Source organism: Tauraco erythrolophus, chromosome 15, assembly GCF_009769465.1.
Source record: "Tauraco erythrolophus isolate bTauEry1 chromosome 15, bTauEry1.pri, whole genome shotgun sequence".
NCBI lineage: Eukaryota > Metazoa > Chordata > Aves > Musophagiformes > Musophagidae > Tauraco > Tauraco erythrolophus.
Window position 1 is genome coordinate 3,928,456 of NC_141479.1, and position 116,206 is coordinate 4,044,661.

The following is a 116,206-nucleotide window of genomic DNA, read 5'->3' on the forward strand; positions in this document are numbered from 1 at the left end:
TGGTGCTGCGCCTGCTTTTCCTGATAGCAACAACGTAGGAGAAATTGTCTGATATATAAAATACATATTTAGTTGTGAAGACTTCAAAATTTTGGGAGCGAGAGGTAATTTCTGTAGCAATGTCTCTGAAATCTGAAAAGCTTTCCTTGTTTGCTGATGCGCTGTCACAGGTATCTTCTGCAAAATATGCTGATAGCTGTCTGGTACTTGTTTTAGCACCATTTGCCCTGGTAGTGAATAGATGTATAGGGAAGAACAGGGAGCAGGCAATGATGTAGCAATCCAGCCTTTGATTCTCCCTTGCTTTCCAGACTCAGCTGTTGTGGGTCTTTCTGACACTGTAGGAAAAAGAAAGTGACATGAGGTGAATCATAGCTGTTAAGTTAGTTCCTGCTCTCCCATTTCATCCATTGTGTCTATTGTTTCTTCACCTGTATGAAAGACCAGTGTCCTGTCACCGTGATGTAAATGGCTCTTAGTTGAGTGAACAGCCAGCAATGACCTGCGTGGTAGTAAATACAACTGTGTTTTGAAGTCGCGTGTTCTTTACGTAATCGTTTTATCTCGAGTCCTGCAGGAATCTCTATTTCTGCATTGACTGAAATACACCTAGTTCTCTGATGGTTGTTAAATAGACTGAACTGGAAGCTTTCCTACTTGACTGGGGTCTTGGTTTGGATGTCAGTGCATGCCTTACTTAAATAAAAAGACCTTAACTGGTGTGAATCAAACCAAATTAAGCTTTTGAGGTGATGGTAAAATGGCTTCCTGGTGTTTTGGCTTTTGCTTCTCATTTGCATTATTAGAGGGGTTCGGTTGTCCTTTGAGTAGAATGATCTTGGCCTAGTTTTATTTTCCTGAAGAAGCAATGTTTCCAGTCTAATAAGGATGTCGAAAATGCTGGGCAGAAGATTTCTGAACAAGCCACCAGGAGAAAGGCGCTGATAAGATATGAGAACACTCTTACATGTAAACTGGTATGTAAGGGATAGCAGAGTGGGCAATGAGGAGGCATAGTGAAGAATTGGAAGTTAGGAGTTAAAGCATGTAACAAACTGTGTGTGTATGTGTATATATAAAAAAATTATCTGCAGAATTGCAGGGGGCGTTTAAAATCAGTTTAGTATAAAATTTATTTGGGTTTTGACAACCATATTTTTTTTCAGCAGCTCTGACAATGAAGCCTGTGGGGACATGGTCTGAGGCCTCTCATTTAGGCCAGGAGAGTTGTTACTACAGCTTAAGTTAGGAGACAGCTTGTTATTGACCCAGTCCTCCTGTTCAGCTCCGCACTGGCAGATAAGCTTTATCAGGAACTGAGAGCCTCAGTATAACAGAGGCAGACTCATCCCTGAGCTAATTCCATTGAAGTCAGTGGGTTACAATAGCCCACAGGAATATTCAGCACCAAATTAATTTCTATGTAACTAACTTCTTTTATTAAAGAGGTAGATTAATGGGATTTACTTTTTAAATCTCATGCTCTATTATCTTCCTGTCTTCTCAGCCCTGTTTACTTCAACAGGAGCTGCTGTTCTGGTCAATAGTGTGTCTCTATGGCAACTTTCAATAAATGATTTATTTGTACATGCACACATTTTATACCTCATTTATAACTTCAGAGATATATCTGAATCACTGCAAACATGAAGATTTATAGTTCTATCTTTTAAATAAATCAAACTCTACCCTGTTTGAGTTCCACTGAGGGGAAAATACCAAGGGATTGAGACTTGTGCACAGAGGAGGAAACTAGGATGTGCTGTAGGAATGTTAGATCTGAATGGGCTGATGTATACCGATCCTTTACTGAACATCTGTAAGTTCAGAGACTCCAAGATATGTACATTCTGTTCCATTTTCATCCATTTTTGGAATTTGAAGTGCAATTCTCAAGCTGAACCCACCACAGATGGAATTTGTAAAGATCAGTCCTGCTGGCTTTCTAAGTGTTAGTTATTAGTCATAATTGCTATTTCTCATTACTTTTTAAGTGTGTACAGTTATAATCTTGTTCTATGTGAAAATATATGGTATAAAACTGAATTACTTCAAACTTTTTCCCAGAATACAAAATGCATATTTCATATCTATCTATATATCTGCATTTTATTCAATTGTAGTTCTGTTAAAATGTTAAACCTACTTTTTAATGTATTCCATTGCTTCTGAGTGATTCCAGTCTTCGTATAAGTTCATTAGACCTAAAACTACTTTTGATTTTATTTGTGTATTTCTGGAGCTAGCTGCTCTTTTCCATGGTTGTGCTGAAGGTAGAAGTAGGCTACGTAAGTTGAGTAGTCTTGCACTGGGGAAAATATTAGCTTAACAAACTTATTGTAAGTTAAGATATTTGCAAGCATATGGAAAATATGAAAAGTTTATCACCTTGGATTGTACGGGAGAGAAAACGGTATTACCCAAGTAGAAGGCTGCAACTGAAATTAATCAAGAACAGAAGCTGTAGATAGTGTGTTAACCAGAAAAGCTGAGAAATTGTATTAAATTCACTGGTTTTCCTTTGGAGGGCTTGTAGAACTTCTATGAAAAAGCTTATTTCTGTGAGGGAATTAAATACCACAGCATTCACTTTATATGGGAAGAATCAGGCCTGACAGGGTTACCTAAACCTCTGAAGGTACCTTCAGGTAACATTATGGACCTTGGTGATGTGCATTTGAAATTGCATAATACTTAATCCGTATTTAAAAAAAAAAAAAATCTTTGTATTGTTAGGTACTTCAGAGTCTTATCTAACACCAGATTTTGATATGGGTGGGATATGCTAGAAAGAAGTGCTTCCTGAGGCTAAAAGTACTTATTTCTTGTTGTTGAAGAGCTCTCCTCTGCCTCTAGATATTGTTGTCTAAATAGTTTTTGTAATAAAAAGCCCCAGTAGGTCATGTCAGGCTTGTTTATTATCATTACTCCTAAAATGTCTTTGGTGTTATTTTTATGAAAGCTAGGCAGTGTCACAAAAAAGCTGTGGAGCCCTATGCTGCTAAGAAACCCTGAAAATGAGTCAGCCTTAAATAATTTGTAACAGACAGCAATTGCTCTGTTTTCCAAATATGTGAAAACTATTAGCAGTTGCTGCGCAAGTTAATTTGAAGTTTAATTGCATGGTGTTTGTCTGTGTGCCAGAAAATATATAGAGCAGGCTTTGTTTATTGTCATGTTATGCACCAGAAGCATGTGCATGTCAGCTTACCCCTAGGATCAACACAACTTCTCCAGCAAAGATTTTCCGTTTGGGAACCCTACTGTGTGGTGAAACAGCAACTTTTTACAAAATTTTGCTGCATTGGTAATGACATGTGACCTGGCTCACTTATAGCTGCCAAGACATGGGGAAAAGGATGTATGTGCTGAAGTAAAACTGTAGCGTGTTATTTTTGCCACGTAGGTATGTTTTTAAGCATCTGTGGAGCTGTGTCTTAGGAGACAGTCACAATGTTTGCGTCTCTTGCACACCAACATAAAGCAATATATGTGTTGCGAGGCTGGTTCTAACAACCATCATGGAGTTACCGCTTTTCTTCCTGGTCTAGCCGTGCCAATTATACCGCACAAGAGCTTGTGATGGAGACTGATTTTGAAGACAGAATTACTGCCAGTGCTCCTTTTTGGGCCAGTAAAACCAATCTGCAGCTCAAGACAACCCTTGGTAGTTTGGTTGTCTTCATGTCTGCATACAAGTTGTACTTACTCAGAAGGGAGTGGTCATTTTGTTTTACAGGTTATAGTTTTTCTTGTGCTTCAGATTTGCTTGCCAGGTCAGAGGCTTGAAATTCTTTGCCCATGTATAGCAGGAGCATAGTTTCTTTCTGTGCTTCTAAACTCTTTAAACATTTTAATCCGGTGACTTGGAAACAATTAATACTATTTTGGTAATGAGTTTTGATAGATGTTTGACAAAAGTGCTATTTATAGGATTTGTAATGCATAGCCCATAGTAAACATAGTTTATAAATAGTCGAGGCATTTTTCTTAGAGAATACCGTCTAATACTGCAAAGATGGGGAAAGGAAAGCTTCCTATTAGAATTCTAATAATAATGTTTCAGATTTAAAAACAAAACAAAACTTAAACCCCTTAAAAATCATTCCAGCAACAACTAATGAAAACTTTAATCTGTTTGTTAGTATAGTTATATGTCAATAACCTGATGCTTGTGTAATCCTGGAGACGTTTTCCTGGGAGTTTATATATGCTTTTCTTTGGCTTGAGTGAGATCATGAGAGGAGTCCGTTTGTTTTCTGGGACAAAAGAGCAGTGTCGTATCTCTTTCAGAAAAAGTAAGGTAGGGGGTGTGATTCCTTAAAAATGTTCGGAAAACATTGTCACGTATTCATCTACCAAGGCCTGTCCTATAGTTGACAAAAGCATGGAATGAACTACAGATGTTGTTCTACTAATGCAACTGGCAAGCCAACAGTACAAGTTTGTTTACTATTTTCAAATAGTATAGAATGCAAAATATAGCCATCTTTAGTGTGAAATTATAGCAGTAACTACGGTTTATTCAGGAATTCATTTGCTGTGTTGTTGAATTGATGCCTTTTTCACATATTTGTGTAAAATAAACATTTTATAATTAGATTTGAACAAAACAAGTGATCTGAACAGAACAAAGTCTAAAGTTTTGTAGTTAATAGAAAAGTACAATCATCATGAGCTGTTGGAAGCTCTGCTCATCTGCTTCGTATATTAGGCTGCAAAACACAGCTGCCAAGCTGTCAGTGGCTCACAAAACAACCCCTCCACCCCTCCTTGTATTCCTGGTTTGAAACTTCTGCCAAACAGATTAAATCCTTGAATGCATTTATTGTTCAAAGTTCTTTCTCATTTTTTTTTCCAGCCATTTTTTTATTCTTTGAAATGATTAATTCAAATATGTGCTTATTTATCTGCATCACTCAGGAGTACTTGTGTTCTTAGGCTGTCCATTTCAAGATATGTCTGCAAACAGTGCTTGTCTACATGTCCAACTTTTTCAAGAGAGTTGATGTTGGGCAAGGTTAAATTTGTTTGTCATTTAGGATGATATTCCATATAAAATGTGAACCTATCGTACCGTAACTGAGACTAATAATTAAAGGACTGAGTTGATGAAGGGCAAAGACGAAGATTCCAGAAAGCAATTCAGCCTGTTAAAGATATGAATCTTTTTTCTACTGGCTGCAGAGGAAGTATATACATTTAAACATTAGTATTGAAATTAAGATCATGGTTGTGCTTTTAGCATACATTTCCTGTTTGTGTATCCTCATATGTTTTGGCTTGCATGGAGCGATAGCAGAGCAGTCTTCAACGCCCCTCACCTTCTGTGGTGGTGTCCACAGAAGGTTGTGATCCCACTGTTTTCAGTAATATATTAGATATTCGCCTTTTCCTATGTCTTCAAAGTAACATATGGCACACAAAAAATGCAGGCAACATGGTCATCTAAGCTTGTGACTGTGCTTTGACTTAGGTGCATGATTTCACAGCTTTGTGGTTCTAAATTATTCCATTCGACTTTAACATATGCTATTGGTAGAATGGAAATTAACCCCTCAGGAGCTTCTTTCAGTCTTCAAGCAAAATACTTTCATGTTTGCTGAGACTTGTCCATTCAAAATTTCATGTTGAATTCTGATGGATGCTCGTGCAAGATGTTCCCCTGTATTTCCTCTGCCCTACATTATGTTTGACTTTATGAACACTTCAGAGAAGATGGTTTGTTTGGTGAATGACCAAGCTTGAGAATTTTCTGCAGATCTTGTGAATGCCTTTCACTAGACAGGTATTAGGATGTTCACAGAGTTGAATCTGGGTTTATTTCTGGTTTATTATTTGATATTTTATGAAAGTATTGCTGCTGTGGGAATTTTAGGAAATAACGAAAGCCCCCTCTTTTAGGAGTTATGCTAACTTTGGTCAGTGGCTTTGAGTTTATAGTTTATCATTGCCAGATCTCAGGTAAGAATTTTCTTTTGGAGTAAACATGCATCAATCTGGTTGCCACTGGTTGGGTACACAGAGTACATAAACAATAAATAAAGAGGAATCTATAAGATTCTCTGAGGTTCGGAGAAAGCTGGAACAGCAGCTGGGAGTTTTTTTACAAAATTCATGTCTGTAGAAGTCTTCTGGTAAAGCTTTCTATAAATTGACAGATTGCGTTTCTTGACATCAGGCTATTCTGTTATATTTTGTATGTTGTATGAATATGTTCAAACTGTATTAATGATAATTATATAGAGAAAAAACACAGCACAGGAGCTTTAGCTTCAGGCATTACTTTGCTTTCTTGGATATTTAACTACCTTACATTTGAGATGGTATTTAATGTTTAATATTTATAAATCATGGAAAGGCCCTTCCTGGAAGCTTGTACAAAAATCGAAATAGTGTGCTTACACATACTTTTTCCTGCTGGAAGATGCTTTACAGCTTGAAAATGTTCAAATAAGATCAGATGCAAGTTTTTGAAATAGTAACTTTTAGATGAAGAACCAGACAGATTAATGCTTTGTGAATTAGATTAAAGTTGAAATTGTCTGAATGAGTTTGATAGCAGACAGCTAACTAAAATTTTTTTTTCCTCTTCAATTGGATTAAACTGTTGTAGTCACAGCAATTATGCTGTGGTTTGTGGGTAGTTTACTGACTTTTATTTAAATAAATTTGAAGGAATTTTTTAAGTTTGAACTTTTGTAACGTTGGATAACAGCAGGAGTTTTAAATGAACGAAGAAATGTTCTTCGTTCAACAGTTGAAAGAACTGTTGAAATGTCAGATTTCCTCAGGAATATAATCATTAATGAAGATGGATTATATTAAAACTGCAGAAAATCTTTGAAACCTCTTGAACAATTCCAAGAGATTTTTTTTTTCTTATTTTTAAGTGTTTAGTTCACATCAGTTTTTCTTTATTGCTGTGTGAAAGGAATCCTTGGAAATTAAGAAATGCTGGGTGGTAATTTCTATTCCAAGTACTTTTATGCCCTCCTGATGCCTTTGTTCTAGCTAGGTAATAACTACTTATTCTCCTTGTATACGAAAAGAAGGATGTTAAACATTGTTCAGAAATAAAGAAAATCCTTCGGAATGTCTGACAACCTCTATGGAACTTTTATTTATCATTTTGGCTCAAAATGGAAATATGACAAGTAGAGATTTAAATAAGGATCATCCAAACCCAAATTGTGAGTAGAGAGTTGTTCCAAACCCAATACAAGTAAAGAAAAAAAATCAGTGAAGTTAATAGCAATAAATTCCTATTGATTTTATGTGTAGAGGATCAAAATTTGTATAGAACAGGTTTTTTGTATGTGTGATCTAATAAACATCCTTGTAGGTCAACATTTCATTTTTGGCTCAGAAATGGGGATTTAGTATGTTAAAGGAACTCTGGATCTAGTCAGTCATTTAACTTTATCATTTATACTTATTCTGTGTAACATATTCTGGTCTTTCTAAATACATGATCACAAGTTAGCTATTCAATATATATAAAAGGACTTTTTTTGCTGAAATCGTAGCAAAATATTATGTAGAACAAAGCAGTAAATAATCTCTTCCCTGCTTTGTAAAGAAAAATTTTTCTGAAACAAAATTTTGGGAGGGCCAGCTTAATTTTCTTGGTAGAAACTTTAATTTCTTGCTTAAAAATGCAGTCTTTTTTACAAAAGATTTATCTCATAAGTTGTTTGTTAGACTTGAGGCCATCGTTTGGTCAATTCTAATTTTAATCTTATGGAGACTGAGTTTGCTAACAAGAAAAAAATTAGAAACATCTATTCTGGTGTAGCTATAGGATGTGCAGCTGAGTGGAAGATACTCCTGGAAATCAAGCTGGTATTGCTGATAGACAGGTGCTAATGATAGGTAGTGATGACCAGTGATAACTCATTTGTTGTGGACTAGAGCTGAAAACCTACGGAAAAATGAAATATGTCACTTTAAAATATGACACTGAAATACCTCAGAGGTCTTTGGGACAGGCCCTATATAATGCCTAAAAAGGTGTTTCAAGGGCTAGTACTTAAAGCAAAACATCTAGAAGAGGTGGTAAGGTATCTTTGGAGTTTTGTCATACATAGGACTCCCATGTCTGGAAAAAAACCCCAACAACAAACCTAACCCATGGAATAGAGCCTGAACTGAACTCTTCCTGACTTGAACTAGCCTGCTACCCCCATTTGTGTTGTGAGGAATGTCAGAGCCAATACATCTCCAACAGGGCTCTGCACGGAAGGGGTGAATGGGAGCAGAAATGGTTGATCGTGTTTCTCTTTTTTTTGTTTTTAGTTGCTTAATTGTATCTTAGCTTTGTATACGATGACTTTTCTGTACTGCCTCTTTCTTGATGACAACAGCCACATGTGCTTAAAGGGTAATGTCATTTGGGCTTCAGAAATCATTGAGAAGTCAGTGGAAAATGTGAACTACTGAACTGGCATATTGCAAGGACAAAAACATCAAATCAGATGAGTAGAAAACAGCTCATTCTGTTCTTAGATAACAAAAAATACTCTACGTGCCTAGAAGGGACATTAATATTTCAGGTTTAATTTTTAAATAAAATAGATTTAAAAAAAAAGACCAAAGTAGTTCAAGGGACTCAGGGTCAGTTCAGTAGGTGCATTCGATTGTTCGCTCTGTAATATGCTTAACAACAAGCAAAAGAGCAACCTAGTGATTTAAAGATAGTTTGAAATTCCTAGGCTGCTGAAGTGTTTAAAACTAGAGCAAGGCTGATGTGGGCTCCTGGCCTTTCTAGGTAGGTACGCTGGCACTCAATCAGCACCCAAGCTTTTCTTGCTTTTCTTTTGCATGAGACAACTAGAAATTGAAGAACAGTTTGTTCTTTTTTTAAAAAAAGGGAAATAAAAGTTCTTATACAGTCAATGCTCAGCCTTATTTACTATCCCGATAGAAATGGGACCATGGAAGCCCACTGAAACAGGAAGCCAAATTTAGTATTTACATAATAAATAAAATGAAATGAGCTCTTTCTAACATTCAAACTTTGTAGATAAGGGTCGGCATTTGAAAACTATGTTTTCTTAGATTATGGAATGTTTTCTGGAAAACTTAATGCTTCATTCTGTTTCAAAGGGATGGCAGGTTGCGTTTCTCCTGTGCAACTGCTCCATTATTTGTCCTAGGCCAAATGAGCTACAAATGGTGTAAATAGCATAGCTGACTCGAATCCTTTTGAGTGAGGAGGATTGGCATACTCATCCAGAGGTTGCATAGCCAGCAAACCTGCAGTGACAGGAAAGGCAAGGCGGCAACCTGTCCCACTGTGCAGTGCAGCTGGGGGACAGGGTTAGTGTCAGCTGGCAGAGCTGGTGCCAGTCAGTGTGTGCCACGGCCTTATTCCATTAATGCTGTATGTTCGTTTAGAGGGCTCTCCCTTCATTATGTGGTAGTCCTGGTGATTTGTTTCTCACCGCACAGCCCTACAATGCCTTTGTCCCCTTCAGAATTTTCGTTACTGATGGTGAAAGCTTAGTGACAGCAGAATTAAAAATTGTCTGTGAAGTTAAATCAATATACTCTTTGCAATCAGGTTTAATTAACTTTAAGGTTTGAAAGCAGAAGCTTAAGGGAAGCTGTCAGTGACCTCTTAGCAGAACATGGAAGACTTAATGTTGTTCAGTTCCCAGGACCAAAGTTGTAATGAAGAAAGTAGGAGGCAGAAAAATCAATCAGTTCTAGGAACTAAAAACAGGTCAAGATCCATTATCTTGCAGTCAGTGTCGGTTTCACGTCGGGCTCAAAACTTCTAGTTTGCAGTTCTTGTAATGTGTTCTGGAAAGAAGTCAGGAAGTGGTTTAGATACGTGTGTTTGGTTGCAAGCAAATGACCCATATTTACTTTAAGCCGTGATTTAAGATAAGCTTGCCTTCTTGAGAGGGAGGAATTAGCCTTAGTTAAGTATATATTTAACAGATATTTGTCCCTTACATGGCACTTAGAGAAAGAACATAAGCTTTTGTTATAGTTGGGCCACCTGCACTCAGAATATGCTTTGAGTCAGGTGTTCCTAGAAAGCCACTTTAATTCTGTCTCTGTTTTGGTGACTCTTGGGCCATAAACAGAGTAGGCTTTTTGTACAGAATTTTTCACATCAGTCTTCCAGAGTTGTCTCATGCATAATGGTTAATAGCTATAATGAAATCTTTAGTCTTTTATTTTTGATTTTCTGGTTTTCCCCATATAAATACAAGAATGAAGCATCACTCTTTTGTGGTACTATTTCAAATTGTTAAAGGATTTTTCACTTGTATTTGTCACTGGATGGAGCACTGGGTACCCTGCTAGGTTCGTGATGACCGCTGTAGGCATGTGAGATACTAGTAACAGTGGAGAGTAAGGCTTGCGCTGGTTTGGACTGGGATTTATCACAGACTTTCTTGAGGCCGAAGCTGCTACTCTGTCAGGTGGCTGCTGTATTCCGGTTCATGGGCTCTCATGCTTATCAGCCTGTAGCAGCTTTGCCAAAACTGTAGTTTTATTGCCATGTCTCCTGTCTGCCTTCGGGGTGAAATGCCAGTGTAAGTTCTTTGGTGAGCTCCTTAGTTAACAATTGACTTGAAAGTGATTAACAGTCATAATGACATCCCTGGACCTTTTGATCTTGCAGAGATTTTTTTTGCCTTTCTGTTCTTTCTGTACGCCTGTGTGTACACATGTATGTGTTGATATGCACTGGGCAATGGGTGCAGGTGTCTTGGAAGACTTTGTCAGTAGCTTCCGCTTTATCTTACTGACTTGAAACATCTTTTGCAAAATGCATGTTTTGTTGTCAATTTTTTCATTGCTGACATTTTCAAAGAAAATTATTATTTACAGGAAAAACCACTGATCTCAGAAAGAAAAAATTATCCTTAAACTCTACTATATTTATACCTAGGCACTCCCCAATAGAACTTTTGTGGCAAAAGATCAGAAGTAAAATATTCTTTGAGTTTTAGACTACAATGTCAGTCATGTTCTCTGTTATGGTCACATTTGTTAATCTTGTTGCAAATAGTTGTTGGGAGAAATATCTATAGAAGCAATAATTTTCATGTTAGTATTTGTAGAAAGCAAACAGTTTTTTGGATAAAACTGAAAACCTAATTCTGAGCATTAATCTCCTAAATTTATCAGGACTGGTATTGTGTGTCAATTAGTTAAGACAACTTGAACATCAAACGTTGTTTTACAAGCCAGTCTGTGGAAAGCTTGTGATTAAGAATTTAGAAAAACAGTATTGACTGACAATATTCCCTGCTCGATTGTTTTTTGACTTCAACGGAAATAAAGGTAATTAGGAAAAATGGACTTCAATTTTAAAATGTTTCACTGTTAAGTCGGTATCTTAAATTATGTTTTGTTTTTTTGAGTCTCGGTGACTACAGGTAATAAAACCCCAACATTGATGCCTTCTGGAAATGTATGCTGTGTCATATATTTTGGTTAAAATTGATTTCTGTCTATGTAGTTTGAGGAAATAGATCTTTACTGAAATGGAAATCAATGGCTTGACCATACATTTTTTGCCCGAAATGACAGTAAATGTTACAATTTGATTTTAACAAGAATTAGTGGGTGGCTGAACTTTCAGTCTGCTTATGTGTATAAGGAGAAATTGGGACGGGCAGATCTGATGTTCAGCTTTCTGGTTTGGTTCAACGATGATGACTTGCATAATGTGGAATAACTGTTCAATAAAATGTGGGAATGTTTCCACAGACAATGTGTAGACATCTAAGAAGAAAATTGTTGCCACCTTTTGATTCTTTATTGCAAACTTTGAGAAGGGGAGAATTAACATTGGGTCTCCCTTGTCTTGCACAAATGCTGCTTCAAATTCATAAGGGCAGGGACTCCTTTTCTTCAACTAGTTTTCTGTGTCTACATCAAATCAAACCCCTCAACACCTATATCTTTCCAGTGACTCAAGTTATGTTCTTAAATGTAGTTTTGAGGAAATGTTTGCTTATTTAAATGCTTCATACTTTTGAGGGGGATAGCTGTGCAGTTAGCGTGTCGCCATATTTGATTTTGGAGTGAGTTGCTCTAGTTGTCCTTTGGAGGTGATGTTAGTATGAAAGCTTGAGGGAAAAGATGAGAAGTGGTAGGTGGGAATTAAAGGAGTAAAGTCTTCAGCATTCGTTTATCGTAGAATTTCCTTTTGTGTTTCATAGTGGAGGCAGCAGAAGTGCAATGGGCACCACATAGCAGTGCTTGTTTGGTCGTCACAAGAAGTCACAAACCTCATCTGACTGACTTGAGCATTACAGGAAGAGGTTACTTTTCTTTAGAATAACTCTGTAGGGGTAAGAAATGATTCTGTTTATGTTTGAAGATTATCACATCAGGACAGGAGATGGGCTGGGGATACAGCAGAGAAATATTTCAGAAAGAATCAAGCAAACACTTAGAGCAGACAGTATCGTCAGATGTAAACACAACAGCCCATGTCTCTGCAGATTGGCTGGTGGTTTGGTGCCTTGGGCTTTTGCTTTTCTAGAATGGACCCAAAGCAGGATACTAATGCCCATGGGAATTGAAATTCTTCTGTGCTGTAGATAGAACAGGTAGGAAATTAAGTTCATACAGAGGTCAGTTTATATGAAAAAAAATAGTGTACTAGCTGTTTTAGTATGTGTGGTTAGAGTTTGATTAATCCTTTGTACTAGAAAGAGTTGTGAACAATAGATTTAACTTGTTCCTCTAGAAAATCTGGCAGTTGGATGATTGACATTTGAAGCACTGAGCTTTTCTATACTCTAATGGGAAATGCAGTCGTGTATCTGTAGAGATCATCTAACTTCAAATACACTGAGAAAATTACTGTTTTATTAAGTATTCCAACTATAACTATTTGGATATTTTTCTTCCATAACACTAAAAAACCCAAAGAAAAAGAACAGTTTGTTTGCAAAAGATGTCAAACACAATTGATTTTTTTTCCTCAAGAAAAAAATGCAGGAATTCTTGTAGACTAAAGGTGTATATAATCTACTTATCTTCCTCTGGCCAGTGATTTTTTTCCTGTGATTGACTAGCTGAGTTTTGAATGTCAAATGGACTTTGGATCTATCTGGCTGAATTTCTGCCCAAGCCAATGTGAATTGGTGTTGTGCAAGATGTGATGATCTGAAAAAGATCAGCCAGTATTATGAAAATCTAAACACTTAACTTTTAGAGAGTGTTTTTCATCCACTGGTTTTAAGGTACTTTGCAAGAGATCAACCCTGATTAGCCATTCTGTTGAAACATGAATTGATAGAGTGTATGCATGTAAAGAATTATTTTATTACTTGTGACTCCTGGTGTCATGCTGGTGTCTCTTCCCTTTTTAATACTTTTGATGTTGGAAAACACACTTGCTATTAATGTTTATTTAATTTGCAAGATGTATTAAGCTTCTGAATTACTGCAATATTTTATAAGGAGCTGTCCTGACTTACCCATTCATCTTTTCACTTCCAAAAATTCTTCAGGGTTTCAAAGACAGATTAGGAGCTGTTAGCTATAGAATCGATCGTGCTGTTTGAAAATTGAAGCTATTTGTAGTTACTTCAGTTCTGCAAGGATGTCTCTATATTCTTTAGAATATCTCAGCTGTTACCCGTTCTTTTGGTTTCATAAGATGTGCTTTTCAAGTATTTCACTGCCATAAATGAGGAGAGGGCAGACCAATGTACATCTTCCGCCTTGTAAAAGCTGAAACTGGTTTTCAAAGTGGGGAGCACCTACAGACTGAACTAAAGTTGTTGGATGGGTAGACTTCAAAACTGGTTTATTTTTGCCTTTCATGTGTTTTTAATCTGACTAAATAAAAGAAAAACTCCTTTGGTTTTATTCTTTTCCAGTTTGTTCTTTCACCTCTGCTTGTGATGCAAGGCAATCAAACTGGAAATTCTGTTTGCTTATTCTATTGTATATTTATTTTTTTGTTTGGAAGAATGTTTATTTTCCTATAGAAATGTTTGGTTTTAACTTTCGATTTCTGTATTTCCTGCTTTGTCTTCAATGGTATGAATACTAAGTTCTGTCCCTCCAGGATGGAATGCTTCCATATATTAAACCTTGGCTTTTCTTTTATATATTTCATGCGTTTAGAATGGTAATGCCTGGATATGAGACTTTCTCTGTATTTTTAAGACATTTAAAACAGCGTTTAGGTCAGAAGAAAATGAGTTCTCTAGCAAGATTATCCTGCAAAAGTAATTCTGAAAGTAACCTAGCACAATAATTTATTTAGTCATGGCACCAGCTGTGTATGTTTCTGTCACATCTCATCACGTTCTGTTTGTGCATCTGTCCACAACTGACGTTTTTCAATCTGAAGGAAAAGCAGCCATGCAGATTATGCTTGGATTTGGGATAACATTTTTTGGGAGTAGATATCAACTTTATGCAGCTCTAGAATGTGTCAATATATTTTGAGTGTGCAAGTGGAAGATACAATGTCTCTTCCCTTCAGCAGCTTCTTAGTGTATGGTTATGTAAATGATATTGCTCCTTTAACTGGGTCCATGCTGGCTCCAGATTTTCATTGTTGGCTGAGGTGGATAGTTAAAACTGAGTTTCGTGTAAGAGCAAAAGATTGGTTCCTTGTCCTGTTACTGTGAAATCTGAGAGAAATGACTCATCTGAGTGGAAAATGCTCAATGTTTGGATGTACGTGCTGCCTGGGTCTGTAAATTTCCGGTATGCTGTTACTCCTTTATTCTGAAGGAACATAGTAGGCACTGACCTGTTCTGCCATGCCAAAGAATTATTAATCTGGTAGCAAGAGTATAAAGATGATTTTATGGGAAATGGTTAGACAATGAATTGTGATAACATAGGGAAAGATTGTATTGATGTAAGAAGAAAACTGTAGTAGTCGCTCTGTGATGCTTTCTTTAAATTCGATTTAATCTTCTCTATTCACAGCATTTTAAATACAAAGGTGGATACTTGATCGAATTTTACATGTCTCTCAACTTGCATCTGGAAGCATAATGAGAAGCAAAATATAACTGGGCAGCTGGGGTGCTGCGTTAGCTGAAGGGCTGTGACTGGCCATTCTTTTCCTAGTCTTTTACACAGTGATTTTGCCAGTCTGTCACTGGCCTCATGAGAGAAAGTATCTCTTGCAACTTTGGCCAAGTTTGAGGGCAGGACCCATGAGAGGGCTTGGCATCCCTGGGCAGAGTTCTTCAGTTCTTGACTCTAAGACTGGAATCCACTGTACTGAGTTAGGCAGTAAGCTTCCTATATGTGTGTGTGGGGAACCGGCTTGGAGAGGAAGGTGTCTGAGGGGAGGTGGTGGACTTTGGAGATTGTGGGCCAAGGCAAGTCCAAGGTATATCTTGTGGATCGGGATCTTTGCCTACCTGGGACTTCTATAAGTGGCACTAATAACATGCTCTTCTGAGGATGTTAGGCAGATGAAGGCACAAAGAGGCTATGTGGTTGCTTTCAGGAGGGTACTAAAATCCCTACAAAAGTCATAGGTGACTTGGAAAATAGTGCTGAAGAAAACAGGAGTAAGAGAAGCAGTCACATGGCTAGATTGGGAGAAGAGGAAGCTGGCAACAGCAGATAGCTTTGTCAGAAAAGGTTATTGCAGTTACTTCCAGTACCGTGTAAAAGGCAGAGCCTTTCAAAGGCCAAGTGCTTTTGCCACTTGAATGATTTAATGTCCTTAACTGCAAATAGTACTTTTCAATGCAGATATGAAGGAAAGCTAAGGCAGACTTCTTTGCAAAATATAGGAGAATTTATATAAGGGTACAACATTATGGGGTTTTTTGGTGCTTTACTGAAGTTTTAATAACTGTAAGAGTGAAGGTTTCTAATATTTGTCTTGTGTATACCATTGCTTTGGTCTGTCTAAGATCTTGCAAAACTTTATGGAGATATACAGTATTATCACTGTTTTTACAGTTGAGGAAGCAGGGAGCCATTCTGTTCTCCAGGAATTTTGCTTTATTGCTGGAATTACACATTGGTGGATTATGCAAGTGAGCATTTCTGGTTCTCTCGCAATTATAGCAGTATATTTTTACTTTTAAAAAAAAGGCTAAACTAGTTTCTCTTTGAACTTTTCAAAAAAATTGTTACTTATAGTTACTACTTTTAAATATATCACATCTGTTTTTCCATTCTCCTTGCACGTACCAGAGTGTAATGTCGATTTGTGTTATAATGAAAAAACAATCAGATGTATTCTGTCTTTTCCCCAGTTTTCAATTTTGTTTTGAAAGATAAAATTTTTGTTGTGGTTCTGCATTTTAGATTAACTTAGGTTATAAGTATCGGCGTAGGTAAAAGGGAAAATTAAAATTTCATGTTTACTTGTACAAATCTGAGATGCTGAAGAATCAGAGATGCTGACACAGTTGTCTTTACTACTAGCAGCACTGGTACCTAATCTGCCTCTTCTGTTTCGGGTGTTGAAAAAGGATGTAACTTAAGTTCCTGCTTTTAGAGTAAATTAGGAGAATATCAGAAGAGATTATGTAGTTCTCCAAAAGCAGATAGGAAACTTGGTTTGTATAATACTTCCAGGAGGGCAAGATTGCTCCATTGTTTTGAGGAAGCCCTGCCTAGGTTTGCTTTCATAGTAGTATGCTAATATCAAGACTAAAAAGTTACTAATTGACTCAAGCTTGGTGAAAATGGTAAATGGGAGAATGAAGAGTAGTGAAAATGAAAATTTTGTAACCAGGCTTTTGTTGAACAGCAAAATAGATTAAAAGAAACTTCTGGAAAACATTTAAAGTATTTTGAAATCAACTTTAGAGTTATTTTAATATTAATTTGTGGTTTTATGTGTTTTACATTATTAAAAGCTGATATATAAAAATTTAATTACTCAGTTTTTCAGGTGTATTAAAAATAATTTAAACCATCTTACTTGAAGGCATTAGAGGAATATAAACAATTGAAGGATGCACCTTAGTAACACTGAGGACTGTTTAGTCTCTGTACATGCCAAGTATGGAATTTATATGTAGATAATTGAGATTGCCTAACAAAATGTACCTTTGGAAATAGTGCTTTACAGCATTTTGTGATGTTTCATGTGAAAATATAAGAAAATAGCTTAAGTTTTAGTAAAAAAATCATGGCTATCTATTCTTCCTTCGTGTCAGAGAAGAATAGCCTTTTCCTGGCTGATCCATAAATTAAGAAAAATGCTTTTACAGCTATTACTACTTATGGCAAAGTTAACTAGACAAAAGGAATTGCTTGTGAAAAGGAAATCAATGTAGCCTTGGGGAATTACAGCTTTTGTGCTATGCATTTTGATTCATGTTCCTTAAAGGTCTTGATTATTTCCTTTCAATGTGTGGTTGTGAAAGCTTCATGGCATTATGGCAACTACGTTCCCGAAAGGAGTTCGAATGTAGAAATTAATCTGTTTGCTGCATCCACTGGCCAACGAAAAGATGTGAACTATCTCATGAAGGTCGAGAGCTGTATCGGTTCCAGCTTTTGGGCTTCTGGATTTAGTTGTCTGCTAGTCTTTAGAGGCAGCTCCAGTCTGGCCTCTAGAAGCCTTTGGGCACCCCTGGCAGGCAGCCCTACTCCAGCCGTGCCTGTCCTTGGGAGGCAAACGTGTCACCGCCAGGGAGATGGCTGCAGAGCCAAGGACCAGCTGCCACTTTGCAGCTTTAGCTGGGAATAGTAGTGACAACAAGCAGAACTTTGATTTCAGCTTTTAATTGACTGTCATAAGTAAATTCTTGGTACATAAGACTTTTTTTATACTCTTTATGTGCATATTTGTCAGATTTTATTTAAATAATTTTATACATAATATTGGAATAATTTGTTACGTTAATGCACAGCTTAAAACAGTTTTTATTTACACTGATCACAGAAAGACAGAGGAATGAAGACAAATACTTTACATTCACCATCTTTACCAGCATTTTAAGTGTAGTTAACCAGCACACATCACACACATCCATATCCATATTTATCAGAAATGTAGTTGTTTCTAATTACACACATGGGCATGTAGGTATCTCCCTTTCAAAAAAAAATAAATTGAAATGCCATTTCCCCAGATAACCAAAGACTTATAAAAAAGGCAAATGGACCTGCAGATTGCACAACTAATGGAATCGGGCATGGAAACATGGTGGCTGTGTTTGGACACTTTTGGTCACTGGGGTGCTTTGGAGAGTAGTTTTACTAGTGGCAAGTTTTGAACTACTATGAAAACTTATTCCTGAAAACTGCAACGTGAGCTCTTGCTTTGGAAGTAGACCTACTGGACATGAACACGTTTGGCTTAATGTTAAGTTGTCTAACAACACAAAATTGCAGCCAAAGGATGCTCTGGATTTTTTTTTGTTTTTTTAGAATATAAATTAAAAGCACATAACTTCCTTTTGTGAGATTAAGGCAGCAATGGAGAATATTGTGCTACAATGTGCATTTAGCTGTAGATAATGTTTTATTCTCCTTTATCACATTTTTACATTTATTATCAAAGGCCAACATATTATTGAACTAGATTGGCTGACTACAAAATCTTATAATGGAGAAATAGGTCTTGTGTGATAACCTTGTTACATCAAAGTTGAATTTCTTGCCTTACGATATACACTTATATTCTATGAAAATTAAAAAAACTGGTAAAAATATCAAAATATTTCCTATACAGAAGTACCCTTATCTAAGGTAAAGTCTAGTCACTGCTATAAAAAGACATTAAAAATTAAGTGAAACAGTGGTGTAAACCAAGTAAATGCACACTATAAAGCTTTTATCTGTAAGGCAAATCTTTGTCAGACCTATTAGAAGTTACTTTCAAAACTATTTAGAGATTCTTGCTTTAACTGATAACTACCCACAGCAAACAAAAGCTAAGTCTTGCAGATAGGCCCACAGAGAGTGCAACATAAATTACAAATGCAGGTCACCTGCAAGTTGGAGGCTTCTTGGCAGTGACCAAGAAACAACATGACACCTTTAAAAGAGAGCCAGCTTAAGGCTTAGTCATTTTCTTAGTTCACTGAATTTATTCGGTTCGCTTATTAAAGAAATTAAGCTATTTTTGATTAGTATAGCAGCTACAGAAACACCTTTAGAAAGGAGAAAAGCAAAGCACACAGGTGGCCCGATCTTGCTGTCCGTGCTTAGGCAAAAAAGCCCACTGTTCTTGATGTGAAAATTAATGGCGGTAATGATTAACTTGCATGATGGCTGCACTGCTGGACTGAGACTTTAGCCTCTCAGTTTCTCCTCTTCTTGCCTTCATCCCAACCACTTGCATCTAGACACCTATGTGATCTTCTGAGGAGGACAGTTTCACTGAATACATGATATCTGTGTTATATCTGCGTTAGCTGGAGTCTTCTGGCTGGCATCTGTTTCTCTGTGTGCTTCTGCTGGGTTTGTCATAAAGCTATTGCAATATATCTAAACATATTCTGTTTTTAAATGGCAAAGGAAAACTGATGAAATTCTGGACTCAAAAGCTGATATATTACACTTATGTTTTTCTGCTGGTTGAAATATCTTAATCTGCCATCTAGTTCTCTATAGTAGTGTCTGATGTGTATAGATGCATCTAAATTCAGTCTCAGGCAGTGAACAATACTGCTGTACAAATTGATCACCAACTGGGGATCTCTGTCCCGTGTCGATTTAATTTTTGTTAGGAACAATGCACAAAAATCTGAAATTTTTTGGCCTAGGAAAAGTTTTTCTGTGCATGGCTTACAAGTCTTGTCATTCCTCAGTTAAGCTTAAGCACGCAAAACCATGTACATCTCATCACAGCTGAGGAACACATGCATGCCTGCTCAGTCAGTCTGAGTGGTCTTGGCTGATTGTCAGCAAAAACTGTCCTTTGAGAATATAGATTAGAGGGGGCAAGTGACTGGTGAAATGTTCCAGTTGAAGTCTCAGTTACAGCAGACTGAAATGGCTGAACAAAAACTTTTTCCACAGCACAGAATCACTCAAACATAGATGTTTGATATACAACTATTCCCTCTGTATGATCCTTTCTGATAACTCAGTGATGCAAAGTTGCAGATGTAACAGGGCTTAACTGAAGGCTTAACGTCTGGAAATTAAGTTCTAAAAAGATTTCCTGGCTGTTTTTGTAGTATTCTGTACTAATGTACCTTTTACCTGAAGGAAGCCAGAAGAATGTGGCTGGCTCTCTCATGACTGGCTAATATTAGTTCAGTAAATGCAGATCTGTAATCATTCAGGTGTACAAGCAGCTCACAGATTCAGTCCTATATGATGATTTCTGGCCAGCTTTGCTTAAAATAGTCTGTATGTTAGTTTAAGCTTGGATATAGATATGAACCTAGTAAGGTCACTTCAAGGGCCTGTTTCTGACTTCTCTAATGTGTTATAAACAGTTTAGCTTCATATTCTGACAGCTTAACTTTCCATTGATTAGCTAGGTCACCCCACAGCCAGCAACAGGAACATGGGTATAAATCAGAGGAAGGTAGACTGAAAAAGTTTATTCCTTTGGAGGAGACTTTCTGGAAGTGTTTCCAGAAGATCTGTCTCCTTGTACTTTAGCCAGAACTCCAATTTGTTCTCATCTGTAACATCATGTTGGTCCTTAAATGAAGGAGATTGAGTTCTTGCACATGAGCTGATCTGCGGACCATAAATACTCTTAGTCCTGAGAAAATAAAGTGTATTAGAACAAATATGTCCTGTCTTACTGCTCTGACAGGCTCAGAGTGCACCCATCATTTCCGCAGGCAGATTATACACTGTCACTTGTGCTGTGGTAACTGTCTTACGTCTGAGTCCTTTGGGCCCATTTTAAAATGTTTTAACAGGGCACTGCAAATGAAACACTTGTAAGTCTTATCTCTTTTGAAATTGCTGATCTATGGTTTAAGTGTGGTTCTTGGGAAATAAACTCTTAAATGATTGCCAATGCCTCATGAAACTTAGTGAATCAGTCCAGGTTATGAGCGAAAGCTATCTGCTCCCAGAAAAGCAAGTGTCTGCTAGTTAATGCGGTATGAATCAGAAGATCTGCAAAAGAGACACTGAAAGCAGAACTTTCTGTGTGGCCTCCTACAACCTAACGGTACAAAATGAACGTAATTCTTGTCAAAACAATAGTGTAAGAAGTGCATGTATATACACAATGTTTGGGTTTGACCTTTTTAAATAATAGCATTTAAGTGATATTATGCTGAGAAGAAATGACCAATTATGTGGAATTTCCTCTGGGAAAATTACATACAACATACATTGCACGTACAGTTAGGGAACATGTACAATAGTAACAGCCAAGTATTTCTCCTACATTCTATATTTAAAATATCATGTTTGATCCTGGATTTCCTGCAAAATCCCTCACTATGGTAAGCTGCCTTTCAAGTGTTGCCAGGGTGTATGCCTCAGGACATGACAGAACACAAGAAGGACTGACAGAACATATGGTTCCAACAGGGGTCGGACACTAAATAGCACTAGAGCTTTTTGGTTTGTTGCCCATGAAAGACCCACTGTTTCTACCAGAAATCGAAATCTCTGGAGTCCTAGAAGTGTAGCTTTAGAACAGTACCAAGTATATGAAGAATTATCCTGCTGAATGACAGCAGGAGGAGTACAAAAAAAATGGAAGATCTCTTTCCTTGGTGCTAACTAACCATCTACAGCTTGATTTAGAAATAGGGATCACAGGCAGGTCTCTTTCACTGACAGGAAGGAAGGTCAGAAGAGACATGCTAATGTATGACAGCTGCTTCCTGTCAAAAGCGCTTTCAAGGAAATATTTTCTAGAACTGTAAAACAAGCTATTTAATTGCTTCACTTAATTCTTCCTGCTGGCATGTTACCAAAACAGCCAACATAATTAGCAAGCAGATGATACTGCATCTTGCATAAGCTTATATCAAATATTTTCTTCTTTTGGAAGTGGGCTGCCTACTCCACCAGCATGTAATTGCCATCCCACAGGGATATCTGGGAGAGCACCAGTCCCCAGAGCAGGTCTGTTCCCACAATAGGTATAGCTGAGGGAGGGAGTGTCCTGCTCGGCTGAGTTAGAGGAAGACTTGCAGTTAAACCACATGGGTAATAAAGACCTGACTGAGTGATGATTTTTTTTTTTAAATTACAAGTGGTTGAACTGAAGGGAGATTAGTATCTTAGTGGCATTTGATATTTTCCATTTTGAAAATGTATTTGGGCAGCTCAAAGCAAGTGCCAAAGAGGAGCTGGGTACCAGAGCTGTGGCTTCTTATTGGACTCTCTTTACCGTATCACTGAATCAAGGAAAAGGAAACCTGGTCTTCAGAAAGATATTAATCTTTTGAATGGATGTTAGTTTGTGTCTGAGCGCATCATTTATCGTCTAAGAGGCATGAGGTAGTTGAGCATCTTATTCTGTGGAGAATTGAAAGCATTGTTCATCTCTGGGACAGATGTGTTATTTTTGGGGAGACTTCCTTTGGGCAACATCTTGAACTTAAAGCCTAGCTGGGCAGTCATGCAATGTGTGTTGTCTTTTTTTTTTTCATTTGAGCTATTCCTGGTGGTAAGATTCCTGCTTTCTCTGACTTGCCTATTGGCTTCTGTATAGATTGCAAGTTCTTTGTCTATAAAACCTCAGAACAAGATGGCAGTAGTGCAATGGACTCATGAGCTATAAATACTACACTAAACCTAAGAAATGATACAGTAATAGAAATAAAAATAATGTAGTAAGGTAATTGCCTTGGGAGTTGGTAGTAGAATGGGTAAGGCTGATTTCACTCCCATGCTAAGATAGCTTTGCTTATATTTGAGAGCTGAGTGCTGATAAAATGTGACTTTTCCTGCATGGGTTTTGCTGTGTGGATAGTGGTGATGGGGTGTGTCACAAGTGAACATTGGTGCAGGTTGTTAACATTGCCAATCATGGGCAAACCAAACAATGTCTAACGTGACAAGCTATTAAAGCTCCACATTAGAGAGCCCTCAAGAGTTTCAAAACTTGGTAATTATATCCATACTAAGAAGCTTTTGAGCCATGCCAAGGCAGTGACTGAAGCAGCTGTATTTTTGAAAAGCAAGCTTTATAACAATGAAAAGATTCTCATGTAGTTTAGCAAACAATAAAAATGGAATTAACTATGAAGTTGGGATGGCTTTTTTGAAACCCTCAACATATTTTCACTGTTTGGCTTCTTGTGTAATTACAGAACTAGAACCGCAACATCTGAAATTCCTTTATTGTTGGAATAGATTTAATAACAGGGTTTAAACAGCTATTGGCCATCAGCTGGGCCAGAAAATATGACTTCCTTTATAATCAGAATAAAGTAGCCTTTAGGTTTAAAACCCTGTTTATATAAACTACTGTTTGTCACAGAGACTCTTTAAGGAAAGGACAATACTTGGTATGTTCCAAAGTATTGATTATATTGGAGGAAAAGGATAAATAAGGAGAGAAATTTCCCTTCCATAATTCTGAATAGAAATCAGTGTTAAATGGGACTTTTACATTGGCCTATTTTAAAAAAGGAAGAAGAAACCTTCAACAAAAATGATATTATAAATAAAAAAGCCTCATCCTTTTAAATGGTTGTTTTAAAAAGAGGAAGCATGACATATATTTAAAAGACAAGCTGAACTGAATGTATAAAGGCAAAAAAAAAAATCAGAGGTAAGGTCCAGAGATCTCTGGGCTGGATTCAGCAGAGAAGCTACTGCCTCTGAAAATTACTACAGATCTAGTGATAAATAAGTACAAGAAATAATTCAAAACTACCAAATCCAGTGATCACTAGGAAGATATTATAGCGATAAGTGATCACAGAATAAGAACAGCACCCAAATGCAGAGTTTGTTCTGTATCCTCTACCTTGCATAATGCTACCAGAGATGAGCTGAAATAGTCTTGAAGAGCTGAGTACACCTAAAATATCCTTCTAAATTATTCAGCACAATCTTACTATGGTTTGGTAGGTAAATCCAGGTTAGATTATAATAATAATAGCTTGTTCACATCAGAACAAAGCCAAAGTTTAGTATTTTGGTGCCTCTGGGTAGATTATGTAATTCTAAAAATCATTCTCTCTTCCTATGTATTTTACATTCTTTATTTGGAACAAAATATTACAAAAAGATTAAAGTCTACTTGCACGTAACTTTCATACTTAGTTGAAAAAGTCTGTGGAGTGTGGATCATATGATAAAGCCATTTTAATTGTTGATAGAAGGGAATGTATTTTTCATTAAATACAGCGTGGTGTTAAACTGTATTCTGCGCTCAGCTATAACAGGAATTCTGTTCCTGCTGCTCTTCAGCTTGTATAATTAAACTGGACAGAAAATGGCATGGACATATACAGACAGCAAAGACAACCTTCTTCACCAAGAGAAGAAACTAATAACAAACCACTGAAAATGAAGCACTGAGTCTTCACTTCAGAAGGATGCAAACTCATATCCCAAAGGATAGTATGGCAAGAAAGCTAATGACATTAGTACATAGTTAAAGTTGCTCTTTCCTCATAATTGAGATGTACTCTTTCCTTAGATCTAAGAACGTTCAGGTGTTGTTGATTTAAAATAAGTTGTCATGAATATCTGAAGTAATTATTACTGTCAGAAAAGTTTAATTCACTTCTTTGCGATAAAAGAGCATTTAACTTATGTTGATTGCTTTTTTTCTCTGCTCCTCCCTCCTCCACTTCTGCCAATAGCAAAACTCACAAGTTTTGGTCATGTAGGGATCTCATGGCACCAAAGGATATAAGAAAAATTAAATGGAGTCTTTAAAGATCATTTGAAGCCAAGTAATAGAAGGGAGGCATTGAGAACAGAGAGCAGATGTCTTCTCTCAAAGAGTCAGTAGATAAGCTCTGAGCCAGCCTGGTCCAAGCATAATCGAAGGAGCTTTGAACTTGACTTTTCTGTATTCCCAGTTTGGCTTAACATATGGGCTTTTTCCTCAACCTGGTGGTTGTCATATTGTTAGCCAGTGTTGAAGCTGTAAGGGAACAGAGTACTTATTTAATAACATTATTGATTCAAGTGATGATGGTGAGAGATGTTTTAAACACATTAGCTGACAAACCTAGAGTTACAAAGAGCTTTCAAAGTGACAGATAACTCAATTTCTGTGGATTTCAGTTTGCAGTGAGAAATGTGCTGACTATAAAGGCTATTTAGTCATCTCTCAGCTCAGTTTTAAAAGTGGGAACTGCCAAACATATATGAGAAGAACATTTTTGCACTTAATTAGTTATGGTAGTCAGTGTTTTGTGTACAAAGTTAAACATCATGAACAAATCGCTAACTACGCTTTAGCGATAGCAAAGCTATTCCTAGCTGTTCATTAAAGACAGCAACAAATGAACATGCCCTAGTGTTTGACATGGTTTGAGGTATTGTTAGTAATTTACTTTGGAGTACAATCTCTTCTAAAATTCATTTGCTTCCTTTTTGCCGTTATAGATTTGGGTTCAGAAGACTGGTGCTGTGTAGGAATGGCTGGTTATGGCCCATTCACACAGAAACATCTGCCTCTGGAAAAAAATCAAGTTATTACTTACAGCTGGAACAGTAAATCTTTAGACAACTGAGGGCAGGAATAGAGGGAAAAAGAAGGCAGGAAGAGGTGCTGTGCTGCTACATATTCTTGGCCACATCAAATAAACTGTGGTCATGAAACAGGATGTGCTTTCTTCCTGCTTCCATTCTGCATCCCATAAATCTACACTTGGATTATTTCCTTTAAAATTCAAAATTATACTTCAAACAGTTATTTTTCAGAGTAAGCAAAAGGCAAATTTCTTTTTTTAATACCAACGTACAAAAAACTGCCACTATAAAATCTGGGTCATGTTTTGAGGTGATGTGCATAATTCTAGTTGCTTTCAACTTTGAAGACAGAAAGTGGTCCAGCATGAATGCTGATAAGTGTAACAAGCTTCATATTTGCATCCTTTTTATCTTTTACAAAAAGGACTTTATTCCAATAAGCTCATTTTATTTGCTAAAAGGAAAGCAGTGTTTGGAATCCTATCGCGTATTTTTCATGGCTGCTTAAGAAGTCTCCAGCAGTGTTTTCAATCAACTGTAGGCCTGTGGAGAAAGCCTATTCCACATAACCTGGTACATTATTTCAAAATGGCCATTGTGTTGAAGCTCTGACACTGGATATTTGTTTTGCTGTTTACCATGTGTTGTGGTATGTAATTGGAGTTTAGGAAAAGTGACTTCGGATTGCTGTGCAATCACTGAGGGAGAGGCTATGACCTGTTCAAATGCACGTGATAGTTTGGAAATACCTTAGTCTTTTGGTAAGATCTTCCTATATTCAAATACAACCTAAAATACTGGATTCAAGTGATCTGTAAAATTGTGAGTTCTGCTTAGTTGAGTAAGGAAGGTGCTAAAAGCCTTCCACTGGAGTTGATGTATATGGTACTGAGCCTCCTGCATCTTGTCACACTGGCAGAAAAAAAGAACCACAGACTTGCAAAGGTTTCCACTATGAGGAGATTGGTGGAAATCTGTAGTTGTTGCTAAAGGCAGGAAAGGGTTGGTATCAGGAGAGGAGGTATGGTGAGAAGAGTACAAACCTTAAACTGCCTGACATTTCCTTGGGCCACGAGTTGGTGCTCATTTTCAGGTGTGATGCAGTAAGCTAGTCTCTAAACCAGATGGGAAGAAGAGGAAAAAGTCAGCCATATGAAGTGGGATTATGTCTGTAATCCCCAATCTATAATGGGGAAGAAGCATGAACTTTATTTAAAACGATAACTTAAATTTTTAATATCACTGCGTCATGTGACTTTAACTTAGTCACTGAGAGTACAAGCTTCTTATAAGCCCCTTGGTATTAGCCTTTAATATAAGAAGCAACAGTAGAAAGTTTATGCAAATACTAAGTCCACATATTTAGCAAGTGCCTATGGAAAAGAATAGCAGGAACAAGTTGGTATCGCAGGCCTTACCTCCCTTAAATTCACCCTTTTCTGTTAGCGCCGTAATGAGGCTGACTAGTTCCAGTGGGAGACGAAGGAGGGTACTGACTATTTCCCAGCTCACCTCCCTTGTCTACCCTCTGCTGTGCCATTTGGGATCACATGTAGATTTTGGTTTATCATGAGCTTTCAGACAATTCAAGGAAGTTCCCATTAGTCTAAATGCACACCTTTCCTCATGCTTTTAAGAGTCGCAATTTAGGGCATCGCATCTTACGATAGTTCGATGTGATAAATTAGCCTTTTGCTATATTTCTTACAGGGAGGCTGAGAAGTTGCTGTCCTACAGGAGCTATAAAAGACAAACCAGAACTTGCTAACACTACAAAATCAAAGAGCAAATGTGTTTTTGGCCAAAGGCTTCTGCATCCCAATATCAGTATACTTGTGCAAGCTGGCAAAAGCCTGTGGGGCCAGTACAAATTATTCTTCGACACTTAGGTGCTACTAGAAAATGGGTTTGTAAAGCCCCAGGAATGGAACAAAACAAAGGGCTTACAAAATTGTTGGAAATGGGTGCTAGACATTGTGCACAACACTGAGATGTTGGGGCTGATGAAAAGGCAGGTGAAGAGTTCCCACTTTGAGGTGCCTTTCTGAGGTGAACATTCAGTGAGGTGACTATAATGTTCCAGAAACAAGGCATTTGTCCCTCTGGACCTGCCAGGTTGATGTGAAGGGGATGTGCCCTATCTAGGTAAATGGTGAGATCCTATTTTCTGCTTAATTCTCTGGGTGGTGATTCAGAGATTTGCCTAAGAGCATCAATATCTTCCTACACCGTTGGGTAACTCCAGCTGTAGGAAGGGAGAGCAATAGAACTAGGATAAGTCAGAGAGTCTAGATTAGGGTATAAAATGATGACATATGATGTGACAAAAATTGATACTGTATATAGGGGTGGGGAGTCTTGCTTCTGAGCACCATTAGAGGTTTTAAGACTATAGATAATTTACTATGACAGTGATGGTAAAATTAATATCATCAGTGAACCTTAATCCTGTGCCATTTTGAAGTCATAAATAAAGAAAAGTACAGAGGGTTGAACTGTAAGGAAATAAGGATGTGTTTTTTTCTCATAGAAGCGGGCTCTTTTAGATAGAATTAATATATTAATATTACACATGAACATATAAATGAAGTTAAAAGAACGTTATTAAGGTTGCAATGTTAAACTTCTTGCTGTTGGGCAAATCATCAGACTAAGATGGTCACAAATTGTTTTCTCCCTCAGTTTCCGCTTTATTCAGTGCACAAACCAGACATATTATGCATGAAGTGGGTTTATGTAGTGCAAGATGCTGCTGTCCAGTACCCTGGTTGTTTTACTGAAGTAGTTAAAAAGCAGCAGCCTAGATGAGACTGTAAGCGGTGTCTATATCAGAATTTTTTTTATTTCCAGATCTATTTCAGCACTTTGGTCTATCTTGAATGTTAAGTTTCTTCAAGCATTTTGATATTAGTGATGAACACAATAGAGAAATCTGCATTAATTCTAGCCTTGACAAAATGCTGAAATAATTCTAGTAAATAGAGGATGCAGATAAATATTTGTCAGAAAATCAAATGTGAATTGGCTACTGTTAAAGACAGAACACTGGGCTAAGTGGATCTATTGCTGTGACCCAGTAAAGCATTTCTTCTTTCCTTGCTGGATGCTCATTAAGTGAACAAAGGCCATCTTGAACACAGGGCTACTTTGGAGGCACATCCACCCTCCCAGCATGTTGATATGTGTTTAGAGACTCTTATAATGCTAAGATAGGAAAGATCTGAATTAACTTTTTATATATAATAGTTTGCAACACTCCAGTACAGAGGGAATAAGGCATACCTTGGACTGAACTCTGTTTAGGTAGAACTATGTGAAGACCATACCTCAGAACTGAATGTGAAGATACTGTAATTTGTGTTTTTTTTCGTTAATAAGGAAAAAATAATCTCATCAATTGGATTAATTACCTACATCAAAAATAATTTTTTCAGGATTACTATGGTGCTTTCTGAAAAGCTCATGTCTATCTCGAAACTTAAAACAGCATGCAGTAATCCCACCTCAAAACTCCAATCCATCTGACAGTTGGATCCAAAAGGTCACTCGTAAGTAATAAGTTTCAGGAGTAAGAGAAACTAACTGCCATCTTAGATCCAACCATTTCATTTCATAGCAACATTTCATGACGATTTATTAGTGTTCCACTTACTTCTTTAAAGGTCCCACGCACATTCATAAATTTATAGATAATATAGGCAGGCACAAGTATCATCGAAGATAATGCTATTCCCCAGCCAATGCGATTTGCCCAGAGAGGGAAGGTGTAGTCATCGTAGGTCAAAGGTTTGAAATTTATTATGCTGACTATCACGACAAACTAGGGAAGAAAGAATAAAATGAGCCACAGTTTTGAGATGAAGAAGCTTAGTAGAAAGCTGATTTCATGTGTTTTTTCAGCCACCCTAAGATATATTTCAACCCAGCTTTACCATTTACCTTCACCTATTGACTTTGTACCTCTTACTGCTTAAACTGTTGAAGTTCTTGATGCACTTCCTGGTATTAATAGTTCATTTCAGCTAATCTGGACACAGATTATTTGATATTTTGGTGGGAGGATCAGGTGGTTGTCTGCTACTCGTTTAAATGAGTGTCACAGATACAAGAAAGGGATTCTGTAGTCAAGAAAAACCTCTGCAGCATCTTTCCCCTTTGTTTCCCAGAGACACTAGACTTCATTTAGAAATATCGTACCCATTTTTCAGTGAGAGGCATGATGCAAACGTCAGCATGATGCATTTACTGAGGAAAGGTCAGGCAGCCTTAAGGCCTGGAAAACAAAGTTGTTGTTTATTTCCTGCTGGTGTTACCCTGTCCAGTATTAGATTCAAGAAGGAAAGAGTGGAGTACCACCCTATTTCCCTGCTGTTAAAATTATAGGGGTTGTGTAATATGCAGAGTTCCTCGATTTGGTTCTGTGGGGCTATACATTGTGCTCAATATAGCAATTTCAAGTAGAGTATTTTTGAGCCTAGGCTTTCAAAGGCTGCAGGAGGAGACTAGTGGTGTGGGCTAACAGACGCTGATAGTGTGAAATCCAGTTAGAATTATCCTAAGCTATATATAGCAAAGAAACTATATCTGTGGGGTTTTTTTTAATTTGTATTTACTTATGTCTTTGTATTTATTTATGTCTCAGTGTCTTCTGATGAGGCAGTTTGTGTGCTTCCTACAGGTGGTATAAAAAAGCTGTTTCTTGGATCAAGTAACTGAATTTCTAGCATTTTAAATTATGTAGGCTAATAGTGGACTACATGCTACTGACCATCTTTATAGTTTTCACTTATGATTTACTAAGTTAAACCATTTTGGTCAATAATTTGCTTTATTTTCTTAATGTATTGAGTAATGAACCCAAAAGATAGGCTGTAAGAAGGTAAACTACTTACTTTTTCCCTATAAATCGATTATAATGTCTGTGTTGCCTTTTAGAAAATTAAGAAAATGTATGGCTATAACAAAATTGCCTAATGTTCCCTACCCAGTGTGACATCATTCCTATGGATTTTAAAATATATTGGTACCAGCAGTTAAGTTGATATGTTCCAAGCTGACGCTTCCAGCTGGAAAAGATATTGTGTTATTTTGATGGCTGAAAGATACCTACAGGTTTGTTCTGACCCTTATGATTTTAGGCTTCAGTAGGAAGGTACCGAAGACATTTCACCAAGAAATCTTAAGCTGCCTGAAGGTTACACTGATAATGACTTCAGCTTTCTCTAGCTAGCTTGCTAGAACTCTGCTCCTTGTAAAATTTAAATTTTCAACAGTCTCATAGCATGTAGCATGTAAGGATGCTTGGTGCAGCATTCTTCCGTTCTACTTGAGTCAGCCCATTTGAAGTGCTGCAGGATATAGTTCCATACAAGTTTCTCTATAGAACAGTGTTTAAAAGGATAATTAATACATGCTTGGTAGGTGCTTAGTGGTGAATTGTGGTCAGAAGCTTTTATATAAAAGAAAAAAAGTGGACCTGAAGGCTGTCATAAAAGCCTACCCAGTGTATCTTTAGAATACCAGTACTGCTTTAAGAATGCACAGCTTTAATGCAATTAATAGTCTCCTAAAATCATAGTGAGGTCAAATGTCCATATTATTCATCCTGACCTTTTGATTTACAAATATGCATAGGAGAAGATTCCAGTATAAGACTATAGTTTAGTTCTGAACCTAACCTTTACACAAAGCAAGCAAATTCACGCTCCAGGATTTTTTTTTCCCCACATGTAATGAAGCAGTTGTTTTTCACATCGAGCAGCTTACAAGCTATATTTAATAATACATCTCTTCAGTGTTTCACATAGCTAATTACTGGGTATAGTTGCGTATTGGTTATTCTAAGGTGTCATTCCACAATTTAGGTATCTTTATATCCTCCAATGAAAACCAAATTCTTGCTGATGCATTTTCTCATCCCTGGTTAGTTTATTTTCCCAACAGAATGATGTATGTTTAATATGCGTTGATGCTGGAGGGACAGGGAGAATGCTGCCTAGGTGTTCAGTTCCCTAAGAAAAGCTGCTTTCTTTCAATCCCGCTAAAGTGAAGGAACAGAAGATGACCACAGCCACAATTAGCTTCTCTTTCACAACTGAAGTGTTTTATACAAAAATATAAGCAGTGCCATTGAGGAGAAAAAAAGAATTAAATTGGAGCGGCTTCTAGTCGACCTGATGACGTCAGGCATAGCAATGAGTATCTTGCTCTTGGTACCTATTGTATATTCCGGGAAGCAACATACTGTCATTCTTTCCATGATGAAATAATTATAAACACTTACCAATAAAAAAGCAGGGCTAACAAATTTCCAGCACAGTCTCCAGTAGAGGCCTGGCTTGAAGCCCATCATTTGTTGGATATCTTCACTGAATCTGTCCACACCTAGAAGGGATGCAAACATCAGACTGGCATAACTCTACACTGAAGAGATGCTGGTATACCCAAAAACATCTGCTTTTTCAGAAAGTAGACAATAATGACTTCCAAATTACAAGACATAAAAACATTGATGTGCTTTCAATGACTAGATGTGTCTTTGACATCATTGTATCCAAGGTTTAAATGCCTGTGAGCACTTAAGGTCTGTTACAAATAGCATTACCACTGAAAAGTGGCATTTCACAAATATCTAGAATTGAAGTTGTGAATGGGACACTTTCTTTTTCTAATAATTGTAGACTATCATAACCTAATCACTCAATACTATTATGAATACACTGAGGAGAACCCAGACCCTTACTCACACAAACTGCTTGCTGAAAATGAGTTAGATTCCCACAATTCTTCATTTATCAAAGGAGGCTGATTTTTTCCACTGAATGGCATACTTCACTTATCTTTGTGTTTCACTAAATACCACAGATGTTCATTATGTGTCATTTCACCTTTTATCACCTTTCCAAGGAACTGGGTAGATGCTTCTACTATTTAGTGTAAGTATGTGCAAAACTACATTAACTAGACACAAGTATCCTGTGTGTTTTTGAAAATCATAATACCTACTAGAATTTTCAAATTGTTGCCTCTGTATGCATGTAAATATCTAGTAATGTCGCTGCTGTAGATACCTTAGAAGATACATGATCTGTTTGTATCAGTAAAAACCAAGAGTAGTCAGAAATTTTACCTGCTACGGTAATTAAGACAGCAGAGAGATGTGAAAATCATTATATGAAGACATAAGTCCTCCTAATTGTACCAGGAATATTGAATATGGATTTAGAAACATGGAAGGCTTGATAATTATCAAATCCTTGATGGTAACATCCAGTATTTCAGTATTAAACTTTGTATACTAGCATGCAAGAAGTAATGTGCAAGACTTCTATTGTCAGGAAAACTACGTAAACAGCAGAAATGCAGCTTTTTGCCATGAATATCTGTTCATTAGAGAGGATGTGTAGTTTACCATAATAATTATTTCTCTTCATGTGGCTCGGTTCAGTAGGATTTATTTAATGTAAATAAGTAACACAGCTTGAGTTAGTCCTTTACACGCAGCCAGGATGTAACACATTTACAAGGTCTGGACATTTGAGTGAAAACTTTTTGACTTCTACCCCCACTTATATTATGCACAGGTGAAGCAAAGTATCCAAAAGGATCTGCAAATGCTCTTTAAATTTAATCTAATTCTGTTTGCAGTGCCTTCTGTGAACTTTAAAGGGACTGAATTTCAACTACTATGAATACTGAGTGAAATTTATCATTGTGCAGAAGGTCAAAGACAAGGACTAGATATCTCCAAAAATTTTATTCACAGGTTTCCAGACAGATCTACCCAGAGCTCAAATAGTGCTTTGCGTTCAAATTCTACTGAAAATGGGGGATAAGTAGGTCATGCTTTCAGACTGCTTTTCAACAGCATGCTTTTTCAATATTATGTCTTCAAATAACCATTTTAAGAATCAACCTGTAAAGTAGAACATAGCTATAACTACAGATGATGGTACCTGAAGGGCTTGTTTTTTTCCAGTTCTTGAAAGCGTTTACTCAGTTTTTTTGTGATTCTGTAGGATAAACCAAAACTGTGGGTGACCTGTTTAGTTACAGGAAGGAACTGGTGTACTTTAAACAAAACTCCACATTACTTGCTGGAGACCTGGTTTTGAATATGGAAATAATCTCTTTGCTTTTCCAGTGAAAAACAAGTAAGAGATGCTTACAATTTATGATCAAGTCCTGATTAAATATACTGAATCCAAGGAGAATTTCAGTGTAATTTCTGAACTAATAAACACTGCAGCTGCCTGGGAATATCTCCACTGTAATGATCTGTTAAATGTCACAGAAAATTTGGCCCTTGTGTTGTCAAGGGAATTAATATGCAAAAAAGAACAGATTAGGAAGTGAAAAGTAGATTTGACTATAAATGCACGTTACTCTCCTCACATTGGGCCAACCGTCTTTCATCTCGGTGATGCAGAGATCAGAGTTCAGACAGAATGGAAGTCTACACATTATCAGTGCCTCCTGCACCCGCTGCCTGCCAGACCTTCATAGGTCATTTTGCTGTATAGGCTCAGCCAACGGCTTCAGAACCTCCCACTTGCACAAAAGCCCTTGAGCAGGTCCTGGCCCTGAGGTGAAACTGCTCAGTGACGGTAGCTAAAATAATTTGTGGGCATGTTTCCAAAAAGTAGTGTCATATCTCCAATGATCGTTTGGATCTCTACGGGCAATCTTTCCCCTCCTGTCTTGTTTAACTATGTGATGCACATTATTCTTTTATATGCTTTTATTTATTTTTTTTAATTTGGAAAGTAAAAATGATAATAATGCCTTTAATGTCATACATATGATTTTTAATTGAATCGGAGAAATCAAGTTAACTACACTGTAATAATATAGTAGTAAGAAAAAAAGGTATATTGAATCCATCTTGAAGTTATTTTGCACTTAATTCCCTTTCCCTGTCAAGTGAATGTTACTTCGCTGTTTTTTCTCTCATACGCTGTTTTTTCGCTCATTTACTTCTGTGGACATGCATAACAGTGTATGAGCTCACACTGTATGCAAATGAAGAGTTCTAGGGAAACTTTCATTGATCCGTCCTATATTTTGGCCCTCGGGAATTACAGCAAATCAGAGAACCATCAAATTATTCCTGTTGGAGGGGTTCTTAGGAGGCCTCTAGTTCAGCCTCATGCTCAAATCAAGGTCAGCACAATTCACAATAGCTTTCTCATGGCTTTGTCCAGTTGGGTCTTGAAGATCTCCAAGAACAGAGTCAGCAAGCACTCTATGGGCAAATTGTTTCAATTTGTAATTACATTTATATAGAAAAATTATTTTCCTCCTTTCAATTTGATGATGGTCTTCTAGTCTCCCATTCTGCACTTCAGTGAAACACCTGATTCTCTTTCTTGATAACTTCTTTATAAGTATTGAAAGGCAGCTATCAGGTCTTCCCTAAGCCTCCTCCAGGGTAAATAAGCTCAATTTTGTCGGACTTTCTTCACAGGGCATGTGCTCCACTCCTGAACATCTTGGTGGCCAACCACTGGGCTCTCACCAGTTAAACACCACCTTCTTCTAATGAGAGTTGAGAACAGGACACAGTATTCCAGGTGCAGTCCAACAAGTGCCATGTAGAAGAGAGTCATCACTTCCCTTAATCTTCTGGTTATGCTTCTGTTACAGTTCAGTATGGTGTTGGCCTTCATATGCTGGCAGGTCACTCTTCTGACTCATTTAGCCCGCTGCCCACATCCCTGAGCAGCTCATCTTTGAGTGCAAGTAGCAGATCCAGAAGAGTGTCACTTCTGGTTTGCCCATCCAGCATCTATGCTGAGAAGTTACTCCCGATACCTTCATCTGTAAGAAACAGGGTCTGATCTGGGCACTTCTTTAAGTTGCCTAAACAAGGCTTCTTCCGCTTCCTGACCCTGATCAGGTGCTCTGTAACAATATTCCCCATATTGTCACCCTTGCTGGCCTCTGCCCTGGCCCACAAGCACTCAGTAATCTTGTCATCCATTCACAAATTTCAGTTGCTCTTCTGTATATAAACATGACACCTGCCCCTTGCTGCTGTCCTAAGGAGCACGTATCTATCAAACACAAACAGTCATGCAAGCTCTTGTCCAGGAGAAGATGAGGAAGGACATGTTTTTTTCATGCAGTTCAGTGATCCCTGGTGTTGGGAACGTGAGAAAGAAGGGATAAAAAGGATATGAAAGCCATGGTATGGTGTTCATTTGCAAGTCCTACGGAGCACAGAACAAGGTATCTGTTGGTTAGCCATGTAGTGAAGTAACAACAAGCATCCCTTTTTGTTCCTGAGTCTCCTTTCTGACTCTGGAGCAGCATTGTTATTCGTTGGTGCCGACCCTCACCTGGTAGCAGTAAGGGAATAAGCCATACCAGTACCCTTGCCAAAGGAGGGCAGCTGTGCTAGTATAAAAGCAAACAGAACAGTAGGAAACATTTCCCCACCATGGGAGTGCAGTAAGCTCTCCAAGCTGGTTTGCTCCATTTGTGTTTCCATTCTAGGGAAACGTGTGCATTCGTATTTTCTCTCTCATGCCTGGCACACATCCATACAAAAGCGTCTGTGAGCAAAGATGAGTACCGGCAGTCAGTACTTGGTTAATTTCTTCCCCTTTTGCAAAATCAAACAGTTGACCTTTAGATTTTTTTTCAAATAAATGCACTTTTTTGTCCTGAAATTTCAGTCTAAGGGACCTTTTTTGGAAATTATTTAAGTAAATGAAAGCAATGAGATTACAGGTGAGGATGAAGACCATTGCTAGCTCGTACTGAGCTTATTCCAGTCATTTAGGGAGATATTCACATTAAAGTCTGACTAAGTAGAGATTTTCCTGCAAGTGAAACTGAAGAGCAGTTTTGTGTCAGTGAGAGACGTGTCTGGCTTTTCTTAGGATATTCATCAGAGGGATCGTATCAGGGTTGCACAAGAGGAAAAATGGTAACAAGCTAGCAGTCGTAACTAAAAATACATCTGTACAGTAAACCAAAGTAGCTCTCCCTTCTCTTACACATACAGGTGGCCTTTGTGAAAAGAAACTTCACAGTAAGTGGTCAGAGGTATAATTTGAGCTAAATTTCCACCTTTTTGGTCTGTGCCAAAATGTCAGTGCTTGCCTTCAGGCTGGCTTAATATTCGGCTGGGTCGTTAAGGCAACTGGGGTCTATCAGAAAAAAGAGGTAGACAAGACCATGCCAGATTTAATCAGTTTAAATAGCACCCGGGGCTGTAATAAGTTCTTTATAAAGCAACGGGTCATGTTGTGTCAGTGAAAACATATGTCAGCTGCTTAAGACAAATGAGTACATGTTTTCCTGGTTATAGGAGGGAGAAAAAGGATGATGAAGGACAGAAGGTGCAACAAATAAGCAAGATTTTAGTAACCCTGGCTTAATCTGTGAACCACACACAAAGCCTAGCTAGTGTAAAGCGTAGTAAATCCTATTTTAATAGCAGCAGATAATGACTTGCCCTTACTAACTTTATTTTTCTGCCTCTGCTTCCAAGCTAAGCTATGATCGCTCTTCTGCGTTCAGCTCTTTTACAGTGATTAAAGACAGTTGTCTGTGAAATCTAGTGCCTCCACCATTTTGAGAGATTCCCTCGCATATCTCATATGCTGATGTTGGGTGACAGAGTTAGTACATTAAAGCTGAAAACGATTTCTGTGGTAGATTGAACAGCTTTATGCAGGAATGCTGTTCTTTCGCCTCATTCGCTCATCAACAGTTTTTAACTGCAAGAAAGAGTGAGTTTGACTATAAGAATATGGTGGCACAGCATGGATGGATAGATAAGCGACTGAAGGAGGTACATGGCTGTAAGAATGGTAATGTCTAAGAAGGTTTTGAATCATACATTAACAATAAACACTACCTCTGAACAGAAATTAAGATGATTTTCAGGGAAATCAGGGCAATTAGTTCAATACAGACTTTGATGGGAAGATGATTTGCAGGCTGCTATGATACTGAAACCTGGTAATACGGAAAGAGTTGTGAGCAACCAGAAAGTATGACATGAGAATTAAGAGGAGATCAGGAAGAAAAACAAGACTTCAAGAAACTTGATTAATCTAGCAGCAAGTAATGTCAGATAGAACTGATAGTTTGGACTGTTGCAGTGAGATGACATATAAGACCTAAGATGCAGAATCCTATTGCTTTATTTGGAGAAAACAAGATACTCTTTTTTGGGTCCTTATAATTTTACTAATCTTGTCTCTGTCAAGATAAAGTATTGATAGCATTCTCGCCAAAAGAAAGGAAAAATAACTTTCACTTTTTCTTTAGCAAGATACGCGTAATTCAGATTAAATTCACTTTTTTTTTCTACTTGATTTGGTGACTTAATAGCACTTCGAAATTTCTGCTTTTCCAGAGGCGGCATCTTTTCCAGTGAATAAGCTTGAGGCTATGGATTGCCCAGCCTTCCTATATCGTAGTGGAAATTTTGAAGTCTCGGTCAGTGCTAGAACATAAAAAGAGCTCTGGGTTGGGGGCGTAGAGGAAAAGGGAAGTGTTTGAAACAGTGACATCATGTTTAAAAACACCTTTTCTATTAAATGCTGAATTAGGGATGAGGAGAATACTCGCAGGCCAGGTACTTGCTCATAACTTTATAATCAGAGGTTTAGCAGCTATATTTATAATCAAATATTCAAATGTTGCTATGCAATATTCCGTTTAACCTTTTTGTTTCATTTCTTTGAGAGTAGCAGTAGTAGTTGACTTTGTCACTTATAGCAGAGGATTGGTGAAATTAGCCAACACAGGACACTTAACACTGTGAAGTTCCTGTAGGCTGAGGATTGCGCTCAGGCAGACTCAGTGTCCTGCTATGTTGCCGAAGTTGGTGTTGGGGTACAACTTCAATTTGATGTTTTTTTTCCCAGTTAGGGTTATCCAAGTGCATTCATATGGATTCAGAGCAGTGAATGTGGCTGTTTGCCATCGTTGTGGTTATTTACACAGTGGGAAAGAAAAAAAATGGTGTGTGGTTTTTTTTTATGAAACTTGTGTATCAGAGCGTTGCTTTATATTTATGTTACTTTAGGGAGGAGAAAAATGTTAAAGACAAAGTAAGGCCAGGGAAGTTATTTAACAAGCTGGGTGCATCTTCTAAGACTTGACTTAAATTGTGAGCCATATTTTTTGGGAGGGTACTGTAGCACATCACTGTGCTCTGGTTGGCACACAGTGATCCCAGCCTAGTGCCAGAAATCAAGTGAATAATTCTAAAGCCTGCCGTATTGAGGGTAGAGCAAATCACTGGACCCTTTTTGTGGCATAAATTATTATGAAATACTAGAAATAATACTATTTCTGGTATCTAGGATGTTGGGTATTCCATATCATGGTACGAAATAAGATAAATTTTAAACCACTTGTGGTTTACAATTAAGTAGAATATTGTCTCAAACAAAAGGGACTAATGTAGGAATTATTATCACTCTCTAAAGACAAACTGCCTTTATTTGTACCACTTGGGGGGATCTTGAGATTGGCACTGGGGAAATTATGGAAAGGAGGAACAGATGAGTCTGAATTTAGGCTAATGTACTTGCTGTGAAACTACCAGGTCTAAACCTGCTACTGCAAGTCATCAGGTGTGTTAACAGCTGCAAAATATTGGCAAAAATGGGAACATTTCCATCCCACTGCAGTCTCCTTCACAAGACAGTTTTCTCTGGCTTTGTGCAGGGTTTCAAATTTGGCCCACTGAACATCTGTATTCTTGCCACTATTCATAAATCAGAAGAAAATCACTGTCTGAAACCTGGCTTGTCATGGTTTCGTGTATAGAAAGCTATGCTGTTTTCCCTTAAAACAATCTGTAAGCTTGTCATGAGCACTTGGAATTTTAGAAAACATTTTACAGGTGCAAAGTGAAGTGCTTACCATAAAACCAGGAAACTCCAATTGCCTCCATTAGAACAGCAAACAGTATTGAAGTCCCAGCGGCAAACGTGTCCAGAAGTGTGAGCACATAGATTCCACCCTGGCATTGGGGAGTCAAAAGATGCAACACCACGAGGTTACAAATGGAATGCATCTCAGTGGTTGAGTATCTAGCTAACAGAAATCTGCTTTACTTGAAATGTTTCTTAACCCAAGTGTTTAATATGGAGCTGATGCTGCAGATGCGGGTTCATATTGCGTACAAAATAGTCTGATCAGACTTGGAACTCGTTTAAAGAGGCTTCCTTCCACCAGTGTCCTCACTGAACTGGGAGGCAGAAGCCTCAGCTTAGCATGATTAATGAGTACTTGTGGGACTCGGTGTTTGCGTGAAAGTTGAAGGCACTGGCTGGTGGAGGGAATGCTCAGCAGCTTGTAGGACAGGGCCTGTCTACAGTGCTTAATGTTTTCCCAAATTATTGACAGGAATGGAGCGCTACAAGAGTTGCTACTAGCCATTATCACTCCTAAGGCAAATTATTCTGTAGTCCAGTGAATCTGCAGTCTTAAACTGGTGTCTCCTTTTCCCGGAGTGCCTGCATCTCTTTTCCAATGTTCCTGCAAAGGGAGTAGTTGCATGTTAAGCCTGTTGCCAGCCCAGCGTGGCAGCAGCTTTGCCCTGTAGTTTCTGTGCCGTGGTATTAGCAAACCTTTGCTCAGTGGAGTGAGCAAACCACATCGTCTGCCCTTCACAACAGCTTGCTAATGTTCTTTAATACTTCATGACTGAGAACTGCAAATCCATTTACTAAAGTCTTGTTTCACTGATTTTTTTTTTTTCTGGCTGCAATTTGACTACTTTTTGCCTCGTTTTACAATGTGGTACGAATTTGTTGAAATGACTGCTTGTTTTATTATTTCGGGCTAACAAGGAATGGAGGACCGTGGTATGTTTACTTGTTTCAAAATGAACCTGAATAAAGTGTCTCAGGACATTCTTTGTCACATTTAAACAACCAAAATCTTTGCGGTTGTAGTAGATTTTCATTTAAAATCTTTTTTTAAAACCAAAGAATTATTTTCTGTGTTTTTACCAATGGTATAAGTAGCAATTTTACTGTTTAGATCTCCAGGTGATTTTTATCTCTGCAATCCATCAGTTTTCATTTTTCTTATAAAAAGATGGTTTTCTGAAACAGCTGTGCATATTTACGAAAATAGAGAACAGTACTTAGGCCTTGTCTCGGTTTTTAATTCTGTGGGGACATGTCTGGAAACTGAGTGAACTTTGGTTGTTACGTTAGAAAGAAAACATTGCTTGCTGAATGACATTTCAGTTTGACCTCTTGTTTTTGCTCTACACCTGCTCTAAATGAATGCCTTTGCTATCAAACTTCATAAAGTGAATGACAAATACGGTTTTGTAAGAAACATGTTTTGAAAACACAGCCTTAACGTTTCAGAGCACAAAGTAAAACAGATTAATTTAATGTGATGGTATCACAAAGGGTTTTCTTTGTGTTTCGTACACATTAGAAATGTTCTTCAGTTACGTGAACCAATACATTTGGACAAGTCTGGGCAGTTTTGTGCATTCCAGCTGCTGGGGTGAACTTATATCTGAACAGGTGCCTTTATGTCAAAGCTAGAGCTAGGTCGTTATCTCGAACTGCTTTAGCTCAGTTTGAGGCGATGGGATTGCATCCGATGGCACCTGTTCAGGTTCTTAACCACTGAGTTTCTTCTGATCTTGTACTTTAGAAGTTGAAACTTTGAATAAGGAAGAAACATGTTCAATTCTTTAGGTAACAATGGAGGTAGCATAGGATTAAAAGGATAGATATTTTACATGATGTATCTATTTTTAGTGTCTCAAACATTTTCCAGTTTGAGGAAACTAGAGTCAAAATATAGGGGTGTTCTTTTAGTGTAAAAAGAGCTCTGTTGTTTCTAAACTTAGGCCATTTCAGTAATCCCAATAATAGATCTGGAAACCATTTCTAGGGAAGGAGAGAGGTTCAGCACCTCTACTTTTATGGTGGCTACCTCAAGTTTCAGTTGTTTTCTGACTTTTTTGACATCTCTGCTTTTTGCTTTTTTGTCAAAAAAAAAAAGAAAGTTCTCTCCAGCCTAGAACACTGTGATCCCCATCCTTTAATTAGTTGTCAAAAGTCTGGTGAGGATGATGGTAGTGATAAATACAGGTTACTAGATGTTCAGGATAAGTTATCTGCGTGCTTTTTATGGTGTTAAGAATAAGAGATAAGATCTAGGTACATGAAAGAACATTAAAAAACTCATGGGGGAGAGGAGATTGTTATTCTAAACTTCTTTCACAAGAAGTGAATACTGCTTATTTGCCCCAGGAAGAGAATAGCCAGATGACGAAGGGTCTGGTCACTTGAAATTCTTAGTTCCTCACACAGGAATAAGCACTCAACACAGTTCCATTTAAAATGATGAAAAAAACCCACAACACAAACAACTGCACAAAACCAAACAAAAACAACAGTAGCACAAACAGTTTTTTGGAACAAAGACTTGTAGGTTCAGTTGATGGCTAATGATCTTGTGCAAAAAAAGCAGAGAAGCTTTATATAGATAAGACTAAAAGTAACGTTATGATCATTAAGTTGTTTAAGAAATAAAATTTATAACAAAAATAGTCACCTGAGCCTATTCGTATTTCTAGCTGATGAGGTTAACTGCATTTTTAAGGTAGCTTGTTGATGGAAACTTTTTTTGTACTTACGTTGGTGATGCAAAAAAGGGCAAGTAGGAAAGTGCCAAAAGAAACACCAAAGGTGAAGAGCTTTCTATGCTGCTTCAGAATTTGGAAGTCATCTGCCAAGCCGGTGATGACAGCCTCCATTCCACCCATCTGAAGAAGAGAAGGCAAGGGCTCTGGTTGAACGCTACTGACGGTTGTAAACACAGATTGAAGAATTTAAAGCAGCTTGAATAATTAATTCCCAACCACTGTATGATTTCTGAGGTTTCAGTTGTAAATCACTGGCGTTCTGAGGTATAACTTATTTTCTCATGGTAGAGAACTGAGTCAGGGAACTGGACATCAAGTGCCATGGTGGTTGGCTTGATAGCCATATCCTCTGTGGACCCTTTACTGACTCACCAGGATAGTAAGTAGACAGCGCTTTGGGGAAAATAATATACGTTTTGATATACTTTGGGGAAAAAGCCTGTAGCTTAAGTAATCAAACTCCTTAAGAGCTTTCTAATATAAAGAGAGACACAACAAGCACCCAGGGGAAATGTACTCAACAAAGATTCAGTTTAGCTATTGATTAACCAAATACAGTTTAACAAAAATCTTTATAGACCTGGACGAATCACTACGTAGAAAACGATGTCATTTTTTTTATTGACAACATGAAAGAATTTTACTTTGTTTTCCAGAAATTAATGCTGAATATGAGCCATTGTTTTGCAATATAGAAAAAATACTTTCCTAGTTTTCATTGAAATTACTGGGTTATGTAGGTGACTATGAATTTCGGCTTCTTTCCACCAACAAAAGCATTCTGCCCTGCCTCCACCAAGAAGTTGTGGAAATGAATTCCAGGTCTCGTGTCATAATAAATAAATTTATTTAATATTTTGGGGAGACTGGATTCCATGCTTTTTCTGATGCTGAAAGGTCATGGCAAGACCTGGAGTGCTTGGTGCGATACAATAGTTGGCTAGCAGGTCCTGGCATAGCCTGTCCCTTTCCTATACGAATTTGATTAAACCACAATCTTTTTTTTTGAAATCAGTAGCAGAGAATTAGTTCTCTAGGGTTTGAATGATTCATATCTAGAACCAAATTGCTGGGGGCAGTGAACCTATTTTTTTTTTTTAAGGAAACTCATGTTCATAAGTAAAATGTCCCAAACCATTGTAGTGTAGGCTTGTATTTCCTATGTCTGGGGGGGCATCAGTGAGTGCCCTGTAGTTAAGATGAGTGAATATTTGACGTTCTTTGAAGTTGTTACCATGTTGGCACTTAAATGATCTTGGAGAAGTAGAAAATGGAAAGAGACAGCTTGGACTATTTTGGTTAAGGACTGCTTCTTAATGTATCATGACTTATTCTCCTTGTTAATTCCCTATGCCAAGCCAGATACCTACTCCAAAAAACGTTTGCAATCGTATGTTCCATTTTCTGTCCTTTCTATTGTTACTTGCTTAAACTTGCATGATCAGATTTCTCTTTTCCATTTTTGTACAGATGTCTGTATTGCTGTTCCAGTGCAGGCTATATGCATGAATAAAAGTATTCATATATAATTCTTCTTCTTTAGCTTTAGGGTTATTTGATTTTTAGCTTTAAAAATTTTAATTTTCCCTTCAGTGACTTGATCAGTCAATTGTGGGGGGAGCATTGAGGAGACTGCCAGAAAAAAAATACTGCATGAGCTGAATTTTCTTAGGTAAATGATGAAAAATCTTGAACAAAACATGAACAAGCAAATCACTCCCCTTTTAAAGAGCCAGCTAAACTTGGCCACAGTTTATCAGTTCATAGTATTTTAATTAGCTCCACAAGAAAGAGATTTCTCCACTTGTAGGAAAAGTGCGTTCGGCAATCTAAAGCCCTGTGTCTTTGTCACTGAAGTGTTTCTTTACATTGCCTTAAATTTACTACTGTGTTGCAAAGTTAACTGTTTTGGATCTAAACACTTCTGAACATGTATTTTCTTCTTAATCCTGCCCTGTTCTTACTGGTCATTCATGCTCTTTCCCAGTGCTAAACCCTTCCTTTCCATCCTTCCTGTTTGCTTACAATTGAAAATGGCCAAGCTACAAACTCAGATATGATACTGCCTCAAATTTTTGAAGAAGGATCCAAATCTTAGTGTATAATGACAAATATTATTGAACCTGAGCTGAAATCCAAAAATACAAACCCTTTAGAAACATTTAGATCTGAATCTGACCTTTACAGCCCACACCTTACTTCACAAGATCTCATTTAGCTATTTGCCAATGATTATCAAAGCTTCCTGCTGCAACCTCATTTTTTTTTTAGTTCATTCTTTCCCTTTCTTGTCCTTGAAAACGAATGAAGTTTTCTGAATTTGTAAGCAATGGAAACAGGTTTTTTTGCCATTTCCAGTAAGAAATTCCTAGATCAACTCTGTACATTCAGAACTACAAAAGAGACTTTTACGCTTTAGAGTAGTAAGAAAATCCCTACCCTACTGAAAAAGATGAATGCATGTTCATGGTTCAGTATTCCTTGAAGACCCTATTTGTTTTTTTCCAGAAATTAATCAACATTTAAGTTAAATATAACAAGATATCTTGATGCCTCTTTGGCCAGAACAAAGCAGTACAAATGTTGTTAGGGTACTTGGGATGTTTTCTGGGCTGAAGTTTCTGTGATCCTGAATATCATGGTTCAGTAAAAGTCATCGTGTTATGGAAAGAGCAAATATACTTGTTAGAACAGACATTTTACATTAATTTAGTAGTAAAAGGAAACCTCTATGGGAATATTCTCATGTGGTTTTTAAATTGTGACAAAATTTACAGGAAATTCTGTATCATTGCTTGTAGAAAAAAGAGACTACCTTCAGACATCGTCTGTCTTGAGCAGATCCATGAATTTCAGCACATGTAAAAATCTCTTCTAGAAACCACTCTACTCAATGTCTTACTGTGACTTGTGTTTTACAAGTAGGGTTTCAAAACATTATTGCAGGTTCATAGTAGTAATAGTTCATAGCAGTGATGTTGGGTAACATAAATTAAATAAATTAAAATAAAAATAAATTAAATAGTAATAATTGTTGATGAACAGCCCCTCTGGAAGTTCATAGCAAACCAGCATTAACTATTTGCTGGCTTGTAAAAGATTTGATCTTTTCCTAAACCTCTTAAATATTGTGAGTCTTTAAACATGCTGCCAGGTGTAACACTATTGATATGTTCGCTGTGATTGTGGAAACAGCTTCAAGGAATGTGCAGAATGTTTATTTGAAGTGTAATGAAGCCCCTGTTTAAGGTTGATACCTCTCCAGTTACAGAATGTCAAAAGCTAGAAGGAAAAAAATACTCACGGAACTGTCAATGCCAAGAGTAAGGAGCATGATGAAGAATACCACAGCCCAAAATGTAGATCCTGAAAGAGTTGAAATTGCCTCTGGATACAGGATGAAAACTAAACCAGCTCCTGAAATAGGGGGGCAGGTGGGACAGACATGGAAGAAAAAAGAAAAGTATTACTAAATGATACTACTTAGCTTCACAAAAGTGTTAATTTTAATAAGATAAATTATGACTAAGTTGACTTTTACATCAGTCCACATCCCACTTTGAGTAGCTGTTAAAACAAAATTTTCATTATACTAAAAATATATCCAAAATACTTAGTGTACTCATGACAATTCTGTATTAAATTTTAAAAAATCTATCCCATTCTTTTCCAGTTCTAATAATCTTTTATGGGATTCACAACCTTACTAGCTATTTTTCAGCTGGGTAGTAGGGAAGAAACCCTGTGGGTGTGGACTCCACTCTTTGGCAGGAGAATTCTGATGGGATGAGAGATACAGGAACTGAAATCATGGGTGACCCTTACCAGTGGAAGGACTCTACAGCTAAGTTTACCCGAGCCATCCAAACCAGTAACCTGTGGCTCTGAACAGCGATACTGCCTCAAGATACTGTGCCGCGGTAAAGCCTGTTTGTTGCGCAGGCTGAACTTGTGGGGCAGGACGCTGGGGGACCTCAATGCAGTGGAGGTGAGACAAATCAATACCGTTTAGAGTTCACGTTTCAGCAAGGCATTTACACACAGAGTTTTAGTTCCAGGTAATTTAACTCGGGTCACTTCCATGAGATTTTCACACACTTGTCTGAAACAAATGTAAATGCATTTGCAAAGAAATGGTGGACAAAAAGGGGTAAAAGTAGTATAAAATGAACTTCCTACCTTCAGTGGCTACATCCTCAATTTTAACTTTGTGCTCATGAGCCATGTAACCCAATATGGAGAAAATGGCGAATCCTGAGATGAAGCTTGTGACACAGTTAATGGTACTAGTCAGCAAAGCATCCCTAATGATGGAGAGAAGAACAGCCTAGTGAAAAAAAAACACTTCAAGAACTAGATGGGGATTGTCTTACAGGGATAGGAAGACTCTTGTGAAATGCTAATTGTGCAGTTGTCCTGATCATCAAAAGCTCATACCAGCATACTATGCTAGAAAATTACATACTTCTGTTTATTATTTTAATTTAAAATTGAGTTCTGTTAAAAAAAAATCATCAAGCTATATTAAATATTAAGATAGTAAAAAGTAACATCATCATCCTAGCTGGTAGCTGTAACATAGCAAGAGAGTGGCCTGAAGTAAGAGCGCCTTGGTATTCATCAGTTCACATGAGCAGTTATTCAGGAGTATTTTCAGAAAACTCGAGGAATGTGTTTTTAGAAAACTGTGTCATTCGTTTACACTGGAACAGGCTGCCCAGAGAGGTTGTGGAGTCTCCTTCTCTGGAGATGTTCAAAACCTGCCTGGTCGCGTTCTTGTGTGATCTGATCTAGGTGGTCCTGCTCCAGCAGGGGGATTGGACTAGATGATCCTTTGAGGTCCCTTCTAATCCCTGACATTCTGTGTGATTCTGTGAAATGGCAGTGGGTAACCAGCCTTAATCTGTCATGAGGTCCCTTCATCTCTGAAGGGGGCCAGGCTTTTCTGAAAAACCTACATCTCGTTTATCAGATTGTTACCACAGTGAATTTAGTTTAAAGGTTAAATATTATACAATATGTGTAGTATAGTAACGATTGTACGTAGTTGTGGGTTTTAATCAATCTGCCATGGTGCTACGATAGACGTATGAGTTTTCCTGGGTATTAATAACCCCTGTAACCAAACCTAGCTTGAAGATAAGTAGACCATATGTCTTTAGATGTCTACTTCATCTGCAGCGGCTGGTCTGTAATCTTTTGCTGCATACAACCTTTAGAACAGAGGACATGGCTCTGTGAACATCAGTGATGTTTAATAATCAGACAGTAGATATGATTTACTTTCATCAGTTACACTACCCAAAACCAAAGGTGCCATACCCCAAACTTTATCCTCTTGCTTACATTACTTTATTTTGATAACACTGAAGAATTTATATTCTGCAATTCTTAAAGCGTTTTCCTGGTGGAAGTCTGCAGAATCAGGAGACACCAGATCGGACTGTGAACTCAAATTGTTTTCAGTTATTAAAGAAGAAAATTGCTAGGTATTTGTCACTGATAAGATGGCAACAATGTTTCTTGTTTCCCACAATTCAAAAACGTTCTTACTCAAGTGAATAATGCGTCTTTCCACTTAGCTAATAACTGGATTAAGTGATGTTTATCTCTTTGTAAATTGAGCTGAGCTAGCTTAGGTATTTTTCATGTAAAGCTAGATCATAATTTAAGTACAGATTCTCATATTTTCTGGCCCTGATTTTCAGTAGTGATACTCTACCTTACATTACTGACACACTACTTCTCTCAAGGAAGGTGTGTTGAAGCACGGATGGTACAGTATAGTACTAAGTCATGGTGTTTGTGTGGAAACAGTACTGTTTTCAATTTGTTCTGCTTTAAGAAAGCATTTTGAACAAAATATGTCAGCACGTTATGAAGTTACTTGATCAAAAGAAGGATATTTGTAAGTGTTGTAAATGCTACTGAATTGAAGCTTGCTTTTACGGTTAGAACTAAAATACAGTATTTAATGCAACTATAGTTTACTCTTACAGGGAAGGCTGGGCTTATGAAGCGACATTGACCAAATATATTAAACTAAGAACTAAATAATATGATTTCATATATAGTCTGTGGTGTTTTCTTAGTTTCAAGTAGATTTTTTTCTCTTTCAGAGCAAAAATAGAGTATGGAAGAAAAACAATTATATAGGGAGCTGCTATGAGATTAATGCAAAATTATTTGCAGAAGATGATAAATGTAATTTTGGAAGACTGCTGTAGCTAGCATTCTATCTGAAGGGTTCTCAAACCCAGTAATGTTACCTACTGCAAATAATCAGCTGGCAACCTAAAGTCGCTCTGGGTTAAGTACAATGCTTGCTGAAGTTAGTGGAGGTATTCTACAATTTTGGCTTTCAGTCTGCTTAAAGCAGTTCAAATCGATATGTTTTCCTATATCTTTTCACTTTAACATTTTTTGTCATCCTTTAGTTCACAATGTATTTATAATACATGTACTTTCTGAATTTATATTTCATGGGAAATATTAAAATGATGCTTGTTTTCATTCTAAAATGGAATGATAACAAAACTTCTAAATGTTGGAAGTTCTCAGAAGTTGCAAAGCAGTTCTGGTTGAATTTCCATGGTGGTGATTCAGCAAAACACTTACAAACTGACTTGATTTAAAGTGCGTTCCTAAATTAGAGCTCAACATGAAATATCACAAATATAATCCCAAAGCACAGAAACACTTCTGGAAACTGGAATCCTTCTGCCTTTAGTTCCTGGACCAATAAGATTTCATCCTGTGTTCACTGTTGCTCTTAATGGTACTTTTGAAAAGCAAACACAAGGACAGTTTACACAGCTGTCTATAAAGTCCAAACCTAATCCCATTCTGTTTTGCTTTACAGCAGATATCTTGGCAGGTTTCTGTTGCTAAAATTTCTGTAAGGAATACAGTGTTTCAAGATTTGGGTTGGTTGCTATGTCCACACAAGTCTGACCATCATTAATAAATGACTGAAGATAAAAAGATATCTTAGTATTTATTCCAGCTGCAGTTAGAGTAAAACAGTATCATTCTGAAGCAGCAATGAAAGAGTAGGCTGTCTTACCTGTAACAGTTGTTGTCAAACTTATTGTAGCTGGCAAATGCAATTAAAACGCCAAACCCGGCTCCTAAAGAGTAGAAGATCTGAGTGGCCGCATCAATCCATACCTGCATAATGACACCAACATTGTCAGCATCAGAGCAGTCCAAAAGATACATCGGGGAAATGCAGGAGTGTGCCAGACAACTGACTTCTGAAAAATGATCTGCGCTCATGCTTGTGGGAGTCTAAGTGCTTCTCAGCCCCCATGAGACATCACGTGGAGCACAGTCATGGCCTGGAATGGCTCAACCTGAAATGGTAAGGGCCAAAGCAGTGGGCGAGTTGTCAGTGCATGCACACTGCCACCACGGTGGGGTGGACCACTCGGGTCTGTACTTCTCAGCTTTTACTGGGTACCGAAATGATTACACGATTTTTCTCCCGGGTGACAGAAATACATTATCAATAGTTCTTGTTCCAAGTTAGTTTGGAATGTACAACCAGAAAACTAAAAATACTTAATGGGTCAAAAGTTACAGGACAGTGTTTTTTCCCATAAGAGAGCTTTCTTCATGGTATTCTTAGTGCACTTTACATGATGCTTTCTTGTTTCAGAAGCTGAAGCATGACTGACAGGCTGTGAACAGAACCAGGCAGGTTGCCTGTCACTTTTTCCACTTAGTTGGAGACGGAATTATTTCTGTGATAGTCATTGAATTTCACTTTAGATGCAGCTTGGTCATTTTAAGAATTGCCCACTAGGGGAAAGCATATTTTTATGCTATAACATTTTCTAAAGTGACCTTCTAGCCCAACATCCACTGCAGTCAGGAACACTACCGCAGTGCTGGTCTCCGGAATCAGAAGCTTGAGAATAGTCTACCCTGGTTGATGAGGGTTTCACTCATTCGGTTGTGATACAGAGGTCTTTAAACAAGCATCTTCTACAAGGGTGATGAAGTCAATGGAGTGAATAGTACTTGACATTTCTCAAAACACGATCTCCAGTATTTGGTTAAATCTGGCAAATGCCCAAGACTATGAAAAGCACTGGATTTCATTTCCATCCATCTCTACAAAATCAGATCGAAAGAATCTATTCAGCAGTGGCTTTCGAACGGATCTAACCAGCTTATGAGCTCCATCAGAACTGGGATTTTAATGCTAAGCTTTCACATTTGGCCCAGTAGAAATAGAGAGGATGCCTTATCCCATCCTAATATGATATAGGAAAGCACTTATGCTCGTGGTCTATTTTTTTTCCTCAACATAGATGATAGATGCATTCAACTACTGGCTGCTGAAGACTGTGAGCCATTTATACAACTCTGGATTTACAGAGAAACTTAATTTTATGAACTGTTGAGAGTTAATTACTTGAAAGATAATGTGAAGAACAATCTATGATGTGTTTATTGCAAACCAGTGGATAGGTAGATATGATTTTTCTCAAATTGCAGTTCATACAGGGCTTTTGGGTGTCATGGATTTTTTACTAAATAGCAAAGCAATCCTGTAAAATTATTCCTTGCTCATTCCTTTTATATACTCAGTTACATCTGAATGTTCTATCTCCATGAGATCAAATAGGGTTGTACTCTCTGAAGATTGCATCCCTCCTTCCACACTCTTATCCATATAAACAAAGTCTTCTATAATTTTTCTTGTTTTTTAAAACAACACATAACTTGTGTTGTTACTGAAGTGCTTTATTTTTTTTTTAATTAATTTTGCTTAAACTATAACTAGATCTGCATGCTGCCACCATAAGGCACTTGCTTTTAGTGGTTCTCCAGCTCTTTTGTGTCTTGCCAGTGGAGCTGTACTCATTATACATCCCTTTTCTTACTATTCAGGCACTGTTAAGCATCTGCTCAAGTCCTATTGATTCAAATGAGAGGTTAGCACCTGCTGCCTACCAAGGGAGTTATGCATATGCTTAAGTATCTGTTGAGTAAGAATCTCAGCTCGTATTAGCTGATTAGGAAACAAATTGAAAAGATCACGGAGAAGGGAGAAAAAACAGAAACCAGAAATTCCTTTAGTACTAAGATTAAATGCAAAATGTTATAACAAAGCAAGATGGGAAACAAACAGTGAGATTGGTTCTTCTGCAGTTTATGCTCATGTTCTCAGTTCACTTCAGCTGAATGGCTTCTGATTGGTGCATAGTCTAATATATTTTATGGTAGGATATTGGTTTTATATGCATTAAAAATGAAAAATATTTTATAGGAGGCAGTCATCATTCTTTCCAGCTTTCTTCGTGATTCTTTATGCCATTGTAACTTTTGTGCATATTCTTTCTTGTGCATGTAGATTTAAAGAATTACTGTGCTGTGTGGAGAGGAAACATTGTGTGCACCCCCAGGTGTTATAAAGTCTTCAGGAAACTTGTCCAGGTGTATGGAAGAGCAAGTGCCTTCCTTATCTCTGATTTAACTCTGTATTTAATGCCAATTCCTTTAGCAGAACAGAAGCGTAGCTGCTGTTTTACGCAGATGTTTAGTGTATCCATTTGTGCAGTAGAGATGAGTATTATGGCTTTGTAGCTTCTGGACTTTCAGCAAGGAACAAGCTAGGCGTTGGTCTAGTTAAGAGGTCCTCAAATGAATATTTTTCTCTCCTTTTTATAGACACCCTTTGTGGATTCAATATCCCTGAAAATGAGGTGTCTCAGGGCTTGCTCTGTGCCGCACAGTATGTGGCCCTAAAAAATGAGACAGACCTTGACATTGATCTGGAAGTTAGGTCTTTTAGAAGAGCATTGGCAGAGCAACTGTAGATCATTACTGTTTGTGACTTATGATGTTTCTTCGTTAGATTTGTCATTTGGGAGAAAAAGAAAGAATAAATCAGAAAGACTCAGGGACACATTGACATAGAACTGAAGCAGGAGTTTATTATTTGGAGCCTGAGGACAAAGATTAAACACACAAGCTTATTGCAGCAGCAGGTATCTCAATCTCAGAGCAGGAGAAAGGCTGATGTGACAAAGAAGTTCATGCAGCTTCTCCTTATAACTTATCTTTAGTCTTTTATTATTATGGAGAATTTTCTTTTTTTTTGGTGTCTGAAAAATCTAGTCGTAGAAACAAATAGCTTTAGGGTCATCCAGATAGGAGCTGCAGAAATGTTAAGCCAAGAAGGAGCAGTGCACAGAATATCCTTCCAAAAGCAGAAGGCAGCTATGATTACAGGGGCCTGGATTCTGAGCTGATGCAAGCTGGCTCAGCTCCATAGACATCTAGTTGAACTTGTGATTTTTTTTTTTTTCCAAACAGCACTTAAAATATGTAAGAAAAATCTAAGCACCTCCTTTGTTCATCCTTGCATTTTTGTATTTATGGGTCTGCATAAGCGTGAGCTACTGAGGTGGCTGCTGCCTTGGTGACAAAGGTGGATGAAAGTCCCATGTCTGAAGTTCAGTTTGGCTGTTCCAAAACAGAGTGAGATGGGGTCTGGTGATAACTTTGGTTTTTGAAGAAATGCCAGTTTCCAAATTTAGTAATAAAAAAACAAGGAAAGATTGTTTTGCTAAGAGTGTCTAAAATAGATCTGATTTCTAACACCCAAGATCTTTGTCTGCTTTTTTAATTATTCAGGAAAAATCAAGATAGGATGCATAGGAAATGTACAGTGCAACTAGGTACAGACTACTGATATCTCTGAAAGCTACAAATTTTTGAGACAGTTTCCTTCTAGTAGAACTATGTCCTCACTTTTCAGTTTTGTAACCATGCGAATGGCCTGGTGACCCATCCACAGAGATAGCAGTGTCTCATAAATGGTTTATGATATTTTTAGAATAGCACAGTGGTGAGATCTATCTGTAGTCACCAGATCATTGTTCTTCATAGGTCTGAAATGCTGGTGCTTTCCTGAGTTAGTGACTACACTCGTAGATCTTGCTTTACATGGGTGAAAAAATTCTTAGTTTCAAGGTACTCCACAAATTGAGTTGGTTTGGGTATATTTAATGAGAATATCTTGCAATGTTGCTAAAAGGTACAGTGAAATGTACATTACTTTCAGTAGTAAGATAAGAACACTATACTATGGAAGATCTTATTTGTATGAAGGACTATAATTAGGTGAGTTAGCCCTGACTTAGTATGCTTAGCAAGGTTTTCCTAGGCCAGGATTTTTGTTTACCAGGTTAAATATTAACCTAGTGATTCAAAAAGCAAAGTTTTCTCCTTGAGGGAATTCTTAGCCCTTCTGAGAACTTAATTTTCATGTATAAAGGATACTGCAGTTTACAGGTTGCACAGTCAAAGCATGAACTTTAAGGGACTGCCACACCTGAAACTGCCCTCTTACAGTTTTTTTTTGTGATCAGAACAATTCGGGTTCAGGCTGAGATAGTCCTGTTATGGTCAGTGTTGGAAAGTTAGACTGTCAGGGACGGTGGAAATCAGCTCTAATATTTCCAGTTTTTATAACAGAGGCAACAGGCTTATTAACAAAAAGGGAATGAGAGCAGATGAGTGCACTTACTGTGGCTTCTTTTAATCTTCTGAAATCTATGTGGAGGTATGCGTTTATTCCATTGTATGCACCAGGCAGGGTTATTCCATGTATTAACAAGACAAATAATACAACATAAGGCAAAGTGGCTGTTATCCAAACAACCTGCAGACAACAGAGATGCCAAAGGTTAGTCTGCTGTTACAGAAGATTTAAAAATGGGTGAAAAATACAGCTGATACTCTTGGTTTTGTCCATTCAGTTTGATGGAGAAGCTCTTTATAGGATGTCTTGGGGGAAAATGCTGTTATGTATCATGAGTATTTACATATATGTGTTTACAGATACCAGTAGGAGACAGTTTTGACAAACAGAAGACTTGGAATGCTTATAAATTACCAGTGTGTGTTAGTCTAGTGATTAGCTCTTCAGCTATATGTTTGTTTACTAAAAAAATACAGTTGTTGCCTGATGTTAGGTGATGCTTTCCTGAAAATGTACAAAAAGCTCTCAAATGTATCCAACCCTAGAATTTCTGATGAGGTTTTCTGAGGGATGTCAAATAGTAATTTCAAATGACTTTAATCAGGTATTTCTCTTGTCACGGCATTTTATGTAATGAAACCAAAGCATCTTAAAAACACTAGTACTTTTGGCTAAGAATAGGGGGCGCATTTAAGACAATTTAAAGTCTTTCGAAATGCTTCCTGTGTGAGAACACTAACGTTGAATTGAAAATTATGTGCTAATAACATTTGCAGTTGGAACATCACACAAGCAAAACTTGTGAATAAAATAAAGGCTGAATCTGGATTGTGTATTTGCGCTTCACATATATGAAGGCCTCTCTCATGGTTTGGTCCCCACGGGTCTCTCAGAAGCAGTGATTTAGTCTCTTGCTTTCTAAAATTAGGAGACAAAGAATGTAGTTGAGATAGAAGGACAATATTAGCTCTACCTTTCCTGAAGTCTTCACGCCTTTCCACAGACTAAAGAAAAGAATGATTACCACCACCAAGAGGCAGAGGGAAAGTTGCCAGCGAGGCAAGCCAAGGTCATGGATTCCGCGGCTTTCATGCAGGTGCAGAACTCCTCGCCTGCATTCCAGATACACAGAAACAAAGGAAAGTCACTGGGGGGAAAGAGGTTTTTGCGTATCTCACCCTGTGAGCTGCAGAAACGGATGGTGCACTGCAGTGGTAGTTGCCCTACTGGCATTGCGAGCAGTTGGTGAAATCTGTCCTCTGGAGCCATGTATTGTGCTTCTTCCCGCAATGCCTTTATGGTCTCCCTGTCCCATCGGTTTAGCACCACAGTGCCGCAATGATAGCACTCTCTCCTTCACTGGAAGTGTTTGGGGATTTTGGAAGTGTTATTCATTGATTCTTGCTTGAATACTGAACAGATGCCCAGAGCATCTCCATCCCTGGAGATTTCAAAACTTGGCCAGTAAAGGCCTTGAGCAGACTGATTAGCTTTTGAAGTTAGCCTTGCTTTGAGTAAAGACTTGTATTAGATGACCGTCAGAGATCTCTTTCAACCTAAATTATTTTGTGATTCTAGATAAGCAAACAGCTGGCTTCGTGCAACTTGGGCAGTTCCAAAGTTGCTTTCAATTTCTTTTTGAATAGGCTATTATGAGCCTATTTTATGAGGCTGCAAAAAAAGTGGTTGGATAGGAAAAGCAACAGTTGGTAAATTTGGATAACTGGAGATAGTGGAGTGATATCTCTGAGATAGTGGAGTGATAACAGAGGACATTTTGTTGCTTACCAGGGCAGGCTAATTCTTTTGAGATCTACACAGTGAAATGGATTGAATTGTAGAAAAGAGTGGTCCCCGTGATTGGTGATGTCTACAGTTGGAGTTGTCAAAACACGTTGTATGCAACAGGCACAGGGATATGGGAGAGATGTTATAGTGGATCTCCCTTCCTTTAACTCAGTTCTGTGCTATTGAAGTGTCTCTTGCTGCTTTTTCAAATCTAAACAATGCAGAAATATTTTGCTTTACTGAAAGCTGTATTTGCATTGCAGCTGGAGCCCTGCACTAGAGGAGAATTACAGAGCTAACTCCTAGGTCTGGTGTGGATCTACAGGATGCTGGCTCAGGGATTCAAATTCTTAGTGCTTCAGTGCCCATCCAGATAAAATGGTCATGACCTTCCTTGCCTCCTCCCCTTTCTCTGTCACCTTTTATTTGCTATGCACTACTTGGGTGAAATCTCTCTTGTCTTCTCTTAGCACCATGATAGTACCAGCAAATCAAAGCAAAGCAGCCCTTTTCACTAGAGGACCTTGAAATGTTTTATGAAGAGAACTACACTTCAGAGAAACCAAAGTTCTGAGTGATTTGCCCTGCATGACTGCAGACGTGTAGAGACTGAAGCCTGAGGAGTATAATTCCAGCCTTATTGGCTGTCTGCATACAATCTCTTACTAGATTGATGGTGCTTCACAATTAACTTAAGCTCTTGTTTTATCAAGTCCGAGATGAGTGAGATAGTTGGATTAGGGCAAACCTATGTCAACTTAAATGGGGAAAACTTAAAAATGTCTCTGTACTACTTAAACTGTAGAAACATGCTGGGAAAATTAAGGCCCATTAGAACAATCCATCTAGTAATATGAAATAGTTGCATACAATTCCTTTTTGATCAAGATATGATCAGCTAGGAATTGTAATAGTTCTGCCCCTGTAGTTTCTCATGTTTAATAAGAAATGCTGTATTTTTGGACTGTTTCTAGGATTCATCCCAGGTTGGATAAAAGATACTTGTAGAAAGCATCCTCCCAAATTAAGCAGCTGATCTGTTTCTGTGGCATTGTAAGGCTAATTACAAGCGAAGCATTAAAAGGGTAGTGGTCATGTGTTTGTGGCATATATTCAAGAATGTTCCTATTTAGAAAGTATGAGGTGAGTTTAACTCTTCTAATACGACAATGTAACTCTATAACAATATGGCTGTTACCTGTGAAAACAGTTAAACATAGAGGCAGACTTTTTGATAGCTCACCTAAAAACCTATTATCTTTAATTAAATGTAAATAAGTAGGCAGGTCTCATTCCACTTTTCCTTGGAATGTGAATGAGAGCTACTTGTATTTCTGCTAATACAGTATAACTTGCCAGAGAATCCACAGGTGTTAAGTGAATCCTGGGCAGCAATATCTGATTCCATTCTGAACTTCTCAGCTTGGGCAGTGACAAGTGTAGCCAGGAAAAGCTTCGCAGGCTTCTGATCAGCACATTTGTCCAGGATCGTGGGAGGGTTTTGGCAACCTGTGCTATCACAGTTACACTGCTATTGCTATCAGAGCTGGATGTTATAAAGAAAGTCCTTTGGATTATGATGTGTAGATGTCTACTCAGAAGAACTGACTCTGAACTTGCATTCTTTTTGCCCATTTAGCTTTTTGTTCTTCTTGCCCAAACATTTTTCTGGATTTGTAAAGAAGCCTGCTTCCTTGTGTGTTTGCTTTCCAAGAAGCAGCTAGCAATGTGTCTTACTGTTTGGAACACTTGCCAGAACTGCCATTTCAAATGTGGGATTCCCAGGATTTTCAGGAGAATTTCCATTCCAAGAGTTCGGCTCCCTTAGTCAGGTTAAGGGATCATAAAATAGGAAGAGAAAAATACTTTTGTAACCAGTCAAAACAGCTGTATAACTGGGCAGCTAAGCAAGGAAATCTTCATAGACAGCTGCTGGTTTTGAGCTGTAATTCTCTAATTGCTTCCTTTTCCTTTTTTTTTTTTCTTTGTGACCTCTGAAGGCAAGTCAGAAGCTTTCTGAAAAATGCCCTTTTCGAGGTTTACTGGGAAGTGATTCACGTTTACCTACTAGAAGCTGCGTTTCTGTTCCAGCAGCACGATGAAGTATAAAAGATTCAGTGCTAGACTGCAATTTAGGTTAAGATGTGCTGACATCTGAAGAGATGGAGGAGAGGAGCAGCGGCCAAGGTATTAGACGGACTAAACCTTCTTGGCTTGAAACATACAGCTTTGTAACGTTCTTTGAAAAACAGTAATTTTTTGAAGAAGAGTAGATCTGAAAAGAACTTTGCATTCATCATGTTCATCCAAGTTAGCATACATCAGTGATGCTATAGAAAATCCAGTTAGCTCAATTATGCCGCAATTATTCTTGTTTCACATCAAGGAGTACTTATTTCTGGAGTAGCTGAGGCTGTTTTTAGCCTGTCTCTGTTAAGGCAGGTTGATAAATCCCTGACTGGCTCCTTTAGATTATTCTCAGTCAATTCCCTTAAAATCGCCACAAAAAGGAAAACGTGAAATAAGAGGTACTACAAGATTCCCTATTCAGGAAGCTCTAAGGTCATTTTCAGCCTTTTGATATTACAGCAGAATAATACATTGCCAACATGCATTCCTGAATTGAGGTTGCCTTCTCTAGCTGCAAGATTGTCCCATTTCCCAGTGCTCAAGACATGTACAAGTCATAGACAAAATGGCATAAATTGATCTCTCTTGAATCCCTAAGCCAGGGAACCAGAGGAGATAAAGCACCAACTAGTATCAGCCTTTGCTATCTGCCGACTTCTTTAAATTATTCCAAAGCTACTGAGAATGTCCTAAGGAAAAGCTTCTGAAAGTGACTTTTGTTTCCTAAGTGTAGCAATATTTGTCCAATTCTGCTAACAAAATAAACTCTTATCATTCACAACTCTGAGACAGGGAAAGGAAAAACCAGAGCCATTAAGACAACTAGAATTAGTATTTTGCTTACAGATTGTTGTAACTGAGGAAAGAGTGAAGGTAGACGAGAAATATGTGCAAAAAGGAGAATAAAATGTTACACGGGAAAGATTGAGAATAAGCATTAACAGGCAGAGCTGAGAAAGTAGAACAGGGACCTACTATGTTATGCTGAGCAAAATACAAGAGGAACTAATAAATTGTTTAAGCTTTCTGAATTTCTAGTCAGAGCTCTAGCAATATTTAGTTTGTACAGCACTGAGAATCAAAGAACATGCACTAGAGATAATAAATTAACTTTTTTTTAAATCAGGGATTTGTGCATAAGAGCCTGATTTATGCTGAGTGCTCTCCATGTAAGGAACAGTTATGTTTGCAATGACTTTGAGACTGTACATCACTGTAAATATGGGTCCCAAGAGTCTTTCTGCAAGAGGAGCAGGAATGTGAAGGGATTTCAGATTGAAGCTGCATTCAGGGATTCTGGTTTCTCTCTTTGGTAGATCTCTTCTGGTCCTCTCCTCCTCTGTGCTCTCAGCTGGGAAGATTCCTCTAGTCACCCAGTAACTCTGGCACCAATTGCTTTCCTTCCACACTGTGGTGAGCTAGAGAGAAATAGTTCACCTCTGTTGAAATCAGCAAACAGCAATTCATTTGCAGGTGCCACTGTCTTCTGTTGTCTCTTTAATGTGGTGTCAGATCCCAAAGAGCCAAAGGAAGCGCAGCTGTTTGGTGTTCACATGTGAACCCTACTAAGGGCAAATTATTCAGCAGCAGGAGGGCAGCTGCTCAGTAGGACTCAGTAAATGAAGGATCCAGTCATCATTCTAATAACAAGTAATATTGGAACAAACAAATTCTTCTCTGTGGCTTAGTGTTCCCACCTATAAAATAAGGATTATTATAACCTTTGCTTTTATGGAAATGGTGAGTATTTGAGTATAAACAGGGAACCAAACCAAAGGAAAAGAAATGCCAAGGGTTGTGATCTGAAAATTACTCTGTATCTTGTTCACTCCAAAACATTTAATCCATGGCCAGAAAACAGGAGGTAAGAGTTTCAGGTGTAGAATTCTCCTAGACGTTTTTTGTCAGACTATTTCTTTCTAAGGAGCCTTTTGTATTATTCATCCCCAGGGAGATTTACAGGATTGTATTTTGGAAATTTAGAAGGTTTTGTACAAGCAGATCAAGTTAAAGGTCTTGGAGTAGGCCTTGTTTTTCCAATCCTAAATCAATTGTCATTTTAGGTTTCAATCCAAATATGATTACACAGCTCTACAGGCTCATTCTTTCTCTTTTTATTGAAGGCAAAAGTTATTTGCCTAAATCCGATGTGATCAATAGAACGGTGTCATTTATCTAAATGATTTTTAGATGTGTTGTATCAGATTTGTTCAGATTGCAGAAATGTCATCAATGTGTCAGCAAATTAGTATACATTTGTTAGTTAACGTATTAAGTATTTCTAAAAACTTAAGTACTTGTAAGAACTTCCAAGTACTTCTAAAAGTTAGTAGTGACTTTTACGGGATCAAACCCAAATGGCTTGCATGTAAGAAACAGCAAATTGGCTAAGATATAAATAGCCACAGTCCTGGTCTCCTGAGCTCTGTTCCCTGTTCTGGTAGTTAGAATAGTTTTTTATGATTTAAAACTTAATGCAAATTGTAGATTGAAGATGCTAAAAAGACTGTCAGTGTATACAGTGTGCAATCTATAGAAATTAAATTACTCACTCAATTTAGAAGGCAATTTGAAGTATGATAATTGTACTTAATTAAAAGACTCTCCTACATGGACCTCTTGTGTTATATATTTGGGGAACCATAGTTGAGTTGTCATTGCTGCCAGTTTCTTTCAGGGTATAAAATACAGTCGGTTCTTCTGTCCATGGAAGGTTAGGTTGTCTGCTTTAGGCAGCTGTGGATGGAGTTCTGTTTACACAGTTTGCCAGGCTCCAGGTATTTTGACTTCAGGTACAGCACTGCTTAAATGCAGCTGAACTGTTGGCACAGCAGTTTGTGTCTACAAGGTGTATGTGCACAGCTGTGTGGGGCAGAACTTCTGGTACAAACCCTGCAGACCTGAGTTGGCTCCATGTGTGTTGAACACCAGGGTCTCCTCACTGTGATTCTGGGGTTAGGGAGGCAGTGCAGAGGTACCAGGCTGGCTCCACATGAAGTCAGCAAAGTGCAGCAGGATTAGCCTGGCTCAGACCCAGCTCTACTATACATACAGTTGCTGTCTGAGCTGCTTGGGTGCCTCTAGGTGCTTTGTAAAGAGCTCTGAGTATGGCATCACTGCAATGCAGAAGAATAGCCTAGCTCCAGGAGAAGGCTCTCCTACAGCCAAGAACACAGGAGAGTGGTGCCGAGTCATCTGACGTGCAGTGCTACATGTGCACCACGTACCTCTCCTCCACCCTGGAGCACTGGGCACGCTTCAGAGGCATGGACAGTCACTCCAGCTGTGTCGGATACTGCGTTGTCTTTTGCCAACACCTTTGTGGTCCGTGTTTTTCTGTTTCTCAAGATATTTCAGCTCCCTCTTGTGTTGGAGAATGGAGCTGTATAATAGACTTCAAGGTACATTTTGGGAATCACCTAATGAAAGATAATTTGCTAAAGGCACCCTGGTTGGCATATTTATTATTTATACTGAAGGAAATGGTATTTCTTTTTGAATCACGACAATTCTGAAATTATACTTGGCCACTAGGACTCAATTCTTCATTCACCAAGAATGTTTATCTCAACTCTCTTAGGTCTTCACCCAGCTTAATTCTCCCATGAACTTACTAGTTCTGACCTCCCTTGCTATTTGTGCCACACTTCAGCACATTCAAGTCTGCAAAGCATTTTGAAAATCTTTTCTTTTTCGGAGTCTGCTTTTAAACTCATTATATTGAGATTTGCAGATGGAGTGGAAATGCTTGAATTTCACTCCTGCATAGATCTAACGAATACTAAACTCCTGAAAAAAAGTTGATTGTTTGGGGAGGATATATGACAAAGCAGTTAGGGCAGATGTGCTCCCAACTGCCCTGCCCTTGGTCAGCAAGTTAAATGGTGCTTCAGTCAGCATTCTCAATGGACCATGCACTGCCCTAGACTGGAGGGTGATGAAAGAAGAGCCCCAGCCTCCCCACAGAAGCTGTTGAGCTTTCGTGAAGCTTTAATGAAGCTTTACTGATTTCAGAAGAGCTGCATGGAAAGACAAAGTTGCCAGAAGAAAGGAATGTCCAATCATAGGAATAGGCCCGTGCGCCACAAACTGAGGACAGCTGACACGTTTAAACAAATGAATGCTTGCTTTATGGTTTGGCATTTGTGGTGATGCTGGGTCTTTTACACAATGAGGTAAAGTTGGTAACCTTTTTATGGATTAATGCTTAGATGTGACAGTTTTGGATGAGCAAACACTTTTCCTATCAGAAGCAACCCATAAAACACCAGTGGTGATACTATATGTCACAGATGTTGTTTAATGAGAAACAGGTGAATACAAATACATGGGTGTTCAGTTGTGTGCAACACCTTTGTTGGCTTTGCCTTGAGCAATGTGTGCAGGTGGAGACATTCCACAGAGAAAGGCTCTGCTTCTGCTTGCCAAGATTTCAAATGCAAGGTAATACAGGGGAGGTGCTGCAGCACCCACCTCAGCTGCTGCCATTATTGCACCGAGCCTGCTACCACTATCCAACCTACACAGGATTCTGCATGTAAAGATAAACAGTTAGAATTCCTCCTACGAGTTAGCACAAAGCAAGCCAAACACATGCAGCATAATGTGCAGCTCCTGGCATTTGCAAGATCTCATCAGCCCCTCCTGCAAAGTTAAGTTGGCAAAGCGGTCATTCTTCCAGTCTTCTGGTGTGTTGTGGTTTAGGAATCATTTCCATAAAACTGTCCAAAGCCTAAGAACACGTGTACACTTAAATGGATTGACTTCTACTGTACTTGCATTTAATTTCTTTTTTCTTTGTAAGTAAATGGTCAACAAAAGTGAAGATGTGAACATATGTGACAGTTAAATTTCAAAGCTGCAGATGTAAATATTTGTGGAACAGCTGTTTTTATTTTGTGCACATAAATAATTGTACCAGAAATTTCTGTGCACTGAGTCAAGAGAAAGATTGAGTTATTTATAGTTGAATCCAAAAAAGTCAACACAGTCCAAAAGTGAATATACAATGTGTAGGGATGCAAATATGTTGGTCTCAGACTAAGGATGTGTAAAAATGTGCCCAAACACTTCCTAAATATGCCTGTGCAGTTAATATAGAATCAATAATGAAATCAGCTCGCTTATTGCTATTTCAGCAATGTGGCCCTAAATTTCCCATATGAAAATTTAAAAATGTACCTGGTTGTAAGCTCACTGAAATCAGCGGAGTTCTGTTACATTTAGGGGATTTTCTAGGGGTGAAGGTACAGAACTTGGCTAGAGTTGTTGTAAGTCTTTGATTGCATGACCTCTAGGAATGTAAGCAGATGACTGCTGCCCGACTTTGAATGTGTCAAAAACATCTGACAACTTTCCTTTCAATTAAGATGCAAAAGATGAGTGAATCTATATGTCCAGAGAGGTTCTTAGTTTCTCATACTTGCAAATGCTCTAATTACTTTATAGGGTATGGATGTTGCTTGAAGAAACCTCTTAAAGAAGCTTCAGGTGTAGTCAGTGGAGGTTTGTTGTCCAGGAAAGTAGTATATCATTGAGAACTACTGATTGTGTTTAGCATGGGCTTTGGAGTCTTTTCTTACCCAATGTGATTAGCAGAATATAGGGCTATCTGCTCTCATTAGTTCTTGTTTGATTCAGTTTTTAAAAGCATTTATAGGCAGAATTGCTTATGCTTACTTTTGAAGTGGTATTTTCTCTCTTTTGGGAGAGATTGCGTCACAATTGTTTTATGGGGAGAGGTTCCTGCACCTTCCTGTGGAGCACATAGTGTTGGTGACTCCATTTAATGTGATACTGAACCATGTGGACCCTTTGGTCTGTGGTGGCTTTTCCAGTGAAGACTTGTACCCCAGAGCACAAACCTATTGGTTTATAAAAGTAACCTTTGCTGTATAGGGCGAGGGTTTTTCAGGATATTGTTAGTTCACACACTCCTCATAAATTCATGTTCCTAAATTTATAGATGTTCTGTCTTTATTGTATTGTCTTTATTAGGTAGCTTTTTGCAATTACTCACAGCTGAGCAGACTTGTGAATTCTGTGAATTTCCTTTACTGAATCTGGCATGAAAAATTCTCTGTAAAAATGCATTTTATTTCTTACGCAGAAAGAATGGATCTGAGAAAAAAGTACTATTAGAGGAAAATAACTGTAGCTCAATACATTTACTGACAACTTGACTATTTTGTTTAAAAAATTGTCAGGATTTGTTCCTAGAACAGATCATAATTTTTTACAGGCACAGTACCCCGTGAGAAGAACAGTGCTTTTGTTCCTCCAAACTGGTATTTTTTAATTGTAAATGAAAGCAAGATGGTTACAAACTTTTCTCAGACACAAGAATGGAGAGAACAAATGTAAAGTATGTTTGTATTCAGATAAATTATTTAAATAGGAGTGATATGGAGTATATAGTGGGATTTTTTTTTTGCAGTGATGTACTTGTGTTCTTCCAAAAAAATGTTTATAATGAATTATTTTAACATATGTTGAACGGATAGAAGGCCCTTTGCATTTCGTGTGTTTAATTCCAAACCACTGACAAGGGAAGTAATTAAAGTATCATGTGTCTGCAAAGAAATGTGGAATTGACATTGGATTTCTCTTATGACTAACTATTACTAGCAGAAGGGCACCAGTTGTTATCAGATTTTGGAGTGCTTGCTTTGCTATGTTTGCAGTGTACAGATACTTTAGAATTGATCTTAACCATGTCTAATGAAGTTTTGTAGAGGTCTCATTCCTGCCTGTTGTAAGCAACTGTCCTCTTGACGTCAGTGGCACCTTGGCCTGAATTAAGCCCGAATGACTGAAACCAGACTTAGTAAAATGGAACACTCTAGAAAGCTTAAGTGCAGAACCACTTCAGCCTGAATTATTGCCTAACTCTTACGGCGTGAAAACAAAAGCCAAATATGTTTTTCAAAGTCTGCCTGTTACTGCCTTGGCATGGAAACTGCAATTTGGAGTGGCTTCTTCCAAGTCTGAGGCTTAGAGGTTTCTCCCTGCTTTCCCTTCCCGCTAAACACTGGACAGCTGAAAGATTTGGCCTAGAATCTTAACAAGTTTTCCCTTCTCTTGCTCAGTGTAAGTGGTGAGAATCAGCATACTTCTGTTGGACTTAGAGGTGCCATTCTTGAAGTATTAGGTGAACTATCACATCACAATACTTCCACCTCTTTCTACAGTTTATTCCTGTGCTGGTGGAGATAGAGACAGTCAGCTCTGGTAGCTGCATGGTTTTAGGAAACAATCTACTCTAAATTCATGGTCAGGCCAGCTTTGTGTGAAGAATCATGTCCCAAAGAGAAGTGTCTGTTTCCTTTAGGGGTAGCCACACTTGCTTTCCGCTTGTGGCCTGTTTTGGAAGTACCTCTTCTCAGTCACTCTTGAACTGCACAATAGATGTTTGGTGTTTCTGGTCTCCCTGCTTCCAGTTCAGCCTGCCCACCAGAAGGCAAAAGTTTGCATATGTTCTTGATGTAAATATACAACCTAGAGAACCAAGTTCAAGCTATACCACTTCCCAAGTAGTCTTGAGGCTGAAGACTTAACTGCTTGGGTGCGTTTAGCCTCCTTAACAAGCTTTCCATAAGCCGCAGAGCATCCCAGTAACACAGAACAGCAAGTTCTTGTTATGCTAGTTACTGTGGTTGAAAACATGGCCTCAGATACTCCAAACTGGACGGTCTCTCGTATGCCTTGGTAGTACTGAGGAGAATAATGGAACTCACTTTCATCTCCACTGACAAAATCACTCCCTTTCTATGATGTTTTAAAGTGGGCACCAGTGCTATTGCTGTTTCAGTCCCTGTTTTAATAATGCTAATTATCACAGCTTGTTGTGTTAGAGGATGGGCTCCCATAGGTATCCCACTGAAGTCTGAGTGGTATAGTTTGATTTCCCTCTGGCATAAAAGTAGCCGCTCAATTTCCTTGTTTCTGTATATAACTGATAAAACCTCAAAATCTGAAATCTGCCGTATTAAATCTATTGCCCGAAAAGTAATTGTTTCTATTATTGCTAATATCTTGCACCACTGGATAGTAGTACGAACCTTAAGAAAGTAAACATGATTACAGAATTTGGAAACCAGTGTCTTCATTATGCTGTTGCTTAAACTCTCGTTCATCTACAGGATTACTGAGGAAGGATCAATTAGCTATCCAGTCAATTTAGGATTTCTAGCTGTAAGGAGTAGACTGACCTGACACAAACACAACTGTAGTTCTCTCTGGCAAAGATTTGTTGGTTAAGAAGGGGACTAAGGGCTATCTAGCAGAAAGAATCGGGTGTGATTCCTACACAAACACTTGGGTCAAGTTCAGCAGTCGTTCAGGCAGTAGTGCAATATGGTATAAGGACACCCAATATGCCTAAAGGAATTACTTGAAGGGGTTTTCGGAGGGAATGTAGCCAGTCAAGACCCTTACTTGAACTACTACTTAACATACTGCATCCAAAAATGGTGCGTCATTTTGTAAACCCACTATGCTGATGCAAATTTAATATTACATCATCACTTCTATTTCCTGACTTTGTTGCACGTAATATGAAACTTTATAAATCAGAAGATTCAGCTCCCTCTGTTGTGGAAGGACCATTAGAATGAGTTAGGTTATTGGATACAAGAGAAGAAACACTGTTTTCTGAATTGGGCTGTCTTTATTAGGTTGGATCTGAATACACTGTAACTTTGCACAAGTTTGAGTCCACACCTGAGCTGTACAGCTGCGCTTGATGAGCTAATCCACATCCTGGATAAGTGAACGTAATGCCCCTAGTGATTCCCTGTTTTTACAGCTGGGGAAGCAGATGTTATAGATTGTATTACTTAAGTGGTTATTCTAATTTTGGCAATATAGTCTAGTTGCTAATAAGTACAGGGCCTAGGGACTTAATTATGGCCCCAAAATTGAAGGATCAAAGCATAACGAAATGTCAAATTTCCTTTTATTCTTACTTTCTGAAAACTGCACCTTGAATCTATTTCATGGGGAGGAAAGAACCCTAATATTTCAAGTTTCAGTGTACAGAGAATCACTAATTGAGCTGTTCCCCAGATCAGTGGAAGTAAATCAAAACATTGAGAATAGATTCTACCACTACCTCACCCACTACAAATTCAAAATCGTACCCCAAGCATGATGTGATAACAGAAAATGCATAGAACCACTTTCAATTATGAAGGAGCAAAGCAAGAATATCTGAATTGCATTTTGCTTTACAAAGGCTTAAGCACAGGAAAATGATAAAGAAAACCTTTTTTTAAACACTGTTCTAATGAAAGTTCTGTAATGATGGAGTTCTTTGAAGATGCTGAACATACAACTTCTTATGGTTCACTTTCAAGTCAGGTTCTTTAACTGACTACACACCTATATAGGCTTTTGCTATAAATGATCTATCTTTGCATTTGAGTTACAAACACATCATATATTGTTTTTGGAAGGGCAGTAATTTCCTAGCTGTCATGATTTGCCATTGTAGTGAGTTCCTTTGAGCTCAACCCCCTGTATTGTTTTCAAAGCCCTGAGTTTAGCTTACCCAAACACCTGCCAACAGTTTGTGTATCACTACTGGTCTCTCACTGTGCAGTTTTCAGAGGAGAAGCTGCAGCCACAGATGTTTCAGAGCTATAAACACAGACCTCAAGATCCCTCCTGTAGCCAGGCATGGTGTAACACACACTAGGTTAACTGTGGTAGCCGTGGTGTCCTTTTGTTTCTACGGGGTTGGATGCACTGCTCGGCAGGTGTGTGCCCTGATCCCTTCTATTCCCAATGCAGAAATATTAATTGATGATTCAGATTAAATCAACAGCTGATTCAGCTAGCCTGATGCCCATCCTCCTTTCTTTATCCTAATCAAATCCTATTTTCCCCTGGAGGCCCATAATGCAATTATTTATACACAGATTGTTATCTTTGTTTATAGTTCAGTTGTTAATTTATATACCTTTTGATTTTGATTCCAAGTGTTTGGTTTGAGTGTGCCTTTGCCTGTCTTGGCCCATATTGCAGAATGCTCTTTTTCTTACGAATTAGAAAAAGCCTTTCTACAACTGTGGCACCATCCTCCTTGCCCATTGCTTCATCTCACTTCATTGAATTATTGAAGCAGCTGAGCACACAGAGGTCTGCTCTGAGATATTTTGCAAGTAGAGAAACAGGCCAACAGGCCAAGCCTGTTGAACAAATGATTATTTTAAAGCCTTCAAGTCAGCTCAGTTTGACATGCAGTTGTCTTTGTCAGAATATTGCTGTGTGTCCTTGCCCTGGCAAAGTTGGTGCGAGCAAAAGTGGTACATTGGGGAAGATTTCTGTCTTTGGTCCAATTCCATACGCATGTCCTGCGTTTGTGCAGCAGAAACTAAAGCTCACAGAGGCAAGAGTCACACAGGAGTACAGGTCAGCACTACAACTGCATTCTCACCGTAGGCTTCTGATGCTTATGCTAGAGGCTGGATGCTAAGCTATTTACCTTCCAGAGGAAACACTCTTAGACATAGAATTTTGAATAAATAGCAAAGTAATACTTACTCATAAAATTCAGCTGCAGGAGTGAGCTTATACTTTGAGTATTTGGTACCGTTGCCAAGCACTGATGCATTGAAGAGCTTGGGATCTGTACAGTTTGGGCTGTTCCAACTGTTGTCGCAGTTTGTCCAGGGGAGCTCAAATGTGAATGATGAAAATAGGTAATACAGAGACCAAGCTATGATAACGTTGTAGTAGAAACCCACGTAAAGAGCTATGAGTATCACTGCATAGCCTACACCTAAAGACAAAGGAAAACTAGATTACACATTGCATTTTACGTGCAACAGCGTATGCAAACAGTGTAGTTAAACTCAGCCATAGTTGCAAATTCATATTAGATTTTCAGACCAATAAAAGGAATTTTTGCCATGCAGTGTCACTGACCTTAAAACAAAAAATTACATTAATGCTTTTGGAAAATGACTGGCTTTTAGCAAGTCTAGTTGTTTGCCAGAAAAAGAAATTAAGCAGAGCAATGTCAAAATTTTCTCTTGTACAATTCTCTGGCTGATTTGCTTCCAATGCAGAAGATTGCAAGCCCATGTTAGGAGTGAAACTCACTTCATTTTCATAATGTTAGAGTCCTTGGCAGCTTTTCTTGGAAAAGTAAAGGTCAAGACTTAAGTGAAGTTTCCCTATGCCTCACGTTCCCACCCTGAGTTAGTTTGGAACAGATGCTGATTCCTCTCATGTTTCTTTCCCATTGTTACTCTCCAGATTGGCTTCCATCAACTTGTAATGAGGTCCAAAACATGCATGAAACAGTCTGTGTGGTTCCACTGAGAGGCTCAAGTGGTTCTTGGGCATGCCAGTAAATCTCGGTGAATATCAAGCTTGGGGCTGAACTGTGTGTGGACCTTCAAACCATTTCATTATCTACCCAGGATTACAGAATCCCCACTGTAAGCACTCTTGTGACTTTGAATGATTGGTTTGTATTTTTGCACGCTGTGAAGTGTGCTTGGAGGGTGCCTTCAGTGAGAAAGCCTCAGAGTGCCTGTTCTTCTCATTAAAACAGACATTTTCCAATGGTTTGAGAGGAAGCTTTGGTACTAATGTCAGAGCAGAGCAAAAGTTTGTTGCCAGAATTGTTCAGGAACCTTGCTTTACCTTGGTTTGTATCATTCTTCCTTTACTCTGAGCAGCATTGTTCTCTGAATCCTACTCCAAAGTTGTGTGTGTTACACTTAACAGAGACTATGGCTGGTTTATGACTATCATCACTGTACAGTCCCAGCACCGAAGTGTAAACCTTTACTCCTAAATTTCTTCAGTTTAGTTTTTTGGAGATACTGCATTGGAGGCCCAGCAGTTGGAGATGATTAGGCTTTCTTATTTCTTGACAAAGCAAGGAAGTAGCGCACACTTTGAGTATGAATCCTTGGGTTAAAATTTTCAGAAAGAAACAGAGGCTGACCTGGAAGGAGTTGGCAGTTCAAAGACTGCTGAATATACCAAAGTTACTCTTTGCTCTTCAGGAGGCTTTTAATATATAGACCAGTTTGCTCATCCCTAACACTGGGGAAAAGGTTGAGAAAGTAAAGCTGAAACTGTATCTTCAAATCCTTGGTGCTTAAATGAAACCAGTACATTTAACACTCCCACTCTAGTGATGCGTTATAATCAATAGAACGGAGCGGACTGGGGAAAATCACCCAAGGGGATAATTCTTAAATATTAATGTGAATGTTAAAATACTAAATATGAATAATATATATTGCACTGAAATTGGATGATTTCTGTTTTAAAAAAAGTGTTCCTGAAATTCCTCCAATTCAGGAGGACAATGGCAGGTGTTTAATATCAAGATTAAAAAAATACTGGATAAACTGTGTCTTAAATGTCACTCCTCAGAAAACATAAGAATGTTCAGGAATAGATTTGCTCTCCTGTGTCGAGATCTAGCTTTTCTTAAAAGTAATGCTGCACCACCCACACTCTAAAATAGACCCTGGAAATTGCAGGGAGAAAACAGACTGTGTTGCAGAGGTTACAGGGTATATTTTTAATTGCTTGCATTATGAGAGCATCTCATTAGAAGTGGAGTCCTTAGAATTCACAGCAATAATATTCATAGCTAAAATCAGTACTGTAGTGCTGTTCATTTAGAGAAGATGTTATAAATTTGCGTAGACTGTGTGCTTTTCATTTGAGTGAGAGATTTGAGTTATCCCAGAAACAACTCAACAGTATTACCAGTAAAATGTATTTATATGTTATCAGAAGATTTGGTCAAAACTTTAAAAATACTGAATTTATAGTAGTGCTGAGGTGCAAATACGACTCAATGCTTATTACTTTTTGAGAATCAAATAACTTATGCTATTCTATATCCTAGTCATATGAACACTTGAAAATCAACAGTAATGTATGTTTAGTCCACCTTGAAAATGTCAGCTTAAAAACACAGCTGGAATGTCAACAAGACTATACATGAAATAAGTTCTGTTTTCCTTTCTCATCATCTTTTCAATCCTGAAGTCAACAGATAAGGGCACCTCTGAGCACAGTGGTGTTTAGCTCAAATGCTTTCAGATCCTTACGGTCTAAATTTGCAGTTAGGTTTCCAAAATCCTCATTGCTGTCCAAAGGTATTAACTGATACCGGCAGGAATTTTGATTGAGCAAGGGTCTACAGTTTGCTGGGTGCTGGGATAAATTTTGTGTCCCGTGAAGGGATTATAGAAGGGCTAGGTAAATCAATATGAATTAATCTTAAAATTTTTGGCTGCATGTTTTATTAGCTTGCTTATTTGTTTTTTTATTGTATCTCTAATTTTGCTGTGAGTTTTGGGTTTGACTGATAAGAAAAAAATCTGCAGTTTTCCTATTCTGTGGCACTAGCCTCCTTGAAGAGAAAAACTGTATTTTGAGAAAAAAGACTAACATTTACTCAGGGTAACCTATATCCAAGCACCAGATCCGCCAAGTTTGGATCGCTGTTGTTAAGCTTCTCAGCTTTTGTCAGTCATGGGATGAATATGATCTGAATTTTAAGCTTCTAAGATCAACTGAGCTTGAGTGGTTTCATTTCGGATAGCTCTCTGTTGAAAAGATTTTAGATATAATCTGGTATAGATATAAGGGAATTTACAATTTTTGCTGGTAAGCAATGCTTGAGAAAATTCTTGATGCTCCTTAAGAAATACTTGTTTCATCTACAGAAAGCGTAAGTCTTCCCCTACGGAGATCCCTTTATCCATGATCAATGCCAAACAGCCTGATCAGTATCCAAACACCCCACCTCGGCTATTTCTTCCGTACAGCATGATTGCAACTCAATGCACGAGACAACACTCCACAGCCTTTTGCTCAGTGATGCTGGAGAGTTAACCCCAGTGGAAAATGACAATAGTAACAATAATGTGCAGGTTCTAGTAAGTGCTTTTCATTGCTAGATTTGAAAAGCACTTTACAAAATCTATGAGAATCATTGCTCCTGCTTCACAGGCAGGAAGACTGAGGTGTAGAGCAACGGATAACTCGCGTGGCGTTACAAGCCTAACGGCTGAACTACAGTCTTTGCAACTCCATTTTAGTGTTCCAGCCACTGTGGCACCCCGACTGCTGCAGAGAAAGCTCCACCCAGAGATCTGAATGGAGTCACTGGTTTTCTTAGTCACTGGAGGAGACAGGGCTGAGTGGGATTTGGTATTTCCAAATGTTTGCATTGCCAACCCCTGCCTTCACCTAGAGATACCCAGTTTCTCCCACTCCCCAAGAGGCAGGGGAAAGGGAGGACAGGGCTGAACTGCTCCTGCTCATTGCTCTCTGTTGCGCTCCTCAGGAATCACCCTGAAGATGATTTCTGTGGCTTTTCCCATTTGTGCTCCACTTGTGATAACAAAAAGATTTCTGACTTTAAGGGTTGGGGAAAGGTCAGCAAATATCATGCTGTCTGTGGAAAGATGAGAGACCTTTATTTTGTTTGTGATCACAAGAGTGTGGCACCCTCGCGGTGTTACTCAAGTGAGCAGAGAGACACTTACCTTTGAAAACTGGACAGATTTTCCACACAGTGGCAGCCCCTTCTCGGTTATACTGTCCCAGTGCTAATTCCATATAGAACAGGGGCATTCCAGCAATGATTAGGAAGAGGATATAGGGAATAAGAAAAGCACCTGGAAAGAAAATAATTAGACATTATGGACTATGTTTTGGTTTACCTTTTGCTTTCTCTATTGCTTACTTTTACTGTCTAAAGACAAAACCATTGTGTTTAGGAAGTAGAAAGGAACTATTAGGAAGGAGGAACCCATGTTCTCTTGTCCCTTTCCTGAATATTTTAAAAGTCTCAGAGACAGAACTCCTGAAAAAAATTGTAGAGCATGGCTTCTATTTCTCTCTAGTGTTTCCCCTCTGCTTTTTGGCTTCAAAGGGAAAAAAAAAAGTGTACCTGAAAATTAATCCCTAACTGAATAAGAAATGATGCTGAACACACTTGCAGAGCTAAAAGGCAAAGGGGCTATGAAAGATTTTAAGGTTTTTTTAGTACAGTATTTTCAAAAGGGAACATGGAGGCCAGCAACAGAGGGAGAAAAATGTCGTGTGAGTTCCTGTAAGTGAGGTTTAAATCATACTGTGTAAGGTGTCTGCAGGAGCCTCTGGCTTGAAAATTAATCACTACTAGTCAATTATCCGGAGTTTGGGTTTCCATGGCATACTTTGCTTTTTGCTGTAATAAATTCCCTTATTCTTATGAAATGTGATAGACAATGCACTCCTTTCCAACCTAGTGATACTCATGGCCGTTGATGCGGAGTATGAACTCGGTCTCACTGCTAGGCCCGAGTATAGCATCTTTATATTGCAACACGACAGTGCCAGGGCTGCCTGCACCTTCCTGGAACACATAACTGTACTTGATTGAGGATTCTTCTGTGAGTTCATACCACAGAAACTGTCACCTGTGGAAAAATCATGATGCGCATAAAAAGTATTGCCAACTGATGTACAAAAGGACCGTCTAATGTAGAAACTATTGGAAAATTTCTTAGCTGTTTTATACATTCCAAATCACAGAAAGAAGACTCCCCCAGTGCATGGCTGCGTGTGATAGTATAAAACAAGTATAGTTGGTGTCATGTTTAATAACTGGCTGTTCTGTCAGTCCTCTACTTTGTATGATACCTGTAAAGTGTAGCTTTAATTTTATTGTATAGCTTACTTGGTCTGGAACAGTTCAAGTCATGTAAAATTTGTGCATATAAAAATGATCAGATCATTTTGATAAATCAGGAGCTAACAGAGTAACTACATATCCTGAATAATTTACTGCTGTCCTTAGGAATTGCATACGAAAAAGAATCTAGCTTGTGAAAATCATGGTTAAATTGTTCAGCAAAAGAAAAACAGCAGCAGCTGTCTAACTCTCCCAAAAACAAGCAGTAGGAACTCTGGCAAACCTTTAAAATCTGCTGTACTGGTTTAGTAATTTGAAAAGTTCCCATGCAAAAAGAAGTAAGTTTGCATTGCTTCTAAATATATAAACTTACAGAAGGTACGTGTAGTCTATAAAAGCACAAAAGCTAAAAGGATGACTGTAGAGGTCGAAAACATGCCAGTAGGCAGAATAAATTGCATATTTACAAAGAACTCTGAAACTAGGGTCATGCTTATAGAAGTCTGAATAGTTGTTGCTCCTTTATCTTTCATGTTTTCAAGATATACTAGTGTAAGCTGCCTAACATGACTGTTCAGAGGGGGAATTTTGAGCATATACTGGAGAATAAGAATGGAATAACAAACTCTATTCTCTTAGTCATACCACAAATCTACTCCTAAAAGTAATGTGCTGTAACATAATAGTAAGGACAATGTATTCAGCATTCAGTTGTAAGTTTAGGCATTTGAAAGGTGAAATCTTGCAGTGAAACAGAGCAAGGTGTATCAAAAGAAATGAAGAATAGCTTAAAGCTTTGAGAAGGGATCCTAAAAGCTGAAATACATTGATTGTATCACTTTGGGGGAAAGAATCTTATTCATGATGTTTATACGGAGTGTAGTGTGAATGCAGGTGCATTCACATAAGCTGCTACAGTAGCTGTGATACATGTTTTAATAATATTTCAGTGTTGTTTGTAAGCCACTTTCTATGATTGTCATGTTGAACTGTCATATTTTGAATGTTGTAGAGAAAAAAATGTTTGTTTTCCACAAATACTTGATACCCTGCAGTTCTGAGCTCCATTCAATGTTGAAACATTCTCAGCTAAATCAGCTGGGATACTATGTATTGCTTTCACTATATCTAGTATTTAGGAAAATTATTTTAGGTGGTTCTGCTGTCAGATTCCTTGTAAGTGACAGCCTTTGAAGTGCCATTCTTGTCTTGCTCGATAGCGTTACAGCGTGTGGAGCTGACTCACAAACCTCGCTCGGATTTGGCAGGTACGGAGTTTGCAGAGAGTGCTGTTTGATTAACTTTAATGTCAACACACTGTGGAAAACATGATGCCACAAATCGAATAGGGAGATTCGTGTTTGAGAAAATTAATCCTGGAGATGCGTAGTGGACAGACGCACTAAATGCTAGTTTAAAATACATGTTTTTTAAGTATGACTAATAGCATGATGAACTGTGAAGTGTACTGTACTCAGGCATACTTACTCAAGCGTCATCTATTTGGCTGCGAGTCATTCCAGGCTTTAGTTAAAGGAGGTTTCTTTCTTTTTTTCCTTCCCCCGCCTGCCCCCACAAGGGATTAATAAGGTGTGGTGTCATTTTCAGCAAGGAGCAGTTACACAGTGTGGCAGGGTTTCATAGCTGGGTTACTTTTCAAGTAACTAAATGATTGAAGTATTTTGAAATTGAGATAAATATCAAAGTAAGGGTGCTTAGTCACATTGACTTTGTGTTTTGTAGACTTCTGGAAACTTCTTCTTTAGCAGCTTCTGCTTAGGTAAAAAAATACCAAAAAGTCAAGTATTTTTAAGCATCTTGATATTTGCTTTTCTCTTCCCAGCCAATATCCAAAATCAAACTTTATGGTCTTCACTGAGCCCTGTCTGAGATCATGGGCACTTCAAATGAAAATAAATGATGGTCAAATTGGTGCAAACTAGAATGGTATGTAAATGCTTATACACGGCATGTGTGTGATACATATGATCAGCCTCACTCTGTGATTGCACAGGGGCTCCATCACAGGACTGGTTTGTGTGCAGTATGTTGCAAACGAGGTGGTTTTTGGAAGGAGACTTCATACCGTCCCGTATGTGCGAACATCCTGCAGGCCAGGGAGGAGGCAAACCGGCGTCCTCGTGGACCTCTTGCTTTAGATCTCCTGGTGTGAATTTGAGCATCACACCAGACTTGTCTGAAGGAGCAGCCTCGCTCTTAATGCCTACCTGGTCTATGAAGTCGAAATGTGTTAGGAAAAGTGACACGATGCCAGCTGTGTCACTCTGGCCGGCACCACTGACCACAGAAACTGCTGTGCTTTAATTGCGTGAATCCAAGGGGCCCAGACAGCTGGACTCTTAGGGAGCACGCAGTTTGGCTAACACTTCGGATTAGCTTGCCAAGATCTACCTACCTCAGAGAGCTGAGGGAACGCCGTCTGTGGGATTGCTGCGTTGGCAGTAACATGCTGATAGCACTCAAGGGGATTCCACTCCCCCACTGTGTGATGGGATGGGGCTGAGCACACAGCTGCATCCTACAAGGCAATACTGGTCTCAGCAATCCCTAATGGTTCCTAATTTCCCTTTACAGCTAAAAATCTGAACTAATTAACATCTGTAATACAGCCCTGGCGTAAGAGCCGTACTTGACTTGCTACTGAGTCACACGTAGTTCAAAAGCCACACGTTGGCCTTGGACTGTTGTGGATTGCTACATCTCTCTGGTAACAGATTTCATGAGACCCATATACATCCCTTCAGGTACCAGCGTATACACGGAGCTAAGACAGCCTTGTGTCTCATGCAAGACTAGACTAGGTCAAACCCTCAGCTTCTACAAGAACCATCTGTGCGAAACTTCAAGTGGAAACTTACACAGAAGTTTTTTTAAAAAAACTATTACATTTAATTAATGAAGGACAAAATAGAAGATGGGCTTTGCATTCTTGTGTTCAGTGCCAAAACAACTTCTTAATTTTGGTATAACAGAATCCATGCAGAGAGTGTCTCCTCCCTCTGTTCCTCAGCATTTACAGCATCCTAGGGGGTGGGAAGCAAAGAAGAATACAGCTCTAAATATGCCTCTCGATCCTACAAGGAGGTCTCATCTCTTTTTAAATACCAGAAAGAAAGAAGCATTAATTTACTAATGACTGGAAAAAGATCATTTAAACAGCTGCTGTTATCCTAAAACTATTTGTTGATGGACATACAAGAAGCAGGCCAGGCCAGGGGTAGTTGAAACGACTTTGAACTATTTGTGCTCGTTAGCCTTCTGTGTTTGTTACCATAGTTATTCTAGTCAAAATGTTAACTGGCAGGGATGTCTGCTGAAACAACAAACTTTGAGCAAGTATTGCAGTGTATTTTCAGATAGGAGTGTTTCCAATATTTGTGCAGGAAAAGAGTCTAAAAACAAAGATCTCCCAGTTGGTGAATTGAAATACAAGCTAATCTCTGTACCTGATCAACACTGTTTGTTTTTTGCATACAGAATAAATAGTACTTCAAACAATATGAGCGAACAGTTGATAGAATGCAGTACGTTTGCTCAGACAACAAAGAAAATGAGTGGAAACTCTAATCTATGCAGATTTTTGTGAATGAAAAAGGAAGTCCCGGATGCAGAGATCTTGGAATCTAGATTGTACAAGATCACCACAGGTAGGAAAACTGGGTGATAGGAAAGGCAGGGATTTCGTAGTACGTAAATGTTAGTTCTGGCTCTTCAGCAGGCAGGTACCTCTGAAGGAGGAGACCTTGGGCCTGCTCCTGATTCCTGGGAAGAAGGGATGGAAGCGTAGACCTTTACTGACCTGAGATTAAAAGCAACAAGAGTTTGCGTGGTATAGCAAAGAGAAGCCAGAAATACAAAGGAGCGTGATGTAACCTCGGTGTCAAAGCCAAGATGATGACTTTACCAGCAGCTGTATATGATGATGGTGAGCCCAGCCAGCAATAGGTTATAGTAGTCAAAAGTACCATTTTTCTGCAAAACAGATCGCATGACATACTATAAAAATTTCAGCAGCACTTTGCACATATAAAATCCTCCAAGTATGCAATATAATCTTCCAAGTATGCAACCTTTTTCATGGAAAGTATTTCTGAATCATAAAACCAATGGAGCTATACCATGGTGAGTGACATTTTTCTTTTGAAGCCTTTATATTTAGCTACTCCCTCCAACAAACTGTTGCTAGATGTGAACCTATTTATATTTCTACTCTCAATTTGGGCTCAGAGCCTTCATTTTTTTCCAGAATTCCAATTTTAATAGCGTTCCTTTCACTCAAAAGAAAGTGAAAACATACTTTCCAGAAATGGTTCAATGCTGTTCACGGGCTGATGCCAACTGAAGCCTGCATTTTTTTGTCTTGAGCTGTTAACCTGCTACTGCCTTGAAATCCCTTGAAAGGCAGTGTATTTATAAGCTGATCACTGGGTTGTAATAGAAAGAGTTACCCAAGCCCTTCCATGCAAACCCAGTCATGGCTTTGGCTTTTTGTAACAAGAATAATGAGCTAAAGAAACCCATTAGTAGCTATTTTGAACAAATTAATGAGAGTTAAATATACCCAGCCACTCAGAGCAGCGTGATTCATTCATAAATAACACCCAAGTCACTGGCCAAGGTCCTATTTACATAAATTAATGACATGATCACATTTATAACAGTGTCTAGTTTGAAGATAATCACAGGAACATACAAGAACAGAACCCTGGCCTATGTTGTTTGATAGGAAATTCAAGAATAAATAAAGAGACATGGTGGATTTGAGAGAATATAGATCAGGTTGGTCCAAGGTGGCCAGTGTGGCAGTGGAAGCTGTGGAGCTTTGCAGGAGGTTCCTGCTGCTGACCTTCACAACACTCTCACTGCTGCTAGTTTAGCCATTCCCCTCTTCTGCGGTGAGTGTGACCATAGAGAGTCCAAAACTTTGCTTTACAAGGTTGCAGTGATAGCTTTTGGTTTTACATCATGCCTCCTTATAGCAGAGGTGCTATTGGAGCTGGCCCCTGTTTTTTCTACATAAAGTAATTATCAGCAAGGTGAGTTTTGACAATAGTTTGGTAAGTAAATAACTCGGAGTTTATAACAATGTGAAGTCTAGCTACTAACATTCCTGCCCAAATTCATCTTGAGTTTGTGCCTTTTTCTAACTACCTGGCTCGTTTAAACAAGAAATGAGAGTAAGTGAGCTGGAATGTGGAGCCAGCTTGTAGACTGCTTTGTTACATGATTTATGAAATCCCTATTACTAATGTTCAATAGGACAGGGTTTGTAGGAGTGGTAGTATCCTTCCCTGGAACAGCTAACACTGCTGGGAACAAAATGGCAAACTTTCTAGTCCACAAGCTCTTCAGAAGGTGCTGGTCAGGGGAAGTGCGTGGTACTGGACCGCTGTGTCAGCGTGCAGATGCCTAGATAGAGGATGCTGCTGCTTCATAATAGATACAATAATAGATTCTTTAGCCTACAAGATGCTAAATTAAGAGGAAAAAATACTAATTATCATTTTATTAATAGGAGTGTTCTATTCCTGTTTTCCCCAACCTTGCAATTATTAGGGATGACACAGGGATATATTCACCTGCAATTGCATATCAACAAAACCACCCATGTAAGGTGTAGGCTGTACTTGAGATGTACAAAATCAAGTGTCTGTCAAAATGTAGCCTGACTTACTGGTGGCAGAACATCCATGGCTAATAATATTTTTGAATGAAGACATCGGAAGCTATTTGCTGTGAGCTTGTGGATCAAGATAAGCAGGTTTTGCTGGATTCCAGCACTAGAAAATCCATAATAACATAACTCCACATGATAATTTTCCTTGAAATGTCTGTACTGAAAAGCTGTTTTTTGTGATGTACAGAATATAGTCGTCTTTATGAAAGAAAATACTACTTCATCAGCTTTAGCTGTCTCTTAACTGTAGGGAAGTCCTTGCTTGGTGCCAGGAAGATTTTGGCAACTACAGTTTCACTTCAGTTCAGATACAGACTGTTAGTCATAGTTTTCTCTCCCTTCTCAGAGAACTTGTATGTTCATTTGTGTTTGTTTTGTCTCAGTCAGCTGTAAAGTAAAATGAATGTTTTCAAAATTTATGGATCCATCTGATTTTGATGCCAGAATGGATTGTTAGATACTTTGATCAAACGTCCTAACATAAACCAGAGTTTCAGACAGAAAAACATACAATCATGATTTGAAGATACCAGGCAGATCCTTTGCTTTTTTTGATAGTTTATTTCATAGATTAATAACTTTATTCTTATAACAACTAATAAAAAAAAAATCACTTTTTCTAATTTGAATATATCTTGCATTTGATTGTGGCAGTGCTTCCCTGATAAATTAAAATACCCTGCAATACTTTCTGTTTCCCTCCTGTGAAGACGTTTAAGGGCTGCAATCAAGTGTATCAGTGATTCCTGCTTTTCTGTCTAAAATTCCCACCTTATAGGTATTTCTTGGTAGAGCAGGTTCATATATTGGCAGGTTGAAGAGTTATGTGGGCACTTTTTGTACCCACGTTAAGTTATGGTACCCACTTTCTGAGCTGTGTATTTGATGCTTCAGGAATGCCAAGTTTATATCCCTGAGATGTCCCTCCACCTTACTAGAAAAGAGCCTGGGATGAATCCTCTGGATTTCAGCCCCTCGTTTAGGCAGTGTTAGTCCTTGCTTTGGTCTTTCTACTCTTTCTAACATCCTCAGGATTGCCCTCGTGGGAGCTGCTCACTGTCCTGTGTACAGTGTACAGGATGTACGTGGGGAGACTCGTCTAGTTCTGCCACCTGCCTTGGGTGCCTAATACAAGGTGATACGAGTGTCCTGGCAGAGCTAATTAGAGCCACAGCAGTCGCTCATGTACAGTGAGACAAGGCATGTTGCATGTGCTTTGTTCTGTACATGGAACTGCAATTTCTGGCCCGCAACACAACCTCAGATGGAGGGTGTTTCTCTTAAAGACTGCTTTTCTTTTGCGGGTTGTCAAAATAAAAAAACCAGCCCCAAAGTTAAGCACCCTCTAGAGAGGACACAGTACCCGTTTTAGGCAGCATGAGGTTCATAACTGTGCCAGGGTAAAACAAAGTGCTTAAGACATCTTAAATCAGCTCTAGACAAGTGCCAGGCAGCTTTCAAGAGGATTAATGTACAAACCAATAGGAGGTAAATGCCTTGCCATTCTGCTAGAGAAGAATCAAGTATAAACACTCTGAGGTACGTTTAAAACCTGCCTTACCATTTAGTGATTGATGCAATTTTAAGTTGTAACTCCAATTTTTGGACTCAATGACCAAAGCAAAACATTCCTTTTCCTTCCAGGCTTTATTAGAGACTTATTTGTAATTGTGTAATACTTTCTGTACTATCTTAATCTTTACAAACCCTTTCACAACAGAATCCTCTGAATTCTTCCTATCAAAGGGTTGTGTTCTATCACAGAAGTACGAGACAGTTACACGTTCCTATCTGTGAGAATTCTAGTAAATCTAACCTTTACTCTCAGTTGGTACAAATGAAGCCTTCAGGACAAATGTTCTTTCTGATGCCACTAAAGGAAGCAGAATATAACTATGCTGAAAACTACATATAATCACATTTATACAGGGCTTTAAAGTAGAAGGTGAACAGTTACATAACTACAGAGCCATTCTCTGTGTTTTATTAAAACCCACCTAGGTTTTCTATCAACGCTACTGGGAAGTATTCTTTATGTACAGTTTTCTGGCACATCTATATTTCTTAGACATGCTATATAAACTGCAAAGTACAGATTTCACACATTTTGAAATGGATAGTATGCTATCTAGCCATAAATATTTTCTTATTTAAGACAAATATTGCATCAGTTTAATTTATTTGTAAACTTTAATGGCTGTGTGTGATGCTGTGAGCAACAATTTTGGCAAATTTACCACTACAGTGTTGGCTATTACTGCATATTTGCCTAGAGCAAGACAAAACCCTGTACTTTGATAAAAGATTATAGTTGCTGTTGGATTGTTGTAAAATTTTGGAAGGTTTGGGCGAGGATAGCTTCCAAATGGCTGTGGCTTCTTTACTTTGTACCTTTCTTTTAGCACCGAACACAAGAATTTCACAAAAACTGTCACAGCATTGTTCACAGAAAACCTTTCCATTTGGAAAAAACCTGCATTTGGCCTATGGTAGTGCTGGTAATACTCTATATGTGATGCGCAGCCATCAGGTGGGGTCTCTGAGAATTGGAGCATTGTGGGCACAAAGCAAAACTTTTCAGGAGCATGCTTGCAACAGGAGGACTGTAAGAACTGCTTCTCCTGATGTTCCATTCCTCCAAGGGGTAAACTGCATCTCACCTAAACCAGTATGAAACCACAACAGTGGTGCATCAATCTAGCTGTACTGGCTAGCAACACCCTTCCTTTATTTTCTGTCCGACTACTCTCCCTCTTCTATGGGAATTAATCAGACAAAAGTTTTTATTTGTTTGAAACCTGAGCTTTATGTTTGTTCTTATTTAGTGGACTATTTTCCTCATATGATTCAAGCAATGAAGTAAATTTTCCCCTCGGTCCAAGCTGTCCAGTACATACTTTATCAATGCCATTCTGCACAGGGCCTCCTAGCTTGAAATGCCATAGAAGAATGTGAAAGTGACCTCGGGGCCCATCACAGCTCACTGCCAAGATGAAGCAGAGGCCTGTTAACAGCTTGAAGCAAAATCCTTCTTGTTTCATTACAGTGCAGACTTTTGCTAGGGCAAGTTGTGAGGCCATTTTATTCACTGATTACTCGGACCTTATGATAAACCAGTGTGGCTGAGCTTGGTGTTTTCAACATATCACACATGTTGGGTTTTTTTTTTTTCATATTTCTAAACAGCTTTTAAGCACATGATAGCTCATGACTGTACAACAGTATTTAGAAGGAAAAATGTAGGTGAACTTGAAGATCTCAAAATCTTTTAATTTAGGGTTAGAGACAGTGATTTTGTCATCAGCCTCTGTATTCATCAAAGAAGGATTAACCTGTGATTTAGGAATAGCCTGGTAACTGTTTTCTTTCACTTCCTTTTAGGAAAGAGTCATGGGAAAGAGTAACCAATGCCAGCTATATTCCTCCAACTGTCAATTTCAAAAATTCAAAATCCATGGGTTAGTCCCCAGAATAATTTAAAATGTTTTAAAATGTAAGATCATCTCTTTTACTTGCCTGCTGGCATTTAGTCTTGTACTTGCTTTGTATTTTCCCAGCTCTTCTCTTTAACCCTGAGAGCCAGAAAGAGATTCTTGCCTAATCATTGTCTCTATGAAACTGTGAGAGTAAAAAGCACTTCTTAAAATAATACTTTTTTTTTATTGGTGAGCCCAACATAGGAGAATGCTGAGGCCATAGTCTAACCCCCACAGAGTAAATTCATTTTGTGTAATAGTGACCATCATCTATGTAAGTCCTGACATTTTGCTTATTAGGTAAAGTACTGAGCTATTGCACTGAGTGAAGATCAGTTATTAGTCAGTGGAAGTCTTCTATATCAGTTTAGTCTGAATAGTTTTTTATTACTTTACTCTGTTTTCCTTCTCACATAATTCTTAGTCTGGAAATTCTGTCTACTTAGGAGTCCTTAAGAGAGAGAGACGTCTGTTATTTGGGTTGAAATCCTGGCTCTGGTGACGTCAATGGAAAAAAAACACCCATTGACTTCATCTGGGTCAGGATTTCTCCCTTGTGGTTTACGAATCTATTGATTTTAACTAAGGCTGTAGAGCCATACATAAATGAGAAACGAACTGCAGAAAAGGAGCAAATGATCAAACTCTTCCCCAAAACAAAATCCTGGAGTGTCTCTGGTCTCACCACACCTGCCTCATGATCTCATTGACACATCTGCTTTTCTCTTTAGAGAGGAGACAAAAGCACTGAGTAACACAAGCTATTCCTTACTTTTGTGATAAATCTTATTTATAAGATGCCTGTGTACAGCTATAATCAGCTCTTAGTTGGGGGCACGTGCTTTTGAGCTTTCTTCTAGCATCAGTCTCATTGGGCATCAGTAGATAGATACAGTCCTGCATGCTGATGAAGAGTCATGTAGCAAAGATACTTTTGAGTATCTTCTAAGCTGTTAACTTGATGTTTTGATAATACTTGGCCTTGAGCTTTCTAATATCATAGTTAGTCCAATAGACTTAATTGTTCTTGCTCACTGAAACTCTTTGCTTTCTGTTACTGGTGTTGTGAAATAATGATGCGTCTGCCAAGAAGGCAAGGCACTGAGGCCTGCTGGAAGATGGGTTACATCAACATTGAAGAAGAAGAAAACAGAAAAAGTGTGGCTTGTTATTGTAGAATGGTAATGAAAGTCTGTATGGCGCTCGTTTGTTTTCCAAAGGTAAATTTTTTGAGAAGACTGCAGAGAACAACCTCCTAAACTTGATGTTTGAGAAATTATTTCCTCCTATATTATTCCTTGAGGGGAAGAGACTGTATCTCCATTTTAATGTTGCAGTCATTTAAAAAATGGTGTGTTCAGAGGGTAGCATCTTGTTAGCAATGGATTGCCTTCTTGCTGTTAATTGTGGCCACGTTGACAAGTGAGATTCTTCGTGTGAATTAGGCATTGTTAAAAGCTGCCACTCCTATAACGTCCTAACAAATGAAATGAATCAAGAAATCCAAGAAGGGTCTGCTTGGGAAAAATCATTGCTCTTACTGGGCAGCTCTGTATTTGAGGGTCATGAGATACCCTGTTAGGTCCTCCAGTAATTCTTTTTTTCCTGGAAATGCAGTGGGTGGCTGTTAGATTCATTAGCAGGTTAGGAGCTACTCAGATCTATAAGGATCTGCTGCTCCACCTTGTGGTCTGCAAAAAGTTCTCCGTTATTCTGTTCTGCAGTGGTGTGTCAGAAAGTCCAGCCTCTCCCCCCTTTTTTATTAAACTGGAATTTGACTGGAATCAGTATCACACTTTTCCTCAAGATAAGGATCTTAAGGGCAAGTGACGTGTTGTCACCTTTGGCATGCTTCAGGATAGACATTGCAAGAGGTGTTTGGTTACAGAAGAGAAAAAGGGAGAAAGAGAAAGAAAAGTTAAATTAGTCAAGAGTGCTATTCAGTACACGCAGCTCCGAAGGTTCAGAATAAATTATAAATAGCCAGCAAAAGATACGATACACAATACTCAGCTGCTTTTCTCAGTACGTACGCTAGGCCCGTGGTAACAGCTTGTTTGTATGGCCAGGGAGGCAGTCGGGTAGGGTGTATTCCATACTGCCAATGGGCCGGAAAATCAGCGGCTTCCCACAGTTCTGCAGACTTCAGTCAAGACGAATGCTGTGCAATTAGCCAGCCACAATCCTCCCTGCGCATCGGTGCCACAAAAGCTGTTTCTCAAACTAACAAGAGTGCTGTAGCAAGACATGGCTTTTCACTTACTCTGTTACCAGCTGCAGTGCCTGGAAATCACGCAAGATTTTTCTCCAGCTCTGAAATAAAGACTGTAAAGGAGTAATAATTGTTCTGCTGTTGAAATCACAACTCCTGTGTAATTCAGTGGGGTGGGATCAAACTGGTACTGCTCTTCTGGTGCTCAGTTGGTTCTAGGGAAGCAGTTTATAACAAAGGCTTTACACTTGTGTAGTTTAACACCGCTGGTCTGGTAGTGTTTGATCCTATTTTGAACACTTAAATTAGTGTGTATATCCTTAAACAATAGCCAAACAATAGCAACAAGTTAATACCTACATTAAGAGCACAGCTTCTGCAATCGTTTGTGCTTCTGGAAGTGAGTGGTTGTGCTCATAAAGCCTTAAAGAGTAAAGCACTAGAAAAATTACCATCCTCTATAAAAAGGCTTATTTTATAATAAGGGCAGCTTGTCTTACGGCATACAAGCAATCAGAACGCTAGTCATAAAAAACATTTATGGACTGGCAAAAGACAACTGCCTGCCCAGTCCTGTCCAAGTTTTGATTAGTTATCACAGAATTCTGTGCACTGGAAACTTGGTCGTGTGCTTTGGATGAATATGAGTGTAAATAGATGACTTACGTAGCCAGACCTCCCTGCTGACAATTTCTGTTCCTGAATGGTGGACCCTAGTTCTTAGTGGTGTACTGTGCTGTCACCTTTGTCATGCTTCAGGAGAGAGATTGCAAAACTTATTAAAATAGAGAATAGGGGAAAGGAGAAGGAAGAGTGAAAATAAAACAAAGGATAGCTTTGATAAGTAGTTTAGAGATTTTTTCCTATGGTCTTCATGAAGAATAATATGTCACGAGGCAAGGAACTTAACTGTTTCCCTTCCATTCCCCCCTGCTCCTTCCTCCTTCTTTAGGGATTAAAGGTTTCAAAATCTGTATGGCTAAAATTATGTATGTTGAATTTTTACGGGAGTTAAGATGCTGAATTATACTACAGTTATATCTCCAGAATTTCCATGAGAACAGGGATTATTCAGCATTACTGGGGGTCTAGGCCCTTTTGGTGCTGATTTCCTGAAGGACTTGGATGTCTGTGTTTAGAAAGCCAAGTTTTGAGTGTCAGTAAAGCCTTTCATTTGAAACTATTCTGGTTTGGCACCAGTGCGTAAGATCTGCACAACTAGGATGAAATATTGCCATGAAAGGTTCAAGACTTAACTCTGAGACAGGGAGAAGGAAAGGGGAAGATTAAGGAGTTGTAGTTGGAGGAGGGAATTATAGGTTGTCAAGACATGGGTAATAAGCTGCTAACAGGAATCCTTTGTCTCCAAATGCCCTGAGGAAGGGAAACTGAAGGTATATGATCACTGTGATATTCCTGGAATCTTTACATACTCTTCATTGAAACTGGATTGGGGTAGTAGAGTTGTCCTGAATACAACTTATTTCAGCTCTAATAATAATAATTTCTTGTTGTCACATTTCAAGTCAAGAAGTCAAGAGTTAGTTGCAAGATTCCCTCAAATCCATTATCATGGTTTTGTATATTCTATATGAAGGATACATACAGAGAGAATGGAAAGTACTAAAAGCAAGTAGTACTAAAAGATCTAGAAGAGTATTACAAAGGGACTCCATTTAAATATTTCTCCTGTCTCCTGAATGACAGTATTTTAATGTAAATATATCTCTAAGTATAGAATTTATTTGGTTATGGTTTATTATTTTGTAATAGTGCTGAGAGCAATTAGGTACAACATCATCTAATAATTACAGTGTCTGTAAATGCTAAGGAGTGTACACTGCAAACTGATATTAGAGAGCCATACTACAGTTCTTAACTATTTAATCTGTTGGTTAACCTGCGACAAAGGCTTTAGAACTGGGAGCTGCTGACGTGCTTCCCTTTAGACATAGCAAAAATGAAGGCCTGAGCTATTTGATGTTGCTTCTCAGAACTGCTCAAAATTCTTTAAACCTTTTGTTTCCATTTTAATTCACAGCAAGAGGTCCAGTAATTTGTGGACTGATTTTTAACCATCATTTCCCTCACAGCATATCTAAACATTGGCTAAAGCTGTATGTTCCCTCTGCTCTTACGTGTAAGCAGTTGAATTAGCATTCTGTTTCATGTCGGTGTAAGCATGGGGAGGAAAGTATCTGTCTTGAAATAACATCTTTTCAGCGCTGGAGCTGTGTTCCGATATTCACTGAACTGACAGACAGTTTTGTGGTGTTCTGCCAAAAGATGAAAGGGAGGCTCTGCCCCAAAGCCATGTAGGCCATGTCGCAGTCTCCTTAGAGGTATTTTGGTTTCTTCACTAAAGGGGCTGTTGGCTGCTACACTCCTAATATGGCCTTTCTATTTTCCATTGCTCCCAGCAAATTTAATAAAAAGTTTAAAAAGATGTGAGAAAACAGACTAGAAACAGATGAAGCTGAAGTGCCTGCTATTTCAGCTTGAATGAGTATCCAAAACCTGAGATCCCTAGCCAAACTCCTGTGCCTGTTTTAATAGGTGTTAATATGAAAGTAGAAGGCTTCCTAATGCAACCTTCAGAATGTACTTGCCCGGGAGGGATATCTGTCTTATTGGAATGGCTTTCTAGTGATGTTTTGGTACTTCAGTTTCTTGCCAGAACTGAAAAGGACATACAGGAATGAAGGGAGAGGGGAAGACCTTAAACAGAGATTTTAAATTTCCAAACAACTGAAGTAAGTTTACTATGTGATGTCTTTTCTGTCTCATTTTAGAATAAAGTGCTTCTGTGAGTGGTAATGGAAATGTGGTCATTCAGCATGCTTAGAAAGAGGTGTCCGCTTTTGTAAGAACAGCTCATTTGGTTCACAGCAGGGTTCTTTTGTCTCGGTAATGTAGAGGAGCTAAGGTGGAAAACCGGTTCTGGTGATGGATTAGGGCACTCCTTAGATCAGTCCTGAATGCTTGCCCTGCATTGATCACAGGATGCTTCTCTTGAGATGTAACCTCAAGCTAAATACTATGAATCTTGTCTGGAACCTTTCTGTGTTTATGTATCTCTAGAACCTTTGTAAAATTATCAATCCAAGAGTTTCTAGAATTGTTCAGGGACAAATAACTTCACTGCTCAGCCAAATATTTAGCTGAGAGTCCATGTAGTGTACCACTTGGACACTATTTCATGGTATCTTGCCCCAGAGTCGGAAACTAGAATTTAGAATTGATAAAAGATTTGGCTGAGAAAGATTCGGTTCTTCCTTATCAAGTATTGATAATGCTTCATATGTAATAGATGTATAACATGGTAGCTTACAACCCTGCAGACATTACAGTTCTGAAGATTTGTTTTGCGGAGCCAACAAGACATGTAGGTGAGAACAGGAATTTCAGAGAAGCAGTTGGAAAGTGACATGTGAGCTACAGAGCAGGTGAGCCTAGGTCAATCTCTGCTCTGTGTGCTCCAGATGAGTAGTGCCTGACCAAGGAAAAGAAAGAGAAGTCATGAAGTCACCTGGGAAAGGGAGGAGAACAACTGTGCGTTGGCCACTGAATCTAGCTCTGGGGAAGGAGGTACTGTCACACCATACAACTGAACATTGTCCCCAGTGTCACACCATGCCCAGGAGCCCAAAGCTCAAGGCCACAGTGCAATCAGCATAACAGTTTAACCCATCTGAGGTCACTGGTTTGATGCACTAACGGGGATAGAAAACCCCTTATTAGGAAACCAGAATCACTACATTTGCATCCAATCTTTGAGTGATTGATGAGTCAAACTCTTGGCGTAGGCTTCGCAGTGAGATGACTTCAAAGTTGATTTATTATTATCATCATCAATGCTATTTTGGAATGTAAACCCTGATATTACAATGCAAAGGTCATCCACCTTTGAAGTGTGAAGTGCCAGATCATATTCTTTCTCAAAAAAGTGATTAAATTCGCTGGCAGACACTTGGCAAAAAGCAAGAGGCAGAGCCTAGTATAAAGGTAAGGTGCTGCTCGTCAGCATTCTAGCTTGCTTTTGGTGGAGCAGTGCACGGACCAGGCTCACAGCTCTGTGGGAGGTGCCACTTTCACAAGTGTCAATCTCAATGTGCGACAGCTCTTGGCTCCTGCCTTTGTGCTGGCCCTGTCTGGTGATGTTTGGATTTGGCTGTAGGCTGGCTGTGGTACCTGTGCTGTGGGCTGCTCAGTCCTGCATTGCAGCTTATGGAAATAGGAGTGGGAAAGGGAGCATTAGGGTAAACTGTAAGATGCTTCTGTTCTAAAGTGAATTGATTGCTGGTGAACTGTTGCCTCATCCCTGGAAGTGTTCAAGGCCAGGTTGGATGAGGCTTTGGGCTACCTGGTGTAGTGGAGGGTGTCCCTGCCCATGGCAGGGGGGTTGGAACTAGATGATCTTTAAGGTCCCTTCCAACCCAAACCATTCTATGTTCTATGAAGCAAACAATTTTTTCTAAACATACTGAGGTCTAAAACCACTTGAAAAACAATGCTTCATAGGAGATTAAAAGTGTATATTATGATAGCTAGAGAACTGTTAAAATATTTATCTGCAGCTATTCGTAAATTCGTGAAAAGCTTAATCTGATTCTTATGATACAGTAAGTCTCCAGTGACTAATCCGACAATTACATGCTTCCTAATGAGTAGTCTGAACATGACTGACCTTGCAAATACTTTGGCTCACAAAAAAAACGTACTTCATGTTAGTAAATTCTTTTTCCACAGATTTCAATGGGAAATTTTAATTTTTCCTATGACTATGCAGGAAAATGAAACAAAAATGAACATTTCATACTAAAAGTATCTTGTATGAAAACTACAATAGCTTTGTTAACTGAGCATCATCCTCCCCCACTGTGAGCACATCAGTTAATCGTACTAGGCGTTACTCAACTTCATTTGGCATCAGTAAAATTTTAGATATAATCCAAATATCAGGGTAAATCTTTCCCTAAGTTGATTAGAGTCTAATTTTAATACTTTTCTTATTCTTTAATTCAGCATAGCCTCTTACAGAACTGGGGAGCACTTAAAAGGCTGGATGTGTTATAAGGACTTGTTTGAAGTACGTCAGTGTTGACCACTTACAAAGTCATATAGCTAGGGAGCCTCTTTTTTTTTTTAAAAAAAAAAACACAAACAAAAAGAAAAATGGGCTTTTCCCAAAGATGAGTTATAATGAGGATATAGCACTTGTGAGAATAGCCAGTAGAAATGACCGTAGTTGATGATTTCTCCAGTGACATACACTGCTCTTTGGAACTCTCACAAATGGACTGCACAGAAAGTATTTGCTTTGCTACAAACAGTGCTTTTCCGTTGTGTTGCGAGGAGCAGCCAAATACGTGTGAGTTGTGGTGTTTATTGATCAGCCAAACTGACAAGGCGATGTTTGAGAATTTCCCCTTCTGGAGCGTTGCCTTATCTGCTTAACGAGACCTTGTAGAATTTTACCATGTGTACAGAGCCTCTCTGTCATATTACAAAGTAGTTTAGAACACATAGCAGGCATATCCTGCTTCCAAGAAGTCAGTGTGGGCAAGATTTCATCCAGTCGGTTCGTACTAAACTGTCCTGAAAGTTTTCTGTGCGTCGTTTCGTATTATAATACAGCCACTGAATCTGTCTCTGCCTGTGTAAGGCAGACAGGTCCTGTGGAAGTAGGTAACTGATGCAAAAAATAAGCACTCTAGGTTTTTAGATCTTATTAAAGATTGAGAATTATTTTTTTTGTAGCAGAGGAATGTTTCCAAAAATCACAGTTGTTCACAGAAGGGTTACATTCTGCCATCTATCTTTGTGCAGAAGTCCCATTGGGGTCTCTCAGCAGGCTGCTCCCAAAACACAGATGTTTCTGGCTAGTCATTCAGCATTCTAGTGCTGCTGGATGCTTCTTACTTTCTAGCTTTTACTGGGAGCTTGTTAAAATACAAATAGGGTTTTTTAACACCACCAATGCTGTCTCCAAAGTTACCTAACATAAAAAAGTCTGTATAAACTACCACTGGGTGGTGTATGCCTCATGTAAGTAAAACTCACTGAAGTAAACTATCGGGAGTTTTGTATGTGTGGAACTTCAAGATCTAACCCAAAAGCCTGTATGTCTAGTTTTTAATCAGGAAACTTCCCTGGAGTTTATCAAAGAAACTCAAGGATTTGGCTAGGAAGAGGGCAGGGATGTGTACGCATCCATGCCCTTGTAAAATTCAGCTTCGAATGAGGGAATACAGAGTGTATTTATACTTTCCTTCTGAGATCCTGTAAGTTCTCACGCTTTATTGAGAGCCACCTATTTTTACAAGCATGGAAAGGCCCTTAGTGTGTCTGCTGGCATCTTAAATTAATCATAGCCAGTCTTAGGAGCATAACAGTCCACACGTCACTCGCATCACTTTTTTCAGATGTAAAGTGGGATGCCATTTTCTACCAGTTCCAAGTCTTTGACGCTGTTGTTCAACATTTAAGAGTGTTTGTAGAACCTTTGTGGGTTTAGATTTTGGAGGGATAACAGAATTTCTTTTTGCTGGATAACGCAAGCTATGCTGAAAACAAGTGTTAAAATACCTTAGTGGCTCATGTGTGTTTACTCACGGCATTGCAACATGCTTCCTTTTCTCTGCCTATTTTGTATCAATTTGTCGAAGATATACCAATTCATAACCCACATTTGACTGTCTAAAGTCAGCTCTAGTTAAATTGCTGAGGCTGAGTAATCGCTGAGGCTTTCAGAATGAAGAGAAACTGAGAGGAAGAAGAAAGGAAAGCTTTTTTGTTCCACTGATTTACTTTATACATGCCATCCAATTCAAGTTTAATCTGTTGGTTTGGTTTTTCTTTTATCTAGTAGCTCCTTATAAATACCAAATGGCAAACTGTAACCCTATTATGAGCTTCTTGTAAAACTTTTTTGAAGAGCAAATCTGAGCATGCTATACAAGCATAGAAATGACACCCAATTTTGTCTCTTTTGCTTGCTTGGCAGCCCAGCAAAACTACTAAGATAATGAAATTAAATGTTCTTCATGTCTGTTAGTACTTTATTTTTATTACATCTAATGTATGGAGATACATAAACCAGAGTTATATGAAACCCATTGGATTATTTTTTTGAGGTAGCAAAACTTGCTATAGTGCTAAAAAGGTTCCCTCCTGCAGTAGCAGTGTGGAAAAAAAATGTTTAAGAATATCTGTGACTTAGGACTAGAAAGAAAGCAATGAAATCCAACAGTATCCCATAGCTCTGTCTGTTGCCTCATGTTCTTTGCTCTTGTAAGAAAATATCCCCATAGAGCAATCAAGCTCCCAAATGCAGTTTGACAGAGAAAAGGGACTGAGTTGGCTTGAAACTCAGTACTTTTAGAGCCTGAATGTCTTACAGGAGTTTCTACTAAACAAAATTGATACATATATATACACCAATGGATGGAAATTTAAGATAGCATAGAAACAATTGTTGTAAAGAGAAGCTGTTAACCAGTCCCTGGCTATATTTCCATTCCCCAGTTCTCAGAGCAGGGTCTATACTGGAAAGTCTATCGTGACTGATACGCTGATGACCATACTCTATCAAACAGCATAGAAAAATAAAAATAATCTCAATATCTAGATATGATTAAATGTCATTAAGTCAAATACAATCAAGTTGTGAAAACTAGTTTGTCCCCCTGTTAGCCATAGCTGATGTGTCTTTGTCCAGCTCAGCTGGCTGATGTCCTCTCCATGAGAACACCTCCTTTGGAAAAGCCCATTGTTGATGGGTTTTGATCATTGGGATTATTTTATCTTTAATTTTATGGTAAAATTAGTCTTTTAAGAGCCAGTAAAGGATGTTGTGATATTATGTATGCATTTGGGAATGATGTCCTAGGTGTTGATTGAGATGCTTCATACTGCGATTTGGTCTCTGTTGAAGAGCAGAGTAAGTAAGTGCTTATAATCTCTGTATCGGTACACAGTTCTCAGTCATTTGATAGACTTTGACAGCAAAGGGCCTCCCTAGCTTTGCCTGTAAAGGTCTCTTTTCACTTTGATGGTATGGAAGAACTGGTGCAAACTTTTCACTGAAAGGTACCTCTTGTGGCTGTGAAGTAAGTAGTTGGCTGTCCCTCCACTGCAACTTGGAAGTATTTGAATTAAAAGATGCTACCGAAGACCCAGGTTTCTCTGGCTGAATTGAAGTAAGATAATACATGGAGACTAAACAAAATGCAAGAGTTGCAGACTGTTACCTCCTGTGCCTGAGCTAGCAGCAAATTATAAAGGAAGCAGGTTAGGAAATTAAGTGACCCAAAATACGATAGAAGAGAGTTCCAGTACTCTTGGTGTCACCTTGTGCAATGTGAGATAGGAGACTATATCTTTTTCCCTAAAAATTGGAAGATGACCTGGAGATCTGGCAATGGTGCGTATGTACTGAGTGGCATGAATGATGCTGCTGCTACGCTCACACCTGCCACTGTGGGAGCCTGCTGGGTTCATGATGCATTGTGCTGCTGTAGTGCGAATTGCTGGAATTATTTTTGGACATAATGAAGTAAGGATGGAGGTTATTTTTCAGTACTAACTACTTTCTTCAGCCTGGCTGGGTGGTGCGCAGGGAGATTTTCTGACTCCTCTCAGAAGTTTTGGAGGTACTAAACTAGACCAAGTTTTTCAGTACCAGCCCTTTCTAGTATCCTATAGTGTTCCAAGGACAGGTGTAATTCCATGTTAATTGATAGGGATTTTCCCATCCTGTAGTCCTCTTTTCACAGGAAGCAAGTATTTATGCTACAAGTGTGAACCATTAGCCTTTATCACCAGGCAACCACGCTATCGAGACACACACAACTATCTTACAGAACATGCTTTCTATCTCGCAGGTCTTCTATCTGTATCATTTGCCGTTCACACACACAGTCCTCCATCTGCTGGGCAGGGGCTGTTCTTCCCATGTGTGGTTGGAAAGCACCCCAGGCACCTGCCCGGCTTGCAGATGGTGTTACTCCATCACAGCGTGGAGTCATCGCTGACAACACAGTGGATTTCAGGGAGATGAAAGGGGATGGTGGAGTTAAGGTCTTACTGAAGATGTGCCCAACAGTCTGAGCCAACTGCAGTTATTGTGTGTCGTTTTTTCTGTTGCTGCTATCATAGCCAAACCGTGCAGGAGGGGAGGTTTTGTCTGTAAAAAGTCTCCTACCTACTTGGGGGTGGGGGGAGACGACAGACAGACAGACAGAACCCCCAGTCTGCAGAATGGAGGGCAGAAATCCTGACCCGCGTTAAAACTGCCCCAAAGAAACCATTCCCTGGTGCGGCGCTAACTTTCTAGAAGCCTTTTTCTCTCCTCAAGTGGTTTTGGTGGTTTTTTCCCCTCTTGGTGCTATTTTTTTGCGAACGAAAAAAGTGTTAAGCAGGCTGAAGCGGCAGCAGAAGGCGAATACGCCTGTGCTCAAAACTAAGTTCAACTCCGAGCGGTGTGCGAGCGATCCTGACCGTGAGGGAGCGGCGGGGAGCGGCGCCCCGGGAGCTCTCGGGGCCCGGGGCCGCGGCGGGTGCCCCGCTCGCCGGGACGCGCGGTGCCGGGTGGCCAAGGGAGGAGCAGGGCAGCGCTGGGGCAGAGCGGCAGTGCCGCCGCTCCTCCCTTCGCCACCCGGCACCGCTCCCGGGCACAGCGGGGTGAGCCGCGGCTCTTGGCTTTGCCCCTGAAACTCCGGGAAGAAGGGGATGCCGCCCGTGCGGCTTTGGGGTTTGGGACCGGGGAGAAAGACCTCGCAAGCGGTGCTCTTACCCCCTCCATTTTTGTAGCAGAGGTAGGGAAATCGCCAGACGTTGGCCAGGTCCACGGCGAAGCCGATGACGGAGAGGAGGAAGTCGATCTTCTTGCCCCAGGTCTCCCTGTCCTGGGCGCCGTAGCGCGGCGCGGGGGCGGCGGGCAGGAGGCTGCTGCTGGTGTACTGCACCCCGTTGTGCTCCTTCACCAGGATCAGCTCCACGTCCTTCCTGGGGGGCGGCGGCCCGGCGCGCTCCGGCAAGGGGGCCACCACCGACACTTTGCGGTCGGGCTGGATCTGTTTGTTCATCCTTGCCTTAAACATCCAGAGAGAGCGAGCTGAGGAGGGGGAGCGGGCGAGGCGGGGTGTGGGAGCGCAGATAACGGAAGTGCACTTCCCGCTGGAGGCGACTCCGCGCTCCAGCCCGCCGGTGTCAGCGCGGCAGGAGCGAGGCACGGCCGTAATAAGAGCCATGCAAATGAGGCGGGAGAGGGGGGACCGCGGCGCCCGCGCCCGCCAGGGTGCCCCCGGGGAGCGGGGCTTCCCGCGCCCTTCCTCCGCGGGGCAGCGGCCGGCAGCCGGGCGCGGCGCCGCTGCCCGCAGCCTGCGAGCCAAGGGCGCACCTGGGCACCCGCCCGCCGCCGCTGGAGACCGAGCTGGAGCCTCCCGACCCGCGCCCTGAGCCGGCTGAGCCAGGGAGAGCGGGGCCGGCCGGAGCCCCGCACCGTCCGGGGCCCCGCGCTGCGCCGTGCCCACCAGCAGCGGTGTCGCTTTAGCGTTGGACAATTAGGGCTTGTCCTGCCGCGAACTACGGGGCACTCGGAGCTGCTTCTTCCCGCCAGGCACAGTACGCGTCCCCGGTCAAGCAATCTGAAAGTGCCGTTAGCGGGCAACAGGTAGAGCTAGTTTGGATTGCCCGCTTCCCTTCTTTCCCGGCTGAGCTGCAGTACAGAGGCAGCTTCCCCTTGTCTGCTAGCACGGCTTTAGTTAAACAGTAGAATTTGGCTTTGGACATCAGAACCTGGTGGGGTGCAGGTTGAATGGCAGGGCTGGATACTGCTAATATTCCCACACGAGGACTGATGGATGTCTGGCTTTTTCTTTCCTGGAAAGCGTGGGGCTGGTAGGATTCAGTTGTCAGGTTGAAGTATTTGCAGGACATTAGCTATCTGCTGCTATTCCAAATGGGACTTGGGTCTTTTAGGTGTAAAATGAGCAAAGAATTAGCTGGCAGAACAACAGTGATTCATGCCAGAAGTTGGCTAAATACCACTGCAGAAAGGGGTTTCCAGGGGCTCTTCCTGCTACAGCTGTGAGCAGTAACTATGTTCAGCGTCTGTTTAGGGAATAAAATTTCATCACAAAAGGCAGAAACCGGCTTCCCCTCTCCAGTATTAAATAGCTTCCCTTCCACGTGGCATCAACAAGAATAGGTCAGACTGTAGAGGATTCTCGGTGGTGTCACAGCCTGCTGTTCTTACTCACTCTGCTAGGACTGATAATACCGTATTATAATTGTAATATATGAAGAGGCGCCAGTCAGAGTTTGCAAGGAACACCAGGAATGTGAAAAAGAATCCCAAGTCCAAGTTAAAGCTTGTGTATTGGCATCTTCTCTTCAGGCCACAGACTACAAAGATGCTAGCAAGACAGCTATTGACGATTTGCAGATTTTCTGCCTTCACAAAAAGCTCTTGGTTCAAGCTCCAAGATCCAAGCTGTGACTTGGATCCTAAAGCTCTTGTCTGGGTGAAGTATTTGAGCAGTGGCTGTAGTGTTTCAGAGCAATTGCATGCTTAAAACACGCAGCTCGTGCTCTCTTTCTATTACTCCGTGGTTTCCTTACTTCATCCTCTCTGAATACACCACAGAAAACCATTTGCTCTCTTTTTTTTGATACTTCATGCCATACGTGCTGCAAGTACTTCCCCTGTGCACAGTCATTACATAGTACCCTGTGAACACTCGCTGTGTGCCCATGCAGTACAACCCACATTTTTACACTCATGTGCAGCTACACTGCTGCCTACTCATGCCATCAATCAGTCACCGCCACTCAGTGCATCAAATCCATACTCGTCTTGTGTGCAGTGCCCCCAAATATGCCCACGTTCCCCTGCGTTCCAGTGAGCCTGCATGCCCGTTCTCCCATAGCAAAGAAAGGACAAGCTCTGTTCTGGGCGTAAGGCGAGAGCCTCCGCTCCCAGCTGCAGAGCCCTGAAGCCATCTTGCTGACAGACTCACCAGGTAGCACTGGGGATGTCTCTGTCCCATTCCCTGGTACCTGTGGGGAGGGGGAAGATGACTGAAGGGGTATTCTTTCTTCTTGGCTCCACCACTCTGGGACTGCAGTCTCTCTGGGAGCTGAAGCTGCAGCCTAGCCTGTAAGGAGCTTTTTAAACCTGGTTCCCCTCTCTCCACGTGACTATTACTGCCTTAATAATCCACACAGACTTCCTATGCTAGACAGCAGCACTCACATATTGCTTCTGGAAAAATAAGGCCTTGCTAAGGAACACCCTTTTCCCCACAAGGTCTCAATTAGCTGAGCTTGATCATGATGTCTGTAGTGGGAGGAATCTAGAAAGCCCCCGCTTATTTCCTAAGAGAATTAAGTAACTGTGCATATATATATGCCTTTAGTTCTTGCATGGAAAGTGTGCACAATCTGGTTAATGTAATATGTGCTGCACCCTCAAGGTAAGAAAGTCCTCAATTGGATTTTATAAAAAAGTTGCTTAATCTTGAATCTGTCTGGATCTTGTTATGCCTAATGGAGCCTGACAGCGGGTAGAGTTGAACTCAGAGAAGGGAATATTGTATTTAGAAACCTCAATGGAGGCAGGCAAGATGGCAGGCGCTTAGTGATATTCCAGTGTTGACTGGGAAATAGGCTATAGTTTATTTTAGAAAATAGTCAGGTGTTGCTAGGTTAGTCATTGATTATTCGAATTCTTGTCTATCATTTGCTTTGCAACATATAGGAGAATGCGCTGTATGCTTTAACAGTACGATGGGATTGTCACTCTCATACGTTTGTGTCTATAAAGAAAAAACAAGAAAAAACCACAATGAACAACAATTCAGTGTGTGCTTCCAGATCTCCGTTTGCTGCAGGTGTGAAGTTTGCTGTTCTTGTAGGCAGCAGGGTTTGAATTCTCCACCTTCAGCAGCACAGCCCTCTGCCACTTAGACCACAGGAGCTGGCTCCTCTCCTTCCTATGAACTTGCTTTTGAGCAGTGTTGTATCAAGCAGTGTTCCAGTATGTTGGAACTCGCACTTTACGGTTGGTGCATCTGAGAGAGTCTTCCTTCATGTTATGTCTGTTACACTTGATGGAAGAGCTTGGTAGCCGAGCTAAACAAAACAGTGACTGAGAGGGGGTACGATTGCTTTATAAATAAATTGAGATAACTTTCACTGAGAAAAAACTCACCACCATTTACACCAAAGAACAGAAGAATAATGATAAATTTAGTTGGAAAATGAGAAGAAGAATTCTAACTATCAAAGCAGTGAATACAGTGGGAACTACAGACCTGAGGTTTAGGATATTGTTTGATGAGCAGGGTTGTATGATGAAGTTGCTTATGAGAGCTGGGATTTGGACTTGAAGACCCAGGACATCATTTTCTTATTATAATCCAATGTATAATGAAAAGACTAAAAAGCAACAGGGGGATATATACACCAACTATTTAATTTCACATCCTGGTACATCACAGAAGCTCTGAGCTCAATCTGGCCTTGAGGCTCACTAGCACTGAAAGACTAAACATTTTTCAAATGAAGTGCATAAGCTGAATGAAGTTAGATTTGGTTATTCTGTGATAAAAGAAACTCAGGGAATAGCCAGTTGCTGTAGGAACTGGGAACAAAGTAGACAATAGCCTCTGACTGAATCAATGTTAAAGCAATTTCACAGTGATGGGAACATGGCAGTGGCAGAGATACCCATCTTTCTAGGTTAGGAGGTAAAGGATACTATGCTGTAGACTGTGTCACACATCTTTTGATGACAGTAGGTATATCAGCTCCAGCTTCTTGGACTGTTTTCACTGGGTTGGGCAGGTTTGTTTCATAGTATCTCTGAAATCATATTGCCATTCCAAATGTAGTGTTTAGTTAGTATTTAAAAGCTTTGTGTTGTATTGTTAGCAGGCTGTTGTCATAGTATCTCTTCCCTAGAGCCAAAGAAATGTGTCTCTTTCACTGAGAAGGGCCCATTTGTGTTGGTCCAACCCTGCGTTTTGACAGTCAGTATCTGTCATGCTACAAACTGTCTTCAGAATCAAAATAGATATTACAAAAGCACTCCACAGTGTTTTGTTATTCCATTTATTCAAAAATGCCAAGTTCTAGGGGAAGACAAGGCCTCCTTGTTTCTTACAATAGTAGCATTTGTATCTTCCTTATCAAGTTGCTTGAGATTGTCACAAACACACACATCTCAAGCTCATTTTACCTGGGAGCTGCAACCCGTGGCATAAGGTGACCTTCTTCAAAGACGTCAACCAAGCAAGCTATCCCATGGCACCTTTATCATTTTATCACATATAAAATGTGTGTGTGGAGAGGATGATGTTGAAATCTAGGAGGTTTATCCCTCACCATTTCACCACTGCCCCCTCTCTATAGGCACACCCTCTTCATCTCGCTTTGACCTCTCTCCAGCTTACTAGCACTTACTATCTTTTAAAGATTATAAATCTACTTTGGAACATTTCACACCAGAAGTAAAGTTTCAGCTTCATCAATATTCTTTCTCGCTACCTGTTTTGAATCGTTAGCTCTTGCTACTGCTTTAGCATCAGCTTTATTCTGTCTCAGAGATAGTTGTATGAGAGCAATTTGCAAAACTGTGTATAAGTAGGGTGACACAGGTAGCACTCCCAATTTCAGTCTGACTGTGCGTGAGGTGCACTCCATACTCCTCCCTACATCTTTGCTTGTGCAGGAGAGAATTGAGGTGCAGGGTCCAGAAGGGAGCAAGGGCATGCTCTGACCTGGTCCCTACTGTGAACGGTAAGAGAACCAGAACACTTGGGTCTGCTGCAATCCATCCTCTTGGTTCACCATATCCTACGTCCATGTAATCATTCTCTTTCCTAGTTTTGAATAAGCCTTTCCTGAACAAAAATGATCTAGCTTTCAGATGAAGTCTTACCAACATTGAGCAAACCAGTAATAGTTCCCAGGATTATCAGCCGAGACTTTGATGAGAAGGGGATCTCACTTGCATTTTTCACACCTGTATTGAATGTTTGTCCACAGACAGGTAATAAACACCCAAGTAATTCTGCTCTGCCATTTCCTCTAGTTTACAGAATAAATTCTTGTTTCTCTAATCCTTAAAGCCCAGTTGTAACATTTTCTTCTGCTCGCTTCCATCCCATTTCTGCTACTCTAGGCTTACTTTTTGTTCCTGTGTGAGTCCCATTCCTCACTGATTTAATATTGCCTGCCAACTTTATCATCTTCAAATTTCATTAGCAAAGACAAACTTCTGGGTGCATGTTATTAATGCAAATATTTAATAAGCTCATTCCCAATAACAGATCTTTCAGGATGGGTAATCTCACTCCAAGCCTGTAATTATCCTTATAGCACAACATAGTATTATATCTTCTTTAGTTAGTTCCTTTCCTGTCTTAACAATTCTATTTATCTCCATCTCCTCTGCTCAGACTAACAATTACAAGTGTCATTGTAGCAGCTGCTCTTCTGAAGTCATGATAGATTTATATCTACCACACTTCCCTTGTTTTTTTTAGAAGGCACTTATCAGAATAAGGTACCAGATTAATCTGGCTTCCTTTAGAAAGCTTGCTTTGCATGTAGCAGTCTTCTGTGCTTATATGCCTATGGGTAGAATTGGTGAAAAGTGTTTTAACTTGGGAACTCCATGTGGTCATAGGATTATATGCATCTCCCTAAATCAAGGCTTCTGTAAGATACTTCATAATTTCTGTCGCCAGCAGACCCTGAACAAGACACCTCGCTTGATGTCCAAAGCTAGACTGAGAGGTGGCCTGAAATATATCATGGTATGAAAACTCATTGAATTTCAGATGATCCTAAGATTAGATTTTTTTTTTTTTTTTTTTACTGCACTGCCAATGGCAAAGTGCTGGATATTATTTTCCTCCTGTTGAAAAGACTAAACAAAAACCCAGAAGCAATCTGTCCTTGCTTGCTGGGAGGACCTGCCCTTTCTCTTGGTGCCAGTCTCTTGCTGATATCTCTGCTTGTACAGCAAGTAAAACATGTCAAATTGTGCAGGCTGCAAAAAAGACTGAGAACGAGCACTGATGTCTTGCTTAATACACACCTTAACACGGGCTTCTGATCCTAAGTTTATTGTGTACTACACTGGTTATTGAACGTATACAAACCAATCTTTATGTAGCCTCATTCATTTTAAGAGGCATCGTGCACATATATCTGAAGACACAACAGGACTGATTCTTTTTCCAAATGCAAACCAGCTGATTTCACTGGTTACACTAAAGCCCGAACAAGCAGTGAGAACATTTACATTGTTCACCATTGGTGCTTTCTACTAGGCCTAATATTTAACATTTGGGGCCAAATTATTTCCTTTGGTTTATAAACAGAACTCCTTTTGTGGCTAGTGAGAATGGTATGCACAGATCTGGAGAGGAGATGTGGAAATGAAAGCCTCATTTGTCTAAATCCATTTGTCACTTTTGGCTTTTCTAAGAGTACTCAGAAACAAGTGAATTGTGCTCAGTGAAGTTGCCTTTTCAGTAAGGGAAGGCGTGCAAGCAGCAGCTCACACTACTGTTGCCCAAGGCTTACGCTGCAGTGGTGTCCAAATCAGAGTTCTGTTGTGCTAGATGCTGAACATGCATAAGCACAGAAAAAAAAAAGTCAGATTCAGCTTATCTACCTAGAAGCAATTAGCTTTCCATTGCTGGTAGCTGGAGAGAAAGGACCACTGTGTGTGTCAGTGATCCTAAGGCAACTATTTCTTTAAGCTTTTGATATTGCGATTCTGTCTCTTTCAGATAGGAGAAAAAAACCACAGCAGTAGCTAATTAAAAATAATCTTCTCCAAAACACTGAACAAGACCAGTTCTTTATTTCTTTTAAAAACAAAGTGAATGTGAAAAAATATAAACATTCAGAAGGATCCAGTTCTCATCACAGGTATTGGTCAAAGAGCCAAAAATAACACCTTCTCAAAGTTTAAGAACTTTCGTGTATGTTTTACCTTATGTAAATTTACACATTCATCTTACAGGTGTTTTCATGTGGTCACCTCATGTATAGGTTTGAATGGGTTTTACTTAATTTCCCTGTGCAAAGCCTTTGCAGTCCTGTAGCAACAGGTCCATGTAAATACTTAAAGTTGTGAACTGATTTAGTACTTGGAAACCTCCAGTTGCCCTCAGTTGTAGTGTTTATCCAAGTGCAGCACCAAGTAGCAAATTAGCTTCCCAGCTAACACTGACTAGTTTGGACAGTTATAAGTAAATTGTTTTTGTTCAGCTGATTGTTTTAAAATTAAGCCTCCAAGCACCGAAAGAATCAGCAATGCCGAAGGAGGCTCAGAGCCTGTCTTCAAAGTTATGACAAGTCAGGCACTTGGCAGTTTTCACAATGACCTATATTTTAATATGGGCTATTGGATTATTTCTAAAGAGGCTTCTTAGCCATAAAAGAATTATGCTCATTGGCTGGGCTGTGGCAAAAATACAATTGAATTAAGGATTGAAATAATTTAGGATCCAGCTGGACAAGTTGTCCCTGCGGCTGAGCAGTAACAGATGTATTAAGCATTGGAAATTGCACAGAAAAAAAAGGTATAATTGATCTAAGGTAACCTCACTACTTTATATTAAATAAATCAATGCTGATAAGCTGAAAGGTTAGAAGCAAGAAGCTGAATTGAAGGAAGGTGGACCTGGGAAAAAAGCAAGTCTAGGTAAAACAAGTTAACTTTTAGGTCCTGGATGTGGTAGGGACTGTGGACACCTGGGGTCTGTAAATACACTGGCTGTGAGTTTCCAAATGAGCAGGAGCGCTGGGGAGAGTGAAGGAGGGGATACCAAATTGCACATCATCCCTGCAGAAGGGACACGTTTTCTAAGAAAGACAAAAAAATTATGATTTGCCATCTCATTGTGCATCTAAAATCATTAGTTGCTGAAAACCGTAGCCGACCTGCAGTCCTCACCCCCTCAAAGACGTGTGTACCTGTACGTACCACTGTGTTTCAGCTCGCGGGCGGAAAGGAAGCCACACTGCGGACACACACGGAGCAGCTGATGTTTTAGGAGTGGGAGATGTCTTTGTTTTAGAACAAAAAATGTTGGCCAGTGATGTAGGATACAGTGAATTTCTTCTGGAGACACCCAGTGTCTGAACACCAGCAAATGGAGTGGTGCTGGAGTGGGAGGCTATGGAATGGAGAGGACAAAAAACCATTTTTCTAGCTATATCTGTTCTTTGAAAAGTCAGAGACAAACTTCACACAGCAACTTCAGAAAACACCCGTGAGTGTGTGTATTTAATGTGGATGGAAATACTGAAGGGTAGTAGAAGGCAGCATTTCCCTGTTGTTACTCAACTTCGGATTTGTTTTCTCCATTCCCAAGCTAAGTGCAAACGGTTTCATAGCCAGTAACCTTGTTTTGCAAAAAAAATACTTGCATCGTTGCTTTGAGTGTACATATATAAAAGTGAACTTATACTGGCACGACTGTTACTGCTTCGGGTGTGCACGTATTGAGGCGAACACGGGCTTGTGTGGCTACTGAAACCCCACGGGCTTGTGTGGCTACTGAAACCCCACGGGCTTGTGTGGCTACTGAAACCGCGGGAAGGAGGCGCGCGGTTGGCCGAGGCGGTGCTGCCTCCGCGGGGAGGCTGGAGCGGTTCTGTTGCCGTGTCCCTGTGCGCAGATAAAGCAGGTGCCGGGACGCGGTTCCGTTTGTCCGGTCGGGGTCACCGGGCGGCGCCGGCAGACACCGGCACTGCCGCGCTCCGCCTTCTGCGGGCGGGAGCGCGGAGCGCCGCAGCCGCTCGGGCGGGGCCGGGCCGGGCCGCGCTGCGCTGCCCGAGCGCGCCGCCTGCCGGTGGCCGCCGCCCCCGCCGCGGGGGCTCTGGTCCGGCTGAAGCACAGGTGGCCGGAGGGAAGCTGGGTCCTGGCTTGGGAGCCTGTCCTCTTGCTCCTCTCAAGTGCTCTGGACCTCTAAAAAGAGGAGAGCTCAGTGATTTTCTACACAAGTTGGAGGCGCTTGCTTTGGAAATAAGACAGACACAAACTTCAAAGTGATGAAGCAAATGTGCTGGTTTAAAGCGTGTATTTGAGACCTGTGAATGACATTGTTAAAAGCCGGTTTAATTGCAAGGTCAAGCAATTCAAGTTTAGGAAATGTTGTCAAGATAACATTTTAGTTAACGTTTTGCTGTGGCACAAGCGAATGGAAGAGATGATGTTTGGTCTTAGAAGATGGTTGTGCCTCTGACATTGCTCTGACAGCCAGCCCTCTCTCACACCAGGCAGTCTTCTGTCTCTCTGCCATTTCCAGGAATTGAAACTTTTGTGACCTACTAATCCCATCTAGGTTTCCTAAAGCTCATACCAAATTTCGCCTGATTGCTCGTTGTCCTGAGCAGACAAGAATCTTTGACGTAAAAGGAAGGGGAATCAAAATGCTGATTCTGAAGTTAGATGTACATTTGAAGAATCGGTTGTTTCTTTGTTCATTTCAAATAAATGAGCTGAGATGTAACCAGCAGGGAAACATGCAGTCATCCCTCCTTACTGTGAGTATTTAGTTTTCAAAATGTTCTTAATCAAAGTACATTGCTTACATCTCAGTAAAACATAAGCACAGAAATGGCTAAACATAAAATTATGCAATTAAAAAATATGATGCTACTTTGCCCAGCCAAAGCCTCAGTTTTTGTTTATGTACTGGAGGAGTAGTGATACCAGAAGATTAATCAGCATGAGAGATTATTTGTGAGACATTATACTCTGAAGGAAAGATGGGTCATTCAGATGTATGCTTAACATGAAAAAAAATATTTCTTTTGCTTTCTGAAGATTAGCATGTTGCCTTCTCTTTGTGTCCAAGTTACCATGAGAGAGTGTGTAATTCCTCGTGGTCAAGGTCAAAAGTTGTTGTTCATTGGGAAAGTATGATGGGGAAGTTGAATATACTCACCTCTACTGTCATTGGCAACTTCTGTGCTGTTTCTGAGAGAATATTGTGACTTGTTTGATAGCAGAGTCTAGAATCCTGTTGTAATAGCAAGTCTACAGTGGACTTCATCCTGTGCTCATGCACAGTTAGAGATGGGCAGAAGATTACAGCGGCAACAGATTAGAGGGAGAGGAGAAGAGATACATAAAGTCGCTCAGATTATGCTATGGGAGAGGTCATCTGCTGGTGCATGGACAGAATCAGATCCTCCGAATGTTAATTCTTACCTTTTCTGTAGACCGAGGATGCATCTGCAGACTCTACAGTCTCTGTTCTACCTGAAATCTGTCTCCTGGATATAATACCGGGATAATTGCTCTTCTGACACACATTAGAGTACAAAGCTTTTAGCATTCCTGGGAGGGATCATGGTGGCAAGTATGGTAACACTGGGATTCCACATTGGTGACTGGAGTCCCGTTGAACTTCATGAGGTTTAAGGAGAACTTGCCTTGTTGAGAGATGCTGACAGCTTTGCCCCTTTTCTTAACGTACATCTGCATTTGCAGTGTCCCCATTCTGTGTCCTGTTGGAGGTCTCTCATACCCCTTTGCAGGTGATTGTTATTAACTATTAGTCCATGTAATCTCAGCAGAAGAGTATTCTGCCCACCTTCCCTGTGTCTGCAGTTTGGATTTTTCAAATTTAGGCATGGAGAGTATAACTGTGCACTGGAAAGGCAAAGTAAATTGCTACACAGCTTATCTCCAAGCATGGCAGAACATTGTGCTATGCGCCCGCCTACCCTTCATCTGTGCTTTTGCCTCTGGTGAACTGCAGCCACTGTTCTTTTAGGATTTGGAACAGAATGGGAACCCAAATGACACTATTAACTCCTGTTTTAAGTGACACTGTTTGTACAGTAAGCACAGTGCGGTGGGACGGGATGGGACCTGGGCCTGCCTTCACTGCGTAAGCAGAGGAACTGGGATGATGCAAATACAGTTGCTCTGCTGGCCAGAGAGGAACCCAGAAAACGAGCACAGGGTGGAACAGTAGTGCTTGCTCTGAAAAGGATCTCCCACACAAGAGAATCTCTTTTTAAAGAGAATACAAGAGAGTGCCAGCCCTGGGGAGTGCCTGGCAGCGAGGCTGAGTTGGAGCAAAGCTGGGGAATGCTGGTGGGTGGTGTGGCCGGGTGCAGATGGGCCACTGTATTGCAACTCCCCAGGGATCCTCCGCCTTTGTGGGTAGGCCCAGGGCTACCAGCTTGCCCAATCCTCACAGTATTTAGGGGACTTTTGTAAAGTCCCGTCTTCTGAATTCATGTGATTCTGTTAGAAACCCAGCTTCCGTTCCGGAATAAAAAGATACATTTTTAGCTCATAAGCTTGAAAATGTGAACCATAAGGGCTTGAAGACAGAAAGCTAATAAAAATAAATGCCTTACTGTTTTTTGGAAGAAAAACAAAGATGAATTTAGGAGGATTTCCCAGTGTGTTTTTTAATGTCTTCAGGAAAGGGAAACCACTTGAGCCTCTTTCTCTTCATTCAGGGAGACATCTCAGAACCTTTCTAAGGTACTTCACATTCTGCAGGTCTGTCATGGTAGGGAGGTAGAGATGGGGAAGCAAATGGGATCAGGTTCTAATTACATAATGTTCCACTCAATTGTGCTGTCCTGTAGCTGTACGGTCCAGGAATTTCCTTCACAAAGGAGCACATAGAAATTTTAAAAATAAAAAGGGTGTGGGTGAGAGTGATCTGAATGTGTGTGAAAGGATGCCAAACCAAAAGCAAACTCGCATGTTACTACAGAAGATCAAGATACACAGTGTGAGCTCCTGAGCAGCATGGAACTGTGAGTTGTTCTACACTCTCACTCCTAACTCCTCGAAGAAGCTTTTGCTGTTAATGGCAGGCTGTTGTTAATTATTGGTCTGCATATTATTAGTGTAGGCAGTTCTATTTCTTCATACATTCTTGTGATCCTAGCATTTTCTCTTTGATCTGGGTTTTTCGATTTCCAAAGTTTGGACAAGGATCTGCCTGAGCTTCCATATATACTGCAGAAGGAAATCAAAGGGCCAGTCTCATCCCTGGCTTCTGCATCTCATTAGCAGTTTGCAGATTTTCTGGGGGAGGGAGTGTCGAGGGTATTCCATACCTCTTTATGAGGGGCTCAGGCTCCTGCTGGGCCACACAGCAGTGTGGTTTGCCTTGAATTCAACTCCAGCCAGCGGTTCAGCCCGTGAGGGCTCTGAGCTAAGGCAGTCTGATGCAGATGGGTTAGACTCAAAACTTTCAGAGGAAGTTGGGAAATGTGGATTCTCCTTTTTTCTTTTATCTTTTCCTTATGAGAGAGAGGAAAAAAATAAAAAGAAATAGGTATAGGTACTGCTTGGTTAGGACTTGGATGTGCTGGTTTGTTTATTTAGGTTGCAAGAAGCAATAGGCTAGCATATTCGCTGGACTCTGATCTCTGGTTAACACAGAAGCCCTTTCAATAAATTGACAAGTACAGAGGAAATTATGGGAAGTTTGAGGACGAGAGGATGAGTTGTTCAAGTGTGGGACTTCTCTGAAGCTTCCTGCCTTTTTTTTTTTTTAATCAAAGCTGTGCTCTAGGAGACCCTAGGTAAAATTGAGAAGGCAAACTCTTATTTGAAGCAATGTTGTGTATTTAGTTATGCCAGTATGTGCTGTCAACAAGACTAGAAGAGAGAAAATAAGAAGATAGAACCAAATTAGGCTGTTATGGTCAATAACTTCATCAGGGAGAAGGCCACTGAAGGCAAAACTACCTATAGGTATTGGTGAGGCACTGGAACAGGCTGCCCAGATAAGTTGTAGATGCCCCATCCCTGGAAGTGTTCAAGGCCAGGTTGGATGAGGCTTTGGGCAACCTGATGTAGTGGAGGGTGTCTCTGCCCATGGCAGAGGGTTGGAACTAGATGATCTTTAAGGTCCCTTCCAACCCAAACCATTCTATGATTCTATATTTTACGACATCTAGGTCAAGTACTAGTTTGCCTGCTTCTTTTGGTTCTAGAATTGCTGCAGTTGTCTTCAACAGCTCCCTTTCCCGAGGGCTTCAGTCTCTGCAGCTCTTGATCTGTGTGTCTGGAAGGAGGCATAAGCAGGGCTTAATGCAGCAACGGCACTTCAGTATTCTCTTTCTCAATAAATTAATCATTAACATTGACCGCTGACTCCCATAGTATTTATCTTATACTTTTCCCTATTTTCTCTTACCCTCATTCTTTTTTCTTCTCTTTTGAGTTGATCTCAGCAAAACTTGGTTCCAGTCCCTGCTGTCAGGTAAGTCTCTGCAGCGCCTACGGGGAGAAGGAGAAAATGGGTCAGAGCTGCAGAGGCAGCAGCAGGGCACAGTCGTCTTACTGGAATGAGCATGAGGCCAGGAACAGAGAAGTGCTGGAAGCTTCGTGCTGTGTTTCTGTGGTATAATAACACAGCTCTGATGGCACACTAATTCAGTTTTTTGACTTTCAGGAACCACTAAGGCAGTATTGATGCTTCCTTAACTGTGCTAGTTCATTATCATAGAATGTAATTATCTGATTCTGGTAGACAGTTTGTAGGACCTATTTTCTGGGGCCTGTTTCTTGGTAGATATACCTGATAATGCAGCATCCAAAAATGTGCATTGAAGGGTCAGATTGCTGTGCTGAATAAATGATTATTTGTATTTTTGTGAAGTCTGGGGCCCTATTGCGATAGGCTCTGTAAAACCTCTAACATGAGGCCGGTCCAAGCCCTAAAGAAGCCAAGTTTAAAAAAAGCAGATAAGAATATGTAATGAACTTCAGTCAAAATCCCAAGCTTTTGGAACGAATTTGGATGTACATTGGAACTTGGCCGCTCTGAAGGGTTTGTAACTAAAAATGCCAAATAAAACTCTGGTAGGCTGCCTTACTGGGATTGACTTCTTGTTTAACAATGTATTTCCTCTTGAAGGAAAACTGTGGTGGTAAAACTCAGTAAAGCCAACAATGTATCTCATAAACAAATTCATTTCCTTCTTCAAACATTGTTTCATTCAGGAGCAATACCTTCAAAATTCCTTTTAGCACTGGATCTTTAATTGGCTCCTTTTGCAGGAATGAAGCAGCCATTCTTTGAATCTCCCTTGAAATTTGCCAAATTTTTAAAATCTACTATATTATCTCCTGTTGGAAATGCATCCTTTACTGAATTGCAGCGAGGGCATGACCTTCATAACATAGTTGATGTATGACTTTATTTGGAGTTTCTTAGGAAACATCCACGTTTGTTTTTAATGGTGAGCATTTGCCTGTAATGTGTAAAAAAACCCCACTCTTAACATGTGTCTAGAGGGATGCAGCTGAGTTTCAGAATTGTTTAATGATTTTTAAAACAAAAAGGTGAGGGACACCTGTCCTGGAGTGAGGAGATCTCATTTCATATGTCTCTGAGAAAGTCTCAGCTGCTCTGCTTCTCCCAGAAGCTTATTTAATAAGGCCCAAGGAAGGAGTAATAGGGCGCTTCCATTTGTTTAACATTAGGCATAGCTTTTGCTGTGTTTCTTGATTCATTGAATTTTTTTTTTTCACACACTACTGTGATGTACAGATGTGATTTGAATACAGTTCTTTTATTGAGACTAAACAGTCTCTTTGCCTCCAGTTAGTAAGTGTAGTTATTTGAAATGCAAACGTATCCGTGTTACTTCCAGTGTTTAATGTTCTGTACAGAGAAGAGAGAGAAATGGAAAGAGTGAAGGTAAAGGAGGAGTGATACTATCTAAATGATTTTGTGGCTTAAGACTGAGCGCTGACTGAATCTAGGAGGAATAAGCACCTGTTTGGGAAGTGTTTCAGCAATTAAAAGAACTAAGTCCAGTTTATTGTGTTCTGTAGGAACAAATGAAATTCAAATCGCTAATTGCCAGACATTCACTGAAGCAGTTATGCAACTAAAGTTATCTTGATTTTAGCATCAATATTGCCTGGAAGAGCATTAATATTTCCTGGAAGGTTACAGTGTTTTTTGTATTCCCTCCTTTTTGGGGATGGTTTGGAATTTTTAAAAATATTTTTATCCAATTAAGGAGTGGGCGACACACCATGTGATTGCAAACATATAGCAGGAGTGGTGAGTAAGGCTAAAACAGTAGAAGAAGGTCTGTGGTGTAACCCAGTGCAGAATGTGTTCAATTAAAACTATTCATCAAATGCTCTCTCATGATGATGAGAGATTCAGAGAAAATCAACCCTGGCTTTTGAACTGTTTGTCAATTAATGAGAAACCAAAGTTGTAATGAGTATGGTGATGAACATTGAGTAGTTATAGTAGAAGTTCATAAGTAAGAAGAGGCTAGAGTGAAATATGGAACCATGGCAACGTTCCCTCACCCAGCCCTGAATAATGAAAGAACTACACAGAAGTCATCTTTGCTGGAAAAAAGCCTCCACACAGACCTGCCTTGTGGGCCAGCGCCGACTTTCAGTGGCGATAACTAAGTCAGTGTGCTACGGTGCCGTACGAATGAGATGAGCTTCCTCATGCATAACCGAGGCTTTTGGCAAAGAAAATACACGGGTTTGTTGCACTGGGTGGCAAACATCTTCCAGTATCCTCATAGCAATGCTGACTGAAAATTCCGTGGCCTTTGGCAAGAGGAGACGCCTGTAGGCCAAGGGGGCTGTGTTGTGCTGCTGCTCTGCCTCTGCTTGCCCTCACCTCATGACCAGGGTGAGTTGTTATTCTGCCAGTGCTGGGAGTGCTGCCTGGCTTCTCCTCAGTCTTTGTTCTAAGCAAGCAGTGGGGGAAGACTGGCTTGTGCTTTTTTTTACCAGAGCTGTACTTAGATCCTCCAGACAGCTCGTTTTCACAATTAAAATGGAGCTAACAGGGATTTTCTTCTCTTTTATCACACCTTCTTTGTGCCCTGCACTTGTTCGGGTGGTATTTTCTGAAGAAACAGACTGAAAATGTATTTAAATGATCCTTGGTCCTCTAAACTGTAGGTGGCTTTTGGAAAACGGTACTTTGGGCACGAGGTACCTTTGAGCTTTAAACTACATGACCTTCTGACTCTGGGTGCTTCCATACAGCATTTATCTAGAGATCAAGGTAGATTTTTACCTGAGATGCTTCCTCTGAAGTAACTCCTTCTGAAGAAATAGAAAAAAGCTCTTAATTTTTTTTAGTCATTCTCCACAATCTGAAAGTGAGTGCCACCAGTGGGTCACAGGCATCTGTCTAGTGGTAACTTGTAACTCAAAATGAATATTCTTGTTTGATCGCTCATTTTCCCGCTAAAGACAGGAGCTATAGAGTTCTAGTAACCGAAGACTCCATGTCTATATAGGTTTTATTCCTCAGAGCTTGGGTGACCTGATTGCAATAGCACTGGTTTTAGGAGAGAAGAGATTCTCACCTTACCATCCTGACTTGATTATAGTTAAGATTGCATCTGAAACAATTGCCAAGGTGGTTTCTTTACTGATGTTTTTAGTTAGGAAGCATCACCAAAATAAATTGGTTTCAATTTTGCTATATCAGTATCATTTATTATGGAGAGCATTGTGAGCTGAAATATATGTAGATGGCAAACAGCTTAATGTCATTAGGTTATTTTGTATTTTCCTGGTGAGAAGCTTGTGGGATACCCTGATGAGTAGGCTTGATGTAGGATCAGAATAGCATTAGAATATATTTTTCATCTAAGAATAGTGTGGGAGTTTCAATATTTTAAAGAATGGGGTGAAATATTTAATATTTATTGTAATCAGAGTACAAATTACTTTCAGAGGAACATCCAGTGATTAGGAACGACTCAGTCTTGATGAATTACCCTGCCTTACACAGTGATATAGTGCGACACTTCTAGCTGGCTTCATTTTGTGTGACCAGTGTGATATATTCCCAAGAGACAGAAGCACTTTCTAAGGAGGGAATGCGTTGTCCTCGTCGCATCAACAGTCCTTTCTTGAGTACATTGTGACATCCTTTTTGTGGGATGTGTTTGTCACCATGCTGTATGGGAGATGTGTGCGTAATGAATCCAATTTAAATAAACAGTGTTTTCCCCCTTATGAATATTTGATCTATGATTTATTTATCTACCCAGACTTGGACTAATAGCATGTCAAATGCTGCCTGTTTGTTTTCCTGTTGACATATTTCTATCAGCAGTGTCTTCTGTATTATGGACAGGAAAAATATTAGCAGATTTATAAAACAATGGCTTAACAAGACCAATTCTTTGATGTAAGCTGGATGGACTCCACTTGGGAAAATGATAAGAGATTAGGTGGAGGGGAGGGTTTTTTTGTCTACTGTGAAATTGTTCACATTAGACTGGAAGAGGAGTAAATTGAGACTGACTGACTCCACTAGAAGGTCAGACACTGACCGGTGCTGGCAAGCCAGTGTCTTCTAGGACAGATCTTGCCTACGTACCCCTGTGTAACTGTCTGGAGACCCGAGATCTCTTTCTTTTGCACCTTAGCATGCACCAAATCATCAGGGAAAGAATCAGGCTTGATATCACTGAAAATGCCTAGTGACAGCAAGCAAGTCAGAGGTAGCTGCAGGTAAGAAGTACAAGTATGTTGATAGGGAAAAAGATGCTAAAAGAGTGTAAATGCACCGTCTTGCCGTAAACAATCAAATCTGTTTAATCTGTGCTTTTCATGACCTGATGCTGATTTCGCCTTCTCTCGTCTGGAAAAAAGAAAAGTCAGTGGTAGTGTCAAAGCAAAGAATGTCAGATTTGATTCCGGGGTTTGGGACACCGCGAGCACCCATGGGTAACTCACTTCACCAGGAGTCAGAACTCTTGTATTTCTGTCTCTGCTGTGCCAGTACCCTCCTGTGTAACTTCTGGCAAGGTAGTCACTTTCTTTTGCCTTGTCTATTTATAACCTGCTGAATATCCAGGAAAGGTGGTAACTCTGATTGTGTTCTTTATACAGTACTTGCTTAGTTCAACAGCTGTTTCTTCTGTTAGAGCTGCGAAGTCCGTTGTAAGAAAATGAATAATAATGAAGAGTTTTGTCAAAGGTGTCTCCTGTTACTTGTCATTTTCTGAGCGGCTGATTGTCTTTGCTCCACAGAGTAACTTTTCTACTAAAAGAGGTTTCCACTATATAAAGCATAGGCTTTTGCCTTTGAAATTGGCAATGGCAGAGGGAGAAAGAATGACTCCTGCTCCTTATTTCAAAGGTCATTTTAGGTTTAGTGTAGCTTTGAGTTAATAATAGTTTGAAGCTGCATTCAAACTGCGTAGGTGAAAATGCTGCTGTTTCTCTCTCCCCAGTGTCTATTGACAATATATTTTTCTGCTTACAGAAGACAGGCTGTCAAAGACATGTAATTAAATAACGTTATGGAGGTTGGCATGCTTTCATTCAAAAGGCCAGCGTACAAAACCTAAACATTTTAAATTATTTCTGCTTTGAATGGCTGCTGTAGTTCATGGCTGGTTATCTCCCGTTTCAAAGACTTCCGGCATTGAGGAAAACAGCTTTCCTAAAAGCTGCTGGCAGTTCTGGTATGACTCCTTCGAGTCTCCTACACTTTTTCCTGTTCAGTTCTTTTTTACGTTTTAAGAAAACATTTTGAATTTTCCTGCAATCTTTGATATCAGGAGATATGAGCAGAAACACAGACTTGCGTATCTAGTTGTGCACTTGGCCTTATCTTTGTCTGCATGACTGATGTTTACCTTTGAAAAGGAAATTATTCTTTTTGAACAATTATAGCCTCTAAGCTTTCATCATGTCTTTCTAATTTGTAGTGTTTTACTTCTAGTGCACTGTCAGATGCTTAGTGAAGTTTTAGGAAGATAATGTCCTTAACAAAAGGGAAGTATTTATTTATTTATTTTAGAAGAAAGCTCTTTTGAACAACTATCTGAGCTGATCAAAATGTTTCTGATAAACTGATCTTTTAATTTCAGTCAGGATAAAGCTAAGCTACTGCAGTAGGCAGGAATGAGCAGTTGTAGCAAGAGAGAAAGGGGGAAGCCGGTTAAGGAGCAGTTCTTTAGAAGAGGATCTGGGGTTTACAGGCTGGCAATGGCTGTATATGAGTGGGCAATGCTGTGTTTTAGAAAAGCCAAGCCTTACGCTGGATGTGTACGAGCAGGAATATTGACTGCAAACTATATAAAAAAAAGCCTTCTGGTCTGCTGAGGAATGGTAGGGCTGGAGCTGAAGTGCTATCTCCAGAGTACTTAAATGAAACAGAAGTCTAGAAAGTGTGACCTGTGAGGAAAGAATGAAAGAGGTTTTGCTTTTCAGCTTGAGAAGGGCAGGCTGGGAGATGCAAGAGTGAACAGGTGTGGTGATAAGCTCTGGATGTATGTATGTGCAGGTATAAATAGTCACCCTGCAGAGAAGTGGAAATGAACCAATTCTGCTTGAGCAAGGTGAACACAAGACCTAGTGACTTCAGCTGCACAAGTATTCAGGTTAGACCCTGAGAAAAACTTGGAATTCTACCAGTAGAAATTGTTAAGCAATGGACTAGATTGTATAGAAAGACTGGGCGGTCTTCCTCTGCGGAAGCCTTTAATAACAGGTTTAATCTAATGAGGTCTCACTTCTGCAAACAAATTCTATTTGCTGGGTTTATAGGAAGGGAACCATTTTTTATGTGTGTTTATTGAGTATTCTTGCTAATAAATTCACATGAAACTTAAGCTAAGCAACATTCTCAATTCTCTAAATTGAGTCTCATGCAGCCATTGGATAACCTCAAGAGAAAACATGCTCAAGGAGACTTCTAGAAACCAGGGAGACACGCTTATTCTTATCTATGCCCAGTTTAGAACAAAGCAATGAACATGCAGGTGTAGCTCTAAAGATGGGCATCACTTAAACCTCATTTTAACGTGCAAAAGAACATTTTCAACAAAATATTTTCCAGATAGTCTAATAAAAAGTAACTGATGAAAAAATGTTAACATAATTGATTTACTTTTAGCACATGACAGCAGGTAATAGCATGAAAATGTAGAATAATTGTGATGTAAGAATAGAGGAGGGGCATATATTTACTTTCAACCTGTTGTGGTGTAGGAGGCTTAAAAAAAGACAACAGTAGGTAGTGCCTAGCTAAGGTAATGAAGTATTTCCTGTTATAACATGTCATGTGTCTCTGAAGTCTCACCAGTCAAGCTGTGATTGTTACAGAATATCTTAAACTAAGAGGGTGGCAGAATAAGTGAAAACTTTAATGAAATTTAATCAATTGTGATATTGTTTTCCTTGGTGAGGGTAGCATGATTCTTACCACCGTTGGCAATAGCTAGCCATGGGAATTTTTCATGTTTTCTAATTATTAGTACTATTTTGTACTGTTAATGAGTACGAAGTGTCTGATTGATGGCCACAGGATTAAGCATACACTTAAGGGCTTAGCAGAAGCTGGGTCCTTAAATGACCCTTCTGTATTTCCTTTGTCATGGCACTAAACCTGCTGCGCCTCTTGAACTTTATCTGAGTAAGTGCTGCATACTGTATTTATATCAGACACATTTCTTTGTTTGCATTTTGGCTTTATGAAATGTCAGAATCAATCTTATACTAATGAAATGTCCAAATTTCATCTCAGCTATGAACATAGCTGCTAATCCTATAAGATGTTTACTTTCTGCCTCTCTGGCTATGTATAGTAACAGAGAGCCTGCCAACTTAAGCACTGCTGACAAACGTCTCCCTACTGCTCGTCAGTCTAATAAATGTTCTTTCATTGAGTAAAGATTTAAAATTAATTAATTAAATGTCATTAAAATCCTTTGCAACCTTTGACAAGTTTGCTCTTACTGCAGGCCAGTAAAAGTAGTGATCTGAATACTGCATGTGTCCCCGGAATCCCACCCAATTCAGTAATTTTTGTGTTTTAATCTTACAGTTTTTCAATGTTAATCATTGTGGAATACAGCTTTTGATGGTTGTGGCTGTGTTTTGGAGGGACAAAGTAGAGAGAAAGGGAGGCTGTTCCAAGGGAGGCTGTTCCAAGGGATGCCAAACCGACAGGAAAAATGTGAGCCAAAGGCCAGAGTCCAACTTCCCTAGCAAATCATAAAGAGTGTAGCTACAAACCTCCCAAACCTTTCTTAAAAATCAATCTTAAAATTTGCAAAGTGGGAGCTATGTAATTGTCAGCATGAAATGTCAGGCTGCTTTCCTTGTTGAAGGCTGTGGTCAAACAGTTCACAGGCAGACTGTCCAGGCAGAGGAGCGTGGCCGTGTTTGTGTATGTGGCGACATTTTTTACATTTAGTTTCTAAGCCTTAGGCCCTGATTTTCCACATCCATGCATTCCGAGTAGCCCTTGGCACCTATGCAAACACACTAGGAGCCTGCTCAGGCGGAATGGTGTGTTTATTTGCACTGGCATAGTGCCTAAGGAATTACCCAGGAATAGGGCCCTGGTGTGCTGACCACCATAGGAAAAAAAAGATCTCAGCAAATGTTTCTCAGACTTCTGATACCCAGGGAACACTTTATTTTAGATGGGAATTGCTAGGCAGATGACGAACGTGGCCAAGCAGCCCTTACCCTGTGCTGCAGTCCTGTGAACGATCATTAGTGGT

At 39.5% G+C, this 116,206-nt stretch overlaps 1 protein-coding gene across 2 annotated transcripts; it reads right to left on the reverse strand.

The window, feature by feature from the left end:
- Positions 1-24,949: 24,949 nt before the first annotated feature.
- Positions 24,950-96,705, reverse strand: SLC6A2 (solute carrier family 6 member 2). Of its 2 annotated transcripts, XM_086620682.1 has the most exons (15): positions 96,676-96,705; positions 94,449-94,746; positions 72,134-72,265; positions 68,145-68,382; positions 54,655-54,793; positions 53,727-53,861; positions 49,248-49,351; positions 46,361-46,485; positions 45,486-45,598; positions 42,173-42,301; positions 39,421-39,520; positions 31,811-31,911; positions 29,180-29,347; positions 26,571-26,642; positions 24,950-24,973 (listed from the first exon to the last, which is right to left on the reverse strand). In XM_086620682.1, exons 1-15 carry the CDS (start codon positions 96,703-96,705, stop codon positions 24,950-24,952), a joined length of 1,908 nt encoding a protein of 635 aa, XP_086476808.1. The 2 variants fall into 2 exon arrangements, with proteins under 2 accessions (XP_086476808.1, XP_086476807.1); XM_086620681.1 differs by lacking the exon at positions 96,676-96,705 and having other exon boundaries at positions 94,449-94,905.
- Between the last annotated feature and the right edge of the window lie 19,501 nt (positions 96,706-116,206).

What these genes read in the sequence shown, in the direction of transcription:
- SLC6A2 (XM_086620681.1), bottom strand. Translation starts at nt 94,905, where the DNA reads ATGGCTCTTATTACGGCCGTGCCTCGCTCCTGCCGCGCTGACACCGGC. An exon ending in CTGCTACAAAAATGGAGGGG is followed by an intron (nt 72,266 to 94,448) that starts GTAAGAGCACCG and finishes TTTTCTTTCCAG; the next exon opens with GTGCTTTTCTTATTCCCTAT. An exon ending in TTAGCCCTGCTTTTTTATTG is followed by an intron (nt 29,348 to 31,810) that starts GTAAGTGTTTAT and finishes TTTCTTCCCTAG; the next exon opens with TTTGTCGTGATAGTCAGCAT.